General features: G+C 43.4%; 9 protein-coding genes, 1 long non-coding RNA gene, 1 other non-coding gene and 1 pseudogene across 17 annotated transcripts; 8 read left to right on the forward strand and 4 right to left on the reverse strand.

Moving 5' to 3' along the window:
* The first annotated feature begins 2,110 nt into the window (after positions 1-2,110).
* LOC139537006 (uncharacterized) lies at positions 2,111-3,412 on the forward strand. Its single transcript, XR_011667447.1, has 2 exons — positions 2,111-2,265; positions 2,863-3,412. It is a non-coding gene; the product is annotated as an uncharacterized lncRNA (long non-coding RNA).
* Positions 3,413-4,615: 1,203 nt separating this feature from the next.
* On the forward strand, positions 4,616-14,474 carry LOC139537007 (protein piccolo-like). Of its 3 annotated transcripts, none has more exons than XM_071337791.1 (9): positions 4,616-4,753; positions 5,735-5,796; positions 8,369-9,088; positions 9,382-9,993; positions 12,123-12,253; positions 12,411-12,516; positions 12,758-12,824; positions 13,050-13,151; positions 13,349-14,474. In XM_071337791.1, the coding sequence occupies exons 2-9, from the start codon at positions 5,747-5,749 to the stop codon at positions 13,484-13,486; spliced, it is 1,926 nt and encodes a 641-aa protein (XP_071193892.1). In that variant the 5' UTR covers positions 4,616-4,753; positions 5,735-5,746; the 3' UTR covers positions 13,487-14,474. The 3 variants fall into 3 exon arrangements, with proteins under 3 accessions (XP_071193892.1, XP_071193893.1, XP_071193895.1); XM_071337792.1 differs by having other exon boundaries at positions 8,369-9,058; XM_071337794.1 differs by lacking the exon at positions 5,735-5,796 and having other exon boundaries at positions 4,633-4,753.
* Positions 14,475-14,618: 144 nt separating this feature from the next.
* LOC139537009 (SH3 domain-containing kinase-binding protein 1) lies at positions 14,619-18,317 on the forward strand. 4 transcript variants are annotated; one of them, XM_071337799.1, is made up of 8 exons: positions 14,619-14,755; positions 15,470-15,531; positions 16,012-16,028; positions 16,232-16,332; positions 16,719-16,868; positions 17,001-17,269; positions 17,354-17,417; positions 17,908-18,317. In XM_071337799.1, exons 2-8 carry the CDS (start codon positions 15,494-15,496, stop codon positions 17,944-17,946), a joined length of 678 nt encoding a protein of 225 aa, XP_071193900.1. In that variant the 5' UTR covers positions 14,619-14,755; positions 15,470-15,493; the 3' UTR covers positions 17,947-18,317. The 4 variants fall into 4 exon arrangements, with proteins under 4 accessions (XP_071193900.1, XP_071193901.1, XP_071193898.1 ...); XM_071337800.1 differs by having other exon boundaries at positions 14,690-14,755; positions 15,915-16,028; XM_071337797.1 differs by lacking the exon at positions 14,619-14,755 and adding an exon at positions 14,817-15,244.
* On the reverse strand, positions 18,158-33,496 carry lipia (lipase, member Ia). Of its 2 annotated transcripts, none has more exons than XM_071337795.1 (11): positions 33,321-33,496; positions 22,773-22,836; positions 22,124-22,494; positions 21,892-22,000; positions 21,678-21,779; positions 21,479-21,568; positions 21,128-21,298; positions 20,791-20,880; positions 20,477-20,585; positions 20,208-20,381; positions 18,158-18,717 (listed from the first exon to the last, which is right to left on the reverse strand). In XM_071337795.1, the coding sequence occupies exons 2-11, from the start codon at positions 22,825-22,827 to the stop codon at positions 18,633-18,635; spliced, it is 1,356 nt and encodes a 451-aa protein (XP_071193896.1). In that variant the 5' UTR covers positions 22,828-22,836; positions 33,321-33,496; the 3' UTR covers positions 18,158-18,632. The 2 variants fall into 2 exon arrangements, with proteins under 2 accessions (XP_071193896.1, XP_071193897.1); XM_071337796.1 differs by having other exon boundaries at positions 33,329-33,395.
* Positions 33,497-33,909: 413 nt separating this feature from the next.
* rbm11 (RNA binding motif protein 11) lies at positions 33,910-36,216 on the forward strand. The gene is made up of 5 exons (XM_071337801.1): positions 33,910-34,121; positions 34,689-34,851; positions 35,097-35,175; positions 35,276-35,372; positions 35,520-36,216. Exons 1-5 carry the CDS (start codon positions 34,029-34,031, stop codon positions 35,868-35,870), a joined length of 783 nt encoding a protein of 260 aa, XP_071193902.1. The 5' UTR covers positions 33,910-34,028; the 3' UTR covers positions 35,871-36,216.
* Positions 36,217-38,327: 2,111 nt separating this feature from the next.
* On the forward strand, positions 38,328-50,374 carry tmprss15 (transmembrane serine protease 15). Its single transcript, XM_071339941.1, has 25 exons — positions 38,328-38,448; positions 38,711-38,850; positions 38,944-39,011; positions 39,129-39,265; positions 41,037-41,120; positions 41,239-41,358; positions 41,719-41,827; positions 43,107-43,216; positions 43,326-43,463; positions 43,781-43,930; positions 44,051-44,156; positions 44,551-44,719; positions 44,831-44,972; positions 45,200-45,289; positions 45,369-45,494; positions 45,630-45,773; positions 45,909-46,019; positions 46,138-46,270; positions 46,490-46,585; positions 46,860-46,909; positions 47,043-47,283; positions 47,547-47,728; positions 48,400-48,495; positions 49,354-49,493; positions 49,766-50,374. The coding sequence occupies exons 1-25, from the start codon at positions 38,328-38,330 to the stop codon at positions 49,925-49,927; spliced, it is 3,165 nt and encodes a 1,054-aa protein (XP_071196042.1). The 3' UTR covers positions 49,928-50,374.
* Positions 50,375-51,160: 786 nt separating this feature from the next.
* On the forward strand, positions 51,161-60,083 carry LOC139537011 (uncharacterized). The gene is made up of 6 exons (XM_071337802.1): positions 51,161-51,502; positions 51,677-51,798; positions 54,461-54,617; positions 54,755-55,721; positions 56,295-56,385; positions 57,216-60,083. Exons 1-6 carry the CDS (start codon positions 51,384-51,386, stop codon positions 59,777-59,779), a joined length of 4,020 nt encoding a protein of 1,339 aa, XP_071193903.1. The 5' UTR covers positions 51,161-51,383; the 3' UTR covers positions 59,780-60,083.
* poglut3 (protein O-glucosyltransferase 3) lies at positions 60,006-62,713 on the forward strand. Its single transcript, XM_071339942.1, is given in 10 exon segments — positions 60,006-60,030; positions 60,772-60,917; positions 60,961-60,999; positions 61,155-61,220; positions 61,223-61,370; positions 61,468-61,664; positions 61,799-61,953; positions 61,955-61,991; positions 62,153-62,257; positions 62,419-62,713. Coding segments are annotated over 10 exon segments (1,062 nt in total). The 3' UTR covers positions 62,563-62,713.
* A 492-nt stretch (positions 62,714-63,205) lies between these two features.
* On the reverse strand, positions 63,206-63,277 carry trnac-gca (transfer RNA cysteine (anticodon GCA)). The gene has a single exon. It is a non-coding gene; the product is annotated as a tRNA-Cys (tRNA).
* A 7,630-nt stretch (positions 63,278-70,907) lies between these two features.
* Positions 70,908-74,177, reverse strand: LOC139537012 (coiled-coil domain-containing protein 82-like). Its single transcript, XM_071337803.1, has 7 exons — positions 73,367-74,177; positions 72,981-73,191; positions 72,793-72,885; positions 72,572-72,696; positions 72,216-72,386; positions 71,797-71,985; positions 70,908-71,608 (listed from the first exon to the last, which is right to left on the reverse strand). The coding sequence occupies exons 1-7, from the start codon at positions 73,889-73,891 to the stop codon at positions 71,543-71,545; spliced, it is 1,380 nt and encodes a 459-aa protein (XP_071193904.1). The 5' UTR covers positions 73,892-74,177; the 3' UTR covers positions 70,908-71,542.
* Positions 74,178-74,320: 143 nt separating this feature from the next.
* On the reverse strand, positions 74,321-76,738 carry LOC139537013 (sperm-associated antigen 16 protein-like; annotated as a pseudogene).
* A 9,154-nt stretch (positions 76,739-85,892) lies between these two features.
* Positions 85,893-90,382, forward strand: LOC139537014 (aristaless-related homeobox protein-like). The gene is made up of 5 exons (XM_071337804.1): positions 85,893-86,190; positions 86,476-87,013; positions 87,960-88,005; positions 88,906-89,210; positions 89,382-90,382. The coding sequence occupies exons 1-5, from the start codon at positions 86,004-86,006 to the stop codon at positions 89,605-89,607; spliced, it is 1,302 nt and encodes a 433-aa protein (XP_071193905.1). The 5' UTR covers positions 85,893-86,003; the 3' UTR covers positions 89,608-90,382.
* The last annotated feature ends 30,308 nt before the right edge of the window (positions 90,383-120,690 follow it).

Raw genomic sequence — 120,690 nt, forward strand, 5'->3', positions numbered from 1 at the left:
ATAGATGGATACATCAGTCCCAAACCGTGCCTTGGTTACCTTTTTGGGTCAAAGGCAGCTGAGCTCCACCTTGTACCTGAGGATGAAAACAATGTCCGAAAGCGATGTGTAGCCTTCACCCTCTCCCTCACTAATGAGTTGAGGGTGAGACTGCCGGACAACATTTAAACACTTTAAATATCAACTATCTGAGCAGCTAACCGATCGCTGCAGCTGTACATAGTCCATCTGTAAATAGCCCACCCAATCTACCTACCTCATCCCCACACTGTTTTTATTTTATTTACTTTTCTGCTCTTTTGCACACCAGTATCTACTTGCACATCATCATCTGCTCATTTATCACTCCAGTGTTAATCTGCTACATTGTAATTATTCGCTCCTATGGCCTATTTATTGCCTATCTCTTTTTGTACACACTGTCACGTTCCTGACCTGTTTTCTTTTGTCTTGTATTTATTTAGTTGGTCAGGGCGTGAGTTGGGTGGGTTTGTCTATGTGTGATTTTCTATGTTGGATGTTTGTGTTCCGCCGGGTATGATTCTCAATCAGAGGCAGCTGTCAATCGTTGTCCCTGATTGAGAATCATACTTAGGCAGCCTGGGTTTCACGTGTGTTTTGTGGGTGTTTGTTTCCGTGTTTGTATTCATGCCACACGGGACTGTTGTCGGTTGTATTCATTTTGTTATTTTGTTTCATGTTAGTGTTCAGTTTCGAGTTAATAAATTATCATGAGCACTACCCACTCTGCGTGTTGGTCCGATCCATGCTCCTCCTCGTCTGAGGAGGAGAACGACTATGACGACCGTTACACACACTGTATATAGACTTTCTTTTTCTACTGTGTCATTGACTTGTTTATTGTGTTATTGGAATGTTTATTGTTTACTCAATGTGTAACTCTGTGTTGCTGTCTATGTCTCACTCCTTTGCTTTATCTTGGCCAGGTCGCAGTTGCAAATGAGAACGTGTTCTCAACTAGCCTACCTGGTTAAATAAAGGTGAAATAAAAAAGCACAATAAGAGCCCTGGAGAAATATAAAAATAGCCAAGCTCCTTGGCTACACCCCTGCAGAGATAGACAACATTGTCCAGCAATGGCGTGCCATCCATCTTAGTAAATGGAATGAGACAAAAAACACACTGGGCTTCTGGAGTGAGATTTGGAAGTTCAGGGATGCAGCTGATATCAACCCGTTTCAAGAACTTGCCATGGCTGCTGTGTCTGGGTTGTCCTTACCACCCTCGAATGCTGAAGTCGAGAGAGTATTCAGCCAGATGACTGTGGTAAAAAGCAAACTTAGAAATCGGATGTCCTTGCAGACCCTTAACTCCATCCTGTACATTCGATATGTACTGAAGCTGTCTGGTGAGGCTTGCTATGAGCACCAGATGCCTGATAAAGTTTTGCAACTTTTTGGCACATCAGCTGCTTACTCATTTAAGTCAGCTCCCTCAGTTGCTGAACCTGCCATAGAGAGCTTTGACCAAAATGACGATGACCCACTCTTTCTGTGAGCCAGCACAGCCTGTGTGTGTGTGTGTGGAGGGGGGTCTGGAAAAGAAAACAATTCACCTGAATTAGGGCCAGACTAGTTACCATCATTTTCTCACATTGCCATTGACAGTTTTTTGTATTGTCTCTTTTTGGTCCATTTAGATTGTTAATGTAGATTGTATACAAAAAAAAAAAAAATGTTATGGTTAAAAATGTTCATGTTTTACTGTGACTTGTTGTAGGCTCCTAAGTGGACCATAAGGTTAAAAACCAAACCAAATTTAGAAAACGAAACAAAAAAAAATGTTATAAAAAAATAAGTAACTCCGCCAGAGTGTCTCTTTTGGGTCAATTTTTCCGGTCCCGAGCCAGGATAAAGGAGGGTTGGAATTGTGACATAAAAAAAACAAGAATCGACAGAAGAAAGTTAATTTGTAGTTCTAAACATATTTAGGGTGTTTTTTACTCACTTTTTGTCTCTCCTACGATGTTATTCCTCTCTCCTACAGCGTCCGTCACAATTACATGCACATGGCCAATTATGCAAATTAGGTGATGACGTCATTTAGCGACTTCTAGCGACTTTTAGGACAGCCAATAGCTACTTTCCTTACTGAGGAGTTGGCAACACTGGCCCTTTCCATAGAGTGGTAATAGTTTCTAGGTCAAACTGTTCAGACGTTTTTGTGGGAGGACAGATTTTCGGGATGTCGCAGATGCGGAAGTGTGCTGGATTGAGAAGCATCCAATGCAAAAAATCTGAAAATGTGAGTTTTTTGATGCAGATGTTTTGTTATGTAACTTGTGTAACTGGTGTGTAACTGGTGTCACTGGTGTGTAACTGGTGTCACTGTGTGTAACTGGTGTAACTGGTGTAACTGGTGCGTCCAGCGAGGTTTAAAAACTGATAGAAATCTGAAGATGAAATGTCCAAAATAATACTAAATGCCAATGTCTTAAAGACACAGTCCTGGATCATAAACATCCACACCAGTAAAAATACACTTTTTCGAGCTGAAAGACGATGGCCAGAGCTTACCCATAATGTTGCATAACGATTTAAGTCAATAAGTCATTGTCTTAGTCAAAGTATGATATATTTAGGCTTTAAGTGACAAATCTGAACTGGCCACTTCGTGCAAATCCATGTGAATGTGGTGTCTTTTCCTATGATATGACATACAAATTATTTTCAGCCTACGTTTCGTTTAAGGGTTGGGATTTATTTGAATGTTACCACTCTCCAGCATGGCATTGCAGCTATTTCTGACTAATAAACAAAGTTATTCCTCTTCATGATGATGAGCCAAACCCAAATTAATTTTATTTATTTATTTTAACCCCTTTTTCTACCCAATTGGTAGTTCCAATCTTGTCCCATCGCCGCAACAGACTCAGGAGAGACGAAAGTCGAGAGCCATGCATCCTCCGAAACAGACCCTACCAAGCTGCCCTGCTTCTTGACACACTGCTCACTTAATCCAGAAGCCAGCCACACAAACGTCTCAAAGGAAATTCCGTCCAGCTGGCAACCGAAGTCAGCTTGCAGGCACCCGGCCCACCACAAGGAGTCGCTAGAGTGAGATGGGACAAGGAAATCTCGGCCGGTCAAACCCTCCCCTAACCCGGACGACGCTGAGCCAATTGTGCGCCACCTTATGGGTCAGCTGTGACACAGCCTGGGATCGAACCCAGGTCTGTAGTGATGCCTCAAGCACTGTAATGCGGTGCCTTAGACTGCTGTGCCACTCGGGAAGCCACATCCACTTTTCTTACCTGAAATGTATCATAATCTATTGGATAATTTGTCCATTTTCACAATTTTTTAAAACTAGTCTGTAAAAAAATATATAATAAATTACAATTTAAATAAATAATTGTATCAATTTTAGAATGAGGCTGTAATATAACAAAGTGGAAAAAGTCAAGGGGTCTGAATACTTTCCGAATGCACTGTATATTGGATTCTTGGACCTTAATGAGTATTGGCAGGCTCCTTAAGAGTACATCTTGGGCTACAGCCGAGGCATTGCAAGAAATCCTGTCAAAGGATGTTCTGCCCTCACAGGCTCCTGAGCCTTGTAGGGATGTGACTTGAATTGGAATGTGACTGAAGGAATGGGATGTTATTTTTGTGTGTGTGCGTGTATTTTTCTCTTTTGTATGATGTCGGTTTTTCCCAGTTTCCTACAATGAGAGTGGTAGAGGAAGATGAGTACAAGGTGAGGGATCCTTGTAACCAGCAAGAGAGTGATGGGAAGAATATGTGCTTCAGTAAGGTGGGCTTTTTAGCGTTTATAGCCATGGTTGTTAATTGTACTGCATAAATTAATCGAAAGTCACAGAAAATAGAGGTTGTAGTGGCAGCGCCAGAGAAGTACTTTGGGTTGAGAGGATTTACTGCAGAACAGCTGCAGGGGGTGTTGAGTGGTAGTGGAATGAGTGGTGGGTTTTTAGAGAGGGCTAATAGGTGGTAGGGTAATTTTCCTTAACTGCAATTTTGAATTGTTGTATCTAATAATATAATATAATGTGAATGGCCTTACACACCAGTACAGTAGGTGGTGGTGTATGCACCTAAAAGTTGGATGGATCCCCCAACCAAATCCCCAAAAGAAGAAGGTGGTGGCATGGGACCGCCATAATACCATAGAAGAAGACGGCTCTGAGCGACAGCTCAAGTGTTTGCAGCAGCACACCCTCCCCATAGATAGAACAATGAGACAGATATTTCACTGGATGTTTAAATGTGAAGCATCCGCTAGGCGTTTCCACTCACTACCAAATATGGTAGTGAGAGGAAGCCCCACAGGTGGGCAGTACGAGAAGATGGAACGAGATTCTGCAAATGCTCTCATTGCTGAAACATTTCATCTCAATACAGTTTTCTGTTCCCAAAACTAGTATATTATGAACAGAGTGTACTAAGGTTTGTAGATTTTACCCTTTGCAAAAGTTGTTTACAAATCGCGTTGTTTGGAGTTATTACACACGCGCACTTCACAACGTAGGCGTTCCTTAACGGAAATATGCCGATGACGCTAGAACGCGCCAATAGGATCTCGCTAGATGCTTGTTCTGCCCACTTTGGGTCATTTGTTCCCTTTGAAACGAAAGGCTGTGGTCTATATTTGGTTTAGTTGGTCTATCTTTGGTTTAGAAAATCTTTGCCCTCCCTGTACCGGACAGATTCGACGGACCAGACTGCAGAACGAAGGCGATTGAAAGTAACGTCATTTCAACACAAACTGAAAGGTAAGTTATTGCTATTATTCATTTGGTTTTTATTGTAAGGTCCCATTTAAAAACAACTCGTCGTATGTGGATGTATCCAAGAATAGGTCACCTTTCTAAGCGGCATAGCTAACATCAGCACAGATTTGGGGAGTTTAACGCGTTAGCTAGCCAACAATAGCTACACCATTACGTTAGACTAGCCAGTTTAGTGTACAAATAACCAAATAATTTCAACTGCACCATGTTGGTTATTTAGCTAGATGCTAACTAACGTTTGCTAACAAGCGCGATCGACTTGCGTTTGGTGAGACTTGTCTAGCTATATCGTTTAAAAGATTGCTAGGTAACCCGTTAGTGATATCTGGCCAATGCTAACAAGCGAACAACTTTTTAGCTAGCTAGTCGAGGTTGTTTGGCACGCTGCGTTTAGTCAACGTTATCCCACATTTTCCCCATAGTTAGGCTGCACTGCTAGCAACTAGCTACTTTTTATAGTAACTGTTACTACAACTAAGTTAGTCGCATTGTTCTGACACCCATGTACCTAGCAAGCAACTACTTCCTAACATGTTTGCCTTTTTAAAATGGCTGCATATGTCGATGTGCTTTAGCTTGTTAATTTAGCGAGCTACTTATTTCTTCGATGGTGTAGTTCGTAACAAAGACAGAGTATGAAGATAGGCAGAAACTGCTAATCCAATAAAAGTCTCCGATCACGCTTGTAGGTGTCATGGCGACGTTGGCTGGCTAAACGCAGAAATACGTAATTTGGTCTAAAGGTCGTCTCACGCCGAACCCAAACCCTGGTCGTCTTCGCAAGGGTTCCTGGAAGTCTTGCCATGTTACGTCTCTGGGGTTAAAAACTTTGTGTTGGTTGTAACTAAGTCTGTAAATTGGTTAACGTTAGCTACCTGTAGTTTCGCCAAGTCCGCTAGCTAGGCTTTAATGTTTAAAACTCGCTGTAACTTCTGTCAATGCAAGTACGTTTCCTTTCTACAGATTATTCCGTGTATGCCAAAGATGGTCAGACATCACTCCGGACCTCCTCGGTTCAAGCCCAGGTATTTGCAGAATATTAGTTATATTGCAACAAACAAGGTTTAGTCTAATAGTAAACTAACTTATTTTGTTTTAACCTTTTCACACATAACAACAAAAAACGGGTGTGATCATTCTACAGTGGTCCCTGCAGTTTACGCTCAAACCGTTACGATTAGAACACTTGTTTAGAACGCAACAATCAGCATTTGAGCTGGCCACACTATTTTTTTCATAGACATTTTTCACAAACACAGTCCCTACAAAGTTATGTCAAGAATGTGACCAGTTTATTTTTGGATGCAATGTTCAGACATTCACAGAAGTAGCTGCAGCATAACACAATCATCTTAACCGGAAAATGTAGGCTGCATTTGTCGTAGTGCTACCTGAGGAAAGATTGACATAACATAAGCGGTAACATAAACTCTCTGCAGACAAACTACTATTTTTTTTTAATTTTACCATTATTTAACTAGGCAAGTCAGTTAACCTCACTAGCGTATGTGGGACGCTAGCGCTAGCCAAATTCAAAAACAGAAAAACTCATTATAAAAATTCATAAACCATACAAGTGTTATACATGGGTTTAAAGATGAACTTCTTGTTAATCCAACCACTGTGTCAGATTTCAAAAAGGCTTTACGGGGAAAGCATAGCATGCGATTATTTGAGAACAGCGCCCAGCAGACAAATCATTGCAAACAGTAACCAGCCAAGTAGAGGAGTTACAAGTCAGAAATAGTGATAAAATGAATCACTTACCTTTGATCTTCATATGGTTGCACTCACAAGACTCCCATTTACTCAATAAATGTTAGTTTTGTTCGATAAAGTCCATGTTTATATCCAAAAACCTTGTTTTGTTCAGCAATCCACAGGCTCAAATGCAGTCACAACAGGCAGACGAAAAATCCAAATAGTATCCGTAAAGTTCGTAGAAACATGTCAAACGATATTTATAATCAGTCTTCAGGTTGTTTTTAGTCAAAATAATCAATAATATTTCAACCGGACAATAACGTCGTCAATATAAAAGGTAAACAAGAAAGGCGCGCTCTTGGTCGGGCGCATGAAAAAGCTCTGGGACACTGTAGTGTCCACTCATTCAGAGAGGTCATACTCCCTCAGTTTTCAGAATACAAGCCTGAAACAAATTCTAAAGACTGTTAACATCCAGTGGAAGCCATAGGAAGTGCAATTTGAGTCCTAAGTCAATGGATACTGTAATGGCATTCAATAGAAAACTACAAATATAAAAAAAATCCCACTTCCTGGATGGATTTTTCTCAGGTTTTCGCCTGCCAAATCAGTTCTGTTATACTGACAGACATTATTTTAACAGTTTTGGAAACTTGTGTTTTCTATCCAAATCTACCAATTATATGCATATCCATAGTTTACTTTGGGCAAAATTTTCATCCGAAAGGGAAGACAGTGCCCCCTAGTGAAGTTAAGAACAAATTCTTATCTTCAATGACAGCCTAGGAACAGTGGGTTAACTGCCTTGCTTAGGGGCAGAACAATTTTTTTTTTTACCTTGTCAGCTCGGGGATTCGATCTTGCAACCTTTCGGGTACAATTCCAACGCTCTAACCACTAGGTTGCCTGCCTTCCCAATACAATATGAATTAGCTAATAGCAATTACTATTTCAAATTAATCACATCACAGGTGAGCTCACCACTGAAATAAATAATTGAGTAAAACACTTTCTAGAAATCGAAAGTAATCCGACGTAGTTTGTGCGTGCCACCATAGTTTTTTTTTCACATCAACCAAAAATAATTGGAGGAGTTAGGTCTGTTTATAGTATGCATGTTGAAGGGGCTGTGTCACCTACAATCATTCACTTCTGGAGGTTTACCCGAAAGATGTGTGAACCATTCCTTCACCGCATTATAACGTCTTTGGTCTGACACCCAGAATGCATTGTATAATGTCAACAAACATGGCGCCACTCATTATAATCAGTACAACCTTTTAAAAAGTATTTTTCACACCTCCGTAGTTGTCCATTACAATCTATGCAATAATCGGAATGTATTTTTAACCAGTACTTGAAAACGTGAATAAAACTGTAAATACACTATGCATGTTTGGTGCATAATGTATGCGCCTACAGTAGAAACGACACCACGATATACAGAAAATAAGGAACTTGTTGATGTCCAAAGTTATTCTTTGTATGGAAAACAAGGCAATGCGAGCGTCAGCCAGAAAATGTTCAAATTTGTGCAACTATCTCCATACTTGATCTGCGCAAACATATTGAAGTGCGTGGGCTCTCCTCGAAGAGAGAAGTTTGTCCGTCTCGATAAATCCTCAAACGTAAATTGTCTGCAGCGCTGAAATAGGCTACTTCTATGTGAATCAATGAGGTGGGAACACGCCTCAATTCAAACTTCAAAAATACATACAGTGAGTGCATTCTGACATCACGTGCATTAAACATCTCACGCTGGGGCGACCGTTAGATGTTTGGAAGTCATGTATGAGAAGGTTAAGTAACACTATTTTAAGTGTAGACGTGGCTAATGATAAAAGAACATGAATTGTGTGGATGGATTCTTAAGACCGTTTTGTTATTCAACAGGTCCTACTCGGATGGCTACAACATGCCACACGAAGAGCATTACAGCCCTCAACTCAGGAGTCAGAGAGGATTCCGGGGCCACCCAGGAAAGGCCCCTCCAAGCTGGAGAGATTCCAGAGGCAGAGGACACGCTCACTTTGCCAAAACTCCCACACTGATAGGAGAACGGCGGGAGCGACAATTCAATCAGTGGAGGTCCCAAAACCAGGATTCCTTCAACACATGTCCCCCTCAATCGGAGCCCCATCATGGCCACAGGAGGGCACCCCCATCCAGGCCAAACGGTCCTCCCCAAGCCCAGCATAGGTCCTCCCCACACAGTCCTGCACAATGGCACCAGGGCCAGAGGGGAGCACCTATCCATGGACAACACCCAGGTCACAGATCACCCTCACCACACCATTACCATAGCCAACCCCCTGACAGGAGGCCACCACCCTCACCATCCCCCCACAGTTCCTTCATGGGCACCCACAAGCACCCAGGTCCTTCCCATGAAGAGGATAGGAGCTGGGGTGCCCGGCCGCACCATAGCCCCGGGAAGAGGTTGTTTGAGGGCCCAGGTCGTGGGGGGAAGCGCTGGAATGGGCCAGGGCCCTTTCCCCACCCACACAATAGTGAACGTGGACCTTCTGGCACCACCCAGAAAAATCCACGGGAGTTTCATGGCAGAGGCCCATATCCAGAGAGGTACAGGAGTGAAGAGGCAGTATGGGCTGGGTAAAATAAATGGAGAGAAAGTGTAACCTCACGTAGTCCTCTACACCACAGAGGTCAAAATTATCGTTCAGTGTTACAATGCTAATAAACTGTAAAATTCGGTGATCTGGTGTTAATGCGCCTGCCACTGGAAAGAGTTTGTATATGCTCACTGAAGGTTTTACGCTTACCTGTATCATGGCATTAAAGTGAAGGGGCACCATAAAGAACCGCTAAACCTCCGTTTCCTGCTTCACCCGATAATGGATCTTCCAATGTAATCATTTGTTGTATTGTTTGTGATGGATGTGCAGGTGGTCTGCTGAGCGAGATCCCAGGCAACAGCATGGAGTGGTGGGAAGGGAGAGGGAGGGCAGCGGACGCCGCAGCGCTGAGTGGGCACAGGAAGGCAGCTCTCACCACCCTCCCCACAGATCCCCCGCATGGAAAGGCGTTTCATCTTCTTTCTACCAGAACAGCCCGCAGGGAAGACCAAGTGGACAACCTCACAAGCGGGATTTCCAGGAGTGCGGACCAGGCCTTGGTCTGGAGCATGGTCATCCAAAGTGCCCTCGGAGAGAGATCCCACAATACTTCTCTAGGGGATTTGGCGGCCGTCCCTTGTCTCTCATGGACAAGAGTCGCTTGATGAAGGGGCGTAAAATTAGAGCGGAGTCGGTGATGCGGCTCAAAGCACCTCCACTTCGACCCAGAGGAGCCGATATCAAGAACCATGAAGAGGAATTTCCGCTTGCGTCCAGAGAAAATGCACAATCCAAGTTCGCTCTTCGGCAGGAGCGTTTCCAAGCAACGGCTGAGCCGCTGAGGAAGAGGCCCATACCTCATCAGTCACCTGCCAAGTCTTCCAGGAACTCTGAGTCACACAAGGAACATGTGGACTCTCAGCGCGCCTTGAGCACACACAGGTACGGTATCTTCCTTCTCACTCTGGGAGCTGGGGCGTGATGATGTTTGGAGGAAATGGAGTTACGGCGATGTCCTGAATCCGTTCCGTTTTGAAATCAAATGTCCAAAGTCCTGGGGTTGCACTTTCAAGTGTGCTGGCAGGGAACAGAATAATTCACAAGTGTTTTTTCTTTCTTCTGGGTGCCAGTCATTCAAAGTTGAATTAATATCAGCCTGTTCGTTAATGTCAGATGTGATTGAAAGATGCTAGAAAAGCCATATCCATATGTATTGATGGGAGGCCTGTTCCTCTGTGATGCTATTGGGGTCTGAAGCTAGAGTGATGCTGTCCCTCTCTGACCAAGTGGAAGAGTTGAAGAAACTTACTCACGCAGCAAGCCCCCCCCCCCCCCCCCCCAGACAGAACAGAAGTTCAGAAGAGTCCATCTGTGAAGAGGACTGCGGACAAGACCATACCCTTAAATCCGCTGAAATGCCACAGTCGTTGCACACCAACATGACTCGTAGGAAAGGAGATGCTTTTCTTACCCTGGATGAGCAGTGACCTATATAGGAGGAGACTCTGAAACGGACAGCTGTCATACTAATTCGGGTTACACGATCTGCCAGTTGACAAAGGGATATTTGGCCCGCAGGAAGTCAGTTTGAGCAATAACATTCAAATGGAATTGTAATATGCAGCAGCTTCCTTGAAGTTGCCATCCAGAGGACTTTTGGGGATAGTACACTGTCACTGACAACAGGTGGCAGAAGCTCTGAGGATGTACAGCATCAAGAGGAGAGGACACTACCACTGAGGAATCTCCATATCAATATTTACTCAGTGGTCCAAAGATGAGGTCAACGTGTGCTGCTGTTCCTGAACTGTTGGCCCCTTTTTATGCTCTGGTAATACATAGATGCATACAATACTACTTGTATTTCTTAGAGACAGAATGCAGCCATGCAGTTGACTCACTATTTAAAAAGTGATTTAGAATCATTACTCATTAAATGCACAATAGACCTACAAGAAACAAACGAAGCGATAATGGACCACACCTCTGTACATTAACATCATACGGAACCTGGCTAAGCCAGTGAACAGTGGACTTTTCCTGCATGAAAGAATACATCAAATCTGCATCTATGCAGAACATATGCAGTGGGAAACTGTTTTGTACAGTACACTGAATCTCATCGCAGCAATTTTTCAGAGGATGGTGGCATTACAAGTACAATTGGATGTCTACACGTACACAATGGGATCCATTCCTACAAAGTGCAAGCTCCTTCACACCGTGCTCTGTAGATTGCTCGTTTATTGAAGCGTACTGCTGAATTCTGACCGAAGCCGGACGATCTCGAGTTGAATTGATCACACTGCTTGTACCAGACAGGAGAGCAAGATCACAACACCATACCCTTTTGAAATTGAATGTCCAATGATTGCAGGAGAGTTGCGATTTGGAAAGTGAGACTGAACTTAACGAAGAGAAGTAAGGATCAACTGAAGATCACTGATCATAGACGAATGGCTCGTTTCGCTGAACTAATTAGATACTTTAATCTCCTGTTCCCCCTCATTATTTTAATAGTAATGAGCTGGAGAGGATTGACAGCCTTTGAACTTAACTTCAAGTAAAAATGTGGACCCCAAGAGACCAGGTCATCAAAGCGATCAGCATCACTTGTCCACTTCATACACGTCACTTTTCACTCGGTGAAGGGTTCATTGAAAAACAGCGTTAGGAAACCATGGACATTACATGCTCTTTGTAAGTACCCGAGTGACGATCAGCTTTTATTATGACCATTATTCCACTCTCAGTGATTATAGATTAATCTTTAGCCGCATGCCCTTTAACTCCCTTCATCCGCCATGTAACTTCCTGTCATTCCATGTCCCCCAATATCTGTTCTAGTCTGTTTTTACATATTACATTTTTTTGTTCTACAGAATGACACCATTTCAACTTTTCAGGGCATTACTTAGACTGACGGAATTGTCCCTTACGGGGCAACATCTGGTGATGAGGCTACTAGTAATAATGTTCTGCATGACTGCCTACCAAACCTGGCCTCTCAGGCTGTACTGAATAGGATGCTCATCTCTTGTCATCCTCTACCTCGGCTGGTCTCTCTCCAGCTCTTCCTCTATAGACCGACGGTTGGCTCGTGACCTAGTCGTCGTGTCCCAGTGGCAAGCGCCTGAGACAAACTCCAGCTCAAAGGACAGCCCCCCAAGGGATAGAAGTAGACCACCACAGAACAAAACAGGTAAGTGAACTGTGACATTTTGTTTAGTCATGTCTGTTGGCTAACAGCTTGTTTGATGCCCCTCGACAGGAATGTGACGTCTCTTGGTGAATTAAGATAATTCATGAATCATTGTGAGAATGCGACTTCTCTTACTCACTCTCACCTGACTTTTCAGAGCCCTATTACAATTCAGATGAACAACTTACGCTGAATGAACGCTTCTCTAAAATTCATGACTCCAGTCCTTCCCCTTCTCCAAGAGACTGGAGATATGCAGAAAGGTAATCCGCCAATTTAGATATAAGAAACTGGATGAGAATTATTGTGAAAGAGTTGATGTAAAGTGAATATATTGTTATGAATGGAATATAACTGGAACCATTTTGTTGGTGTAAAATCTTTGTGGTTATGGGTTACATGGTATGATGCAGAACAATGGATGTGGCTTCACACAGCAATAACTGTAGTTTCAGTCAGGATTATTTAGCCAGATAATTCACTTTGTCTTGTTTCACATTTTAGGCAAACGGACAAGCCACAGGAGAACCACACGCCTGAAAGACCCTTCAGGAATCCAAGACCACCTCAGGTGAGGAGCACTTCCTGGTTTTGACTGGGCTATTAGAAAACGGAATGTTCATAGCTTTAGTGTTGGGAGTGCTAACATGCTTACTGTAATGAGCGTAAACTGTCAAGGGATGCCAATACCTTGAATGTTGCCTCCCATCATTTTGGAAACCTCAGTGAGCAATTCCATTTCTTGATCAACGCCATTCCACCATATATGCACATGCTTTACTCTTATGTCCCACAGAGACCCAGCTTCTGTCCCAGCAGCCCAAATCATAAACCAGGTCCTCCTCCCCAGAGAAAGCCAGGCCCTGATCTGCCTGGTCCCTTTAGGAAGCCACTCATGGTATGAAGCTTCTTTTTTTCCCCCAGCTCTTATAATTTATGGTCAGTATGACTTATCTTAGCCCACGGACCGTGTTGTGGGCCTCCTTGGCCTTTTAAAAATATATGTGGTGGTGTCAGGTGGATTAAGCTGTATGTCACTGAAAGACTGCATTTCTGACTAGTCTGGCTGAAATAATTTCTTCCTCCTTTTTATAGGGAGGCGTTGTGCCACGTCCCTTCTCTCAGAGGCCAGTGTTCAGGAAGAGCCAGAGCATCCTATCAAAATACCGCAACATGCCGACGATGCGTCAACGTGTACCACCCAACAGAGGGTCGAATTACCGCCGCTGGTGATCAAACTAGAGGGACTGACTGCACAGATTGGGGTTACACGCCCTGGCCTTGTGCTTTGGGCTGCCTCTTTGTCTTGGAGATGGTCCCCAGATGGAACTGTCCCTGTGCCCATCAGAAAAACCAGACATAAAATGTTGATTTTTTTTACATAAGATGTGTTTTAAATATAGAGAATAGGCCATCTGTTTCTATTCTTCCTGACTAGTTATTATGGACATGGTTTTGTGATTTCACAACTGTGTTACAGCTCTCATAATATGTAAATTAGGTAATGGAGACTTTTCTTTTTATATTTTCCAGCACCACTTTTTCCCCGATGCTTAGATTCTTTTGTATGTTTTTGCTGTAAAGTGGCCTTAAAGACTATTCCACAGGGGCTGTTGAATATGATGCTCTGTCAAATGTGTGTGGTCAAGTTTTTATAATTCTCAACCTGTAAAAACTACTGATGCCCCTTGCATGTCCTGCTCATTTGAACATTTGTTTTAAGCTATTTCAAATAATTGGCTGGACATGCCTTGTGTGGTGTTTTCTCTTGTGCCGAGGGAGGCCCCGTAGTACCTTTTTGGGATGTACCGTCCATGGGACTGGGGAGATCTAGTTATCATTTCACATTGACTAAAATTCCTTTTGAACTGAAGTGACTCAATTCATAGTATTGAGGTTCATGTGAAATACAGAGGCTTGTTCAACACTGTCCCTTTACTGCAAAAGGAGAAAAATGAATAAGCGGTGAACAGTCTATAGCTGGGAAATTCTAGACTGATTCTGATTTATGGATTCAATAGTGTAGCTGGTTTGTATGTAAATTGAGTCTTGCTGAAAATGATATGGGGCTTGTATGAGATAATACTTTGGCTTGTGTGTTATGGCTGAGTAGATAATTTAATCTCTGCCAAATTAGCTTCCCCCTACTCCTGTTAACACTGTAGATGAGAACATAGTTAGGGGTACAATCTGAAGAAAATAAAGAACCATTTAAAACATTGATCTGAAAGACACAAACTCCACAAGGAAAGAATGGGAAAGTTTGCCCTCGTTTGAGAGGTGGAGAAAACTGTTCTGTTGGGTGTGCCATTTGCATTCCTTTGAGATCACCTGTCAGACGAGCTGTTGCCACTTCAGTGTAGGCTAGCCATGTCCTTTCCTGTGATTGGTTACAGCCGTCACCTTAAAAGGAGGTGATTGCAGGGGTCCAGCTGCATTCCAGAACTGTCACAAAGGCTTGACAGCTAAAGGAAGCCCTGCGGGAATAACCGGTGTAGAAAGGTAAGGATAAGACAGTGAGAAAGAACCATATATAAAGGAGACAAAAGTACACGATGAGTTTATACAGTCAGGTCCTTAATTATTGGCATCCCTAATAAAGGAGCAAAAAAAGACTATAAAATAAATAATACAGATACTGAGCTATATTGTATAACCCCCCCCCCCCCAAATGTATTTTATACGAGACTTCCAAGTTTTAATTTTTTTTTTTAAAGATCAGGGTCAAAAGCACTACACAGCTGATTCAAACTCACCAAGCTTTGATTATTTGAATCAACGTTTCACACATTTTGGCAGACAGGAATTCCGCTTATATTTTCTAGTCTCTGAATAATATAATCAAATTGTAAAAATGTAATGATAAACTGGCAGCGCTTCCTATTCCTGATTCAAAATACAATGAAGATTCCTCTTGACTTGTTCCATTCAAACTCAAATTGTATTGATCTTTGCACCCTGCTCTCCACTCTGAAGATACTGGATAATTGCGTGAGTGTCAAATGGCCTGTAGTCTGTCCCTTTAAGTGCTCCCAAATCTTTAGCCCTGCAATCAGTAGTTCTGTCGTCCTCAGGGACGGCCCCTGTGGACAGTCCCAATGATACTGGTGGTGAGCCTGTCTGAGTGCTCCACTATCCTGTGCTAAACTTAGCCCTGACAATACCTCCTCTCATCACACTAACACACTCCCATGCTTTTGGGTTACAATGGAACAGGTGAATGGTGTAGAGTTACCACCAATGGAGCTGTATTGCGATAGGAACACTGGCCAAACAAGGTGAGCATGTACAATATAAATCCTAACTTGAACACCTACTAAGATAGCTATCGTGTCAATGGATTGGTCTCTTTCCTGTAGCAAACGGTTACTGCTAATGTTTTGCACTGATTCTTCATTTAGATTTTTCAGTGTGCACAGTATCTACAATTATGTTATATTTGAAACAACAGTTGTCCCTTACTGTTGGCAGCCTTGTTTATTTTCTTGGGCAAGAATGATTCATGCATTTACTTATCCTCTTGGTATCTGATAAGTGTAAAATTGTGATGCTTTCCAAAATAGGCTTGAACACGTGCAAGTGTATTTTCTGATTGACAAATGTGCTTGGAGAAATACCAGACTCCACTGACTTTATTCGCTCCACTCTGTCATCATTTTAGATAGTATTTCTTAGCTTCTGGAGTTCTTTTCTCCCTTTCATTCTGTTACTCTACATATCACCTTGGCGTTCTTCTGTGTCACCATGGGCAACTATAGCTCTGCCCTCACCGCGGGTAAGCCAATCAACCGTTCTCCAATCTTCTCTTACGTTCCTTTTTAACTCGTTTTAATGATTTTAGTGGCTCAAGAATTGAAGAATGCCTGACAACGTGTTTTTAATGATACTGTTATTTTATTTCAATGACCCCACCTTCAATTGAGCCTTTAAATCAAATAAACTGTGTCTAATGCCGTCTTGTTTTTTTCTCTCCTTAAGACATTGAAGATTTTGATGCTATCGTTTCGGTCACAGAGACGCTGAATCAATTGGCAGCACATGTGGAAGACGAAAGATTTCGGTCACAGATTCTGTCATCGGCGAGTATATTTGTGAACATCGACATCTGATATGGTTATTATTGTAGAGTAATGCAGCATGTGATATGGTTGTTGAGTCTCTGAGGAACTTGTCAACTACTCACAGATCTGTTTGTGTCCCATTTGTCCTTGAGTTAAATTTAACATTTAAGCTGGCAGACAGCCGGAACACCCATGCACAAGCAAGCATGCAAGCGCACATGTAAATTTGACATGTGCTACTAAGTATTGATAAAGGGACTGAAGTGTTCAATATTCTGTAGGGACACAATTACAATAACCACCTGTACGCATAACAGGATATCTGTCATTTTAAAAATGATGAAGTCCTTCTCGTCTCCTTTCAATAGTCATGTTTCTTTCCCTGTTTGCTGTTGTCCTCTCAGGCTGCTCAGTCTAACCCTGACTTACAGGAAGATGTGCAGGTAGCCCCTACACAGGAGGGAGAGACACAAGAGAAAGAGGAGCTGGACCTCTCCTCTGTCATATCACTCATCAGCACCCAGACAGCACCTACAAACACCCCTGTTTTGCCTGTAAGTCCATTTTCACCTTACTATGCTTGCTGCCCAATGTCGATGTGGTATATAGAATTGCTTATTCGGCCTGTGTTGCGTTGGTTTAAAGACTATCAATTGTTTGTGCTGTTGTGATGCGTTGGTGGACAGGTGATTGAAAAGAAGCTTCACCGCCCTCCAAGGCCCACAAAGCTCTCCTCCTCTTCATCATCCACTGTTGCCAGTGTTCCCCACCCCTTCTCCACCCTCCTCCCTGGGGCTCTCTCTGCTATCCTGCGTGTGACCCTGCCCCCTCACCTCACCTCTAACCCCAAGCCCAGGAGGGAGCCAAGTGCCCAGGGCCCATTGACCCTAGAACAGCTGCAGACAGAGCTCCGGGACCTGAGGGACGAGGTAGAAATGATGAAGAGCCAGCACAAGTAAGTCTTTGCGTGTAACTACAGTATGTCTTGTATTGTGTTTTCCAAGTGTGCCTCTGATTTAGGATTTCTCTTCTCTGTTAGCAAAGAGATTCAACTGCTGATGAATGAGCTGGATGAGGAGAAAAGGATTCGTTTGTCAGTACAGGTACTGTGTGTCTGTCAGCAGACATCTACATATGATCCAAGTACTGAATATATCACAATCGGAGATATACCTAACAGAGATTAGATGTTCACCTAAACTATTAGGGGGGGGGGAAGGGTTCTTCGTCTGTGCCCATAACTCTTTTTGGTTCCAGGTAGAACTATTTTGGGTTCCGTGTAGAAATCTGTGGAAAGAGTTCTATATGGAACCCAAAAGGGTTCTACCTGGAACCAAAAGTAGTTTTTCAAAGGGTTCTCCTATAGGGACAGCCGAAGAACTGTTTTAGGTTCTAGATGGCACCTAATACAATCTGTAGGCATCTAGATACATTTGATGACCGCAACTTGTCCTGACTTAAGACGAGCTCTGTTTATTACAGTCCAGATTGATGTAAATGGTTGTAATGATTTCTTATCATTGTGCAGTGCTTGCTGTTGTCCAATTGATGTTACCTCTGGGTCTCATGTCTGTGTGTTTTCTTGTGTGTCAGATGGAGGTGGCACAGATGAAGAAGCACAAGTCCAAATGAGCTGTCAGGCTCAAACAGCATGACATCCCCAACAAAGTTTGAACAAGCGGTGATCTGTCTCAGCCTCTGCTGTGTTGGTTTAAAGACTATCAATTGTTTGACCAGTTAGTTGTGATGCGTTGGTGGACAGGTGATTGAAAAGAAGCCTCACTGCCCTCTAAGGCCCACAATGAATTATCAATAATTGATGAAACAGAAAAACTATAGTGAATAATAATGAACAATCTTTGTTTATTTGAGAAGTTGATAACGCATGAGCATCTTGTACAGAGACATTTTATATTTGCTTATTTTACTTTTTTTAATAAAATTAAAACAATCATGTTCTTTAAGGCAACAGTGGTTTAAATTACATTTTAATTCCTATTGACGTGGCTCTCTTTCCATTTTTTTTGTTGAATTTATTGACATTCCTAAAATATTGTGTTTTTATAGTATGGTTCCTCTACAGATATCATTCCACACAGTGATACAGACACAATCATAGTACTTTTCAATATTCTTGTAATAAATACAAATCATCACACTCGCACTTATTTAAAATGCTCTGGACTCTTACTAGACTTAAGCCACTGAATACAAGGAGTTGACAGTGAGTAGCTATCCGGGTCAACCGCCTCACTATTTACCCAAAGAGCCATCATATGGCCGCTGCTGATTCTGTACATCATAGATCTGCTATTGTCTCAGAAGTTGGACTCCTCACAGGGGATGGGTCTGAAGGTCAACTCTTTGTTCTCCTCCAGGATGACGTCATAGCGGCAGAGAGGCCTGTGTGTGAGAGAGGGTGGCAGTAAAAGTGTAAGAGAAGTTTGATAAGAGGTGAGACTTTCATGCAAAATTACACAAGGAAACTGACTTGACACAAAGGGCAAAGTATAAGTGAAGATGGCATATGTACAGTGCCTTCAAAGTAAACACCCCATGACTGTTCCCACGTGTGTTACAGCCTGAATTTAAAATGGATTACATTGAGATTTGTTGTAACTGGCCTACACACAGTACCCCATAATGTCAAAGTAGAATTGTTTTTTTGAATCTTTTATAAAAAAGTTAAAGCTGAAATGTCTTGAGTCAAGTATTCAAGCCTAACGTTTAGGAAAAAGTTTGGACTCTGTGTGCAATAATGGTGTTTAACATGATTTTTGAATGACTACTTCATCTCTATACCCCACACATACAATTATCTGTAAGGTCCCTCAGTCGAGCAGTGAATATAAAAACAGATTCAACCACAAAAGACTAGGGAGGTTTTCCAATGCCTCACAAAGAATGGGAACCTATTGCTAGATGGGTAAAAATAAAGCAGATATTGAATATCCATTTGAGAATGGTGAAGTTATTAATTACACCCAGTCACTACAAAGATACAGGCAGCCAGAGAGGAAAGAAATCGCTCCGGGCCAATGGTGACTTTAAAGTTGAATGGCTGTGATAGCAGCCATTAAGCAGGAGGAAAGTGAGGATGGATCAACAACATTGTAGTTACTCCACAACACTAACCGAATTGACAGAGTGAAAAGAAGGAAGCCTGTACCTAATAAAAATATACCAAAACATGCATCCTGTTTGCAACAAGGCACTAAAGTAATTAACTTTTTTGTCCTTAATACAAAGTGTTATGTTTGGGGAAAATCCAATACAACATATTACTGAGTACCACTCTCCATATTTTCAAGTATAGTGCTGGCTGCATTATATATATATTTATCCTTTATTTAACTAGGCAAGTCAGTTAAGAACAAATTCTTATTTACAATGACGACCTACCCTGGCCAAAACCGGATGACACTGGGCTAATTGTGCGCCGCCCAATGGGACTCCCAATCATGGCCGGATGTGATACAGCCTGGATTCAAACCAGGGACTGTAGTGACGCCTCTTGCACTGAGATGCAGTGCCTTAGACTGCTGCGCCACTCGGAAGCCCAATGGGCATGCTTGTAATCATTAAGAATGTGGGAGTTTTTCAGGATAAAAAAGCAACAGAATGGATGCTTCTACAAAGTATTGACTCAGAGGTGTTAAATCGTTATGTACATAAATGAGATTCCTTAATTTTCATTAAATTTGCAAACATTTCTAAAAACATGTTTTCACAGAGAGAAAAATACCTATTTAATCCAGTTTGAATTCAGGCTGTAACACAAAATGTGGAATAAATCAAGGGGTCTAAATATTTTCTGAAGGTATAGTACTTACAGTAAATAAGTGACACGTGAGAGAAGCTCTAGATGAAAGAGGGTGCAAACGAACACTGACCTGTCTTTACGCTCCAGGTGTGTGAGACGGATGCGGAGCACTCGTAGTTTGAGTTTAGGCTGTAATGCATTCCCCGTAGAGAATTTGATTGAGATCTTGTAGACCTTCTGTATGTCCTTATCAAACTGGGCCAATAATCTGGTCTCTGAGTACTTCTCAAACTTGGATGCTTTACTGAAGATGGAGAGAGAATGAAATGTTAATTACTTCCCCCAGAGTGTGTAAATGTGTAGTTTTGAGAATGATACGGTGAGAAAATTGTAACTTACTGGTTTATTGTTGCCTCTGTCACCTCATTACCATTGTGTAGTTTGATGGTGATGTAGCCCCAGCGAGTATCATGGTTCCATGTTACAACGTCCACCCTGTAGTTCGTCCCTTAGAGAGAGAAGCGTAATTTCCTCTGACCAATGGCCTATTTAGAGATCTCATTATGTTTCCATTCTAGTTAATCTTGTACATTTCGCCTGATCATTGACAATAAGTGGTTAGAAGATAAAAAGGACGGGCCAAAGCAATATTCCCAGCAAGTCTCTCCTTATAGAGGTCAAATGTGTATGTAAGCCAATGATTGTCCACTTACTGCAGAATGGAGTCTGTTTATTGGTGGTGAAGAAAGCCATGGTTTGATTCAGAGGCACAAGCGTGTCCTTCCAATCAATGCTATCATACCCTGGAACAACAGATAAAACAGCCATGTTATGTCAATGTGAAGGGACACTGTCTTCCAAAGATGGATTGGCTTTCACCTGAAAGAACTGTGTGTGATTCAGGAATGTACATTAGCTCAATTAAGACACTGATTTTGGCGAGTTGGCAAACTTTTTGTTTGTGTGATTAAAAAAGCTTGAATCTAATGGAGAAACTCATGAATCTAATGGAGAAACTCATGAATCTAATGGGAGTTAGAGAGTAACAACCAAAGACTGGGCATCCGGCAGGTTTGAATTGATCACAGTCCATGCAGCGTCCGTCCAGGAATTCGGTGTAGGAAGAGCATGGGAAGGCCCTGATGTTACAGGTGGTCCGGTTAATGGAGCCCAGATAGAGGAACACTGATCTCTGGTGGTCACACTTAAAATAGCTGGACCCTTGGAGAGTAGGAAGGGGAGAGGACATAGTTTATTCCTGTGACGGTAAACATATTAATTATGTGATACACAATGTCCTCTGTCTCATTTGAAGGACGACATCTTGTGCAAATGGGATTTTTGAATGATCTCTCTGGCTAACCAGTTTGATTGTTATGTCTGTCTTACCAAGAGACTTACCTGAGAAGATGGTCTTTGGACAGCCAGGCTGGTCGGCTCCACCATTAGGATAGAAATCAATGTGGCCCAAAGGCTTCCTGAACCCAAATGCTGGTAATACAAAATGAACACATGAAGATACACAACAGAAAACACAATAATACACAATTCCCTTGGTATTCAGTGAAAGCCAAACATGCAAGCAGAGACCCATACATACCGTCCATGTCTGTGTGCACCACGTCCACAAACTGTGCATCTGTGGGGTCCAGACGGTCCTCTGGGGGGTTCCCAGTGAACATAGGCCCCGCTGGATCTAGAGCTGATCAGGTCAACATCAGATCAGTACATTTGTAGGATAAATGTGTTAGCTTGCAGTATTTATAATAAAAGCAGGGAAGAATGAGCAGAAAATCTATTCCACTGATTCTAACCTGTGATCCTCCCAATTTCTCCATTGAATTTGGCTCCAACAAAGCCTGAGATGTGAGCTCCAAGACTGATTCCAATCATATGGATGGAACTAAGAGAGGCACCATTCTCCTGAAACAGACAAAAATAGGCAAAATAAATATTAAGCTTTTATTACATAGTAATACGTGGCCCTAAGTATGGCCCTAAATAAGTATGTGAGATACAGTATTCAGACTAAGCACCCACTCTTACCTGCATATTTTTGATGAAGGCAGTGAGGTTGTATGCTGTATCGTGTGTGTAGGTCACAACTTTCATGTAGTTGACATTGGTAGCTCCGCGGTTCCAGTCCACCAACAGGACGTTCATGTCTCCGCGGGCCAGCAGCTGCTGTGTGATGTTATGGATCCAGACGGGTGGAGAGCCCGTAGGACGGTAGCCATGAACGATAAAGGTGGTGGGTTTGGTGACGTTGAACAGGGGCTGGGCTGACAGGTTGTGGTGGGACAGCTCCTGACCACAGATAAGATTAGCTCTGGTGTACAGCAACAGCTTCACATACAGGCTGGTCCCGATGATAGAGTGATGGAGGTCCAGATCAGTGAACACATCACATTCATGGGCTGAAGACGGAGTAAGTCAAAGGGAAAGAGAGAGAGAAAAAGAGTCAGAAAGGAAAATCACGGTCATTGTTGAATGGGAAGTTCCAGAAGTAGTATTTCCTGTCAGTGACTGCTTTCACTGTGTGTATGATCACCACCAAAAACCACTCTGGCTAAACAACCTATTTTTGTGATGTCTTAAAGTTTCCCGAAAGATCTTCCAACAGCTGGGGGAGTATTATTTGATGTCCCCACCCTATGTTTGACGCAGTTAAAGTGTGTGTGTAAGGTCACCATACCGCTGTATATTGCAACAGATCCCAGCAGCAGTGCCAGGCACCACCAAAAGGACATCCTTCAGACCTGCAACGAGCCAGTTATAAGACTATTGTTACAATGGTTAGTGGTTACAAAATGTTACAAAAACAGGGTGAATCTCTTTCTCCAACTATTTTAAAGCAACACTACTTGATTGTACATTGACATGAGGGTTATGCTCTGAGACCAGTTGACTGAGCTGAATATCTCTGTCCCTCTCTGTGTCCCCATTGGGTGACTATGGTGTGTTTGTGTACTACTGGACACGATATGGTGCATTCCTTTCACTGCGTCAATGCAGTACTAGGTGCATAAGGGCATGTCTGAACTCAGAGTAAACGCTTAGAAAATATGGTTACAAAATGTTTTTTCAGCTGTCCCCATAAGTGAATCCTTGTTGGTTCCAAATCAAATCAAATGTTATACTCCAGGGAGAAGGGTTATTCAAAGGGTTCTCCTATGGAGACAGCGGAATAACCTTTTTAGGTTCTAGATAGTTTTTTTTCTAATAGTGTATGCAAAGGAGATGCATACAAGATGGGGGAGTTCTCTAATGCAAGTGAGCTGTTTTTCAGTTGAACTGGAGAAATGAGAAGTATCCTCTATTTGGAAAGTCACCCTGTCATCAGAAAGGTAATGGATATTAGCAAATCAGTACTCTGGTCATGTAAATTGACTACAGATTAGCACTAGGTAATTTACTAGGTTGTCTTCTGTAGTGTGTGATCACCATCAGTGTGTGGCTTTCCTCGTTGTTACAATAAAGTGACTGAAGAGAAGGAAGGCATTCTTTCAGACTCATCCCGCATTCAACCCTTTTTATAAATAGTGATAGGTGTTAGTGATGGGCAATGATAAGGAAAATCTATATATCAGTTGAATTTTCTTGATCATATCGGTTTGAATGAATAACATTACAACTGTATAGACTTCACATCCACAGCTTGTGAAGTTCAGACAACTGTTTGCTAATTGCCCTTTGGGCCAGGTATCAAATGTTTTGGAGGCCTAACCTTCCTAATCAGTTTGAATACAATGGGAAGCCTGTTGATAGCCCATCAGCAGGCAGTTAAAAATACTAAACTAAGAGCCTTTGAGAGGATTTGTGCCTGCTGGAACAGTCATGTATGCTCTTTTACATAAAAGTGTAGGTTAACTGTAATGGAGGGCTGAAAATGTACTTACTATGACTGAGATTTGTGGTTGTTACCACCTAGCTATTTTAAGACGAATGCACTAACTGTAAGTTGCTCTGGATAAGAGTTTCTGCTAAATTACTCAAATGTAAATGTAAATTGACTTGGTGGACTGTATATTCATAGGTTTGGGATTGCTTAATGTGTTCGCTCCCAGGTGCTGATCAGGGCACAGATGAAAGACAGGTGGATTACCGTTGAGTTGGGTTTAATTAAGACAAGGATTCACACAGCATAGGGCAGAGCACAGCACAGCGCAGTGTAGGATGTAACATGGGTCTAGTAGGCACTTAAGGGTTAATGGCTTGATTGACAGCTTTGAGTGTCAATCAACTTCTATGTGGCTGTGGTTTGGGTGTTTGCCTATGGAGTTGGTCAGAACGCAATGATGGCAAGACACAAAGCAGTAGCCTATCATGGGGGGCCTAAGCTGAAAAATCTGAAACAATCGTGCATTTTGTGATAAAAACCCTACATTTGGCACAGAGGTAGATGTATGCTCCCTGAAAAGATTTAGATATGGAGCCACCCGAGATTTGGCCCCTGGGGGCATGGCAGACATTTTTCAAAAAGACCGCAGGCAATAACATTATTTTACAATTCAGGAGGACTGTTTTGAGAAGGCACCAAATTTGTCACAGAGCTAGACCTCTCTTAATTCCCGTAGAGCACCCAATCTCTTCCTTTTTTGTTTACAAAGCTCTTTTGCACAAGCTTCCAACATATCTCACTTCCCTGTTAAAGTATAAAAATACGGGGCACCAAACCCACTCACAGGGGCGGCAGGTAGCCTAGTGGTTAGAGTGTTGGGCCAGTAACCGAAAGGTTGCTGGATCAAATCCCTGAGCTGACAAGGTAAAAATCTGTCATTCTGCCCCTGAACAAGACAGTGTTCCCCGGCAGGCCATCATTGTAAATAATAATTTGTTCTTAAATGACTTGCCTAGGTAAATAAATGTTAAATAAAAAAAACTTGAGGTCTCTACCAACCTAGGTACCCTTTAGTTTTAACGCCCCCATGTTTGGAATAGTTTAGAAATCTCATTAAATATTGAATCCCTGGTGCCAATAGAGCAGTTTAGAATGCTGATGAGGGATGAATTTACTGAGACCTGCAAGTTTGTTTTGGTTGATTGTGGTGGTTTATTAGTGTTGTTGAGATGTGGTGTGTCTGTATCTGTGGTATCTTATAGTTACTTTTTTGCTGCTTTATTGATTCATCATGTTGTGAGTTGTTTGTTCTCAGGGCACCATTGTGAGTGAGACCCTGGTTTCAATTGGGCTCCACTGAATAAATAAAATATATTTAGATATGGACCAACCACAGATTTGGCCCGGGGGGCCGTGGCAGCCATCTTACAAAATGGCCACAGTTCAGTTCAGAAGGCCTATTTTCAGATAAACACACCAAATTTAGCACAGAAAGATACACTGAGTGTACAAAACATCAAGAATGCCCCCCCCCCTTTTCCCCTCAGAATAGCCTCAACTCGCCAGGGCATGTACTCTACAAGGCATCAAAAGTGTTCCACAGGGATGCTGGCTCATGTTGACTCAAATGCTTCCTACATTTGTGTCAAGTTGGCTGGATGTCCTTTGGATGGTGGACAATTTTTGATACACACAGGAAACTGTTGAGCGTGAAAACCCAACAGCGTTGCAGTTCTTGACACAAACCGGTACGCCAGGCTGATTGTCAAGCAAATAACTGTCAGTCTCACGGTATTGACCATTCATTAACATAAACACATTTAGCATCCCCTGGCTTCCACACAGGGCCTACAAGCCACTGATGACGACATTTGCAACATTTGCATGTTAAAAAGTCTAATAAATCCTTGTAATATAGCCTACACCTTCACAACAAATCCATTATTTATTTTAGACAGGTCTAAAGAAGCATGATATGAAGAAAATGTAGTCTATTTCAGAAGAACAGAATAGCATACTCTGAGTTGTCCTTATGTTAGGTCCTGATGTGGCTATGCCAAATGGCTGTGGGGTACACTTAATAGTTTAGCAGACAATATTTCCTTATAATTTCGTGGCATTATGTTATATTATTTTATAGTATGAAGAATACAATTGAACGAAGCTGAATAAAATATAAATATGTGTGCACATGTGGCTATTCTGTGTTGAGCAGTTAACAAATAAATAGATACTCCTATATACTTAATTTAGAGTTATTAATGTAACTTTAGTTGTTCTACAAAGGTTGGGCTATATGTTTTGATTTTTAATACATTGTAAGGCTGCATGATGAGACTCTAAAGTCGCTTGAAAGGCATGAACTCTGCTTTGTTTTTTTTGTGCAGGATGTAAATACTCCGATAGTCTCTCATTCACAATTTGACAAGGACTTGATAATGCCTTGAGTTTCACGACGGCATCCCCTTTGTGGCCATAATGCACCCTAAAAAATCCATGCCTTTCTCCTCCCTCAGTGCTGCACAATTCGAAGCGCCTCTCACGCACATGGTTCTGTCACATGATCGGGTCTTTCTCACAGGCTACAAGTGAAGACAGACACATCGGGGACGCAACTGCACACGTCCTTATCCAATTCCGAGGTGCATATTGAAGATTTCCTCAGCCAACAAGATGAGTAGGCCTAACGAACAGCAAAAGCACTAGTCTATGTCAATCTACTATCCCCCATAGTACAAAAGTTGACCTATTCTATTCTGTGCAATAAATAAATATTCCAAACATAGTCTGAGACAGTTGTGGGGTGCAATAAATCCCAAATTAATACAACCACTAGCATAAAAAAAAAAAAAATTACGCAAGGTGGCCGACGTAACAGATCCGAAAATTTTGCTTCAAATGTTGAGAAACCATTAGGCTATTTCTTGACATTATAAGCGCAACAATGCGAACATGGCAGTAGGCTATAAGCGCCAATGTTCCATTATCCCAAAACACCATCATCAAAAGTGACTGCAAATGCGATTATGCATGTAATGCTTTTATTATAAAGGTTAATTTTTAGGGTGAAAAATATATTTCCCAATCCTGAAACTCACGTGCTGCTTATGTATGCCAGTTAGGCTCTAAATCCCTTGTAAACGGATTCATGTGTTTCATTTTAAGAAGTTATTTGGCCACTTTGGGCTAGGCTACATGAGGTGTGCGACTATGATTAGAAAAAGTTGCTTTTCCTGTGGTTAATTTTCATGCCAGCCAGGTAGGCTATACTCCTGTTGTAAAGATAAACAATGTGCTTAATATTAGGAAAGTTGAGAAAAATAAATATAGTAAGCCTAGTCTATAGAAAGCTGATGGGATTCTCCTATTTTTAGTAGAGGCCATCACTTTGTTTTCTCACACAATTGCATAGCCTATAGAAATGCTGCACAACATGAGCTCATCGATTACATTTGCATTGATGTCAGAGTGATTAGAGGGACAATCGAGTGCTGAGTACCAGGCAGTTAGCAAGTTTGGTATGCTACTAATGACCATCAGCAGCATCAGAGCTTGGAAAAGCGCAATTACAGTGACTAAATGGTCACGTGGAATTTGACTGCCTTCAGGACTCATGTTCACCAGTGTGGCGGTAATATGGTCACCGCAACAGCCCTACGCTGGCACCTAGTACTATACCACAATCAAAGGCACTTAAATATATTGTCTTGCCCATTCACCCTCTGTTATGGCACACATACACAATCCATGTCTCAATTGTCACAAGGCTTAAAAATCCTTCTTTATTCTGTTTCCTCCCCTTCATCTTGTCATGACTTCTACCAAAGTTGATGCCTCTCCTTGTTCGGGCGGTGTTAGGCGGTCGACGTCAACGGTCTTCTAGCCATCGCTGATCCATTTTTCATTTTCCATTTGTGTTGTCTTGTTTTCCCACACACCTGGTTTCATTTCCCTCATTATGTGTTGTGTATTTAGCCCTCTGTTTCCCCCATGTCTTTGTGCGTGATTATTTATTGTTAGGTCAGTACGTTTCCGGCTGGTTTATTCCCGGGTGCTGTTTAACCCGTGTTTAGTGGCAACCGTTATTTTGTTTGCACATTGGGTTTGTTACTTTGTGCATATGCCTTTATTAAAGTGCGTTGTTCACTTATCTCTGCTCTCCTGCGCCTGACTTCATGCACCAGCTACACCCACCGCCTGACAGAACACGCACCCAATCGTCATGGAGTCAGCAGGAGCAGGTACCCTTGTTATTGGGGTCAAGGAGCGCATCCAGGAGCAAGCGGCGATGCTCCATCGTCTCGGCACCACCATGGATCGCGTTCTAAAGACTATGGATCGCTGGGAGAGAAAGGGAGGTCCTCCAGCGCCTCCGCCAGAGCAAACAAGGCCTCCACTACTCACCCCTCTTTCACCCGGTCCCAGTGGGATTCGTCTGGCCCTCCCTAGGGAGTATGATGGGACGGTTGCACAATGTCAGGGCTTCCTATTACAACTGGAGCTCTACCTAGCAACCGTCCACCCTGTGCTTTCGGACCGAGAGAGCGTGTCCACCCTCGTCTCATGCCTCTCAGGGAGAGCCCTGGAGTGGGCCAACGCCGTGTGGGAGGAAGGAGATGCGGCACTGGGCCACTTCGAAGATTTCACCCACCGCTTCCGGGCAGTCTTCGACCACCCGCCTGAGGGTAGAGCGGCGGGTGAACGTCTTATACATCTAAGGCAGGGGACGAGGAGCGCCCAGGAGTTCGCTCTGGACTTCCGGACCCTGGCCGCTGGCGTGGGATGGAACGACAGGGCCCTGATCGACCACTATCGTTGCAGTTTGCGCGAGGACGTCCGTCGGGAGTTGGCCTGCAGGGACACCACCCTCACTTTCGATCAGCTGGTGGACCTGTCCATTCGGTTGGATAACCTGCTGGCTACCCGCGAACGTCCAGATCAGGGTCTGTCGGTTCCATCCCCCAGTACCACCGCTCCGACGCCCATGGAGCTGGGAGGGGCTACGCTTAGGGAGACCGGAGGAGGTTCCGTTTCAGGCACCATCTGTGGCCGCAGAGGGCACACTGCCAGTCGGTGCTGGGGAGGTTCCTCTGGGAGTTGAGGCAGCAGGCAGGGCACTCTCGCATCACCCCAGGTGAGCCGGCACCATGCTCACCCAGAGCTCTCTGTTAACCACATGTTTTTGAATGTTACTTTTCCTGAGTTTTCCCCGCATTCCCAGCATGAGGCGCTCGTCGATTCAGGCGCAGCTGGGAATTTCATTGACAGATCATTTGCCCATAGATTAGGGATCCCCATTGTTCCAGTGGATATGCCCTTCCCAATTCACACCCTAGACAGTCGACCATTAGGGTCCGGGTTGATTAGGGAGGTCACCGCGCCCCTGGGCATGGTGACGCAGGAGGGTCATAAGGAGAGAATCAGTCTCTTCCTTATTGATTCTCCTGCGTTTCCCGTGGTGCTAGGCCTACCCTGGTTAGTCTGTCATGATCCTACTGTTTCGTGGCAACGGAGGGCTCTCACGGGGTGGTCACGAGAGTGCTCGGGGAGGTGTTTCAGTTGGTGCTACTACGGTGGAAAGTCCAGATGAGGTCTCCACCATGCGCATTCCCCCAGAATATGCCGATTTGGCTCTAAGGCGACTCAATTACCACCCCATTGACAGGGGGATTGTGCGATAAATCTCCTGGTAGACGCAGCACTTCCCAGGAGTCACGTATATCCCGTCACAGGCGGAGAGGGTGGTTATGGAAACATATGTCTCCGAATCCCTGCATCAGGGGTACATTCGGTCCTCCACTTCACCCGCCTCCTCAAGTTTATTTTTTGTAAAGAAGACGGAGGGAGGTCTGTGCCCGTGTATTGACTATCGAGGTCTAAATCAAATCTTGGTGAGGTACAGTTACCCGCTACCTCTCATCGCCACGGAGATTGAGTCAATGCACGGGGCGCGCTTCTTCACGAAACTAGATCTCAGGAGTGCGTACAACCTGGTGCGTATCCAGGAGGGAGACGAGTGGAAGATGGCATTCAGTACCACCTCAGGGCATTATGAGTACCTCGTCATGCCGTACGGGTTGATGAATGCTCTATCAGTTTTCCAAGCCTTTGTAGACGAGATTTTCAGGGATCTGCATGGGCAGGGTGTAGTGGTGTATATTGATGACATTCTGATGTACTCCGCTACACGCGCTGAGCATGTGTCCCTGGTGCGCAGGGTGCTTGGACGATTGTTGGAGCATGACCTGTACGTCAAGGCTGAGAAATGCCTGTTCTTTCAGCAGGTCGTCTCCTTCCTAGGGTACCGCATTTCCACATCAGGGGTGGAGATGGAGAATGACCGCATTTCAGCCGTGCGTAATTGGCCGACTCCCACCACGGTAAAGGAGGTGCATCGGTTTTTAGTGTTTGCCAATTACTACCGGAGGATTATCCGGAGTTTTGGCCAGGTGGCAGCTCCCATTACCTCACTGCTGAAGGGGGGTCCTGTACGTTTGTAGTGGTCGGCTGAGGTGGACAGGGCATTTGGTCACCTAAGGGCTCTGTTTACCTTGGCTCCCGTGCTGGTCCATCCGGATCCTTCTTTGGCGTTCATAATGGAGGTGGACGCGTCCGAGGCTGGGATAGGAGCCGTGCTCTCTCAGCACTCGGGCACGCCACCGAAGCTCCGCTCCTGTGCTTTCTTCTCGAAGAAGCTCAGCCCGGCGGAGCGGAACTATAATGTGGGGGACCGGGAGTTGCTGGCTGTGGTCAAAGCCTTGAAGGCGTGGAGACACTGGCTTGAGGGGGCTAAACACCCTTTTCTCATCTAAACTGACCACCGCAACCTGGAGTACATCCGGGCAGCAAGGAGACTGAATCCTCGTCAGGCAAGGTGGGCCATGTTATTTACCCGTTTTGTGTTTACCCTGTCCTACAGACCAGGTTCCCAAAATGTGAAGGCAGACGCACTGTCCCGGCTGTATGACACAGAGGAGCGGCTCATGGATCATACTCCCATACTCCTGGCCTCCTGCCTGTTAGTGCCGGTCGTATGGGAGCTGGACGTGGACATTGAGCAGGTGTTACGTACAGAGCCTGAACCCCTCCAGTGTCCAGTGGGGCGTCTGTACGTTCTGTCTGCTGTCCGCGACCAGCTGATCTATTGGGCCCACACGTCACCCTCCTCTGGTCATCCTGGTATCGGTCAGACGGTGCGCTATCTTAGTGGGAAGTACTGGTGACCCACTTCGGCTAAGGACGTGAGGGTTTATGTTTCCTCCTGCACGGTGTGCACCCAGTGCAAGGCTCCTAGGCACCTGCCCAGAGGTAAGTTACAACCCTTACGGCCGTGGTCGCACCTGTCGGTAGATTTCCTGACCGATCTACCTCCCTCACAGGGTAACACCACGATCCTGGTCGTTTATTAAAGTGCGTTGTTCACTTATCTCTGCTCTCCTGCGCCTGACTTCATGCACCAGCTACACCCACCGCCTGACACATATGTAGATGTGATTGATGGAAGTGGATTTAACAAGTGACATCAATAAGGGATCATAGCTTTCACCTGGATTCAGCTGGTCAGTCTGTCATGGAAAGAGCAGGTGTCCTTAATGTTGTTGTTTTTTAGACATGGAGCCACCATAGCTTTGGCCCCTGGGGACCATGGCAGCCATCTTACAAAATGCCATTGACACCCAATTAGGCTAGATGTTATAATGTATGTTATAGTTTAGAGACCCTTGTGTACATATCCTAACATTTTTATAACATGCCTGCCATTGGTTGATGTACAGCATTGGTTTATGTACATGAATACAGGATGTCAGATCCGATCCAAGGCCATGAGTTACCTTTGCTTTATAGCCACTAGTAAATTAGCTGGTTAATTACAGGGCTTTTGATGTTGTACTCATCTCTTCTGAAACGGTGTATAGTACACCTTTACCCGATGCTGCCTCAGATCAACAGTCACCACCAAAAGTCCCTGACATACTAAACTGTGCCTTTAATTTGTTCCAATTGCAGAACTTTCAAGCTACATAAATACACGAAAGTTGGCACATAGGTAGATTTATCTAAAAAAAAGCTCTTAAGAAATGTAACATTGCATTACAGAGTTGTCATTTTGTAAAATGGCCACCACTGGCCCCCAGGGGCCAAATCTGTGTTTCTCGATACCTACATCTTCTAAGTTTCCATAAATCTACCTCTGTTCCAAATGTGGTGCCATCATCTCAAAACAGTCCTTCTGAATTGTAAAATAATGGTACTATTTTGAAAGATAGTTGCCACGCCCCCCGGGGCCAAATCTGGGGTGGCTCCATATCTAAATATTTTCAGGGTATATAAATCTACATTTGTGCCAAATGTGGTGCTTTTATCACAAAGTGCATGATTGATTTGCTAAGCTGCCCCACTGATAAAGGTACAGTATATACAGGGATATGGCTTGATCGCTAGGAAGCCTACAAATTGTACCACTGATCTATAACTATGGATGTCGGAAGGTACTTGCGTGTGTGCTGTGCATGAAGTGACGTCACATCTAGAGTGAGAACAGCTCGAGAGAGGCAGTCTTCTAAAGCAAGGATAAACCGATATCATGATATGCCATGCTCAAACGATATCATATCCAATTATTGATATTGGTGCCCACCACTAATTGGCATACACATCAGCACAGACACCTTCCCAATTAGCAGCATGGATGCATGCACATTATCATTGCATTCTTTGGAACTCAGTTTCTTCCAAGTTGCCTCACCCTTCCTTTACAGTTTCACTTTGTGTGTGCATGAGAATGCCATATAATCTTTGTTTTTGTACAGAGAGAGAGAGAGCGAGAGAGGAAAAACAGGTTTCCGACAATGACACCGTTAACCCTGTGACAATGATTGCTTGGTTATCAGTGTGAATCCTTGTGGGTGTGTTCAAAACTCGCATGGAAATGCGCATGGAGGCTGCTGAGGGGAGGACGGCTCATAGTAATGGCTAGAATTGATTCAATGGAATGGTATCAAATCAAATGTATTTGTCATATGCGGCAAACATGGAAACCACGTTCGATACCATTCCATTGACTCCCATTCTAGCCATTATTATGAGCCGTCTCCCCCAGCAGCCTCCACTGGCACTGAACTATATTATCACCAAAACAAAAAGTTAATAATTCACACAAGCAGAAGACGAATCCCTGTCACATGTTGCTCACAGACACATCTTTATTTCTATTATTAGACTGCAAGTCTTTACAAAGGAATAAAAACACTGAGAAAATGCCATTCTCCATACTGTACAGGCTAGAGCCTGCCAACAATCTTCTCTATTACACAAGAATACTTCAGAAGAAGCTATAAAGGGAGAAATATAGAGAGTGGGGGAGAGACAAGCAGAGAAGAACTGACATTGTGGAAGTCTTACCTTGTTACCTTGAGAGCACTAGTTCCCCGGACTCAGTGTGTCAAGAGGTCCAGACTCTTCATGTTTGCATAGCTGTGTGCCGGTGCTCATTCCAGGAAGTGGACAAGGTGAGACATCAGAGTAAACTCCCACTGTTCCCCGCCTCTCTCTACTCCCACAGGCCTGACCACACCCCCCTGCCCCAGGACATCTTGAATATAAATGACAAATTCCTACTCTGGCTGGGCTGATAGTCAGTTATTCTCCAAGCAGGTAGTAGAACAATCAGAACTGTTCTTGACATTTTGACTTACCTTTCTACTGCTGTTGTTGAGTTCTATTTTCCACATCCTAAAACTCTTGTCAAAAGTTGAACATTGAGCATAAGGAACACAGAGTTATTCTGGAGTAATTCTGTGGTTTTTCTGTTATAATTTTTGTTTGCAATCAACTTTCACTTTTGATCAATAAAGTATAATCTAATGTTTAGCACAGGATAAACCTTTTGCGCTCTGAAAACTTTCGCTACTAATGGGCAGCATGTCACCTGGACCTTCGGATAAGCAACAGCGTCCCCTAGTGTTACAAATTGTGTACCTCAGATGTCGCAATGTACTATTATTGGTATCCTTTTTACGGCAAACGCAGATCAATGTAATTTTGATCTAGCAGCAGGTTAGTGGTCTTCAGAGCTGGTGAAATATAACTCAACAAGTTCCGAGGACCATTATGCAGATCCATAAAGAGGCAGACAAAACTGTCTTTGTGGCTAATTTAGGCAGTTCAGCTAATGAGGAAATTCTTTTCGAGCTATTTTTGCAGGTAGGCTCCTATTTTCCACAGGCTCTAAAACTTGACGAAATACATGGCAATGGATGTGTGTGTGAAATAAAACCACTAGCGTTTACTCCAGCTGAGCTGTCTGCCTGTCTGTGTAATCATTAGTCCAAGCAGTCATTCACCGTTTCGTTTCTTCCGTTTAAGAAACGATTGCAACAGAATTGGCATAATGAATACACCCCTGGTGACAGTGGTTGCAGCCCAACTAAGCAGGTCTTGCAGCTGGCTCTCTCTGTGGGTGGAAATTAATTTGTGTTTTCAATTTAAAATACATGTTGGCCAAATTCCTTTGTCATCTGTTTCATGCGGTAGTGTCATTGGTTTGATTTCTATCAAGCCAAAGCACTTTTTACACTAAATGTGAAAAACATGCAGAGATGATAAGATTGAGAATCAGGATAAGGCCACATCCATTGATGTTGGTGGCCACAGGTGAAATGCAACAAAAAGGAAGTTGCACAGCAATATAATGTCTTATCTGTAAAAAAATAAATCATTATCTGCATCTGGTGTTTCACGTTTACATCGTGCCTTGTTTCATACCACCAGGCTGGGCCACTGAAGAAGGTCACCATCGCTCGAGACCGCGAGGGTCGCCAAAGGTCATATGGGTTTGTGTATTACAAGCATGCTGAAGCTGTACCCTATGCCATTGCCTTGCTGAATGGCACTTGGCTCTTTGGCCGTCAAATCAGGCTGCAGTACGGCACCGGTAGGCCAGTGTTTTGTATCATAATTAAGAATTGCAGCTTTAACTCACCCATTTGGACTTATGAAGTTTGCAGAGCAGCAATTTAGCATCAGGACATTTCCAAAACCTATTAATTCATAATTTGCTCTGTACATGAAGCAGGTTGTGTTCTTAAAGTAACTGTTGTTTCAGCTACTTAGGGATATCAGTGCATTGTAGATAGGTAGGGTGGAGGTTTTTAGGCCCTCCCCCTTGCCCCCCTGTAGGTAGCTCCCACCAGGATGGGGGATCTGGACCTCAAGGCACAGAGGATGACCGTGATGACCCTTCACATGACACACCCAGGTGAATCGGGCCAGACCATGTCATTTCAGAGCGTCTTCGTTTTGGCTAATGTTATGAACAGATTGTATCTAATGCTTGACCGTCTGTTTATTCTTCTTAGTATGAACGCAGGCCTCCCAGAGTCATCTGTGTTCCACTTCACAGGGCGTGCTGATGGCAGCGTCTCCTGCCAGGACAAGTTACACTGGAGCAACATGGTGAGGACTCACTGGGAATTAGAGGGAGATATTTTCAACATTCAGTACTTTGAATGCATTCAGTTGTGCAACTGACTAGATATCTCCCTTTCCTTGTAAAACAAATTAGGTGCTTGACTAGCAGTTTTTTGTTGTTGTGTGTTGTAGGTGCGTGGCTACCCTTCTGAGCAGTACCCTCTGAGTATCATCCCTCCCCAGCCTCACTACTATGTCCCCCCGTCACCCTTGTGTCCCCCTATTGCCCCCCTGCTGCCCTGGCCAATGCCAGGATATCCCCAATGGGCCCTTACACGACCCCCCTGTCCCAGCCAGGGTCAGGCCCTCCTGCTCCCCCTGCCTCCCAGCTCTACCCAGCCCAACAAGCAGACAGCTCACCAAAGTGAAGGGCCTAAGAGGCAGACAGCTCAGCAAGGAGAAGGGGAGCCTGCGAAGCTACGCAAACACAGAAGAAGCAGGGAGAGCAGACTGCAGAGGCACAGGAACAGATGCAAAAAGTGAGCACAAACACTCAAATAAACAATTAGCATTGATCATCCACATACAAGTTTAAACGTGTAGCATACGCTCAAGAGTCAAGACCCTAATATACTAAGATGCCCACAAGCTGTGTGGTTGTGAGGATTGTCATTTTCTCAGCTTTACAAATGCACAAACACTGTACAACCATTAAAGACCGGCTGCTCTTAAATATAGCCCACAGTATTCCTTTGAATATTCCTGTACAAATATATGTATTTATCTATTTACGTAGTTTTGTTTCATATGCTCTGACTGTTTTTCTGTTTGATCGTCTGGTGTTTACACCAAATAAATTGCACATTTCCTGAAGGAAAAGGAACTTAAATGTTTGGCAATTTGATTTATGAGTTCAAGTGATTTTTGCACACAGATTATTGGAACGCAAGCAGCACTTCTAACTGTGTGACAGAATTAGGCATAACTGTCATCATTCTCATTGTCCCCACCATGAAATCGGGGAGGGGACTGTGGATGTGTCTCTGTCCGTTAGTACGTTAGTTACACGCAATATCACAGACAGCACTTGCCTGATTTGGACTAAACTTGATTGAATGATGTATCTTGCCATTGAGATCTGGCGTTTACAAAATTACACTGATTGACCCAAGGCGGGAGCTATAGTAATTAACTGAAATGTGATAGTCACATGCGATCTCAACTGTGCCAAGGGGGGCTGCATTATTCGTGGGGGAACGATGTTTACTGTTGCTTTGTTTTAAGTTGGATGTGTAGGTAGATTCAAGAATGATGGTCACTTCTAGTAGCAGAAACTATTCCTTTTTCTGACCTCGCATCATGTAGCTCATTTAGAATAGGGCTTAAACAAATCTGGTGTTGATACTTGCACATGATTATACTTAGATTCTATCTAAATATTCTATTTAGCCAGAATCACCTTTGATCTATTTAGATGGAATTACCTTAGCTCTGATGTAATGTTTATGACGGAGGACTTCCGGTATGGTTCTCCTTCATTTTATTGCTTTGGTAATAAACAATGCTGTATGAACTCTGATTGACAGCTTTAGTGAGAGCTGAATTTAGCGCATAGATTAAATAAGTAGCGAACTCTGACTTAGGCAATATCTGAGCCTTAGTAATTTACTATGAGGACGCATGTTGTCTGATGTTCTAGAAGGAATTCCATGTCAGAGAGGGCGACAAGAGCGATGTCACTATCAGAGGGTACCTTCTGTGATAAGGTGGCATTAATAGCTCACTCACATATCAGTGTTCAAAGTCTACTTAAAGACAGGAGTGGATTTATGTTTCTGCGATGGATATTATGTAGAATATACCTTTCTTGTAGTGTGTATGTGTTTGATAGTTTGTGCGTGGACGTTGAGTGTACAAAATATTAAGAAAATCTGCTCTGTCCACGACAGACTGTCCAGGTGAATCCATGTGAAATCTACAGTATGATCCCTTATTGATGTCACTTGTTAAATCCACTTCAGTCAGTGTAGACGAGGGAGAGGAGACCGGTTAAAGAAGGACTTTTAAGCCTTGGGACAATTGAGACATGGATAGTGTATGTGTGCCATTCAGAGGGTGAACGGGTAAAACAAAATATTTAAGTGCCTTTGAACGGGGTATGGTACTGTAGTAGGTGCCAGGCGCACCGGTTTGTGTCAAGAACTGCAATGCTGCTGGGTGTTTCACGCTCAACAGTTTCCTGTATATATCAAGAATGGTCCACCACCATTCTATATATCAAGAATGGTCCACCAAAGGACATCCAGCCAACTTGACACAACTGTGGGAAGCATTGGATTCAACATGGGCCAGCATCCCTGTGGAACGCTTTTGACACCATGTAGAATCCATGCCCTGACGAATTGAGGCTGTTCTGAGGGCAAAAGGGGGTGGGTGTAACTCAATATTAGGAAAGTGTTCATAATGTTTGGTATATGCAGTGCACCCTACATGTGTGTGGAGTATCGTCCGTTTGGAAGTTGTATTCTTTTATTTCATCGTATCACATGCTGTCAGATTGATATAGGTTTGGGGGTGAAGGGACTGTCCCAACCCCCGTCCTTTAGACCAACTTACTTCTTTTGTCGTTCTCAGTGCTCTTGTTATTAAGGACACTCATTAGTGAGATCACCAGTGATGCAGCATAGATTGGCTATCACTTTGTTGTTCCAGTGCACAATAAAAGGTTTACTGCTGCCCCTCACAGAGATAAAGGGCCAAGCTCTCATGAATAAGTAGCCCTGCTCATGGGAGAGCAGAGAAATTCTCCTCGGCGGAGAGTCAAAGAAGCAGGCTGTAGATACAACAGAAAACGTAGGACGTAGTTGGAGACTCACTCCACAGTGCAGAATCCTGTGATAGTTCATGACAGTGAAAGTGATTGAATCACAGGGAATTCAGTGTGAGGTGTCAGCTGAAGGACAAGAAGACCGCGTGAGCGTGTGAGGACGTCAGGGAGCCATGTGGCGTGGGAAGCGACGTTGGTCGTCCACGGAGGTGCTGCTGAGTGTCCTGTGTCTGACCCTGCTGGCGGTGTGTGTCAGCCTCATCATCATCACCTGGCTCGCCATGCAGACTGACTGTGAGAAAAAACACTCCAGACTTTTGTTTTCTTTCCTCCCATTTCTGTCACTAAAACGGTCAGTATGTTTGTATAGAAATCAAATGTAATACTCTATGCTCCATATAACTTCTGGGTAAAACATATCCATTTGCCATAGTTTTGTTTTTGATCTGTTGGTCTTATATGGAGTGACAAGTGTCAGTCACTTTTTGTTTTTGATCTGTTGGTCTTATATGGAGTGACAAGTGTCAGTCACTTACAGTATGTGTGTTTGCCACAGTGGACCAGTGTGGACTAGGTGGGACTGAGTCTGTGTTCAGTGGGAGGCTGGTCATTACGAGGGGGGCTGTGTTTACTGAGAAGCTGAGAAACAGGAGCAGTCTGCAGTTTAAGTCCCTGGCCTTCGACACAGAGCATCTGGTATGTCGGGATACCATACACACACGTATCATTCTCCTGTCCACTCTCCTACACACTTTAGCCTTGTATTATAAATACTGTATTTTCTCACAGATATCTGACGCTTACAGCCGTGGCTCCCTCAATAATGACTTCAAGGCCTGTGAAGTTTTAGAATTCAGGTGAGACAGTATGTGTATAATGATGTTTACAAATGACAACCTCATAGCATAGTTACATATACTGAAAGTGACAATGTCATTATAGCATTTCTGACCATGAATCCCCCCATGTGACAGCAATGGCAGTGTGGTGGTGAACTTTGACCTGCAGTTTCGTCAGAGTGTGGAGGTGAAGGAGGCAGAGCAGCAGCTGGTGGCTGGGCTTCAGAGCACTGGGGGCCTGGTGGTTAACCAAAATAGCGTCCAGGTCACAGGTATACAGTAAATCTGGAAAGTATTTAGACCCCTTTATTTTTTCCCACATTTTGTTACGTTACAGCCTTATTCTAAAATGGATGAAATCGTTTTTTTTGACAAAGCTAAAATAGGTTTTTAGATTTTTTTGCAAATGTTATAAATTACTGGGAGTTTATATATGAAGTGTGTGACTCTCTTTATTTTTTATAGTTTATTGCAAATGTATTAAAAACAACTGAAATATCACATTTACATAAGTATTCACACACTTTACTCAGTACTTTGCTGAAGCACCTTGGGCAGTGATTACAGCCTCGAGTCATCGTGGGTATGACGCTACAAGCTTGGCATACTTGTATTTGGGGAGTTTCACCCATTGTCTGCAGATCCTCTCATGCTTTGTCAGGTTGGATGGGGAGTTTCGCTGCACAGCTATTTTCAGGTCTCTCCAGAGATTTTCGATCGGTTTCAAGTCCGGGCTCTGACTGGGACACTCAAGGACATTCAGAGACTTGTCCCGAAGCCACTCCTGCATTGTCTTGGTTGTGTGCTTAGGGTTGTTGTACTGTTGGAAGGTGAACTTTCACCCCAGTCTGAGTTCCACAGCGCTCTGGAGCAGTTCTTCATGAAGGATCTCTCTGTACTTTGCACCGTTGATCTTTCCCTTGATCCTGACTAGTCTTCCAGTGCCTGCTACTGAAAAACATCTCCACAGCATGATTCTTCCACCACGCTTCGCCAGATTTCCTCCAGACGTGACGCTTGGCATTCTGGCCAAAGAGTTCAATCTTGGTTTCATCAGACCAGAGAATATTGTTTCTAATGGTCTGAGAGTCTTTAGGTGCCTTTTGGCAAACTCCAAGTGGGCTGTCATATGCCTTTTACTGAGGAGTGGCTTCCGTATGGCCACTCTACCATAAAGGCCTGATTGGTGTGAGTGCTGCGGAGATGGTTGTCCTTCTGGAAGGTTCTCCCATCTCCACAGAGGAACTCTGGAGCTCTGTCAAAGTGACCATCGGGTTCTTGGTCACCTCCCTGACCAAGGCCCTTCTCCCTCGATTGCTCAGTTTGGCCGGGAGGCCAGCTCTAGGAAGAGTCTTGGTGGTTCCAAACTTCTTCCATTTAAGAATTATGGAGGCCACTGTGTTCTTGGGGACCTTCAATGCTGCAGAATTTATTTGGTCCCCTTCCCCAGATCTGTGCCCGACACAATCCTGTCTCGGAGCTCTACGGACAAGTCCTTCGACCTCATGGCTTGGTTTTTTCTCTGACATGCACTGTCAACAGTGGGACCTTATATAGACTTTCTAAATCATGCCCAATCAATATAATTAACCACAGGTGGACTCAAATGAAGTCGTAAAAACATCTCAAAGATGATCAAAGGAAACAGGATGCATCTGAGCAAAATTTTTCAAGTCTCATAGCAAAGGGTCTGGATACTTATGTAAATAAGGTATTTCTGTCTTCTAGGTTTAATACATTTGCGAACATTTCTAAAAACCTGTTTTCACTTTGTCATTATGGGTTATTTTGTGTAGAATGATGAGGAAAATGTTTTATTTGATCCATTTCAGAATAAGGCTGTAACGTAACAAAATGTGGAAAAAGGTAGAGTCAGAATACTTTCCGTATGCACTGTAGGTGTAAAACACACCTTACATACCGATTCATGATCATAGTATTGGGAGGAAAATGGGATCTAGATCTATTACCACGTTATTCATCCAGAAGACTTGTGTGAAATGCAGCATTGAGAATTTGAACCTATATGATGTTTGTGTTTAGTGAAAGAGGACCTAACTACATACCAGCCGACCTCTTCAACCAAACTGACCACCACACCTCATCTTTCCACTACATCTTCTTCAGGTGAGAACGGAATCGATAGGAAACACTTACAGTAGATTAGTCGTACTGTAGTACTGTACCAGTACCATTTTTTAAAAACATTTAATTGATGATGGCGAATGATGATTAATGTCCACAGGGAAATGCCCACCTTATCATATGGCCTGTGGGGATGGTACTACATGTGTGGCCACCATGCAGTTTTGTGACGGAGTAGACAATTGTCCTGATGGCTCAGATGAAAACCATACTCTCTGTGGTGAGTGTTTGAGACTCAGTGTTTGCTGATTATGTAACCTCGTCCCTACACTCTTAGAAAAAATTATTCCAAAATTGTTCTTCGGCTGTCCCCATAGGATAACCCTTTTTGGTTCCAGGTAGAACCCTTTTTGGTTCCAGGTAGAATCCTTTTTGGGGTTCCATTTAGAACCCTCTAGGTGAGATCCGGCTGGTGGATGAGTAATAATGAAGTGGATAAACATTGTTCTTGAATATATAGATGGTACAGAGTAACAAGAATGCCATGTCAACGCACAATGTGGGGTCTGGTAATGTGGTCATGAGTGCATTGGTAGTATAATAGACTTGAACTGTGTGGATATCTCTCATATTTTCATAGCAACAAAGTGCGATGGCCAATTCCTTCTTCTTGGTCCTACGGGCTCCTTCCATTCTGAAAACTTCCCTCTCCTCTACAACAATGGCATGATTTGCCGCTGGGTCATACGGTAGTCCTGCTTCTCATACTAATTACACACTACTCACTTTCATATACTTTTACCTGACATACCAGTGCTACCTCTTTACTTTTTGTGCTACCTTAATTAAAAATATTTTTTTTATATATACAGTACCAGTCAAAAGTTTGGAGAAACCTACTCATTCTATGGTTTTTCTTTATTTTTACTATTTTCTACATTGTAGAATAATAGTGAAGACATCAAAACTATGAAATAACACATATGGAATCATGTCGTAACCCAAAAAGTGTGACAAATATATTTCATATTTGAGATTCTTCAAAGTTGCCACCCTTTCCCTTGATGACAGCTTTGCACGCTCTTGGCATACTCTCATGAGGTAGTCACCTGGAATGCATTTCAATTAACAGATGTGCCTTGTAAAAAGTTAATTTGTGGAATTTCTTTCCTTCTTAATGCGTTTGAGCCAATCAGTTGTGTTGTGTCAAGGTAGGGGTGGTATACAGAAGATAGCCCTATTTGGTAAAAGACCAAGTCCATATTATGGCAAGAACAGCTCAAATAAGCAAAGAAAAACCACAGTCCATCATTACTTTAAGACATGAAGATCAGTCAATACGGAAAATTTCAAGAACTTTGCAGGGAGACGACAGTCCATTAATACTTCAAGACATGAAGGTCAGTCAACGTTTCGTGAAGTGCAGTCGCAAAAACCATCAAGCGCTATGATGAAACTGGCTCTCATGAGGACCGCCACAGGAAAGGAAGACCCAGAGTTACCTCTGCTGCAGAGGATAAGTTCATTAGAGCTACCAGCCTCAGAAATTGCAGCCCAAATAAATGCTTCACAGAGTTTAAGTAACAGACACATCTCAACATCAACTGTTCAGAGGAGACTGAGAGAATCAGGCCTTCATGGTCAAATTGACGCAAAGAAACGACTACTAAAGGACACCAATGAGAAGAAGAGACTTGCTTGGGCCAAGAAACACGAGCAATGGACATTAGACCGGTGGAAATCTGTCCTTTGGTCTGATGAGTCCAAATTTGAGATTTTTGGTTCCAACCGCCGTGTCTTTGTGAGACGCAGAGTAGCTGAACGGATGATCTCTGCATGTGTGGTTCTCACCGTGAAGCATGGAGGAGGAGGAGGTGTAATAGTGTGGGTTTACTACATGTTATTTCATAGTTTTGATGTCTTCACTATTATTTTACAATGTAGAAAATAGTAAAAATAAAGAAAAACCCCTTGAATTAGTAGATGTGTCCAAACTTTTGACTGGTACTGTATATTTTTTATTTTTAGAGTTCAGAAAGGACTGGCCATAACGATGAATTTCCACTCATTCGACACAGAAGAAGAGATTGATACTCTCAGTCTGTATGAGGGCACAGGACAGGGGAAAAATCTGACATGTAAGTATATAACACTCCTGAGCAAATATGTACTAATTTCTATACAGCAAAATATCTATATTAAACTACAGTAATAGCACACCTACCACCCACTATGGCTGTGTTTCAGACCTGCTGTCAGGCCGTTCCCCAGGCACTGTGTGGCTGCTGTCTGACAAGGCCACTGTTGAGTTCTCTTCTGACGATTACAACAATTTCCAAGGATTTAATGCCACCTACTCAGCAGAAGACATCAGCAACCTCTCTAGTAAACTTAAAGCAGCGTATCCCAAACTCAGTCCCCGGGACCCTAAGGGGTGCACGTTTTGGTTCTTGCACTAACACTACACAGCTGATTCAAATGATCAAAGCTTGATGATTAGTTTATTATTTGAATCAGCTGTGTAGTCCTAGGGCAATAACCAAAACGTGCACCCCTTGGGGTCCCGAGGACTGAGTTTGGGAAACCCTGACTAAAAGATTTCCTTTGAAGTTATCAAAACAAACTAGAAGGAAGATTGCAATAGGATTTGGTTTTGGGTCTCTGTGAAATGACCGTGACAGTGTTCCTCTCTGTCCTCTCAGATGAGGAGAGGCTGAGCTGCTCCTTTGAGGAGGGCCTGTGTTTCTGGAGGCAGGAGCCTGAGGATGAAGGGGACTGGATACGCACCAATTTCCCCACATTCCCCCCTTTCACAGGCCCAAACTTTGACCATACATTTGGTAACCAATCAGGTGTGTCATTGTGTGACAAGACATTACTTTACTTAGCTGAGACTTTACGATTTTATTTCGAAGCCGCATTGCTGCAGTTTGTTTCTGTTCTTTGACTGTTATTGTGTTCTGACGAAACAGGCTACTACATTGTCACACCGGGAAGCCCTGGCCAGTGGGAGAAGAACTTCAAGATCCGCAGCCTCCGATTAGCTCACTCAAAGGAACCGATGTGTCTGAAGTTCTGGTAAGTCAAATCAAATTACATCAGCTGATATCTCAAAGTGCTGTACAGAAACCCAGCCTAAAACCACAAACAGTAAGCAATGCAGGTGTAGAAGCACGGTGGCTAGGAAAAACTCCCTAGAAAGGCCAAAACCTAGAGAGGAACCAGGCTATGAGGGGTGGCCAGTCCTCTTCTGGCTGTGCCGGGTGGAGATTATAACAGAACATGGCCAAGATGTTCAAATGTTCATAAATGACCAGCATGGTCAAATAATAATAATCACAGTAGTTGTCGAGGGTGCAACAGTCAGCACCCAGTGACCCTCTCTCCCTCTATTCATGTACTGTCTGTGGATATCCATCTCTAAACACATAGCCTCTCACCAGATGTGCATTTATGCTACTTGTTGCTCCAGGTACCACATGTATGGAGAGAATGTGCATCGGCTGAGGGTGTTGGTAGAGAGACGGTCAACTTCTGTGGTCAGAGAAGCTTCAGTCATTGTGGTCTTCCAGAAGGAGGGGAACTATGGAGATAACTGGCACTTCGGCCAGGTCACCCTGAACAGCACAGCTGATGCAACGGTCAGAGCGCTCTGAATCCCACATGGTGTAATTGCCACGCTGTTATACTTGGCTGTGCATGTTACGTCTGTCTATAAGGATCTGTCTCTTCGCTGTGATGTTCTTCTCCAGGTGGTTTTTGAGGCTCAGAAGAAGGGGGCTATGAAGAATGACATCGCCCTGGATGACATTAGTCTGACAAATGGTCCCTGTGGGGCGGACCCACCAGACCCAACAGTGGTTCCCACCCCTACAACACCACCTCCAATACCTCGTATGTTACTCTTAAAACCACATAGCCTTCACATGGAACACTTTGACACAGGCCGTCCATTCCGAACAGAACCACCCCTTCATCGTTAACCAGCACACTCATCCACTACCACTGAGTCACCAACTCGCCCTCTCTCACCTGACAATCACTGTTCTTTGTCCGTTAATGTCACGTGTCCTTGTTTTCCATGGTTGCATCTAAAGCGTGTATTCCTTCCTCTTTCTCAGCTGACTGTGGAGGACCTTTTGACCTCTGGGAACACAACTCTACATTCAGCTCCCCCAACTACCCACACTCCTATGGAAACAAGGCTTCTTGTATGAACTTAGTTTTTTGTTCAATTTTTCCCTAATTGGTTGAAATGTGGTGTTCATACATCTGTCTATCCTGGGCAAGGTTTGTGGACTCTTCATGCCAGGGAAGGATGGAACATCCTGCTTCACTTCCTGGATTTTGACGTTGAGTCGACCTATGACATGGTGGAGGTGCGGGATGGGGCGGGGCCACAGTCTGAACTGCTTGGTGAGTCTCTGACCCTCCGCCTACTGTGACGTCCTTCCTACACGAGCCTCTGTCATGTTACCATGACACTGTTAGTTGTTATTGAAAATGCAGGTGAGGTTTACTGTGGTGAATTGATGCGTGTTTCTTTGTCAGGTGTCTTCACTGGTACTGATGCTACCTTTCCAGATGTGATCTCCACAGCCAATCAGATCACAGTGATGTTCTTTACAGACAGTACAGGGTATGGCAGAGGGTTCCGTGCCAACTTCACATCTGGATTAGCACTGGGCATGCCAAGTAAGATTTTATATTAAGTAACCAATTCAACATTCTAAAGTCCAAAATTAGTAGTTCTGAATGAACCTTACCTGATGTACTCTTTGTTCTTCAATAGCCAAGTAACCAAACTGCCTTTGTCATTTCAAATTCCAGAGCCTTGTGTCACTGGGCAATATCGGTGTCAGTCTGGAGAATGTATCTCCAATGTCAGTGTGTGTAACGGCCAACCAGACTGCGCTGACTCCTCAGACGAAGCTGACTGTGGTGAGTAAAACAAATGAAGCTGTGACCCTGTTCACACCCATACAGCAATTCATGCCAGTTAAAGGCACGTGGGCCAAAAGACTGGTAAAGTGGTTCTCCATGATTCTATGCGTTGTAGTGCATCAGGTATCAGTGGACAGTACGAGTGTCAGACATCTGCAGCTCCAGGTCCAGACCACCCGGTACACAACCTGTGGTCAACACTGGAACTCTCAGCTCTCCCACTTCATGTGTCGTTACCTGGGCTACAGGTGAGACCTCTGCTGTGTGTGTGTGTGTGTGTGTGTGTGTGTGTGTGTGTGTGTGTGTGTGTGTGTGTGTGTGTGTGTGTGTGTGTGTGTGTGTGTGTGTGTGTGTGTGTGTGTGTGTGTGTGTGTGTGTGTGTGTGTGTGTGTGTGAAACAGTCATTCTTTGTATGTTTGACAGAGTGAAGGACATGAAGTCAGTCACTGTGTTAACATGTACTCTAGATCAGGAAGTGCCCTGCTCATACCCTCCACAGAGAAAGACTCTCCCTTCACCACCGTGAGTGTGGCAGCCAACGGTACCCTGGACCTGACCCCCAGGTACACTACATTCAACAAACAGCTTTCATTTACGTTAAAAAAAAGAAGTAATTTAGCAGACGCTCTTATCCAGAGCTACTTACAGGAGCAATTAAGTGCCTTGCTCAAGGGCACATCGACAGATTTTTCACCTTGTCGGCTCGGGAATTGAGGAAATCCAACCTTTCGGTTACTGGCCCAACCCTCTTAACCGCTAGGCTACCTGCTTCTAATAATTCAACTTTGATTTCACAGTCATACCAACATCCAACCTGTTTGTTTCTATTTCCCATAGTGAAAAATGTACGGGTGAAAAGGTTATATCTTTGGAATGTGACAACCAACGTGAGTATGAAAAGCATAAAGCATCAACATAGTAACATGATACATACTGTAAGTACTCATTCACATATAGACATTGACACATTTTGACAAATGAACAAAATACACTCAAAAAACACTATGCTGTGCATTGTAGCGTGTGGCGTTCGTATGGTCTCCCAGAAGATGGATCAAAGTGGGTCCACTGAACGAAGGATGGAGGAGAAAGGAGAGGAGGAGTCAGAGGAGAGTGGAACTGTCAGAGTGGTGGGAGGGACAGACTCTCGTAAGGGGGCGTGGCCATGGATGGTGTCGCTGTACTTTAGGGGTCGCCATGTGTGTGGAGCTACTCTGATTGACAACGAGTGGTTGGTTACCGCTGCACACTGCGTTTATGGGTGAGGAATCCTTCTCTGCATTTATACTGTTTGTTTATGCTCCTGTATTCACCTTTACTTTGTCTACACTGTAAATATACACTGTGTATACACCTGAGCCTCACCTTTCTCTGCACACAACATGTCACATGTTTCTGTGCATTTACCCTCAACTGAGTTTGACCTATTGGAGTACAGAGTAGCTCTACCATTGTTTATCTGGTCCGTACATTTGGAGTTTTACAGCCCATGTCTACATTGACGGTTGTCTTTTTATCCTGCAGGAAAAATATTCACCTTTCCAACTGGGAGGCAGTTTTGGGCCTTCACTCCCAGGACAGTGTAGATGTCCTCCCATCACAGACCCGAAAGGTTGACCACATCATCATGAACAAACACTACAACAGACGGACCAAGGATGCTGACATCGCAATGATGCACCTTCAAACAAACGTCAACTTCACAGGTGTGCAATCAAACACCCCTCTGCTCTACATAGCCTGCGAGTTTGACCTTATGTCAGATTGGCACTGAGCACAAGCGGCCGTGTCATGTTGTGTTCATATAAAGTGGATTATTAAGTAGATGTACCTCACATATTCACACAGGTCCACACACACAGGATATAATATTCACACAGATCCACACACACACAGGATATAATATTCACACAGATCCACACACACAGGATATAATATTCACACAGATCCACACACACAGGATATAATATTCACACAGATCCACACACACAGGATATAATATTCACACAGATCCACACACACAGGATATAATATTCACACAGATCCACACACACAGGATATAATATTCACACAGATCCACACACACAGGATATAATATTCACACAGATCCACACACACAGGATATAATATTCACACAGATCCACACACACAGGATATAATCTTCACACAGATCCACACACACAGGATATAATATTCACACAGATCCACACACACAGGATATAATATTCACACAGATCCACACACACAGGACATAATCTTCACACAGATCCACACACACAGGATATAATCTTCACACAGATCCACACACACAGGATATAATCTTCACACAGATCCACACACACAGGATATAATCTTCACACAGATCCTTCTTTTACAGATTACATTCAACCCATCTGTCTGCCAGCAAGTGACCAGCAGTTTGAGGCTGGGAGGAAGTGTTTCATTGCAGGCTGGGGAGCAGAAGTAGAGCAAGGTTAGGACTCTGGTGTCACTCAATCAAATCAAATGTTATTTGTCACATACACGTGTTTAGCAGATGTTATTGCAGGTGTAGCGAAATGCTTGTGTTTCTAGCTCCAACAGTGCAGTAATATCTAACAATTAATGTCTAACAATACACCCAATCTAATGTAAAGGAATGGAATTAAGAATATATAAATATTTGGACGAGCAATGTCAGAGCGGCATAGAGTAAGATACAGTAGAACAGGACAGAATACAGTATATACATATGAGATGTAATGGAAAATATGTAAACATTATTATTAAAGTGACTAGCGTTCCAATTATTAAAGTTGCCAGTGAGTTCAAGTCAATGTATAGGACAGCAGCCTCTAATGTGCTAGTGATGGCTATTTAACAGTCTGATGACCTTGAGATAGAAGCTGTTTTTCAGTCTCTTGGTCCCAGCTTTGATGCACCTGTACTGACCTCGCCTTCTGGATGATAGCGGGGTGAACAGGCAGTGGCTTGGGTGGTTGTTGTCCTTGATGATCTTTTTGGCCTTCCTGTGAAATCGGGTGCTGTAGGTGTCCTAGAGGGCAGGTAGTTTGCCCTCGATGATGCGTTGGGCAGACCGCACCACCCTCTGGAGAGCCCTGCGGTTGCGGGCTGTGCAGTTGCCGTACCAGGCGGTGATACAGCCCGACAGGATGCTCTCAATTGTAAAAGCTTGTGAGGGTTTTAGGTGCCAAGCCAAATTTCTTCAGCCTCCTGAGTTAGTTGTCATTAACAGGTTAATCTGAGGATGTGGTTGATGAAAAGCGCCATACAATTGAAATTGATCATTATAATTGATGTATGTGTCTGTAAATGTTGTTATTCCCTCCAGGCACAGCAGCTAATGTGCTGCAGCAGGCAGTGCTGCCCCTGGTGAGCCGCTCTGAGTGTCAGAAGCTGCTGCCTGAGTACAACATTACAGCCAGGATGGTGTGTGCCGGCTACTCTGAGGGGGGAGTGGACTCCTGCCAGGTACATGGATTTCAATGGTCGTAACCCTCTGTGGGCAGAACACGCTACATGTCTGTGAAAGAACTGCACCAGGAAAACTTTCAGATAGTATACTGTCCCAGGGCAGCAAAAGATGGTATACTGCCCCCAAGGCAGCACTGGATAGTAAAGTTTGGGTATTTGTGTATTGTACAGTACAATGCCAGCTGTACACAATGCCATCCACAGTTAGTAATATCCATGTACAGTGTGTGAGAATTATGTCCACTGACTGTGTCTTCCTGTTGTTTTAGGGGGACTCTGGAGGTCCACTCATGTGTGAAGAGGATGGCCACTGGGTGCAGGTGGGCGTGATTTCTTTTGGTGTGGGGTGTGGCCGCCCCCAGCGCCCTGGTGTGTACGCCCTGGTCTCCCAGTTCGCTGACTGGGTCGTCCAGACCAGACGGCTCTCCTGAACACTGGGGACACTGGGATTACAGGCTCCAGGGAAACAGAATATTCAGTCCTGAATTAGGATCATATGCAGTCATGGTTATTAAATCAATCAATGCGTTTGAATAAGTACAATGGTGTAACACAGCTTTACAGGGATATTCAAAATATGTAAAAAATAATTGTTTGCAAATCTATGCTATCTTATACTTCCCATGGCTGGGCCTGAAGAAAAAAATCAGTGGCTGTGCCTACAACACAAATGAGACTTCCCATGGCTGGCCCTGAAGCATAAATTAAATGTTGTGAAATTATGACACAAGATGGCAGTATCTTGCGTATTATGTTCTGGAGATGATGTGTTTTTTTCACACCACAATGCCTTGTGAATTACAGTGATGTTGTATGCATTTGATCTTAACACCAGAGACAAACCTTCTTACTGTCAATAAATGTTTACATATTTCCTATTCCTTTTCAAGTCATTGAATGGTAAAAGTTGGGGCTGAATAATTAGAATGCTCACGTACTGTATACACTGAGTGTATCAAACATTATGAACACCTAATATTGAGTTGCACCCCCACTTTTGTCCTCAGAACAGCCTCAATTCGTTGGGGCATGGACTCTACAAGGTGTCGAAAGCGTTCCACAGGAATGCTGGCCCATGTTGACTCCAATGCTTCCCACAGTTGTGTCAAGTTGGCTGGATGTCCTTTGGTTGGTGGACCATTCTTGATACACAATCTGTTGAACGTGAAACACCCAGCAGCATTGCAGTTCTTGACACAAATCTGCCTGGCACCTACTACCATACCACGTTCAAAGCCAATTAAATATTTTGTCTTTCCCATTCACCCTCTGAATTGCACACATACACAATCCATGTCTCAAGGCTTAACAATCCTTCTTTAACCTGTCTCATCCCCTTCATCTACACTGACTGAAGTGGATTTAACAAGAGACATCTAAGGGATCATAGCTTTCGGCCGAATTCACCTGGTCAGTCTATGTCATGGAAAGAGCAGTTCTGAATGTTTTGTATTCTCAGTGTATGTTGTCACTGTTCTGAGAGAGGAGTGCGTTGCACGCCAGGTGCAAAATACAGGGATTATGTGTCCTATGCTTTTCACCACGGCTAGACGACACGCCCAAGGATCTGGCAGATTGTAGATAACATCAGCAAACTGCCCGGGAGACAAATAGAGTGCTGGCAGTGAGAGGGTGTAACCTGCTCTGTTCTCAGCTGACCAGCGACGTGGTTCCACCTGCATAGAGTTATGTTTGTTCTTCTAGCATGAAGGGAGGGACAGACTAAAACACGGAGTACTCTGCAATGGGAAGACGCAGACTGTAGAACATCAGTGGCTTGGTTATCTAAATGTCTGATTTTCAGTTTCCTTTCAACTTACGTTCTATTTCCTTTTATCACCTCACCTGTAGTGGAATCAGTTAGTGATTGCTGCCAACTTAGGAACTATGACAGTGTATAATTTGAACTTGGATCTCGGTTTCCTAAGCAATGAAGAGGCACATGCTGTTGTTGAAGTTCTAGAGAGAGACAAGCGTCTAAAGGAGATTGAAAAGGAGAGGATTGGGTAAGTGAGAGATCATATACTTTAGCGTAAAATAACTGCATTTGATTTTTAAAAGTTGGATTTGAGATGAAAAGGCAAGCTGGTTGAATCGTGGGTTTCTGTCTGTTTTTCTCTCTGTGTGTGTAGCTACATACTTTATGTCCGACTAATCATTTATACTTGTGTGCTCACCAGACGTCTGCTTGAGCAGCGGGGGGACAGAAAGTCTGTGTTAGGATGGCCGGAGAACCTGAGAAACCAGCAGACTAACAAGATCAGTGTCCACCCATCCCAGGCACCACACAGCACTAACATAGGTGAGGGCAGACCACCAGATACACTGTCTACACCAGTGGAGGCTGCTGAGGGGAGAACGGTTCATAATAATACCGGAACGGTGCAAATTCAATGGAAACTATGTGTTTGATTATGGATATATATGGATATATCCCCCCACATTCTGAAATTGCATTTCTCCCCCCCCCCCCTAATTTTATAATTGGAATGTGATACAAAACGGGGCGACGGTGTGCTTTAGGACCATGCAGACGCCTCCAAGTGGTCGGGTAGGCTGTTTGTAGTGTTTATCCGACTGGATAACATTTTTTTTTGTGTGATAATTATGTCCCCCCCTACTTCTAAAACCAAAGTTGCACCCCTGTGTATGCACATGGGTGGCAGAACACAGTGCTATAGAGTTTCAGCTTTGCCTGTGGGAAGGGACACAGAGCTTTTCCTCACACCCCACAGTAAATGAGAAGGCTTGTATTCCTACCTGAGATGGAGAAAACTTCCATTCCCAGAGGCACAGAAACCTGTACAGTATCACGATTATTTGGAATAGTCAGATTAGTATAATAGTTTGATTTCAACGTTAACGTTTAACGTTTTTCAATGCTTTGCAAGAAGAACAAATCCTTAATAATCCTGTTTACATGGACACGTCTGAAATCAGGCTACCTGATGGGACTTTGATAAATGCAGAAAATCGCAAATCAAAATAAACGTTGTTCACATGACTAATGCTATAACTGGCCTACTGCCATAATCAGTTTTATATCAAATGATTTGTGTGTATGTAAATGTGCTCACTGTGTTTCATATGTTGCGTTATCAACTATGAAGCTCCTGGCCCTTATGCCAGGAACTGCTCTGTCTCTACAGGGTTAAAAGTGTCCTCATAACTTAACAGATGTCTCATAACATGACTTTCCATATACTGTAATTATCTGTAAATATGTACTTATGGTTAATTGTTAACTTTCTCTGTCTATGACTGGCTAGACGTATGTTAGGGAGAATAATCACTATTATGTACACTACGGTTCAAACGTTTTAGAACACCTACTCATTCAAGGGTTTTTCTTTATTTTTACTATTTTCTACATTGTAGAATAATAGTGAAGACATCAAAACTATGAAATAACACATATGGAATCAGGTAGTAACCCAAAAAGTATTAAACAAATCAAAATATATTTTATATTGAGATTCTTCAAATGGCCACCCCTTTGCCTTGATGACAGCTTTGCACACTCTTGGCATTCTCTCAACCAGCTTCATGAATTAGTCACCTGGAATGCATTTCAATTAACAGGTGTTCCTTCTTAAAACTTAATTTGTGGAATTTCTTTCCTTCTTGATGGGTTTGAGCCAATCAGTTGTGTTGTGACAAGGTAGGGGTGGTATTCAGAAGATAGCTCTGTTTGGTAAAAGACCAAGTCCATACATCAACTGTTGAGAGGAGACTGTGTGAATCAGGCCTTCTTGGTCAAATTGCTGCAAAGAAACCACTACTAAAGGACACCAATAATAAGAAGAGACTTGCTTGGGCCAAGAAATATGAGCAATGGACATTAGACCGGTGTAAATTTGTCATTTGGTCTGGAGTTGTTTTTTGTTTTATGGTTCCAACCGCCATCTGGTTTTGGGCTTAGTGGGACTATCATTTGTTTTTCAACAGGACAATGACCCAACACACCTCCAGACTGTGTAAGGGCTATTTCACCAAGAAGGAAAGTAAGGGACTGCTGCATCAGATGACCTGGTCTCCACAATCCTCCAACCTGAACCAAATTGAGATGGTTTGGGATGAGTCGGACCACAGAGTAAAGGAAAAGCAGCCAACAAGTGCTCAGCATATGTGGGAACTCCTTCAAGACTGTTGGAAAAGCATTCAAGATGAAGCTGGTTGAGAGAATGCCAAGAGTGTGTAAAGCTATCATCAAGGCAAAGGGTGGCCATTTGAAGAATCTCAAATATAAAATGGATTTTGATTTGTTTAACACTTCTTTGGTTACTACATGATTCCATATGTGTTATTTCATAGTTTTGATGTCTTCACTATTATTCTACAATGTAGAAAATTGTACAAATAAAGAAAAACTCTTGAATGAGTAGGTGTTCTAAAACTTTTGACCGGTAGTCTATTACATGTAACTGTTAACATGAACTGTAACCCTGAAACCCTACCTCTTCAAATAAATATATCTTAAATAAATCCCACAATTTTTTTTTTTAAACAAATCTGCATTTGTACTACTAGCGCTGACTTTGCTAATAACTACTTTAATGAGTTAAAATGGACTAACTACGACTGTGATATGTGGTTGTCTCACCTAGCTATCTTTAGATGAATGCACCAACTGTAAGTCGCTCTGGATAAGAGCGTCTGCTAAATGACTAAAATGCCAAATGTAAGGTGAGCCATTGACCCAGAAATGGCCTGAAATTGCCCTTAGGACAAGTGATGACTAATAAGATGTAAGAGATGGAATCTGATCTGCTACTCCTCCAATGAGAGCATGACTAGGTTACTACTGGTGACCTAACTGTAGATATTGCTGCTACTCATGAGGTTTGCAGGGTCAGGTTAGTCAGTCAAGCCCATACAGTCCTACTCTTTATCCTTTGCTATGATAGTTAGTAACTCACTGCTGCTTGTCCTGAGTGTTATTTCAACACGTTGTCATTCTACAGAGCAGCAAACTGTGAGAAGTAAAGCAATAAAAGGGAAGGATGACGGTAGCAGAAGACATACAACTCTGCGAGCCCGTCTCAGCTCCATGTTCAGCCTCAGGCTTCCTCTGAGGGGCAGCAGAGACCCGGGAGCAAAAAACAACAGCCATAACAATGGGTGAGCCTTTGTAACAAATAAGTAGCTAGTACACTTACAAACATGGTGGAAACATGCAGATTACTGTTACAACAGCCTTCAGAGGATGAAATTAGGGTACAGTGATATTCTAATGCAGGCTCATCCCCATCCCCTAGGGTTAGCAACGTCCCCTCTCCTGGAGGACAAAGCTGCGAAGACAAGAGTACTGAGGCAAAGCATGTGGAGGAGCAAATAGGTGAGCTTGCAGAGGTGCCTAACAAGGAGGTGCACACAGAGGAGGAGCTCACCAAGGAGGTGCACACAAAGGAGGAGCTCACCAAGGAGGTGCACACAGAGGAGGAGCTCACCAAGGAGGTGCACACAGAGGAGGAGCTCACCGAGGAGATGGACACAGAGGAGGAGCTCACCAAGGAGGTGCACACAGAGGAGGAGCTCACCAAGGAGGTGCACACAGAGGAGGAGCTCACCGAGGAGATGGACACAGAGGAGGAGCTCACCAAGGAGGTGCACACAGAGGAGGAGCTCACGGAGGAGGAGCTCACCGAGGAGGAGCTCACCAAGGAGGTGCACACAGAGGAGGAGCTCACCGAGGAGATGGACACAGAGGAGGAGCTCACCAAGGAGGTGCACACAGAGGAGGAGCTCACGGAGGAGGAGCTCACCGAGGAGGAGCTCACCAAGGAGGTGCACACAGAGGAGGAGCTCACCGAGGAGATGGACACAGAGGAGGAGCTCACCAAGGAGGTGCACACAGAGGAGGAGCTCACCGAGGAGGTGCACACAGAGGAGGAGCTCACCAAGGAGGTGCACACAGAGGAGGAGCTCACCAAGGAGGTGCACACAGAGGAGGAGCTCACCGAGGAGATGGACACAGAGGAGGAGCTCACCAAGGAGGTGCACACAGAGGAGGAGCTCACCGAGGAGATGGACACAGAGGAGGAGCTCACCAAGGAGGTGCACACAGAGGAGGAGCTCACCAAGGAGGTGCACACAGAGGAGGAGCTTACTAAAGAGGTGCACACAGAGGAGGCACACACAGAGGCAGCACACAGAGAGAAGAAGCTAACAGAGGGTCCTGCAACGGAGGAGCCCATTGAGGATCACTCAGTGGAGTCTAATAAGGTACAGACTAGTGCATAAGGTCCTCAGTAGGTGTGTAGTAACCAGTGCCTGGGTGTTCCCCTCACCTTTGGGCCTATAATCTCCTTGTAAAGTATTGCTTTCCGCACTGCATCAAAGTTGTCGTATTTCACACTCCCCATTCAGGGAGCCTTCTCAACAGCTTGGGTGTACCCTCAGCGGGTTTGCATGCCTATGACACACGCTTGGGTAAACTCAGCGGCTTGTGACAGTTCTTGAGAACATATTCTAACCTATGCTCCTATATCTCTCTGTCATGTAATTTAGCTTGATAGCATGTTCGCATTCACAACCACATTTATTTGATTAACCAAAATATTGATTAATTGGGAGTTGCACTTATTGTTGAGTTATTATGAGATTGGCCCATAGCTTTTGATGAACTCATCGATCAAAGGTTAAATGCAAATATTGATTCAAATCCCTCTATTGTATGTTTGCACCAAGCATAGCAGGTGATGTCTAAAAATAGACATGATTTGCATACTTAATCTCTCTCTCTCTCTCTCTCTCTCTCTCTCTCTCTCTCTCTCTCTCTCTCTCATATATTTACAGGAGATTGGACCTGCTGCCTTCCCTGAGGATGAAATAGGGAAGAGGAGAACAGATCTACTGGAAACAGGTGGAAAGCAGGAGAGCTCCACAGGTGTGTAATGGCTTCAGTCCTCCTCTGGTTCTTTACTAAAGGACAGATAGTAAACTGTGTGTTATGATTGCAGCTATGGTGGCTCCTAGTTTGGACGGGGAGTGAAACAGACACTTAAACAGTTCACTTGAGGATTCTGTAACCCATGTACACACAAATGGAGCCATATATGTTTAGATGTGGTTACTTCTGTTATCCTTGATTTGATATGCACTGAGTGTACGAAACATTAAGAACACCTGCTCTTTCCATGACATTGACTAACCAGGTGAAACCAGGTGAAAGCTATTATCCCTTATTGATGTCACTTGTTAAATCCACTTCAATCGGTGTAGATGAAGGGGAGGCGACAGGTTAAAGGATTTGTAAGCCTTGAGACATGGATTGTGTATGTGTGCCATTCAGAGGGTAAAAAAACATTTTAGTGCCTTTGAACGGGGTATGGTAGTAGGTGCCAGGCGCACGAGTTTGTGTCAAGAACTGCAATATGCTGCTGGGTTATTCATGCTCAACAGTTTCCTGTGTGTATCAATAATGGTCCACCACCCAAAGGACATCCAGACAACTTGACATAACTGTGGGAAGCATTGGAGTCAACATGGGCCAGCATCCCTGTGGAACGCTTTCGACACCTTGTAGAGTCCATGCCTGGCAAATTGAGGGGGGGGGTGTTCTTAATATTTTGTACACTCAATGTATACACATACTTAGTAAATAAATTTGATTATGTCTCTCAAAGAGGCTGGTTTCCTAGCAAATAAATGGTTAATAAAAATGTGAACAACTGTGTCAAAGGTCAATGTACCAATCTTGTTCTCTTCAATGGCCAGCCATAGGTCAGAATCAGAGAGAGGACCAAGAAAGTTCTGGAGTGACTGGACCAGCGTCAGCACCACAGTCAGCCAGACACCCACCAGTGAAGCATGAGGATCCTACATCTAACCCTCGGAAAGGAGAAAACATCCAACCATCAGCTGAATTGAAAACGCCTATTCCCTTTAGCCCAAATCGGAACATATGTAGCTGCCCCATCCGCCCCCACCACTCTGACATCTCCTGCCCCTTCCTTGCACCTCAAGAGCAGTCCCTGCCCAGGACTGACACTGTGGAGAGTCTTTCCCCTGAGGTTAAGAACATTCCCTTTCACAGCTCACATCAACCACCAAAACTTCAGTCTTCTAACTTGAAGAGGAGCCAGCTTCAGAAGGCCTCTGGTCGGGCCGTAACACCAGCTCGCCATTTGTCCTTGATCAGGCCATGGAGTGTGGAGTCACCAGGAATGTTCTCCTTGCTAAGACCAAGCAGCTCCACCACACTGCCCACCTCCCACTATGTAGAGACCCAGGCTGAAGCCTCCGGCCTCTCCTCCAACCTCACCTCCGTCCTCCCTTCCAACCTCTCCTCCGACCTACCCTCCAACCTCTCCTCCGACCTACCCTCCAACCTCCCCTCCGGCCTCCCCTCCTCCTCTGACCACCGAGAGAGTCCAGTCACCTTGAGACAGCACATTTCAAGTAGTCATCTCACCTTGTTCCCTGCCTCTGACCTACAATGTTTCCCACCCCAGAGCCTCAACAGAATCCTGCCTCGTACTACACTGCCTCATTACCCTCTTGGATGTAGGGCCAGATTAAGCTCATCTTTGATATTTAACTCTCTCCCCATGTCTAAGAACACTTTAGATACAGCAACTGAGAGTCCAAAATACCCTAACAGGTCCAAGTCACTTGATAGACATTTAACCAAGGCTGTATCTATGGATACAGCTGGTGACAATCACTCCCCCTACTCGCCACCCAGTAACACAAGATGGATGTCATCTTCTGAGAGAATCAACATGTTGGCGAAGCAGCATAACTTAGCAGCCCAGGTTGGTTTATCAAAAGCCATCAGCCAACAGAGGATTCTGCAGACGAATGCCTCCGTTCAATCTAATAACCAAAGAATGTTCAAGCACCATGCATATTATTCAGGTGTATATGACACAGGTCCCAGTCTGGCAGTTAAGACTCATTCTCTCTCCAGCCTCAGCTCCAGGGCCTCTCACAGGCTTCAGTCACATCTTCACAGCCCCCCAGTTTCACCAGATCATATGACTGATCTCACCAGATCCTATGGTGGTACACACAGTGCCCCAGCAGACACAAAACAGTTGATGATAGGGGAAAAAATAAAAGTGACTGGTTCAGAGATTATTGATAGTGAAATACATAATATCAGTGGATTTAAATGTCAGACTTCAAATAAGGATTTGTTTGCATCTCAGATTAGAAAGAATAGCTTGGGCCCGCCTGCTCAGGACGCAACTCTTATCTCTGATAGGACTGAAAAAGAGCCCACTGGTTACAGAAGCAACCGGAAAGTAGATCAGATACTGAATCGCCTCAGACTGATATTCAGTAGCAAACACATTGAGGAAAAGAGTGTGTTGTTTGGTAGAAAGGGGAAAACGGTGTCATCAACACTTGAGGGAGCTAGTGTCATCAGTGAGAATAGACGGACAGGGAAGAGGTCTCCAGAGGTCAAAGAAGTGCTGAAACCCATTGACCTTCAACGTAATGTGGCAGGTCATCTAAGACAACAAAACAGAGGCTGCAATGGGCTGACAATATCCACAGTTAAATTAGCATCCAAGAATGCACAGTTAGATATTCATGATAAAGAGAGGAACACAATATCAACTGAGAAAAATGGAAACCCATCGCTGTCAAAAGAAGAATTAAGTCGAACAAATCCTCCACATTCACCCTATTTTGGGAGTCAATCCCATAAGGACTCTGGAAGTTCTAGAACCAGTCATTTTAGCCTAAACACAAAGAATGAAGATGTCTTCTCTAGCTCAATGGGTAAGGACAGTAGATCAGATAGTAGTAGAACTGCCTGTTTTAAACCCACACAGCTCTCATACTCCAACAACTCTCCAACCACTACTGATTTTGGCCTGAAACATGGCCGCTCCATCTCTGTCACCAACATTTACTCAAACCGAACATCAAGAAACAGGCGCATCTCCACAGGAACTGATATGGCCCCCACAAGGTACCTAAGGAGTCTGGAGGATATCAGAGGGCCAGGGGACCTTGATCGCCCACCCAGGACCCTTTCCAGAGCTTTCTCTAGCACTCAGAGAACCTATATTAGTCTAATAAAAACAGACAGCAAGAGCCTGACATTGCCTATGCCTCTACGGTTCAATGAGTCATCGACTTGGCACACAGAGATTTTAAACTCACTTATCATTGATCAGAAGTTGCAAGTCATTCAAGGCCCCAAGGAACTACTGCCCATCACTAGCTCCAGTTTGTCAGACTTTGAGGAGTATGACTCAGATACAACTACAGATGGAGAGTACTACTTGAGCAGTGATGATTGGGAGAAAGAGTCAATACTCTAACAAAGGGTGACCGTTTTGAGTAACATTGTGCAGATATTTAATGTTTTTGTGAAAATCATTTCTTATTGGCCTATGTATTTATAGTTGAAAAACATTAATAAAACAAATAATGAATCTGTACATTTATTGAATCCATGTTGATAATATGGTGATATATTGTAGTGAGAGGAAGCTCAGTGGTTGGCAGTGGGAGAGGATGAGGCTCTTTGTCTATGTCAATTATTTCATGAATTTCATTCCTTCATCTGCTGGTCAGTCCCTTACTAAAGTTATTTTTGGGGAAACTGTTTAGTAACCCAACCCTTTGAAGGCATTTCACCCCAAGATCAATTGAGATCTCATACAATGGGGAGTTTGTCATCAAATAAACTACTTGTTTCTGTTGCTGTAGCCTATGTTTTATTGATGCACAAAATGTAACTCTTAACGTCTTAAACAATGTATACGATTGGGCACCCCTTTATTCCCCTATAGAGCCTAATATTTGCGGGCTGAACATTACTCCAATTGTCCCTACGGTTATGTTCTTGTTCCTATAATCGAGGTGATTTAACTACTTTTGATCTCCTCTTTACATGCAGGTAAAGACTCGTTCAGAAGCAGCATGTCCACGCCCACCTTCCCCTGGACAGAGGCCATGGTTCCTTTCTACTAATAATAAGACTATGAATATACACTGTTTATTAATTCCCATAACACCACACCCACACCGCCGTGTGACCGTGCACTGGCACGCCACCTTTTGTCCCTTATTTGGTAGTGAGAAAGTTGGCAACCCTAATTCAGCCTCTTTTACTGCCTTTAAAAAAAAACATAGCTGATATGGCTGATTTGCTTAAACAAATGTGTTTTTTACTGACAATTGAGATGTACAAACCATGGCATAGGGGGGGGGGGGGGGGGCGAGTAAATAGATAAGAGGCTATCAGTAATTTCGATTGACATTAATGAGCGAGCTAGGACGGACATAGTCAATATAAATATTTGTTCAGACTTCAGTGCCTTCCCCTTCATTGCCCTGCAGCGCCTCCGACAGGAGGTTCCCCGTCGGTTCTCCAACAGAGGATGTCTCATTCACTATGCTGTAATCGACAACCAGGTGTACCGCTGCTCCCTGGGAAAATACATTGACATCAAGATAATTTTTTCGAATAAAATAAAAAATGTAACCTTTATTTAACTAGTTCTCTGATGAAATGTTCCTCTCACTATGCAGTAAGGTAAAACTGTGTGCACTATTAGTTATAGGTGAGTTTGTGTGTGCTGGTCTCTGTCCTTTCATCAATAAGTATGATCATGGTCCTTTCTTAACTGTCCGATGGTACTTATTTGCCCCTCCCCAGAAATTCACATAATAAGATATTTTCAATATGAGGTGAGGTTTCCTGATATGGAATTTTACATTAATGTGGGAGACTGGCCAATGGAAACAAGGAAGCAGATGACATTCCTGGGGCTGTTCCAATCATCTTCTGGTGTGGTTCCACAGACACCCGAGACATCATCCTCCCCACCTATGACAACACTCACTCCACCCTGGAGACCCTGAGGGGCATTTCCAATGACCTGCTGTCAGTCCAGGGCAACACAGGTAAGACACATTACTTCTTACATTCTCTCTTGAGCTAATTCTGCTTACTTACACCTCATTACTCACATGCACATTACTCCGTTTCCTTGGCCTCTAGGTCCCCCTTGGTCCAACAAAACAGAACAAGCCTTATTCTGTGGCCGGGACAGTCGTGAAAAGCGCCTACACCTGGTCACTCTGTCCAAGAAAAACCCTGAGCTGCGAGACGCCAGAATAACTGGCTGGTTCTTTTTCAGGGAAAGAGAGAAGGATCTGGGCAAAGCAAATCTTGTTGGATTCTTTGACTTCTTCAAGGTTGGGGAACATTCTGAACATTCCACCCAAAGCCAGCAGGTTCCCAAAAATAAAAATTGGTAGCCACAATAAAATAAAAGTGAATTCTAAACTTTCACACCGTGGCGTAATATACAGCCCTTTCCCATTTACAGTTTAAGTATCCGGTGAATGTTAATGGCACAGTGGCTCCTTACATGTTCCCTTAGCTGATGCTGGGGAACAGCCTGGTGCTGAAGCAGAATTAATCAAATTACAAGCATTTCTACACCCACCTGAAGCCAGGCACCCACTACATCCCCGTGAAGAGGAGTCTCTGACCTCATCCAAAAGATTGAGTGGGCAACGGTATGAAAGAGAAAGAGTGCCAATGTTTGAATCAATATGTATTTGCTACCATGTACATTTTGGGATACTTGAAATGCAAATGCATGTTGTAATGAATAGGATCTAGCCAGGTTTTTGTGGATATTTGATTAAGATATGGATTTCTTTATTTTCCCCTACAGGGGAATGATGATGAAGCACAAGCGATAGCTAAAGCAGGCCAGACGATTGTACGACAGCTCGTACAACCTAACAGATTGTACTGTTACTATTACAGTGTTCTACGGGTAATTGTCTTTATTTGCTATGCATGCCAATGCTAAATCAGCTCAGATAAATTAAGGTACTATTATTATCATTGATACTTTTACTGCAGTGTCAACTCAGATACTGTACTGTGTATGAGAAAAAGAAACGCAGCTAGGAAAGTTGTCTTCTTCCATAACAGATGTACTCTGAGCGTCAGACCAACCAGCCCACACTGCATCCAGACATGAAGCTGGTTCCCCAGCCATCTGACCAGAGTGCCCTTTGCAGCTGTCAGCAAGAGCCTCAAAGAGATGATCCCAGCCTGGAGAAGGATGAACTCTGATCAACATTGGGAAAAGAAAGGGAAGAGACACTAGCTATTTCAATACAGAAAGTGCCTTGGACTTCTGCTTGCTTGTTGATGGAGATTAAATGCAAGGAAGAAGTACTGTGTGACCAGGACTGCTAAGTGGATGTACCAACACTCGTATAGACGATCAAATATAAAATGTGGTTTGAGCCAGACAGACCTTGTCACAGCTCACTTTACTGGGCCTGGAATATGACCGTTTTATTGACAAGACCATTATGCAGAAGCATCTGTTTTCACTGTCCTGAGTGATATTTCATACTGCATTTTGTGTAATTGTATGATCATTGATGGTCACCATTATTACATTTGTATAAAAGATTGCTGTTGATGTTGTGTTAACCTTTTATTGACCAAGATGATCATGTCCTTTGTTTTTGTTATTCACTACCATAACTTAAAAAATATATATTAGATGGCTACAATATTATAAATGTGTTGTTGCCATATAGATTGGTTGCTTTTTGGACTCTTCTAAAGCCACAATGATTGTGCAATTAAACGACCTATTTTCTTCGACCGTACTGTTGTGAATTTTTATTATTGAAACATCCATGGACGACCAGAAACGTCAATAACTAGGGCTCAAATTCACACGTGCCAGAAAACAAAAAGGAGGGGGCACCCGGATTTGAACCGGGGACCTCTTGATCTGCAGTCAAATGCTCTACCACTGAGCTATACCCCCTTCTGTTCATTATTGGGAATGTTTTAGCATATATAGCTACGTGCGTCACAGTTCAGCAACGACAATCTTTTGATTGTATCATAATATTGACTTCACTTTCGACTGCTTGTGATTAGATTTCCTAGACAACATACTCTGGTTTTGGCTGTAGTCAATAGCTACAGTTAAGAGACAAACCATAAACCAAGTAGCTATCTAGCAGGAAGCTGGTAGTAGCACAGATAGATGAGACATTTTGGTTATAGCTAGCGACTCAGAGCCTTGGCACCATGACCGGAAGTACTGTAACGTTAGCCAACCAGCGCTATTAAATGAATAGACAGCAGCCTTTTTACAATATGGCCAATTTTGCGGCTGTGGTAACTAGTGGAAATCATGGTGCGTATTTCGAGTAGTTTGCTAGCTTTGTTATTTACAATTATTCGAACCCAGTGCCATATAGCATATTACTATACAAAAAACGTAACATATTGACCCCATTTTGAGAGGTCAACGACAATGTTGCAGTTAGCTATCTAGGTAAGTTAACTGTTAATAACATCCGGCCGTGATTGGGAGTCCCATGGCGTCGCACAATTGGCCCAGCGTTGGCCGGGGTAGGCCGTCATTGTAAATAAGAATGTGTTGTTAATTAACTGACTTGCCTAGTTAAATAAAGGTTAATTAAATGTTACACATCTAACGTTAGCAGCTAACACAAGCGAGCTTTGTTTGGTCCATACTAGCTCTCGAGAACACAGGGGGGCTTACAGCCAGCAAGCTATATGTTATCACCTATTTAAATGGGATAGGTCCATGCATGCATGCATTGATACATACATACATGCATACATAAACTCAGCAAAAAAAGAAACGTCCCTTTTTCAGGACCCTGTCTTTCAAAGATAATTTGTAAAAATCCAAATAACTTCACAGATCTTCATTGTAAAGGGTTTAAACACTGTTTCCCATGCTTGTTCAATGAACCATTAACAATTAATGAACATGCACATGTGGAACGGTCGTTAAGACACTAACAGCTTACAGACGGTAGGCAATTAAGGTCACAGTTATGAAAACTTAGGACACTAAAGAGGCATTTCTACTGACTGAAAAACACCAAAAGAAAGACGCCCAGGGTCCCTGCTCATCTGCGTGAACATGCCTTAGGCATGCTGCAAGGAGGCATGAGGACTGCACATGTGGCCAGGGCAATAAATTGCAATGTCCGTACTGTGTGACGCCTAAGACAGCACTACAGGGAGACAGGACGGACAGCTGATCGTCCTCAAAATGGCAGACCACGTGTAACAACACCTGCACAGGATCGGTACATCGGAACATTACACCTACGGGACAGGTACAGGATGGCAACAACAACTGCCCGAGTTACACCAGGAACGCACAATCCCTCCATCAGTGCTCAGACTGTCCACAATAGGCTGAGAGAGGCTGGACTGAGGTCTTGTAGGCCTGTTGTAAGGCAGGTCCTCACACATCACCAGCAACAACGTCGCCTATGGGCACAAACCCACCGTCGCTGGACCAGACAGGACTGGCAAAAAGTGCTCTTCACTGACGAGATGCGGTTTTGTCTCACCAGGGGTGATGGTCGGATTCGCTTTTATCGTCGAAGGAATGAGCGTTACACCGAGGCCTGTACTCTGGAGCGGGATCGATTTGGAGGTGGAGGGTCCGTCATGGTCTGGGGCAGTGTGTCACAGCATCATCGGACTGAGCTTGTTGTCATTGCAGGCAGGGAAGACATCCTCCTCCCTCATGTGGTACCCTTCCTGCAGGCTTATCCTGACATGACCCTCCAGCATGACAATGCCAGCAGCCATACTGCTCGTTCTGTGTGTGATTTCCTGTAAGACAGGAATGTCAGTGTTCTACCATGGCCAGCGAAGAGCCCGGATCTCAATCCCATTGAGCACGTCTGGGACGTGTTGGATCGGAGGGTGAGGGCTAGGGCCATTCCCCCAAGAAATGTCTTGGAACTTGCAGGTGTCTTGGTGGAAGAGCTGGGTAACATCTCACAGCAAGAATTGGCAAATCTGGTGCAGTCCATGAGGAGGAGATGCACTGCAGTACATAATGCAGCTGGTGGCCACACCAGATACTGACTGTTACTTTTGATTTTGAACCCTGTCCCCCCTTTGTTCAGGGACATATTATTCAATTTCTGTTAGTCACATGTCTGTGGAACTTGTTCAGTTTATGTCTCAGTTGTTTTATCTTGTTATGTCATACAAATATTTACACATGTTAAGTTTGCTGAAAATAAATGCAGTTGACAGTGAGAGGACATTTCTTTTTTTGCTGAGTTTAGTTATCAGTGTATTTGATTGTAACGGGACTTTCCTTATCTGCTCCCCAAAGATGGAGAAATTGAGAAATTCCTTCATTCATTCTCTACATAGGAAAGGAATGGAGTCTGTACAGTAGAGAGGTGCAGGTTGCCTCTAAACACAACACAGATCTTCGGTTATTTTTCTATACCATAGCAAATTAACTAGCAAGGTAACCTAATCAGCACTCAGAGGCAACTACATTGAAGTACATTTTCTACAGCCTGGTGTCTTCTCTGTATTGCAGAATTGTCGTGGCCTATATACACAACTAAAGGACATTGTTCCAGTCACAGGTCTATGTCCCCAAGCGGGACCTTATGGTGTCCAGGACACGCTCCGAAGCAGGTGAGTGTCAGCCACAACACATATTCAAGAGACACCTTTTTACTGATGTCAATTAAAAAGTATTGGCCAAAGCCCATTTACTGACACCCAGTGATAAACACGATATGTCTTGTGTTACTGTACCCATGGGTTTTCCAGCGTGAGGAATGAGCAGCTCCCCAGTTATCCACTGGAACTCTTAGAGAAAAACATGAGACTTGCTGGTTTAAAGTGGGCCGGTGCCCTACCCACACTGGCCCTACCTACTCACAAACACACATACAGTGCCTTCAGAAAGTATTCACCCCCCTTGCATTTTTTCACATTTAGTTGTTACAAAGTGGGATTAAAATGGATTTAATTGTCATTTTTTGTCAAGGACCCACACAACATACTCTGTAATGTAAAAGTGGAAGAAACAAAAAATATATATATATATATTTAAATGCTAATATATATATATATAGATTAGATGTGGGTCATTGGCATGGGTCCCCAGGTCCTCAAAAGGTTCTACAGCTGCACCATCAAGAGCATCCTGACCGGTTGCATCACCGCTAGGTATGGCAACTGCTTGGCGTCTGACCGTAAGGTGCTACAGAGGGTAGTGCGAACGGCCCAATACATCACTGGGGCCAAGCTTCCTGCCATCAAGGACCTATATAATAGGCGGTGTCAGAGGAAAGCCCATAAAATAATTGTCAGAGACTCCAGTCACCCAAGTTATAGACTGTTTTCTCTGCTAACGCACAGCAAGCGGTACCAGAGCGCCAAGTCTAGGACCAAAAGGCTCCTCAACAGCTTCTACCCCCAAGCCATAAGACTGCTGAACAATTCATAAAATCGCCACTGGACAATTTACATTGAACCCCCCCCCCTTTTGTACACTGCTGCTACTCGCTGTTTGTTTGTTACCTATGCATAGTCACTTCGCCCCCATCTACATGTACAGATTACCTCAAATGGCCTGTACCCCCGCACACAGACTCGATACCGGTGCCCCCTGTATATAGCCTCGTTATTCTTATTGTGTTACTTTTTATTATTTCTTTTTATTTCAGTCTACTTGGTAAATATTTTCTTCTTCTTAAACTGCAATGTTAAGGGCTTGTAAGTAAGCATTTCACGGTAAAGTCTACACTTGTTGTACTCAGCGCATGTGACAAATAAAGTTTGATTTGATTTTGATTTGATTAGATATGTATTTAACCCCCTGACTCAATACATGTTAGAATCACCTTTGGCAGGGATTATAGTCTTTCTGGGTAAGTCTCTAAGAGCTTTCCACACCTGGATTGTGCAACATTGGCCATTATTCTTTTCAAAACTCTTTAAGCTCTGTCAAATTGCTAGACAACCATTTTCAGGTCTTGCCATAGATTTTTAAGCAGATTTAAGTCAAAACTGTAACTCTGCCACTCAGGAACATTCACTGTCTTCTTGGTAACCAAATCCAGTGTAGATTTGGCCTTGTGTTTTAGATTATTGTCCTACTGAAAGGTTAATTAATCTCCCAGTGTCTGGTGGAAAGCAGAGTGAACCAGGTTTTTGTCTAGGGGTTTGCCTGTGCTTAGCTCCATTCCATTTAATTTTTATCCGAAAAACTCCACAGTCCTTAATGATTATAAGTATACCCATAACATGATAAAGCAACCACTATGTATGAAAATATGCAGTGGTACTACGTAATGTGTTGTATCTGTCAATTAGGTTAGTATTGTGGAGTATCTACAATGTTGTTGATCCATTCTCAGTTTTCTCCTGTCACAGCCATTAAACTCTGTAACCGTTTTAAAGTCACCATTGGCCTCATGGTGAAATCCCTGAGCGGTTTCCTTCCTCTCTGGCAACTGAGTTAGGAAGGACGCTTGTATCTTTGTAGTGACTGGATGTATTGATACCCATCAAAAGTGTAATTTGCTCAAAGGGATATTCAATCAGTGGAGGCTCCTCAGAGGAGGAAGGAGAGGACCATCCTCCTCAGGGAATTTCATAAAAATAAAAATGTTAAAACATTAAAGATATCCTTTTTAGATTAAACTATACTATATATAATCACGTCACCAAATAATTTATTAAACACTCTATTTTGCAAAGAAGGTCTACAGTAGCCTCAACAGCACGCTGTAGGGTAGCACCATGGTGTAGCTGGAGGAAAGCTAGCTTACGTCCTCCTCTGGGTACATTGACTTCAAAACAAAACCCAAGAGACTCATGGTTCTCACCCCCTTCCATAGACTTACACAGTAATTATGACAACTTCCGGAGGACGTCCTCCAACCTACCAGAGCTCTTGCAGAATGTACTGACATGTTGTCCACCCAATCAAATGATCAGAAAATGTATTTAGTACTGAGAGCATAAGCTACAGCTAGCTAGCACTGCAGTGCATGAAATGTGGTGAGTAGTTGACTCAACGAGAGAGAAACACAGTAGTTGAACAGTTTAACAAATACATTTCTTCCAAAATGAAGGAGAAGCAAGAGAGAAATAGAGAGAGATTTCATCATTTTTTTAACTTTCAGTTTCACTTACTTAGCTAGTTTAGCCTACTGAAACACCCTGCTCAAACAGAGGGATGTTACGTCAGCTCGCTGGCTATGACTTTCCAACACAACACTGGAACTCTTTCAAGTCAAGGTAAGCTTTTGGTTTTACAAATGTTTTGCCACCAGTGTAACTGCTTACTGACTGTACACTGTAACGTTAATGCATGATTGTAGGTGGTTTACTAACACGTTAGTTCTATTAGCTATGCTGACTATGACATTATATATTATATATATTATTATAGGGTGACTGATGTAGGCTGTGTGTAGCAGTTTAGCTTGGAAAGGTTTTTTCGCCTGGTCACATACAGCTGATGTGTTGTGCATTGAAGTCCACATGCGAAGGGACAACGTGAGAGGAGGAGAGCACATAGAGGAGAGAAGGAATACAACGGGCTGCTATGAAAGTGAACTGCGTTTGCGCGTGATCAGGGGTGTATTCATTCCGCCGATTATGTTATAAAAACGTTTCTTAAACGCAAGCAAATGGAACAAAACGAGGATAAACATACCTGAATGTGTCCAATAGAAACTCTCGTTTGCAACTGCTGGACTAATGATTACACACTAAATCAGCTAGATGCAGGCAAGAGTGTGCAAGGTGGTATTGTCACTTCAAATTTGTCTCTCGACCTGCGTGGACCTACGTTGTAAACTGTCATTCCTAGGCTAGGTGTTAGCAACCTCATGATGTGTATAGGGAAAATTAGAGTATCATGTAGTAGCCTAAACCTATCGCTGTTACATTAAACTGGGTGAATTAAATATGAATGACAGTCATCCAATATGCTGTAATAGAAACAAGGCCATGCTCATGAAAAAAATAAATGGCACTGACCACCACTGTTTTCAATGTCTGCTTTTGAAAAATTGTACCCATCTACCAATAGGTGCCCTTCTTTGCGAGGCATTGGAAAACCCGGGTCTTTGTGGTTGAATCTGTGTTTGAAATTCACTGCTCGACTGAGGGACCTTACAGATAATTATGTGTGTGGGGTACAGAGATGAGGTAGTCATTCAAAAATCATGTTAAACACTATTACTGCACAAACAGTGAGTCCATGCAACTTATATGACTTGTTAAGCCCATGTTTACTCCTGAACTTATTTAGGCCATAACAAAGGGTTTGAATACTTATTGACTCAAGATATTTCAGCTTTTCACTTTTAATTCATTTGTACAAATTGTACATAATTGCACTTTGACATTATGGGGTATTGTGTGTAGGCCAGTGACCCAAAAAATCTAAATGTAATCCATTTTAAATTCAGGCTGTAACACAACAAAATGTGGAAAAAGTCAAGGGGTGTGAATAATTTCTGAAGGCACTGTAGCTCCAAGAGATACGCATGAATAACTGAACATCCATAAAATTGCGTCTAATGTCTTCTGTGGACATTATACCTCCTGATAAAATGAAGTGTGCATAAACCTGATTATACGTTAATTAAAAAAAAAAAAATACAGTTCCAGCTAAACCAGGACAAGAAGAATTTGTCCAACTCTCAGGTACATTCAGGGCCTCCATGCCCCTCTTAAAATAAAAATGGAGTGGGCAATACGACAGGTAAAATCATTCTTCACTCACTGAAATGGACTACACGGGCATGTGGTAATATCTGTCTTTCCCATTTACTGTGTAGTTATTCTGCTTTTATCTTATTCTCTGATTCAGCACTTGCTCTTGACACATTCAGAGGGAGGGATGAGAGCTTTGGGTTCGAGGACATTCTTAATGGTGAGTATTTGAATACGGCTATCATTCAGCTGTTTTACAAAAGGATGGGTGTGTAACTAACGTCGTGGTCATGTGTGTTTTCTTGCAGCCCAATGTGAATTGATGGGAGAGCCACATCTCATGATGCAGTACAAGTTGGGATGTGAGATTCAAATCAAATTTATTTTCAATCAAATTTAGTTACCAAGCCCTTTTTACATCAACAGATATCAATCACCAAGTGCTATACAGAAACCCAGCCTAAAACCCCAAACAGCAAGCATTGCAGAAGTACGGTAGCTAGGAAAAACCCCATAGAAAGGCAGGAACCTAGGAAGAAACCTAGAGAGGAGCCAGGCTCTGAGGGGTGGCCAGTGCTGTGCCGGGTGGAGATTATGAGTACATGGCCATTAAGGCCAGATTGTTCTTCATAAATGACCAGCTGGGTCAAATAATAATCACAGTGGTTGTAGAGGGGGCAAAAGATCAGTACCTCAGGAGTAAATGTCAGTTGGCTTTTCATAGCCGAGCATTCAGAGGTCGAGACAGCAGGTGCGGTAGAGTCGAAAAAGGATGTCTCCTAACTATGTTACATTTGTCATGCATGTGGTTTCATTTGTATTTTTTAAATAATTTTGGTTGGCTTCTTGCATGTCTTTAAAGACAATCATATTTCATACTGAATGATATGCTGATGGACAAGATATTGTTTAATGGAGTTTTTATTATTTGTTTAAAGAAGCATCACACAAGCTTTTTAATAGAAATGAAGCAAAACTCAGAAGAGTCGTACCATCTTTCTACACTAGATAGTGTAATCCGCAATATAGAACATTACTCATGTCATTTGAGGTCATCTGTCGTTGCAAACTCCATTTGGCATTATCTTAACTATTGGACGGACAACACTGCTTCAACTAAGTAGGGAAGGTAACCAGGGTAGTTTAAAGAACTCAGGAGTAACATTTCTTTGATTTACAGCAGTACCAGAGTATTCTGCTTCATCTCTCAAACTTTGCAGATACATTTAGTGCAGACGTATGTTATATACTGTAAGAGTTATGAGCATGATATAAAATGGTTGATATAATACAGATGTAATTGATGTCTTCTTAAATGGTAACAACAAAAGGAGGAAATGGTTTTTAAAAGCTTCTCACTAATTTTAAACGTTAACATTGAATTGAAGAAGTCAAATAAACAGTATATATATATATATATATATATATATTAATCAAATACTTCTTCCCTAACAATGTGCAGAATAAACCATAAAACTGTTAAATGGATGCCTATAATAGGATGTAGATATGGATCTTTTATCCTGTCTGTCGTAATCCTTCAGTCTAGCTTCTCCTCCTGGAAGTAGTCTGCATCATTGAGATGGTCCTGGAACTTCTCATATTGCTGAAAGAGAGATGTGGGAGTGAAGTGGTGAGGGAGTGTCAGTGAGGAAAAATCAGAGAGTATTGATTTCTATTACACAAAATGACAGTGTGGGGGAACAAATCAGAGGGTTTTCTGAAACAGACAGATGTGGATGGTAATTCAATGAGGGGTACTGTTATTTTATGGCGTGCAAGTGGGGTACATACCTCTGAGATCCAGCCCCTCTCCTCCAGTTTGGTGAACACCCTTTTCACTGTTTCCTTCACTGGCTCCTCTCCATTCTTCTCCTCCTCCTCCATCACTGTCCGGCAGTGTTGAAACAAGTGGTACTTGAAGTGTTTCAGAGCATGATACACCTCTGTTCGGCTGGCACAAACGGAGCCTACACTGAAAGCCTGCCATTTAGGAAAGACACATGCAAGGTGCAAAAACACTCAAGACAAACAGCAAACCTGACATTTCACAAAATTATAAATTGGTGCAAGGTCCCATACAGAATTATTTGATCTGATGATGTACTTTTTGTTAGTGGGATTTTATGGGAAGCCAATGTCACACTTGCTTTCTTCTAGGGACCGAGATGGATAAAACAAAGACAGTGTTGATTTCTTCTCAGATGTAGTACCTGTGTGTCATCGGGCATGAATTGGTCCTCTTCGAGGCTGTTGAGGTCGTACAGTTGCCCTGAGAGACGCACACTGAAACTGCATTGTCTCTGGAGCTTGCATGCCTCACAAACACTCCGATGCAATACTAACTTCAAAAGCCGGACCTTGGGATAACACTCCACACGCTCCTGAACGTGGACACACAAAAACACATACCAGTTTGCATATACTGTTTTTGAACATAATATAAGAATGGACGACTTAGCCAAAGTACAAGCATAGCTGTATACAGATGAGATCAGTGAATATGCAGCCAACTTTGAATGACTACACACAAACTCCTGTCTAAGTTCTCTGTGAAATGGTTCTTCACCTTGTAACGGTCGGTCCAGCGGCTCCGCTGTTTCAGGTTCTCCAGGCGAGGGAGGATTGTCCGCTCATCAAAGTGGAACAGTGACGCCTTCATCTCCTGAGCATATCGCTTTGTCCGATCACCACCTGCTCACAGTTATCAACCAAATAGATTCCCTACAATTGGATCATGCAGTTGATTGCGGATGGTTTTTGAGACCGCTATTGTTTAAAAACACTTACCATAAAGAGACTTGAGAAAGGTTTCATCCAGGACGTTGATCATAAGGGCTTTGAGGACCACTTGAAAGTGATTGAGCTGAGACCCTGTGATGACTAGCAAAAGGAGGAAAGAAGCAAAGGAATCATACAACACAGTGTGCTTTTACCTGCGAATATTGACCCATGATAAAGTGTGTCAGCTGACTCACACTGGCGTGGAAGAGAAACAGCTATCTCATCTGACACCTCCTCATTCTTGTCCCCTGTCTTATCCTCAACTATGAAGTCCTTCAGACTGTCGCTGTGATCTGCTGCCTCTTCTTCACTGCTGCCCAGCAATAGTTCGGGGGTATCCTCTTCTTCATCATTATCGCCACTAACATCTTCAGCTACTTTACCCTTGTCTTCATCACTTGAATCCTGGATATTTACAAGAGAACCACAGCAATACATGGGTTGTAAAACAATGTTCAACAACAAAGAATGTTTCCTCAGTCCATATATGGACAGATTATTGTGGGTGTATGCAACATGATTCTGCCCAAAGGATCAACACTTATGTCATGCTCGTTTACATGATATGGTGGTAAGATACCTCCAACGTGCCCCTGCGTTTCGGAACGCGGGACTTCACCTTCTTGGATAATGCCAGGAGTTTAGACTGGCGTTGCTTTCGTTTAGCTGCGGTCTGTTTAGCTTCGGCAACTTTTTTGTCCTTTTCTGCAGCACTCTCGTCCTCCGAATCGGAATCGTGGCTTTGTTGTTTTACGCGTTTTTTAGGAACGACTTTCCTTTTAGGCTTGGTTCCTACGTCGCTGTCAGAGTCGCTGGAGCTGTCTGCAAGGACGCGCTTCCGACGAGGACGGGACCTACCTTCGCTGGAGCTACTACCATCGCTGGCAGGGCTCTGTTCCCCACTGGCAGGTGTACTTTCGCTCCCACTGTCCGAATTCTGATAGTCACTCTCTGAAGCGCTGATGCTGGTCGTGCTCGCGCAGGACTCCTCGTCGCTGTCATCAAGGATAGACGACGGCAATCCGATTTGAGCCCTTTTCTTCGACGCTTCAGCTTTATTTTTTCGCAACGTTGCGAACACTTTACGCTTGTACAGGCTTTCCATTGTAGTTTACGCAGTGTTGCCAAGTTAACAGTCCAAATAAACGTTAAATAACGTTAGCAATACTGGCTGGCTAGCTAGCAATTAGCTAATGTGAGATGCAGAACATGCTCATTTAAAAAAAACGCGCAATCATATGTAAACAACGTTAATCTGGGTTGATACCAAGCTTTAACTACGGTGAACCTTTAAAAAAAATCTAATTGTATCTCGTGTGCACCTTTTGTTTTGTTTTGTTGATGTTGTCGTGTGCTTCTTCCCACTTCCGCTCTCGACTCCCGCCCTCCACTCAAAATGGCCTCTAAAATCATAGCGCCTCTCCCGGCCATTCTAGATAAATTACTCGTTTTTTGGGGGGGCCTACTGCTAGGCTACTTGTATGAAGTCAATTAGTGATATATATTTTTTGCTAATGTGCATCATGTAGACAAATAAGGTTTATTTATATAAAATATGTTGTTAAAAGCTTATTTATTTATTCATGCCTCAATTCAGAAATAAATGAGTAATCTATTTTAAAAATCGCATTTTATTCTGGGAAACTGGTAAATGTTCTTCACAAATAAGATAATCAAACAATATAACACATGTCAGCAATAAGAAGGCTTTTTGACATTTATAATCAGCAAGAAAGCATTTTAAGCATTTATTAATTTCATGACCAGGTGAGAATCTGACCCTGCTGATAATAAGTACTCCCCCTTGTGATCAAAGATTACACTATGGACAATAAACTGGACACCTGAGTTGATGCCAGCTCCACCAGCTTAACTGAACAATCATTACTAGTGATAGCCAGTGTCCGGCCTGATGGGTGGAAGGCCACTTGGTTGCTAGGATGTGGTCCAGTTTCCATGGTTATCATGACTGCTACTTTCCTCATATCCCATAGTTTGACCACACCGTATGATTCATAGGAGGCAACAGTGTCGCCCAGTGCATTAAAGGTGGCATGTTTGCAGGAATGCTGGTGGCCATAAAAGGTCTGTGCACACAGTCCAATCCTGGCTTCCCACAAAGACAGGGTTTTATCAGCAGCTTTGCAGGTCACACACCTTTGTAGTGTTGTCCTTTTAGCAGTAGGCAACAAAGTCACCACGTGAGTGGAAGGAGCAGCACCACGTGGCATGGGTGTGGCCATCCAGAGTCAGGATGCAGTGGCCTTGGGAGAAATCCCAGATCCTTACTGTTGTGTCTCCATTTGGGTGAAAGCTGCAGCCAAAGAGCCAATCACTCTGACCCTCCCCAGTCATGATCATCTCCCCGACAGACATACCCCACAACCTCCAGAGCTGGTCGTCACTGGAGGAGGCTACAATAAACATGCGGGGGTGCAGGGCGAGGCAGCTTATTGGCAGGGTATGGACCTTCAGTGAGTTGGTGAGGCGGAATTCAGATGCTTTGGTGCCCTGTGATGGCAGAGCTTTTATTTGGCCTAAGTAGGGGTTCACACAGTTGCTGACAGGAAACTCAGAGTCTTTGGGGTGTTTCTGAGCTGTGTTTTTGGTTGGGTCTTTGTCTTGGGCAATAGGGCAATTCCATCATTCTGTTGTCGGACTCTTTCCCCAGACTCTGGTATTTCTCCTGTTCTGGGGGAAGACCAGTGTGTATTACGCAGGGTGGCTTCCAGGCTGTTGGCCACATGTTCTGTCCCTCTAAACTGATGAGCATTTTCTGTTTCAGCGCCACTTGGTACCTATCACTCAGCTACTTCAGTGCAGGCTCATATGAACCATAGTGCTTCTTCAGTTGTTTGATGTATTAAACAAGCCTGTTCTTCTCTTGGACAAGACACTTATGCTGCAGGTGATGGAAATCCTTCTCTTTCTGAAGCTTGACCAGTGTTTCACCAGCTTTGAAAGCTGCCCGACTTAAGCTGTCCCGCTCTCTCTCTCCGCTCACTCCGCCACCCGTCTCCCGGGTGGCGCAGTGGTCTAGTGCACTGCATCGCAGTGCTAGCTGCGCCACCAGAGTCTCTGGGTTCGCGCCCAGGCTCTGTCGCAGCCGGCCGCAACCGGGAGATCCGTGGGGCGACGCACAATTGGCATAGCGTCGTCCGGGTTAGGGAGGGTTTGGCCGGTAGGGAGGGTTTGGTCGGTAGGGATATCCTTGTCTCAGTATGTAAAAAAAAAAAATGTAATAAAATGTATGCACTCTACTGTAAGTCGCTCTGGATAAGAGCGTCTGCTAAATGAATAAAATGTAAATGTAATATTCTTCAGCTCATTGTCTATAAATTTGTTGTGGGTATATGCGTCAGGCACAAACGCCACCAGCTCGGTATTCAACAACCCCCTCTGCTCCATTTCGTACCACTCTGCTTGGAAGCAATCCAAAGTTCTGCTCATGCCCATTTTGACAAGGAAGTTGCGGATAAAATTATCCACCACTTCTGGAATGTGGGAGATGGGTTGCTTAGCTGAGCCTCTGCTCTGTAACACGGACCCCGTTTCATCTGAGGCATCGCGCAATGCTCTTATCGCGGCCTCCAAATCCTCATCCCCCTCTGCCATGCTCCTTTCTTCATAGGCCAGAACTTCCTCATATTGATAATCGTCTGTTGAGTCATCTGGTATCGACACCTTTTCGAGGTAATATGGCCCATCGACTGATTCCTCCGCTGTTTTATTTGTCGCAGCCATTCTTCCAACAACCCCTTTCTGCGTTTGTTCTCCATGGTCACGAATTTACGCAACATTAAGGGTGCATTCGTAAATTCCCTTTGGCTATCTTCTACAGTTTCAGAGGACTCTCGTCTGAGTGTGCCAGACACACAGAATAACTGATGAATTTACAAACGGACAATCTGACAACACTCGGAATTTACGAACGCCCAGAGCGCACTCTGGCACTCCCGATTGAATTTACGAACACACCCTAAGTCTGCACAGTTTACATGGAATGTGATAGGCTTACAGCATGGGCGTCAAACTAATTCCACCGTGTCTGCAAGTTTTTGTTTTCCCCTTTCAATTAAGACCTAGACAACCAGTTAAATTGTAAAAATATTAATCTTATATGTGGTAAATGGTACGTGTGTACAGTTGAAGTCGGAAGTTTACATACACTTAGGTTGGAGTCATTAAAACTCGTTTTTCAACCACTCCACAAATTTCTTGTTAACAAACTATAGTTTTGGCAAGTCGGTTAGGACATCTACTTTGTGCATGACATAAGTAATTTTTCCAACAATTGTTTACAGACAGATTATTTCACTGATAATTCACTGTATCACAATTCCAGTGGGTCAGAAGTTTACATACACTAACTTGACTGTGCCTTTAAACAGCTTGGAAAATTCCACAAAATGATGTAATGGATTTAGAAGCTTCTGATCTGCTAATTGACATCATTTGAGTTAATTGGAGGTGTACCTGTGGATGTATTTCAAGGCCTACCTTCAAACTCAGTGCCTTGTTGCTTGACATTATGAGAAAATCAAAAGAAATCAGCCAAGATCTGCATTGCTGGTGCATTGCTGCAGGAGGGACTGGTGCACTTCACAAAATAGATGGCGTCATGAAGGAGGAAAATTCTCTGGATATATTGAAGCAACATCTCAAGACATCAGTCAGGAAGTTAAAGATTGGTCGCAAATGGGTCTTCCAAATGGACAATGACCCCAAGCAAACTTCCAAAGTTGTGGCAAAATGGCTTAAGGACAACAAAGTCGAAGTATTGGAATGGCCATCACAAAGCCATGACTTCAGTCCCATAGAAAATGTGTGGGCAGAACTGAAAAAGTGTTGCGAGCAAGGAGTCCTACAAACCTGACTCAGTTACACCAGCTCTGTCAGGAGGAATGGGCCAAAATTCACCCAACTTATTGTGGGAAGCTTGTGGAAGGCTACACACAACGTATGACCCAAGTTAAACAATTTAAAGGCAATGCCACCAAATACTAATTGAGTGTATGTAAACTTCTGACCCGTTGGGAATGTGATGAAAGAAATAAAAGCTGAAATAAATCATTCTCTCTACTATTATTCTGACATTTCACATTCTTAAAATAAAGTGGTGATCCTAACTGACCTAAGACAGGGACTTTTTACTAGGATTAAATGTCAAGAATTGTGAAAAACTGAGTTTAAATATATTTGGCTAAGGTGTATGTAAACTTCCGACTTCAACTATATATAGATTGTGTATAGGCTTGTCTCCCATATGAATCTTCTCTTTGTGCCCGACTGGGTTCAAATGCCTTCTGTTTCTTTTTTTCTGTATTTATTTTTCTATGTATGTATGTATGTATGTATGTATGTATGTATGTATGTATGTATGTATGTATGTATGTACAGTACCAGTCAAAGGTTTGGACACACCTACTCATTCAAGGGATTTTCTTTATTTTTTACTATTTTCTACATTGTACAATAATAGTGAACACATCAAAACTTTGAAATAACACATATAGAATCATGTAGTAACCAAAAAAGTGTTAAACAAATCAAAATATATTTTATATTTGAGATTCTTCAAATAGCCACCCTTTGCCTTGATGATAGCTTTGCACATGCTTGGCATTCTCTCAACCAGCTTCATGAGGAATGCTTTTCAAACAGTGTTGAAGGAGTTCCCACATATTTATTTATTTATTTTTATTTTTATTTTATTTATTTAACCTTTATTTAACCAGGTAGGCAAATTGAGAACACGTTCTCATTTACAATTGCGACCTGGCCAAGATAAAGCAAAGCAGTTCGACACATACAACAACACATAGTTACACATGGAGTAAAACAAACATATAGTCAATGATACAGTGAAAAAAAATAAGTCTATATACAATGTGAGCAAGTGAGGTGAGATAAGGGAGGTGAAGGCAAACAAATATATGTATAAATAAATAAAAATATAAAAAGGCCATGGTGGCGAAGTAAATACAACACAGCAAGTAAAATAAAAACTAAAAACACTGGAATGGTTGGTTTGCAGTGGAAGAAAGCGCAAAGTAGAGACAGAAATAATGGGGTGCAAAGGAGCAAAATAAATAAATAAATACAGTAGGTAAAGAGGTAGTTGTTTGGGCTAAATTATAGATGGGCTATGTACAGGTGCAGTAATCTATGAGCTGCTCTGACAGCTGGTGCTTAAAGCTAGTGAGGGAGATAAGTGTTTCCAGTTTCAGAGATTTTTGTAGTTCGTTCCAGTCATTGGCAGCAGAGAACTGGAAGGAGAGGCGGCCAAAGGAAGAATTGGTTTTGGGGGTGACCAGAGAGATAAACCTGCTGGAGCGCGTGCTACAGGTAGGTGTTGCTATGGTGACCAGCGAGCTGAGATAAGGGGGGACTTTACCTAGCAGGGTCTTGTAGATGACCTGGAACCAGTGGGTTTGGCGACGAGTATGAAGCGAGGGCCAGCCAACGAGAGTGTACAGGTCGCAGTGGTGGGTAGTATATGGGGCTTTGGTGACAAAACGGATGGCACTGTGATAGACTGCATCCAATTTATTGAGTAGGGTTTTGGAGGCTATTTTGTAAATGACATCACCGAAGTCGAGGATTGGTAGGATGGTCAGTTTTACAAGGGTATGTTTGGCAGCATGAGTGAAGGATGCTTTGTTGCGGAATAGGAAGCCAATTCTAGATTTAACTTTGGATTGGAGATGTTTGATGTGAGTCTGGAAGGAGAGTTTACAGTCTAACCAGACACCTAGGTATTTGTAGTTGTCCACATATTCTAAGTCAGAGCCGTCCAGAGTAGTGATGTTGGACAGGCGGGCAGGTGCAGGCAGCGATCGGTTGAAGAGCATGCATTTAGTTTTACTTGTATTTAAGAGCAATTGGAGGCCACGGAAGGAGAGTTGTATGGCATTGAAGCTCGCCTGGAGGGTTGTTAACACAGTGTCAAAAGAAGGGCCAGAAGTATACAGAATAGTGTCGTCTGCGTAGAGGTGGATCAGAGAATCACCAGCAGCAAGAGCGACATCATTGATGTATACAGAGAAGAGAGTCGGTCCAAGAATTGAACCCTGTGGCACCCCCATGGAGACTGCCAGAGGCCCGGACAACAGACCCTCCGATTTGACACACTGAACTCGATCAGAGAAGTAGTTGGTGAACCAGGCGAGGCAATCATTAGAGAAACCAAGGCTGTCGAGTCTGCCGATGAGGATGTGGTGATTGACAGAGTCAAAAGCCTTGGCCAGGTCAATGAATACGGCTGCACAGTATTGTTTCCTATCGATGGCGGTTAAGATATCGTTTATGACCTTGAGCGTGGCTGAGGTGCACCCATGACCAGCTCTGAAACCAGATTGCATAGCGGAGAAGGTATGGTGGGATTCGAAATGGTCGGTAATCTGTTTGTTGACTTGGCTTTCGAAGACCTTAGAAAGGCAGGGTAGGATAGATATAGGTCTGTAGCTGTTAGGGTCAAGAGTGTCCCCCCCTTTGAAGAGGGGGATAACCGCAGCTGCTTTCCAATCTTTGGGAATCTCAGACGACACGAAAGAGAGGTTGAAAAGGCTAGTAATAGGGGTGGCAACAATTTCAGCAGATAGTTTTAGAAAGAAAGGGTCCAGATTATCTAGCCCGGCTGATTTGTAAGGGTCCAGATTTTGCAGCTCTTTTAGAACATCAGCTGACTGTATTTGGGAGAAAGAGAAATGGGGAAGGCTTGGGCGAGTAGCAGAGGGGAGGGCAGTGCTGTTGTCCGGGGTAGGGGTAGCCAGGTGGAAAGCATGGCCAGCCGTAGAAAAATGCTTATTGAAATTCTCAATTATAGTGGATTTGTCGGTGGTGACAGTGTTTCCTATCTTCAGAGCAGTTGGAAGCTGGGAGGAGGTGTTCTTATTCTCCATGGACTTTACAGTGTCCCAGAACTTTTTTGAATTTGTGTTGCAGGAAGCAAATTTCTGCTTGAAAAAGCTAGCCTTGGCTTTTCTAACTGCCTGTGTATACTGGTTTCTAGCTTCCCTGAAAAGTTGCATATCACGGGGGCTGTTCGATGCTAATGCAGAACGCCATAGGATGTTTTTCTGTTGGTTAAGGGCAGTCAGGTCAGGAGAGAACCAAGGGCTATATCTGTTCCTGGTTCTAAATTTCTTGAATGGGGCATGCTTATTCAAGATGGTGAGGAAGGCATTTAAAAAAAATGTCCAGGCATCCTCTACTGACGGGATGAGATCAATATCCTTCCAGGATACCTCGGCCAGGTCGATTAGAAAGGCCTGCTCGCTGAAGTGTTTCAGGGAGCGTTTGACAGTGATGAGTGGAGGTCGTTTGACCGCTGACCCATTACGGATGCAGGCAATGAGGCAGTGATCGCTGAGATCTTGGTTGAAAACAGCAGAGGTGTATTTGGAGGGCAAGTTTGTTAGGATGATATCTATGAGGGTACCCGTGTTTACGGAATTGGGGTGGTACCTGGTAGGTTCATTGATAATTTGTGTGAGATTGAGGGCATCAAGCTTAGATTGTAGGGTGGCTGGGGTGTTAAGCATGTTAAAATTTAGGTCGCCTAGCAGCACGAGCTCTGAAGATAGATGGGGGGCAATCAGTTCACATATAGTGTCCAGAGCACAGCTGGGGGCAGAGGGTGGTCTATAGCAGGCGGCAACGGTGAGAGACTTGTTTTTAGAGAGGTGGATTTTTAAAAGTAGAAGTTCAAATTGTTTGGGAACAGACCTGGATAGTAAAACAGAACTCTGCAGGCAATCTTTGCAATAGATTGCAACACCGCCCCCTTTGGCCGTTCTATCTTGTCTGAAAATCTTGTAGTTGGGGATGAAAATGTCAGAATTTTTGGTGGTCTTTCTAAGCCAGGATTCAGACACGGCTAAAACATCCGGGTTGGCAGAGTGTGCTAAAGCAGTGAACAAAACAAACTTAGGGAGGAGGCTTCTAATGTTAACATGCATGAAGCCAAGGCTATTACGGTTACAGAAGTCATCAAAAGAGAGCGCCTGGGGAATAGGAGTGGAGCTAGGTACTGCAGGGCCTGGATTCACCTCTACATCACCAGAGGAACAGAGGAGGAGTAGGATAAGGGTACGGCTAAAAGCTATGAGAATTGGTCGTCTAGAACTTCTAGAGCAGAGAGTAAAAGGAAGTTTCTGGGGGCGATAAAATAGCTTAAAGGAATAATGTACAGACAAAGGTATGGTAGGATGTGAATACAGTGGAGGTAAACCTAGGTATTGAGTGATGATGAGAGAGATATTGTCTCTAGAAACATCATTGAAACCAGGTGATGTCATCGCATATGTGGGTGGTGGAACTGTGAGGTTGGATATGGTATAGTGAGCAGGGCTAGAGGCTCTACAGTGAAATAAGCCAATAAACACTAACCAGAACAGCAATGGACAAGGCATATTTACATTAAGGAGAGGCATGCTTAATCGAGTGATCAATAAGGGTCCAGTGAGTAGAGGTTGGTTGGGGTCACGGCGATCCAGACAGCTGGCCGGGTAGATGGCTATCGGTAGCAAGATAGCATAGTATGGAAGTCTATTTGTAGATACCTCGTGCGTTTCCGTCAGTAGGTTAGTGGGGTTCCGTGTGGTAGAGGGGATCAATCCAAATTGGCAAAATAGATATAGTGACCCAAGAAGAAAATAAAATAAATAAATAATAATAATAATTGTCCGATATACTTATTCAGATAGCAGCCGATAAGACAGCTAACGGTTAGCGGGCCCCAGATGAGCGTTCAGGTAACGTCGGGACGGAGGTGCCAGTTGGATAACTCCCTCGGGCAGATAACGTCGGCAGTCAGTCGTGAAGGCCCGGTGGGGCTCCGTATCTGCAGCAAAAAAAAAAAAAAAAAAAAAACGGGTCCGGATAGGTGACTGTAGCCCAGGAATGGCTGATGGAACTCCTCAGCTGGCTAGCTCCGGAATGATTTGAGTTTGCTCCGGGATCGACGTAAGCCAATAGTCACACGGTTTGCAGCTAGCTAGCTGCAAATGTCCAGAGCCTGCGGCTGAAATCCGGGGAAGCTGAGAGAAAAAAAGTCCCGGAATGCTCCGGTCCGAGTCGCGTTGCACAAAAGTGCCGGTAGATTATCGAGCTAAAGGAATAGCTGATGACCACAAAACGTGGGCAGCTGAAACACCAACGCTAGCCAGCAGACCGGCTAATTTCTGGGCAGCTACAGATTAGCTTCTGGCTAGCTATCGGATAGCTTCTGGTTAGCTTTCTGGCTAGCTTCTGAATTAGCCCCTGGCTAGCTTCCACGGTGGATTTTCAGATTTGAGGTAAATAATACTTTTTTGTAATTGGTGAAGCGGGTTGCAGGAAAGCTTTTGCAGGAAAGCTTTTGTAGTTGAGTTCTTGGATAATAAAATATATAAAGGATATGCGAAGAAAGGTGTAAATATATATATATACAGGACACGACAATACGAAACAGAAATGACGTCTGAACTGCTAAGCCATCTTGGATGGCACTTAACCAGCATGGCTACCACAATGCTGGGCACTTGTTGGCTGCTTTTCCTTCACGCTGCTGTCCAACTCATCTCAAACCATCTCAATTGGGTTGAGGTCGGGTGATTGTGGAGGCCAGGTCATCTGATGCAGCACTCCATCACTCTCCTTCTTGGTCAAATAGCCCTTACACATCCTGGAGGTGTGTTGGGTCATTGTCCTGTTGAAAAACAAATTATAGTCCCTCTAAGCGCAAACCAGATGGGATGGCGTATCGCTGCAGAATGTTGTGGTAGCCATGCTGGTTAAGTGTATTGAATTCTAAACAAACCACCAGCAAAGCACCATCACACCTCCTCCTCCATGCTTCACAGTGGGAACCACACATGCGGAGATCCTCCGTTCACCTATTCTGCGTCTCACAAAGACACGGCGGTTGGAACCAAAAATCTCAAATTTGGACTCATCAGACCAAGGGACAGGTTTCCACCAGTCTAATGTCAATTGCTTGTGTTTTTTGATCCAAGCAAGTCTCTTCTTATTGGTGTCCTTTAGTAGTGGTTTCCTTGCAGCAATTTGACCATGAAGGCCTGATTCACGAAGTATCCTCTGAACAGTTGATGTTGTGATGTGTCTGTTACTTAAAGTCTGTGAAGCATTTATTTGGGCTGCAATCTGAGGTTGGTAACTCTAATGAACTTATCCTCTGCAGCAAAGGTAACTCTGGGTCTTCCTTTCCTGTGGCGATCCTCATGAGAGCCAGTTTCATCATAGTGCTTGATGGTTTTTGCGACTGCACTTGAAGACACTTTCAAAGTTCTTGAAATGTTCCATATTGACTGACCTTCATGTCTTAATGTAATGATGGACTGTAATTTCTCTTTGTTTATTTGAGCTGTTCTTGCCATAATATGGACTTATGGTCTTTTACCAAATAGGGCTATCTTCTGTATACCACCCCTACCTTGTCACAACACAACTGATTGGCTCAAATGCATTAAGAAGGAAAGAAATTCCACAAATGAACTTTTAACAAGACTGTTGGAAAAGCATTCCAGGTGAAGCTGGTTTAGAGAATGCCAAGAGTGTGCAAAGCTGTCATCAAGGCAAAGGGTGGCTACTTTGAATAATCTCAAATATAACATTTATCTTGATTTGTGTAACATTTTTTTGGTTACTACATGATTCCGTATGTGTTATTTCATAGTTTTGATGTCTATTATTATACAATGTAGAAAATAAAAACAAAGAAATACCCTTGAATGAGTAGGTGTGTCCAAACTTTTGACTGGTACTGTATGTGTATGTATCTATGTATGTATATTATTTTACTGCTCTAGGGATATAATTATTGTTTGGATAACCTTATTTACTATTATGTATTGATTTTTACCTTGTATTTTTCAGTCTTTATGCGATGCGCAGTGCAGAAGAATTATCATTGAATTATTGTAATGTTTGTTTATGTGTCAATTAATCCCAAAAGGGATGAGTTGCCAATTGGCGATTTGACGCGAAAATAAAATGTAATTAATGATTTAATTCAACAGGTGATGAGAGTTCCTTACTAATGAGTGACCTTAATTAATCCATCAAGTACAAGCGTGGAGCGAAAACCCGCAGACACCGGACCTCTGAGGAATGAGTTTGACACGTGGCCTACAGGCCGCTAGAGCAATGTGGATGATTTTGAATCTAAATTGTAAAAAATACTAACATTTCCCTCTCCTTTATTCCTCAACTACAACAATTACGCACATGAAGCCCGCGAATAAAAAATGATATATAAATAAACCATATCTAATGCCATTGACACTTATGTGAATGTTTTTGATGTGATTTTTTGATGTAATTATTTGTCTGTGTATTTCACAGCAAATATAGCACATTGAATGGAGAGAGAGAAATTAGAGAGAGAGAGAAAACGAGAACTGTTAATTTCCTAACCTGCAATGGCAAAACCATTACAGCAGGTGGCATATTCATTTCGCAGTTGATGCTACATGTATAGGACCGCTCTATGACATACACACACAGCCCAACAGCTTCTTCTCTCTTTGTCTCTCTCCCTCTCTCTCTCTCCCTCTCTCCTTCACACACATACACACACTTTTGCACTGATCTCTGCATATTCAAATGTCAGTCCCCCATTTCACCTGTCCTATAACCTATAGCCTATACACTCTTAGAAAATAGGGTTATTTGGCTGTCCTCATAGGAGAACCATTTTTGGTTCCAGGCAGAACCCATTTGGGTTCCATGTAGAAACCTCTGTAGTAAGGGCTCTACATGGAACCCAAAAAGGTTCTGCCTGGAACCAAAACAGTTTTTTTCATATGTTTCTCCTATGGGGAAAGCCTTAGAACCCTTGTAGGTTCTAGATAGCACCTCCTCACCTTGCTCTATAACACAATTGTATCCATATGTCAAAGTGCCATCTGATCTAAACATGGAAATGTATGGAAACAGCTCTTGAGAAAAGATAGGCTATGATCTGGCTGGTTCTTGAAATTGAACTTGACTGACAATCAATCCGGGGCTAAGATGTTTCTCTTCTCATCTGGCAACCAATAGGAAGCCAAGGATACGTGGATGCGACAGATTTGGAAACTGTGGTAAGTGAAGTAGCATTCAGATGTCAGTGTAGACAGAGGAGGAGAGAGGGGAGGCAGGGCGGTCGAAGAATAGGCGTTTACGAATTCAAGCTCTGTCCAGACTAGAGGCTCACCTGTTAGGCGCAAGACATGAGCCATCCAAATGAGAAAGATGCCTCGGGCACAATCGAAAGTAAACCTAAATCGCCCATGCTTTCATCATACTGCATCGAAAGCATTCTCGGCCGACGAAGTCCCCTCAAAGTCAGACTCACAGGAATGCAAAGTTTACCAATGCTACTGACTGGGAGTGCGGAGCATAATGCACCTTTGGAAGGTAAGACAATATGTTGTAGGTTGACTGCTAACTTTCTCTGTAACCCATATGCAATTATAGAAAACATCTCCACATGTATACTGCCTTTGCAGCTAAATACAATTGCATTTTATTTAATGAGGTGAATGTTCTTTGCATTTAATTAGGCCTGATGGGTTTTAAAGAAGCCTATAAACAACATTGCCTTATAAAAAGGGCTATTATAATGTGATGAAACGTATCATATTGCATGTTGCGCTGTTGATTATTTATAAATTCCTTAAAATAAACTATATCTCTTTGCAGCCTCTCAGAAAGATGCGGACATGCACCTGCCCCCCAAGTTGCAGCGTCTGTATGGCCCAGGGGGAAAGCTCATGGATTCCAGACGGGGAATTCACGAGAATGAGGAGCAAGAAGAGAGGGAGCGTCCTCTAGACAAAGTCTACGAAAATCTGAAAATCACTCAGGCGCCACAAGTTAGCATCAGCCGCAGTAAATCATACAGGGAAAACGCGTCCCACAGTCAGAGCGAGGAAGATAGGAACCTCGGGCGACGGACAGAGGAGCACGCGGAACTTCGCGCCCTAAAGTTCGAGGAGGACACTGGCAAGGAGCTTATCTGCGAAGACACAGAAATGTCCCCAAAGAACGGAGAGAGTTTGCACATCAATGGAGATGTAAAAGACGGAGAGGACAGCGTGTGCCTCTCAGCTGGCAGTGACTCAGAGGAGGGGATGCTAAAGCGAAAACAGAGGAGATACAGGACTACGTTTACCAGTTATCAGCTTGAGGAGTTGGAGAGAGCTTTCCAGAAAACGCACTACCCCGATGTGTTCACGAGGTAGCATTCTCATTTGCCTGCATTTATCAGTTATTTGAACACTATGAAAATCTGTTGCATATATGCCTATAGGGTTATGGTCATAAAAATAAACATTGTGCTCTTAAATAAAAAGTAATCATTGATCATCCAAATAGGAAGTCTAGAGATATGATTCGAAAGTGAGCCTTTCTTAATAGTAAATTATTGCATTGAGGTGATTAAAAACATATTATAACACGGACATTGTTTGGCTTAGAAATGTAAGAATATGAAACATATTTTATTATTACATTTGAGCATTATCAGAAGAGTAATATTATTAATGACATTAATATTATTAATTATCATAATTACGCAATAATAATAATAATACATGTAATACACTAATAATATAAATCACACACAACAAAACGAAATATTAAAAGATGTGTGTGCGCGCAACAATCCCTATCAAGGAATAGAATAACAGTTTAGACCAATTGTAATGTTGATCTGCACATAGTCGTTCTCATTTGAATTATTATGAATTGTTATTGTGGATTTTTATTATTGATAGCCTAATTGTGGTTGCCAAAAAGATTTCCCAAAAAGATTTTTACAAAACGTTTAAATTCTTGATGTCAATTGAAGTTGGCTGCTACAGATAAAAAAAGGTTGGCATAATTGCATCTTTACAAAAACATATTTGTGAGATAGGATTTTTATTGCTTAATTCACAAAGGAAAGTTTGGAAGAAGATTCATGGCTGTTAGTAGAGATCATGTAGGCACAATTTATATTATTTATTTTCAAAGAAGCCTACGCACACAGCCTAATCCAACGACGATATTGATTTAATATAATGTCATTTGTATTGTTATCATTTCGGCTTGTATTATTGTCATCATTGGATTTGGGAATTCTACGACGAAATCTGTGATGATAACTGAATATCATGTGCAATTGTTCTCTTTTTTCGATTTAGGGAGGAGTTAGCGATGCGGTTGGATCTCACTGAGGCTCGTGTGCAAGTGAGTGTCAATTATTATTAGTTCATATTTTACATTATTGTGACCAGGCTACAATAGCCTATTAGTGCTAGTCATTCTACTATCATATTTAATTTCGTGCAACAACAATTACATGCAGCAACATTATAGAGTAGCCTATAATAACGTTAATTATAATAACATTGTATATTATAGACCTAATTGTACATTAGGAGTATTATTATTATTACTACATTTGTAATACATGTGTAATACATTTGTAATACAGTTCACTTTAGACATGCAGCGAGAGGAGAAAGTATTCAAACACACCCGAAAAATGAATTTGCTTCAGGGCGTTCATGACGGTATCATGCACTTAACAGCGCAAACAGAGCCAGTATTGACGAAAGTGACCTCCTTGCATAGCGGTGGCGGGGTAATGCTATTTGATTTCCCATCTTCTTATTATAATAGCCGCGCATTGATCGGATTTCTCACACCTTATGTGAGATAAACGCCATTGTAGGTTAGCTACCCTACCATCCTCATTTAGAACATTGCTCACATTTTGAAACTTGAGTCTCAACCTTAGATACCAGACTACGCATTTACCCCTCCCACATGTCACTCGCTTCAGAGCTGTAGATGAGCAAATCAGTCTTTGGAGAGGTGATAAAACCTTGTAAATTCCATATGTTTCATTTTATAGCCAGTGTCAAGTCTGAATTGGAGGGGAACCTGGTTGCACATTCTCTCCCTCTCTGTTCTCTTCACTGTCTCCACACAAGTTGATTTACTTTCAATTTGCACAAAATGTGCTTTATTGTCATGCCCAAATTGTAATATGTAAAACAATTAATAAACTGTTCCCCAACATTTTGAAATCAATGAAACCTAACCTCAATCCTAATGGTCTTTCACTTCCTCCCTCTCTCTAAGGTGTGGTTCCAAAACCGGCGAGCTAAGTGGCGGAAGCGGGAGAAAGCCGGGGTTCAGACTCACCCCCCAGGACACCCCTTCTCTGGACCCCTGGGTGCAGCACACCACTTGAGCCACTACCTGGAGGGAAGTCCTTTCTCACCCCACTCTCACCCCTCCCTGGAGTCTGCCTGGACTGCTGCAGCCACCTCGTTCCAGGGTCTGACCCAGCCCCTTGCCAGCTCTGCCTCCCCCCTGGGATTTGGCCCCTTCCTGGGAGCAGCCATGTTTAGACACCCCACCTTTATTAGCCCCTCCTTTGGAAGGTGAGCACTGCCCACAGCTCTACATTAGTAAGACTGCATCTGATTGGATCGGTTCCATCTGGATTGTATGTCTAATGAACTATTTCTCACTTTTCTCTCGTTCCCTTACGTCATCTTCTGTATCTCCCCTCTCTCTTCCAACCTTCTCACTCTCTCTTCCTCCATCGGCAGACTCTTCTCTAGCATGGGTCCCCTGACACTCTTACGCCAGCCCATACCCGCTGTAGAGACTCCAGTCCAGCCCCCGATGGCATTGTCAGAGCCCTCCCCCTCCTCGCCTGTGGACCGCCGGGCCTCCAGCATCGCAGCACTGCGGCTCAAAGCTAAAGAGCACTCAGCTCAGCTGACACAACTCAACATCCTACCTTCCAGCATGACTGGGAAGGAGGTGTGTTGAGAGACATCAAACTCCCTCCAATTCCCCCTACATGGAGCATGAGTCATGACCAAAGGAATAGCAGCTTAGAAGTGGTATAGCACAACTTAACCTTGTCTAAACTCCTCCCCAGTTAGTTGTCCCAAAGTTCTGTTACTCCACACTCTCCACAACAGTGAAACATGCTTTCCTCATGAACTGAAGAAGAGAGAAGAAATGTTAAAAAAGTGGACTCCCTGCACTTTGGCCCTCAGGAATGACCCGTTAGCAGCTTCTCACAGGGTGCTACGCAGTGTTTACCAACTCCAGTATCCACAACAGCACACATTTTTGTTGTAGCCCCGGACAAAAACACCCGATTCAATTTGTCAAGGGCTTGACGATTAGTTGACAACTAGAATCAGGTGTGATTGTCCGGAGCCACAACAAAAAAACATGTACTGTTGGGGATACTCGAGGACCGGAGTTGGAAAAACACTGCTACAAGCCACCAAAGGGATAGATCTAGGCCCTGGAGAGGTTCAAATGGAGGGAAATGCTGTAGACTACAGACTGTGTAAGTTTAAATATCATATAATGTACATTTCATGTATTGATAACATGGTGTCTGTTGATAGATTTTCGCAGTCTTCTTAAATTAGTTGGTTATTCAAGTTTGTATTTATGATCAGTCCTGTATGAGCCAGAAGGAAGTTTTCAAGAGGAAAATTGAAATTTATTTTAAAAATTATTTCCTGGTTTCAGATGAATCAGTGGAAAAGAGCTAAGACAATAAACTGTCAAATGGAAAACGTTTCACCTTTCGTTGCGTTTAACTGTGTTGCAGTGAAATAAAAAATTAAAAGTGAAATAATTCTGTGGACAGAATTGAGAGGTGTATTCAACAGCATGAAACAATATAATAACAAGCTTGCAACAGACGACATAAACAGTGGTCTCTCCAAATACTGGTGTAGCCTACAGTCTCACTGAGGGATCTCAAGAGCTGGATTCAGGGACAGAGGTGTGGATTAAGGATTTATATGGTCATACAGTGGAGTTCGAAATGATTTAAACTTTGATAAAGATGAGGAAAAATTACTGTATAAAATAAATAGTTCAAATTCTGAGCTATATTGTATGCTCCAAACATTTGGGAAATTATATTATTTTATACTAATAAAATTGCTCAGAAAAAAGTATTTTGTTTAAGAAGTAATACTTTTTTCTCTCAAAAAGGTAGGGGTAAAAATTATTGACACCCCTATTTTCAAGACCTTTTTACTAAATGTTTTATGACTTGGACAAACACATTGGGAGGGATCTTAGACCATTCCTCCATACAGAATCCTTCCAGATCTTTGATATCCTTCGTCTGCGCTTATGGACTGCCCTCTTTAATCCAAACCCAATCGGTTTCAAGTCCGGAGACAGATGGTCATTGCAAAATGTAGATTTTTGTGGCCAATTAACCATGTCTTTGCTGATTTTGATTTGTGCTTAGGGTTATTATCTTGCTAAAAGATCCACTTGCTGCCAAGTTCCAGCCTCCTGGCAGAGGCAACCAGGTTTTTGGCTAAAATGTCCTGGTACTGGGTAAAGTTAATGACGCCGTTGACCTCAACAAGGGCCCCAGGACCAGTGGAAGCAAAATAGCCCCATAACACCAATCACCATATTTCACAGTAGAAAGTGGGTTATCTTCTGCTTCATGCATTCTCATTGACACCAAACCCACGACTGGAGTAGCCAAAGAGCTCTATTTTCATGTCATCCAACCAAAGCACCGGTTTCAATCCAAAAGCCAATGCCATTTAGCAAACTCCTGGCATTTACATTTGTTGGATGCAAAATAATAGAGCCAGTCCACCCTCAAAACACTATCTTACAAGGGATTGTTTTATTGTGCAGTGTAGCCAATGCTATCTATAGCCATATATATATAGTACTAAACTGCTATGTAGCTGCTATTTATACACTTTTCTTTCTATAAAAAATACACATTAAATAGCCTAACAATTCTCCTGAAGTATTCCTTGCTCTCTCCATGTCTGTCTCTTTTGCGCTTTCTTTCTCTTAAAAAAAGTTGATCTGTGTCTGTTGTCTCTCTCCTTTTTATATGTAGAGGGCTGTATTAGCTAGAGTATGCGACTGCGCCGCCTTTCGTTTTTGTGTGCAGTCCTAGGCCTAAGGTTGCGGGGCCGACTGTTTTCTATACACTAAGTATTGATAACCCAGACAGTCTTTCCTGAGACATTTTGCATGATATGTCCATTGCGCTTCACACCATTTAAACTTAATATTGAATGATGCATGTATTCCAGAGAAAAGGGATTGTTGATACTGCAACCACACAACTCAAACGCTGATTCACGTGTTGAGGCCGGCAATTAAGGAGAACGAGAGATTCAATTAAATATGTTGCAGAACGGCTTATTTGAAGCACCACTCCTTCTGACCATTTTCCCTGATGTTGCTACGGCAATCAATACGTTTTTAACCATCCTTGTAACTGTCGCGTCTGCGAACTTATCGTTAACTGAACTAAAACTAATAAAGAACTACCCAAGAAGCATTAGGCTCTAGTTCTGATATGCGGTTTTTAACACATGACTCATGCCACTCATTGCACTGGGGCCTTCGTAACCTTGACCACGCATTTGTTCACCACTATCCCCTTACTGTCAGTTCAATTATTTCTTTTACAAGGCTTGAGGCACTTTCATTCGTCACATTCTTGAAGCCCAAGAAACAAACACGTAGCTTCCTAGTACATGTGGACATTAAACAGGTTTATCAAATACTTTTTGCAAGGGTTACTGTACAAATGATTTATATATATATCGGCAATATATATATATAGACATCGATGACAGGCGCAATGGCCCCCAGAGCTCGTCGGCCTTGCGGGGCCTGTGGGGGTGTCCGGTAAAACAGTAAGTAGCTCACGTCTTAATCCGCGAGTCCTCCCATTGAAGTTAACTCGATAGCAGTTAGCCTACTACTCCTTGCAAAAAGTAATCTTCTCCCCCATTTGACCCCTTCCATGGTGCTGAACCAAATCGTGTGAAATGACCTCTTGGATTAATTTATTTATTTTATTGTTGTTTATTGAAAACCCCTAATTTATTTTACTTGCTAATCTCATCTCATTTTAATGACACAATCAAGTGGATTTTTGAGGAAATAATTTAGATAAAAGGAGCACTTACAGCAGCCTTATTTCAGCTTTCACCTGCCGGATTGCATTTCTTATAGGGCCTATAGGCCTAACCCACTAAGCATTTGACATTTATTTGCAATTTTTTTAAATTTAACCTTTATTTAACTAGGCAAATCAGGCGACATCTTTTGGAAGTATTTTTTTGGTCCTGTGCGGACCAGCCGTGATTTGGCCCAAAAATAGACGCCTATAATTGGTCCAGACCAAATCAGAACCAATCATAGACATCTATGTTTCACAAGTTTGGACAGCACAGTACAGTACAGTCAAACACAGCAGCGTACAGTACATTACAGTACAAAGTACAGTAAAGAAACCTAGTACGGTAATAGGTCGCAGTTGTAAATGAGAACTTGTTCTCAACTGGCCTACCTGAATAAAAAAAATAATATATATATAATACATTTGCCATTTAGCAGACACTTTTATCCAAAGCGACTTACAGTCATGCGTGCATACATTTTACATATCGGTGGTCCCGGGAATCAAACCCACTATCCTGGCATTGCAAGCACCAAAGCTCTACCAACTGAGCAACAGAGGACCACATTATATTGTCCTCTACAGTAGAGTACAGTACAGTAGAGCAAAGTAGAGTACAATAAAGTAAAGTATAGTGTACTGTATTGTACCCTACTTTACTATTATGTACTCTACTCTACTGAAATAAACTGTACTCTACTGAATTAAACCGTACTGTACTCTACTGCACTTTACCCTACTGAATTAACCTCTACTATACTGTACCATACTCTACTGTACTCTACTCTACTGAATAAAACGTGACTGTCCTGTACCATACCATACCGTACCATACTGTAATATACTCTATGGTGCTCAACTGCGATCTGCTGTACTAAACTGCCATACTGTAATGTGATGTTCAAACGTGTGAAACATAGCCTAGAAGTCTATGACTCGTTCAGATTTGGATCTGGTCTGCACCAACCGAATTTGTACTTGTTTGGGGGCATGGTTCATTAGAACAATACCCAACATGCTTTGCAAGTGTTGGTTCACATTTACATTTTGGTTGTTCAGCAGACGGTCTTATCCAGAGTGACTGACAGTCAGTGTATTCAACTAAGGTAGACAAACAACAACATATCACAGTCATAGCAATATCATAAAAATGTATGTAACCATTACTGAGAATGTTATTGTTGTGGGCTGTTGGTTTATTCTGTAGGTTGATCTACTTTGAACATCATTACAGCCAGTTTTAAAGTTTTTGAAAAAGCTAACATAAATGCATGTGACAGATTAGAGCACTAATGAATATTCTGTTACAATCTTCAGTTGGATCTTCTTTCCTATATCATTGTGATATAATGCTTACTTCAGAAACTATTCATAAACTTGATTTATTACACATTTTGTTGTGTTACAAACTGAATTCAAAATGGATTGAATCTTTTTTTTCTCTCACCCATACACACAAAATCCCTTGGTGAAACCTACATTTTTTGAAAAGGAAATACAGAAATATCTAATTTATGTAACTATTCACACCCCTGAGTCAATACATGTTAGAATCACCTTTGGTAGTGATTTACAACTGTGAGTCTTTCTGGGTAAGTCTCTAAGAGCTTTGCACACCTGGATTGAACAATATTTTGTCACATTGTCATCTTGTCATGGTCAATTATTGTCCTGCTGAAAGGTGAATTTGTCTCCCAGTGTATTTTGGAAAGCAGACTGAACCAGGTTTTTCTCTAGGATTTTGCCTGTGCTTAGTTCTATTCCGTTTCTTTTTATTTAAAAAAACTCCCTAGTCTTTGCCAATGACAAGCATACCCATAACATGATGCAGCCATCACCATGCTTGAAAATATGAAGAGTGGTACTCAGTGATGTGTTTTGTTGGATTTTCCCTAAACATAATGCTTTCTATTCAGGACATAAAGTACATTTCTTTATCAATTGTTTTGCAGTTTTACTTTAGTGCCTTATTGCAAACAGGATGCATGTTTTTGAATATTTTTATTCTGTACAGGCTTCCTTCTTTTCACTTTGTCATTTAGGTTAGTATTGTGTTAGTAACTACAATGTTGTTGATCCATCCTCACTTTTGTCCTATCACAGCCGTTAAACTCCGTAACTGTTTTAAAGTCATCATTGGTCTCATGGTGAAATTCCGTAACGGTTTCCATCCTATCAGGTAACTGAGTATTGATACAGCATCCAACGTGTAATTAATAACTTCACCATGCTCAAAGGGATATTCAATGTCTTACCAATAGGTGCCCTTCTTTGCAAGGCATTGGAAAACCTCCCTCTTTGTGGTTGAATCTGTTTTATATTTGCTGCTTGACTGTGGGACCTTACAGATAATTGTATGTGTGGGGTACAGAGATGAGGTAGTCTTTCAAAATCATGTTAAAAACTATTATTGCGCACAAACATATTTAGGCTTGCCATAACAAAGAGTTTGTTTACCTATTGATTCAATACATTTCATCTCTTCATTTTGAATCCATTTGTACAAATTTGTAAAAACATAATTCCACTTTGACATTATGGGGTATTGTGTGTAGGTCCGTGATACAAAATCTCAATTTAATCCATTTTAAATGCAGGCTGTAACACAACAAAATGTGAAAAAAGTCAAGGGGTGTGAATACTTTCTGAAGGCACTCCATGAGAAATGCACTCGTACATGAATAACTGAATTTCCATAAGATTGCGTCTGGTGTCTTCAGTGGACGTTATACCACCTGATAAAATGAAGTGTGCATAAACTTGAGTCAACATTTTTTTTTTTGACAGTAGTTGAGCGCAAGCTATTGATAATAAGAGGTCGCGAGCATATTGAACGTTTCCTCGAGGAACCTTTTCGCCCTGAGGTTCCAATAAGAACCATTTACAATAACAAAGAGGATTTCTCCAGATGAAAATAACCTTTTTTACATTTCAAGGTTCATTAATGAACATCTAATTCTTAGAGTGTAGGCTACAATGTAATGTTTGTCGTATTAAAAAAGATTCTGCTAATGTCTCCAGTCATATAAAGTCTAGTAGAATTGCATGAAATGTGTTTATAAAAGGCCAAGAAAGGTATATCAGATTACGTTATTCATAAAAATGTGTTACTCACTGGTTAATGTAATAACCACTGGTTGATGTAATATCTTATTACAGTTAGCGGAAAAGTTCATTTTAGCGTTCAACATTTTATTACGTTTCCAGGCAAATAATTGTATTTATTGGGTTTATTACATACACAATCGAAAAGTTATTACAAATCGAAAAGTTATTACATTTATAGGTCTTATTACATTTACCGTTTTTACAAGGATGTTTGATATGCTTTTAACATTTGTAACACAAAAAATCACGATGAAAGTGGCCATTTTGGGCCCTTTTAAGTTTTAAGACCTATAATCGCCCCCTGTAAGACCCAATGATTCATGAACCATACATGATACATACAACTGCTTGGTGTCCCTATACTCCTAATAGTGTGCTCTAAAATATGGAGTATAGTTACATTCTGAAATACAATTTTACACATTAATTTATTCAACATTAAAACGATTCATATTAATATCTCAAAAGCACCCTTTCTGATTTTGTTAATTTTTAAACATATTGTTTTAAACAATATAGTCTACAAGTACGTCACATTTCCAGAGTGGGCTCCCTGCTACTTTTACATATATTATATATTTTATGAGCACCACCAACGCAGTTAATGGAAAATTGGATTCAAAGAGAACTTCCTCTGCTCGTGATTTGCTGAATGTGCAATCATGCAGGAGGGTTGTGATTGGTTAATTACTTAGAACGTCAATTTCTATGTATAAAATTGATACTTTTTCCAAAAGTAACATAGAAGCCACTCATCTGCATCTCGAGAAAGAATCTTTAAAAATAGATTATAAACCGATTAACGAAGCCTGTCCTCGGATAAGGACTGATAGAGTTTGAAACGCATTAAATGACTTAAATCTGGGACTCATATTGTGTGACTTGCGTTAATTCCTTTGCAGCTCCTTCTCCTGCATCAAATTAGACGACTTTATTAAGCGGTTTGTCATCTCATAGCTTTCCATTCAGAGCAACAAGGAAATCACTTTGTCTGTTAAAAGGCTGGGGATTCCATTATTTCCCTGAAGTAGGCTACTTACATATTCGACAATGTAATGAATAACGGTGAGAGAATAATAGAGCAGGACTAGGCCTACACCAATCCCCCTTCAAAGGCCTATCAGCAACATAATACATCGAATTTCACTGAGTAGGCCTAGCCTAATCCAGGCATTAAAAAAAGACGCGGAGGCAAGAAGAAAATTAAGAGCCAAACACCTGTCACATTGTGACGGTTGTCCGACAGTCTTTGGCGTAGCCTCAAAGAGGAAAACAGGCCTTGCTAAAACACTCATCTGAATGCCAAGATGCATTTGAACACATTTGGGTAACCACACACAAGTTGTGTTATTTCCGACAATAGGACAACAGGCCACACAGGCCATGAAACAATGGAACGTTATAATTTGGATCAACAGGGGCTAATAAATGCAGCATGAGCATTAGCCAGTGTCAGCCACCAAGTGGAAGTTGTCACTGGGCAACTTCTGCCTCAGATGCCAGGCATTCTGTTGGCCCTACAAATTAGTCCATCAATAACATAAAAAAGTAATTCACTATCAAATGGACAATAGTGCACTATAATAGGACTGCAGTGGAAAGCCCATCCTTGGAATTCAGAGAAAATAGAGTGAGAGAGAGTGAGAGTAAGAGAGACAGAGAGGGTTTACCCACTCTGTAGATGGGCTATTGACTTTTCCCACCGTGTTGGAGAAAAGGGGACTATTTACTCCACCGCACAGCTGTAGGGGAGTGATAACCAAACTTTGATTTACTGCCATGTGGGCAACTAGAAGAGAAGAAGGAGAGAGGGAGCGAAAATAAGAGAAAGGGTGGGCATTGGGTAGGTAGCTCAGAGACAGAGGGAGATTTACAAAACATCATTATAATTCTGCTATAGAAAAACATTTTCTTGAGCATTCAGACATAATTCAAACCTTCCCATGGAAGACCATTTCATGCCTATTCTTCCGTTTCTGTATTCTGAAGGTACAAATTAGATGAGATGACTAGAGGGGGAAATGAGGTAAAGGACAGAGGGAGAGAGAATCTAAGGAAAGAGAAAAATACGGAAAGAGGTAAATATATTTGCAAAGAATAAGTATAGGAGTGTAAATTGAAAACGTAAAACTACGTTTAACAATCAGTTTTTATTCAAACATGATCATTGTTTATCATTTCAAACACACTATTAATGACCATCGCTGAGTAACAGGGATTGTGACAAAGGCCATCACACAGTCAGGCCTTTTACCAAGAGTTGGACAAATACTGCTCAACTGGCACGGATTGAGGGTCAGGGGTGAAACTCTGACCAATCTCAACCAATCCCAATACAAGAGAATGCAGGAAAGAATAAAGAGGAGGATTAAAGGTAATCAACCTAAAAGAAAACATGGCATCAATTCTTCAAGATTAGATATTTTTCCTTTCTCGCTCTCTGATTTGTATTTTAACGATGTGAGGAGTGGAGAGATAGATAGATCACTTTAAAGCAGTAGAGGCTGTATGCGGCATCTTTTCCCTTGAACACTTTCACCTGCGAGAACCGCTCGAGCACAGCGGGGGTCATATCACAAGTCAAATGGCATGCCTTACAGCACAGGACGATGAATAGATAGACGGAGAGAAAAGAGAATGATTATTTTTTTTTTTAAATGGGACCTAAAATGACTTGGCCCAAAAAATGAGAGGAGAAAATAGCAAAACAAAAAGATAACGCAAGATTGCAAAAGAACTCAAGAAAACTACAACTAAAGGAGACAGGAAAATAGGAGGGAGAGATGAGGAGAGAGAGAGAGAGATGCTGTGATAATCTCTTCTACAGGCGTACAGCCAGTCAGTGAGTGTATCAGCTTCAGTGAGTGCTAACAAGGTGTAAATACAATAACAAGCATGTAATTAAGTGAGCATGATGAAGTTAATGGAGATAACACATTCCATTTGAGCTGCTTATGAATATTCTATTAGATGTTATTAGGCAGCTGGAATAGCTGTTAATTTAATCATCACTCCGAGCAGAGAAAAGTTCTTTGTGCAAGGGTAATTGCAGAGAATGAATAATTAATTTGACAATTGTACCAGTGGATTCACAATGCTGCAGGGCTCAGGGGGTGGTAGGTGGGCTGAGTGAGTCCCGGGTAGACATGAAGGCTGAGAGAAAACGAGCAAAGCGGATCAAGGACCATTTTAAGTTATCAATGTGGTAAATTACACGTAAATATGCATGTAATCGCACAGTCCACATTATATGACATGAGGAGTTACAGATGCAGGGCATGAGAGAAAATAGAGAGCAGTAGCGAGACGGGAAATGAAAAGTTGTTCTAATAAGAATAGAATCAAAGTCTAACGAGAATCTGTCGATATTGGATATTCAGTTGTCTATGTTTTTATGTTTCACTGAATAGCTCACACTGTGTTTCAAATTGTCGCCACATTTAACTTGGTAGCCAGCAATCAGGCAGAGAGGATTGTGGTCTACATGTAGATCAGCTGTGAACGCCGTCCCCTGAATCTCAATCATACGTATTCCTCTACTCATTCCTCCATTTCTCTCTCTATCCCTCTCTCTTCGCTTTTGCCCGTCCTATTCATAAATCAGAGCTTATTCCCGAGCAATTGTGTTTTAAGAGGAAAAGGGAACAAATGTGCCTGTGAAGGATTAAGGGGAAATTGGTTTAGAAGGTTTCTATGTGATGCAGGTGAGAGAACACATTCTTCAGGGAACTATGCTTTTGTACGTCTGTTTGCAGATGACCAGGGGCCAAATCGGGTCGGTACTAAATTACAGGGGCCTGATCAGTGAACCACAGAACTGAGTCCAATCATTGTTCTATGGTCTCATCCGTACAACATTGGCAGAAATATTCATAGGGAAGAATGAATCAAATTTCCGACTGGGTTGCCTTTCATGTTGGACCAAGTTGTGTATTCCATTTTGAGTGTAGTGGTGGAAAAAAGATGCAGATGTATTTATCATGAATTCTAGCCAAGCAGCTTATAGTGTTTGGTACTGCATGATTACACATATTTCTGTAGTAGGTATTGCAATAGGGTATTGCAAGCTTTCAGTTATGTAGAAATGTATGAGGGAATCACTACAATGTCTTATTGAAGTGAGTTTAACATGCAAATGTATTTTATTGTCAGTAGAGGCGTGTGTTTATTTGTCTTGATGCGTGTATGTGTGTGTGTTTTCTCAAAATTATACGGGTGAACTATTGCGCGCTGCTGAACAGTGGCCCCTGAATCAGGGGGAATACAAATAAAGTGATGAATAAATATATACAGCAATAGTTCATGAATGCCTAAGTGGTGTCTGAAGAACGGAGGACGAAGACATAATCATGTTAGCCTCTCCCCTCGACTCCGGCTTAGACAGATGAGCGTTCATCTATTGATTACACAACCAACCAGCCTCCCTGCCTTTCACTCCAAACTCCCAAAGTGTTCACTCACATTTAAACGAATCCATTGTAAGAGGGTCCCCTTTTTCAATCAAGTGACATCAATCACAGCAACGTGTGATGATAACGATCCCTTAGGTCCCTCAGTGCTCCAGATGAAAACACCAGGCCTGGAGCTGGACATAAGCGTTCCAAACAAGGCCTAGCCTGCCAGCTCAAACACATGCTCCATGTCCCATTATTTATGAAGGGCTATCCTTTTGCCCTCTCGTCAATTACTCTCCCTATCAATTCCCTGAGTCTGAGGACTGTTTTCAATCAACATGGGCCGTCCAAGCAGTGTGATGGTGCAGAATATTCCTCCTTCCCTCGGTCTCCTCATCCCGCTCCTAGGACAGTGATTGGTCCACTTTGCATTGTGGATGCGCCTTGATTGCATCCACTGCTAAAATGAGCGCTGTCAAAATGTCTTGACCTGAGAGGAATATATAGGAACATCATTTGTTCTACCCCCTCCCTATTGAAAACATTTCAACTGGCTTTACTGGAGAAAAAAATAGACAGTCTGAGGGGTCAGGAATTGTAGGAATGGATTCTACAGGAGTGACTGGACAAATAGCTGGGCTTCTATCAGAGCTATCCTCCAAAGTATTTCATCATCAAAACTGCCACCCACAAAGAGATCATGAGAAATGTATCATGAGAAATATTGTTGTGGAGGAGCAAAGATGTATCCTGCTCCGTTCCCTGTGTTATCTGTGAGAGAAGGGAACAGAGCTGTGGAAACCTTTTGTTTTGTTTGTAAATCTGTCAGTAATTGCCCTAACCCAACACAACACCTGCCACTGTTGTTCCGGTCATACACACGAGCAATGGAGAAAAGACCTCCTTGATAATAGTTTGTTTTGATAAGGCATTGTGTGCGGAGCTGATGAGCAGTGACTGTCAATTTGATTAGGCGTTATTCTTTCTGTTAATTGTCATTATTGGGCCTGCGCCACTGTGTGTCACCATAGAAGCCATGCAATCCTCGCATGAATAACACTTAGGGGGGAATTAAGAAGATATGTGCATGGTTTTAATTGCTCTTAATACTTTCGTTTGGCTTGGCAACTGTTGACCCATGCACTGTAGCCTGTCAATTCAGCAATGCACAATGCACTATAATGAACCCTTCACCTCCAACACACACACACACACACACGCACGCACGCACGCACGCGCACACACACACACACACACACACGCACACACACACACACACACACACACACACACACACACACACACACACACACACACACACACACACACACACACACACACACACACACACACACACACACACACACACACACACACACACACACACACACACACACACACACGCACACACACACGCACGCACGCACGCACGCACGCGCACGCACGCACACACACACGCACAATATGACACTCCATGACTCCTCTTTGTTGATTTATTTTGTTGTAAGGCTAAAAGCTATTTCACCACAAAGTTGCAGATTTTTCAGCCTGAGCAACGCTGGACTAAACCATCTGTGAAATTACTTCTTTATCAGAGCAATTCAATGTTCCCCCTCCTTTGACTGCAACCCCCTCTACAAGCCCCCCCCCCCCCCCCCTCACACACACACACACACACACACACACACACACACACACACACACACACACACACACACACACACACACACACACACACACACACACACACACACACACACACACACACACACACACACACACACACACACACACACACACCTGCACAATGGCCACCAGGGAAAAAACACACCTTAAAATACCTGAAATTATTCAGTCCACATTGGTGTCCAGTCTAGTAGTTCAAACAGAATGCTTTGCTACACCTAAAATCAACAGTTAAGCAAATGATTAGAGCTCCATCCAGCCAGGTCGTTCGGGATTGAAACTGAAATCAGACATCTATCCATGTCCTGAGGGAAATGCATTCAAAACCGGCCACTAGGGGCAAGAGTGAGAGCTATTGCCATCAAGTAGGCTTGGGTATTGCTAGGGTGTTGTGGACTCTCGATCGGAAGGTTGCATGTTTGATCCCAGTCAAGGACACTAGTTTTTTATTTGAACCCTATCCCAAACCTTACCCCTTACCTTAACCATTCAGAATGAGTGCCTAAACTTAATGTTTGAACCCCCTATCCCAAACCTTACCCCTTACCTTAACCATTCAGAATGAGTGCCTAAACTTAATGTTTGAACCCCCCTATCCCAAACCTTACCCCTTACCTTAACCATTCAGAATGAGTGCCTAAACTTAATGTTTGAACCCCCTATCCCAAACCTTACCCCTTACCTTAACCATTCAGAATGAGTGCCAAAACTTAATGTTTGAACCCCCCTATCCCAAACCTTACCCCTTACCTTAACCATTCGGAATGAGTGCCTAAACTTAATGTTTGAACCCCCTATCCCAAACCTTACCACTTACCTTAACCATTCAGAATGAGTGCCTAAACTTAATGTGTGAACCCCCCTATCCCAAACCTTACCCCTTACCTTAACCATTCAGAATGAGTGCCTAAACTTAATGTTTGAACCCCCCTATCCCAAACCTTACCCCTTACCTTAACCATTCAGAATGAGTGCCTAAACTTAATGTTTGAACCCCCCTATCCCAAACCTTACCCCTTACCTTAACCATTCAGAATGAGTACCAAACTTAACCCTTAACTTCAAAATTTGACGTTTGGAGAATTGGAACGATGCAGAGCAGCAGGAGCGACAAAAACACGTCGAAATTTGACGTTTGGAGCAACTTCGAAATTTGACGTTTGGAGAACGTGGATGAACGTCTAATTCTGCAGTGAGACTGTGAGAGCTTGTTGCTCAAGCAGCATGATTCTGGTCCTCCAACTTCCATTGTACAGACTTCAACAGTTATGTCTGCAGCTGCCGTTGAAAAAATAAAATCCCAAACAGGTTTGATGAAGCTTAACAAGAAGAGCCAATTTGAGTTAATTTGATGGGCAAAAATGAGAATGAAAAGCAATCCACAGAGCAGGGTCGCCTCCTGAGTCAATATGTAAATCTTTACAAGGCAAACACTGTGGGAAACAAAGACATTTAACTGAAGCACCAGTTGATGTCTCCACTTTTTGCTGCGCATAATTTGTTCCCATTGAAAGCTATAATTGTCTGCAATTTGAAGTTATTCATTCTAAATTTTAGAAATTAATTTCAATTGGGAAATGTAGAAATGTCAGCTCTCATGAAAGGGATTTGATTTCAATTATCCTTGCTCAAAAGACTGTGATTCCTAAATACACTTATGCAAAATTATGACATGAATTTGTGTTCCAGAAATTCAGTGCTTAAAGAGCGATTAGGCAGTAAATGGATGGTCTTTGAAATGGAGTGAATGTGCTGGGCTCCATTTGAAAGGCACTCAATTATCCCTGATTGCTCCCCTTTATAAAGTATCACAGAGAGATACCTGCTATTGCAGTAATTTGTGGGAGAAATAACATGCAGCAATTTGAACGGGAGAAAAAAGGAAACTATAATGGACGCCTGAATGTACATCAATACAACTGAGGAAGAAAAGGGAAAAGTGAGGGGGAGATAAAAAACGTGGAGATATAGGAGGGAGAGCAATAAAAAAATGAGGTGGAAAGTCACTGTCCACGAAATCCCAGCCCTCTTGGACAAACATGCAGCTCAACGACCCCATAACCCGACCTCAAATCAGTCTCTCTCTCTCTCCCTCTCTCTCTCTCTTGCTCTCTTGCTCTCTCTCGCTCTCTCTCCCTCTCTCTCTTGCTCTCTCTCACCCTCTCTCTCTCTCTCTCTCTATCTCTCTCTCCCTCTACCCCCCCCCCTCTCAACTATCTAGCGCAAATCAGCATCCATTGTAACAGCTTGAATAGAATCATTATAAAACCAGAGGTTTCTTTCAAAATCAGTAGGAACCAGTGAATCAATCCCGTCTACTTTGAGCAATTTTGGTCCATCATGATAGTGGGCAGGGCAGACGGGGGGTTGTTTGTACTGTGATGGGGTTTAATTTACTTTCCTTCATAACAGAAGTGCATGTATAGAGGTACCTTTACTCAGTTCCTACTCAGACTTAATTGGCAGCTGCCTTTCCCCTGGTGAAATAAGCTAAAGTCACACTGGTATGACATTATCACACACCACCGCACTAATAAATCACTATTCCTAGTTAGGTATGTGTGCAGCAGCATGCACCTTTCATGGTTAACCAGCGGAAGAAACGCAAATTGATCTGAGCAATATTTGTCCTTTTTTTGAATATCTGATGAGGCAAATTACTCAGCGGAGGAGAAGTCAGTGCCACTCCATGTGAATGAAGCGAAATGAGGAATGAATCTCTCGCTCGTATCTAATGATGATCCCATCAACTCCCAGACAATCTGACAGGTTCCTCTGCCATTCATTTGACCTGGGTCATCACCTACAGTGTATTGGATATCTGACCACCAGCTACAATCCCACTGCCTATAATGGACTCACGCGTCCCTTCTTCTAGAAAACGGTTACTCAACTCTACCTAAGTTCAGGCTGTGAGTATATTATACATTTGACATGTTTTTTGTTGTTGTTGTGGAAATTCTTCATGGCTACTATAAAGGGAACACTTAAATGCAGAGATGACGTATGACGGCACTGCAGCCTACATTATTTAGTCAGTTATTATGGGGAGAAATTAGGATGTCAGAGAGGTGGGGAAAGGAAATAAATAAATTCTAGCAGCTGACAGCTCATTCCAAGGATATAAAGCTCTCCCAATTGCATAATTATACCAGTCAATTTCTAATGTGATGAACACAGACACCTCCGCAATGAATTCTAGGTCATTTAACAAAACAGAGCAAAGCTCCATGGGCACAGCATTTAAAGCAACCAACCTACAATGTCTCTTGTTGCTCTTTTCTCTCTATATCTCTCTCTCCCTTGGTAGTCTTTTGTGCAGCTGTAAACGTCCGTCTCCCACCTTGGCTCTAAGCGATGAGGAGTTAGCCCAAAGAAAAGGCACCAAATAAGCCCTCTTTTACATGTTCTGGTTAATCAAGGGCTTTCTATTCAGCAATTTGACCTATTGTTTATCACAGATTATCACTCCCCCCTCCATCCTAGCCTTCCAACAGCCGGTTACCATGGGCGACCTGCATGGTGAGCGTAATTGCAATAATTTGTGAAGCGCCATGGCAACCTCCATTAAAGCGGGGTAAATAGCCTACTAGGTCTTTGTGCCACACTGTTATTTCTGCTAGCGACGCTGGGCCAGACTGGGGAGTGAATGTGTAAATGTATATTTGCTTTTGCCCCCTGAGAATGTAAGCCTGCTAATGAGAACAGTAGCGAGGTGTCCGAGACTCTTCATCTCTCGTCTTGATTAATGCCTCTGTTTGGACAGGACTCTCAACAAACAACACCAATTTCTTATCTGTAGCCATGTTAGCTTCAACCCCCCCCCCCCCATCTTTACTTTCCTCCATCTACTAAAAGACAAACTGCCCCACTGTATTTGTCCAGTCTTCTATTGCTAAGAGGAATTCTTTATTACAGGGGTGGGGATTGTGGGCTTCACTCATTCCAAACAATAATGGCTTGGGATGGGTTTGGACAGGTGAGGCCTGGGTTAAGAACCAGCTTTCTAATGTGTTTTTTCTGTTTTCCACAATGTATTTGTTCAAACTAGACTCTTATTAAGGGTGCTTTACCAAAAAGTGTCTAAACATTAATAATTTCAACACTCAAGGCATTGTCCTGAGCATCCGTTGGCATCCCTATAATGTGTGCTCTTGTTATTGTGAACAAAGTAATAATGGATGTAATAGTAGACATGCAGCAAGTGTATATTTTATTTAAAAAAATACTGTACTTAAAGTGCAGGAGTAGATGGACTTACAGGGTGCTATGTGATACACTGTAACAGAAAACTGTAATTTATATGGTAATTTTAGGTATTATCCACAGTAAGAAACGTGAAAACGTTGTACTGCAGCATTCTGTAAATTATGGTACACTGTGGGGAAATTGCTGTATTTTGAATGACACTGTAATTCCATCCCACAGAATACAGTACCATACTGTATCTTCAGAGCGCCAAAAACCTTTTGAACACTAGTGGGTGCCTAGTATTGTTGTTTCTGGCTTATTAACATATTTTGAGGCCTGCCTTGTAAGATTTGTTGCACCCGTGAGTGAGAATGCTGTACCAATTTTACTCCTATGTGGTTAAAGTGCCCCATCAACCAAACATGTACAGGGGACAGATTGGAGAGGTAGAAAGTCTTTAACCTTAAATGGTTAAAGCATTGAGCCTTGTAGTCGCTGCCATTTTGAAAGTCTTTGTTAAGGCCTCTGGAAGATGAATATACCGTAATGTGTAAACACTTAGTAGCCAACCTGCTTGCACCAATCCCATGTAATTACAGTAAATTACTGTGAAATACAAACCCCTCCCTTCAATAAATGTAATTCATTCATCCGTGTATTCATTTATTCATTCATTCCGATTACGGTAGCGTTTCGTTTATTTTTTACAGTATAATTCAGTCAATTTTACAGTACTGTACTGTGTGTCATTACACAGTACTTGTTTTGATACCATATTTATATTACAGCAGGTGTACTGCAATATGAAATACATTATTTTACTTACCACCGAGCTGCCTGTAAGCTACTGTCAAATTCACAGTAACCCCTTTACAGCGCAAGACGCCACCAAGTAAACTATTGCTTATTAATAGCACCATCTACATACAACAATGCAAACAGGGGGGTATGTGTACCCTCATATATGGGGGTATGTGTCTCTGTAAAGTTACATACATATATCACTGTCGTCCATGTAATGGGATATGCAGAAAAACACAGATATTTGACGAGAGCTTCATTAGTCTTCTTTGTAGATTCCTGGATATTCTTTAAATAAGGTCAGGAGTTTTTAGATCCCATGGGTCCGGTCACGTGGTCATGAAAAACACCGGGCCCACTACATGATTTGACAGCCTTTTATGAGTGTCGTGTAATCCTCTAGATCAGTGACGTGTTCCGCTGTGTGCCAGACCAAGTTCAGTGGGCTACTGCGTTTATCTCCCAGATGCCTCTATTTCTCTGGCTAATTAGTGGACATTTAGAGCTGTCTTCATTATCATTGCTGTTAGTGCAGAGGAAACCCAAATCCACTGTTTTGCAAAGGGCTCTCTTAATTGGATGGAGGAATTCCAAAATGTTTACACATCGTTCTCTATGAACGGGTAATGGGCCTGTGCTAAAGTGGTGGTGAGACAGATGGTGCAGTTTGGGTTTTGTGTCGCAGTGGGGTTAAAACAACAGCATTTTTGTTAAGATATCCATGAGGGGCCTGAACAGCGCATACACACACACACACACACACACACACACACGCGCGCACACACGCACGCACGCACGCACACACACGTACGTACGCACGCACACACACACGCACACACACAACTTTCCAACTTCTCTGTATCTGCGTGAAACTGGGAAATGGTGTGCACTGTGGCGAACTCTAACAGCTGCTGAGAGAGACTTGCTGCCAGGATTCATGACAACCTCAGGAAAAACACATTTAATTAGCAAATTTATTCAGTAATTCAACACTCTGCATCAGAGTAAGCCACTATGATTTCCTTTAAATGGAGGATAATTGAGTGAGAGGGTTATAAACAGCATTTAAATGGGACTTCAGATCCACACACAGGAGGAGTCATAATAACCACTAATGACTGCTAATCAGGAGACGCTTGTGTGGCAGACAGGGCCCCCTCTCTACCCCAACAGCTGCAATAAGTGAGAGAGACTGAGATAGACACACAGGGAGATATGAGGAAGAGAGGGAGGAGAGGGTCAGAGAGAGAGAGAGACAGAGAGAGAGACAGAGAGACATTTGATGATGGGAACTCTGACTGTAAGATAAATTCACGTAACTTAATTTTGGACTGCACCATTTGACCATTATAATGTGTGGGCAGCAATACGACTATGCAGTTAAATATGGATCAGAGGGTTATTGGTTATAATCATAGAATGGGCCACTACCTAAGACAAGTAAGACAGCTGACTAAATAGCTCATATTCAGCTGTATGATACATGCGATGGCACGTACGTAAGTGGCAGGAGAGGTGGAAAAGTGTATGTATGTGTGTGTACATAATGTGCTTACAAAGTGTGTGGTGTGTAACTCTTGGTGCACATGATAAGCATGCGTGTCAAAATTTGGCGTAATGTTTTCTGTGTAACGTGAGTGTATTTACGTACAGTATGTGTATTGTGCGTGTGTGTGTGCGCGTGCATGTGTGTGTGTGTGTGTGTGTGAGAGCATGTGTCATGGTGTGTGTACGTGTGTGTGGGGGTGACCTCTGCAGCAGAAGGATGTGGACAGGTGGGTGACATGGTTCTGTGGTTCAGAAATAAGGGCGCTAATCTTGGGCCTGCAAACGGAGACGCGGACGCTCTGCGTCCTGTCAACAGCAATCTGCCAAGCCCCACCCCTAACTCACCCCTCGGCCCCTCCACCTGAGACAAGGACACAGAGCAGCTATTTCTGTGTGAATCTCATCTTGGAGAGACTCCACAGAACGGCTTATGGGTCCCTTTTATGAGGTGACACATTTTTTGGAAGTGGAGGGAGGGGGCAGGGAGGGAGGAGGGGTCTTATCTAATGACAGAACAGCCCTCTCGTTCTGCTTGTCGCTCTTCCTCACAAGGTTAGCATGGATTCTGAGGTTAGGCGAGAGGATATGGTTGGTCATAATGGCAGGGGGGGGGGGGGTCATGAGTCTCAGTTTAAAGAGATTAGAGGGAAAACAACTGCAAAAATACAATCTCCATAAATAACGAGGCAGATTCCAGTCTAAATGAATCATTATCAACTACGTGCAAACATGCCCAGAGTTCATCAGACTGCTGCCTGCACAGTGATCTGGCGGAGCCCTACTCAGCGTGTGATAAGTGACTGTGGTCTGGGGTCATGAACAGAACTGAATGATCGGTGTGACTGTTGCTGTTCCAACAGGTGGGCTGACTTAGCACCGTTATTATCACCTCAGAGCACAGTCGCTGAACACTGTTCTAGGAGACCTCCCCGGGGGGCGGGAGACCGCCACAGCAGAGCTGTGAGTTATTATTTCTGATTACTCCTGATTTTACTACCTGTCTACAGAAACCGTTTGGCTACATACTCCACACAGCTCTCTCATTCATGGTTTACTGCCTCTCCACACCATCTTAGCATGGTCACGTGGTGCTAGGAAGAGGAGATATTCAGACAGACAGACAGATATATAGATAGAGAGTGAATGAATGAGAGGATGAATGAGAGAAAGAGAGCGGTAGACACACACAGAGAAAGAGAGAGAGAGAGAGATATGACTAAAACACATCTCTACCCTCTCTAATGAATAAGCAGTGATGAGAGAGCAGTGAAGACTACAAGGCTACAGTTCCATTTGTCTAATTAGATTTCTCAGTGCTACTCTCTGTGTTGAGTTTGTCACAGAGCTCATTAACCTTTGACCCCAAGGCCAGAGGGTGAGACAGTGTTTTGACAGGACTGACAGCTGATGGACTGGGAGTGGGGGGGGTTATCGGTGAAAGACAAGCACTTTGACCATGACCTAGGAATGCTCCCCAGGGTAGAGGTTGGTGGGGCTCGACTTTAAACGCATACCAACTGACACATTCCAAGCCAATCAAAACATAGAACGGCATGATGTCAGTATCTACACGTGTCCCATAACCCTTGCGACGTTGATCCCCCCCCCACATACCTTTTCATGTAGGAACACAAGCTCATACACAGATACCCCTCTTTGTGTTACTTCATTAAGAAGACAGACTGTCCTCTTCATACTGGCCCTGGACACACATCAGCTATACCACAGGTTTCTACCACGAAGAAGATTTGCACTCTATTTTTGCACTCACTCAATCTGTCACCCTGTTCAGACCACTCAAGGAGCACACAAGGAAAAACACTTCAAAACACAAAATCCAATGGGGGAACTAAATGCCCTTGTCTCCAAAACAAGTGATATTCAGACGCTAACATATTGTATGGCCTTCCAACTATATACATTATGTGTGTTTTTCCTACATATGTATCAAATATACTACATTTATACTCTGACATAACTGCCACAATATCTGCTTTTCTCTAGTATGTCAGTTGTAATACCTGGTTTATCCCAATCAGTGATATCCTAAAGGGCTGAGGTACAGTTTCCCCCTGCACATTATCTCTAATTCTCTCTCTCTCTCCCTCTCTCTCTCTTTATTGGCATGGGTAGCATATGTTTGTATTGCCAAAGCAAGTGAAATAGATAATCAACAAAAGTGAAATAAACAATAAAAATGAACAGTAAACATTACATTCACAAAAGTTTTATAGGAATAGAGATATTTCAAATGTGAAATTATGGCTATGTACAGTGTTATAACGATGTGCAAATAGTTAAAGTACAAAAAGGAAAATAAATGGTTGCCCTTTTCTTGTAGCAACAGGTCACAAATCTTGCTGCTGATGGCACACTGGGGTATTTCACACAATAGATATTAGAGTTTATAAAATGTGATTTGTTTTCGAATTCTTTGTGCTTGTCACGACTTCTGCCGAAGTCGATGCCTCTCCTTGTTCGGGCGGTGTTCGGCGGTCGACGTCGCCGGTCTTCTAGCCATCGCTGATCCATTTTTCATTTTCCAATTGTCTTGTCTTGTTTTCCCACACACCTGGTTTCATTTCCCTCATTATGTGTTGTGTATTTAACCCTCTGTTTCCCTCATGTCTTTGTGTGGTATTGTTTATTCTGTTTCATGTATTGCGCACGTTAGTCTGTTGCGCTGGGTTATGTTAACCCGTATTGTTATTTCGTGTTCACTTTGCCGTGTGTTTTTGGTTCGCCAAAATAAAAGGCTCTGTTGGCTACACCATATCTGCTCTCCTGCACCTGACTCCCTTACAACCATTTACGCATACCTGACAGAATATCACACCCATTATGGAGTCAGCAGGAGCAGGTACCTATGGTAGTGGAGTTGAGGAGCGCGTCCAGGAGCACACGGCGTTGATTCACCATCTCGGCACCACCATGGACCCCGTCTGTCAGACGATGGATCGCTGGGAGAGACAGGGAGGTCCTCCAGTACCTCGCCCAGCACAACAGGGGTCCTCACTACCCGTCCCTCCTGTACCCGGTTGCAGTGGGATGCGTCTCGCCCTTCCCGGAGAGTATGATGGGATGGCGGCATGGTGCCAAGGCTTCCTACTACAGCTGGACCTCTACCTGGGCACCGTTTATCCAGCTCCTTCGGGAAGGGAGAGGGTGTCCGCCCTCGTCTCGTGCCTCTCAGGGAGAGCTCTGGAGTGGGCCAACGCCGTGTGGGGAGAAGGAGATGCGGCGTTGAATGACTTCACGGAATTCACCCGCCGCTTCCGGGCTGTCTTCGACCACCCGCCCGCGGGTAGAGCGACGGGTGAATGTCTGTTCCACCTGAGGCAGGGGACGAGGAGCGCCCAGGAGTTAGCACTGGAATTCCGGACCTTGGCCGCCGGAGCGGGAAGGAGCGACAGGGCCCTCATCAACCACTACCTTTGCAGCCTGCGCGAGGATGTCCGTCGGGAGTTGGCCTGCAGTGATACCGCTCTTACCCTCGACCAGCTGGTGGACATGTCCATTCGGCTGGATAACCTGCTGGTCACCCGCGGACGTCCAGAGAGGGCTCTGTCGATTCCATTTCCCAGCACCACCGCTCTGGTGCCTATGGAGCTGGGAGGTGCTGCGCACAGGGAGACCGGAGGAGGGGCTGTCACGTGTACCATCTGTGGCCGCAGAGGTCACACTGCTGGTCGGTGCCGTGTTGGCTCCTCTATGGTTCGAGGCAGCAGGCAGGGCACTCTGGCGTCACCCCAGGTGAGAAGGAACCATTCTCACCCAGAGCCCTCTGTTGCACACATGTTTTCGTTTGTTACCTTTCTTGAGTTTTCCCCGCATTCCCAGCATAAGGCGCTCGTCGATTCAGGCGCGGCTGGGAATTTCTTTGATAGATCATTTGCCCATAGTTTAGGGATCTCCATCGTTCCCGTGGATGTGCCCTTCCCCGTTCACGCCTTAGATAGTCGGCCATTAGGGTCAGGGTTGATTAGGGAGGTCACCGCTCCTTTGGGCATGGTGACGCAGGGGGGTCATACGGAGAGAATTAGTCTCTTTATTATTGACTCTCCTGCGTTTCCGTGGTGCTGGGCCTACCCTGGTTAACTTGTCATGACCCCACTGTTTCTTGGTCACAGAGTGCTCTCACAGGATGGTCGCGGAAGTGCTCAGGTAAGTGTTTAGGGGTTCCTGTTGGTGCCACTACAGTGGAGAGTCCAGAACAGGTCTCCACAGTGCGCATTCCCCCTGAATATGCCAATTTGGCTCTCGCCTTCTCTAAAAAGAAGGCGACTCAATTACCACCTCATCGACGGGGCGATTGTGCGATAGATCTCCTGGTAGGCACTGCACTTCCCAGGAGTCACGTGTATCCCCTCTCACAGGAGAAGACGGTGGCTATGGAAACATATGTCTCCGAATCCCTGCGTCAGGGGTACATTCGGTCCTCCACTTCACCCGCCTCCTCGAGTTTCTTTTTTGTGAAGAAGGAGGTCTGCGCCCATGTATTGACTATCGGGGTCTGAATCAGATCACTGTAATGTATAGTTACCCGCTACCGCTCATAGCCACAGCGATAGAGTCAATGCACGGGGCGCGCTTCTTCACCAAACTAGATCTCAGGAGTGCTTATAACCTGGTGCGTATCCGGGAGGGAGATGAGTGGAAGACGGTGTTCAGTACCACCTCTGGGCACTATGAGTACCTCGTCATGCCGTACGGGTTGATGAATGCTCCATCAGTCTTCCAAGCCTTTGTAAACAAGATTTTCAGGGACCTGCACGGGCAGGGTGTAGTGGTGTATATTGATGACATTCTGATATACTCCGCTACACGCGCCGAGCATGTGTCCTTGGTGCGCAAGGTGCCTGGTCGACTGTTGGAGCATGATCTGTACGCCAAGGCTGAGAAATGCCTGTTCTTTCAACAGTCCGTCTCCTTCCTAGGGTATCGCATTTCCACCTCAGGGGTGGAGATGGAGAGTGACCGCATTGCAGCCGTGCGTAATTGGCCGACTCCCACCACGGTAAAAGAGGTGCAGCGGTTCTTAGGGTTTGCCAACTACTACCGGAGGTTTATTCAAGGTTTTGGTCAGGTAGCAGCTCCCATTATCTCACTGCTGAAGGGGGGCTCGGTGCACTTGCAGTGGACAGCTGAGGCGGACAGGGCCTCAGGGCCTCACCTGAGGACTCCGTTTACCTTGGCTCCCGTGCTGGCTCATCCGGATCCCTCTTTGGCGTTCATAGTGGAGGTGGACACTTCCGAGGCTGGGATAGGAGCTGTGCTCTCTCAGCGCTCGTGTATGCCACCGAAGCTCCGCCCCTGTGCTTTCTTCTCGAGGAAGCTCAGCCCGGCGGAGCGAAACTATGATGTGGGGGACCGGGAGTTGTTGGCTGTTGTCAAGGTTTTGAAGGCGTGGAGACATTGGCTTGAGGGGGCTAAACACCCTTTTCTCATCTGGACTGACCACCAAAATCTGTCGTAGATCCGGGCGGCGAGGAGACTGAACCCTCGCCAGGCAAGGTGTGCCATGTTTTTCACCCATTTTGTTTTCACCCTCTCTTACAGACCAGGTTCCCAGAACGTGAAGGCAGACGCACTGTCCCGGCTGTATGACACAGAGGAGCGGCCCATGGATCCCACTCCCATACTCCCGGCCTCCTGCCTAGTGGCGCCGGTAGTGTGGGAGCTGGACGCGGACATTGAGCGGGTGTTGCGTAGAGCCCGCTCCCCTCCAGTGTCCCGCTGGGCGTCTGTACGTTTCGTCTGCTGTCCGTGACCGGCTGATCTATTGGGCCCACACGTCACCCTCCTCTGGTCATCCAGGTATCGGTTGGACGGTGCGCTGTCTGAGCGGGAAGTACTGGTGGCCCACTTTGGCTAAGGATGTGAGGGTTTATGTTTCCTCCTGTTCGGTGTGTGCCCAGTGTAAGGCTCCTAGGCACCTTCCCAGATGTAAGTTACACCCCTTACCCGTTCCACAGCGGCCATGGTCACACCTGTCGATTGATTTCCTGACCGATCTTCCCCGATCATGGTCGTTGTGGATCGTCTCTCTAAGTCCTGCTGTCTCCTACCTCTGCCTGGTCTCCCTACGGCCCTACAGACTGTGGAGGCCTTGTTTACGCACGTCTTCCGGCACTATGGGGTGTGACTAGGGTGGGCATTCTAGTTTCTTTATTTCTATGTTTTTCTATTTCTTTGTGTTTGGCCGGGTGTGGTTCACAATCAGAGGCAGCTGTCTATCGTTGTCTCTGATTGGGAATCATACTTAGGCAGCCTTTCCCCACCTGTGTTTTGTGGGTAGTTGTTTTCTGTTTTGTGTCTGCACCAGACAGAACTGTTTCGTTTTGTTCTCACTTTGTTATTTTGTTTCAGTGTTCAGTTGGAATAAATTATCATGAACACGTACCACGCTGCGCTTTGGTCCAGTCATTTCCAGGAAGAGGATCGTGACAACAATAGAAAAAATCTATATACAGTGTGTGCAAATGAGGTAAGATTAGGGAGGTAAGGCAATAAATAGGCCGTAGTGGCGAAGTAAATACAATTTAGCAATTAACACTGGAGTGATAGGTGTGCAGAAGATAAATGTGCAAGTCGAGATACTGGGGTGCAAAGGATAAAAAATAACAATATGGGGATGAGGTCGTTGGATGGGCTATTTACAGATGGGCTATGTACAGGTGCAATGATCTGTGAGCTGCTCTGACAGCTGATACTTAAAGTTAGTGAGGGAGATATGAGTCTCCAGCTTCAGTGATTTTTGCAATTCGTTCCAGTCATTGGCAGCAGAGAACTAGAAGGAAAGGCAGCCAAAGGAAGAATTGGCTTTGGGGGTGACCAGTGAAATATACCTGCTGGAGCTTGTGCTACGGGTGGGTGCTGCTATGGTTACCAGTCAGCTGAGATAAGGCGGGGCTTTACCTAGTAAAGACTTCTAGATGACCTGGAGCCAGTGCGTTTGACGACGAATATGAAGCGAGGGCTAGCCAACGAGAGCATAAAGGTTGCAGTGGAGAGTAGTATATGGGGCTTTGGTGACTAAACAGATGGCACTGTGATAGACTGCATCCAATTTGCTGAGTAGATTTTTGGAGGCTATTTTGTAAATGACATCGCCAAAGTCAAGGATCGGTAAGATAATCAGTTTTACGAGGGTATGTTTGGCAGCATGAGTGAAGGATGCTTTGTTGTGAAATAGGAAGCCAATTCTAGATTTAATTTTGGATTGGAGATGCTTAATGTGAGTCTGGAAGGAGAGTTACAGTCTAACCAGACACCTAGAATATGTGGACAACTACAAATACCTAAGTCAGAACCGTGCAGAGTAGTGATGCTAGACGGGCGGGCAGGTGCGGGCAGCGATCGGTTGAAGAGCATGCATTTGGTTTTACTTGCATTTAAGAGCAGTTGGAGGCCACGGAAGGAGAGTTGTGTGGCATTGAAGCTCTTTTGGAGGTTTGTTAACACAGTGTCCAACCAAGGGCCAGAAGTATACGGAATGGTGTCATCTGCGTAGAGGTGGATCAGAGAATCACCAGCAGCAAGAGCGACATCATTGATGTATACAGAGAAAAGAGTCGGCCCAAGATTTGAACCTTGTGGCACCCCCATAGAGACTGCCTGAGGTCCGGACAACAGGCCCTCCGATTTGACACACTGAACTCAATCTGAGAAGTAGTTGGTGAACCAGGCGAAGCAGTCATTTGAGAAGCCAAGGCTGTTGAGTCTGCCAATAAGAATGTGGTGATTGACAGAGTCGATAGCTTTGGCCAGGTCGATGAATACGGCTGAACAGTATTGTCTCTTATCGATGGCGGTTATGATATCGTTTAGGACCTTGAGCGTGGCTGAAGTGCACCCATGACCAGCTCTGAAACCAGATTGCATAGCGGAGAAGGTACGGTGGGATTCGAAATGGTCGGTGATCTGTTTGTTGACTTGGCTTTCGAAGACCTTAGAAAGGCAGGGTAGGATAGATATGGGTCTGTAACAGTTTGGGTCTAGAGTGTCTCCCCCTTTGAAGAGGGGGATGACCGCGGCAGCTTTCCGATCTTTGGGGATCTCAGACGATACGAAAGAGAGGTTGAACAGGCTAGTAATAGGGGTTGCAACAATTGCGGCAGATAATTTTAGAAAGAGAGGGTCCAGATTGTCGAGCCCAGCTGATTTGTAGGGTCCTACCTCATGCAACTCTTTCAGAACAACAGCTATCTGGATTTGGGCGAAGGAGAAATGGGGGAGGCTTGGGCAAGTTGCTGTGGGGGGTGCAGGGCTGTTGACCGGGGTAGGGGTAGCCAGGTGGAAAGCATGGCCAGCCGTAGAAAAATGCTTATTGAAATTCTCAATTATTGTGGATTTATCGGTGGTGACAGTGTTTCCTAGCCTCAGTGCAGTGGGCAGCTGGGAGGAGGTGCTCTTATTCTCCATGGACTTGACAGTGTCCCCAAACGTTTTGGAGTTTGTGCTACAGGATGCAAATTTCTGTTTGAAAAAGCTAGCCTTTGCTTTCATAACTGCCTGTGTATATTGGTTCCGAACTTCCCTGAAAAGTTGCATATTGCGGGGGCTATTCGATGCTAATGCGGTACGCCACAGGATGTTTTTGTGCTGGTCAAGGTCAGTCGGGAACCAAGGGCTATATCTGTTCCTGGTTAAAAAAAAATTGAATGGGGCATGCTTATTTAAGATGGTGAGAAAAGCACTTTTAAAGAATAACCAGGCATCCTCTACTGACGGAAGGAGGTCAATATCCTTCCAGGATACCCGGGCCAGTTCAATTAGAAAGGCCTGTTCGCTGAAGTGTTTTAGGGAGCGTTTGACAGTGATAAGGGGTGGTCGTTTGACCGCAGACCCATTACGGACGCAGGCAATGAGGCAGTGATCACTGAGATCCTGGTTGAAGACAGCAGAGGTGCATTTAGAGGGCAGGTTGGTCAGGATGATATCTATGAGGGTGCCCGTGTTCACGGACTCGGGGTTGTACCTGGTAGGTTCATTGATCATTGGTGGATTTTTAGAAGTAGAATCTTGAATTGTTTGGGCACAGACCTGGATGGTATGACAGAACTCTGCAGGCTATCTCTGCAGTAGATTGCAACTCCGGCCCCTTTGGCAGTTCTATCTTGTCGGAAAATGTTATAGTTAGGGATGGAAATTTCAGGATTTTTGGTGGCCTTCCTAAGCCAGGATTCAGACATGGCTAGGACATCAGGGTTGGCAGTGTGTGCTAAAGCAGTGAATAAAACAAACTTAGGGAGGAGGCTTCTAATGTTAACATGCATGAAACCAAGGCTTTTACAGTTACAGAAGTCAACAAATGAGAGCGCCTTGGGAATAGGAGTGGAGTTAGGTACTGCAGGGCCTGGATTAACCTCTACATCACCAATGGAACAGAGGAGGAGTAGGACAAGGTTACGGCTAAAGGCTATAAGAACTGGTTGTCTAGTGCGTTCAGAACAGAGAGTAAAAGGAGCAGATTTCTGCGCGCGGAAGAACAAATTCAAGGCAGAATGCTAGCAGAAGGGCCTTAGGGGGACGTCGCAACGGAAGAGTCTGTTGTAGCCCCCTCTGACGGTTACGTCGGCAGACCAGTCATGATGGATCGGCAGGGCTCCGTGTAGGGAGTAAAAGGGTTCAGGCCAATTGGTATTGTAGCCCAAGAAATTGGCTGATGGACCTCTTCAGTTAACAGTCCGATATGCTCTAGACAGCTAGCGGGCCGCTGCTAGCAGACTAGCGGATGGGCCTTCAGGGGACGTTGCGACGGAGGAGCCTGTTGAAATCCCCTCGGGTGGATTACGTCGGTAGACCAGTCGTGATGGATCAGCGGGGCTCCGTGTCGGCAGTAAAAGGGGTCCAGGTCAATTGGCAAAATAGGTATTGTAGCCCAAAGAGTGGCAGATGGACCTCTTCAGCTAGTCGAGAGATTGGCCTAGCACGAGGCTAGTTCCCTGCTAACTGGTGCTTGCTTCCGGACAGAGACGTTAGCCAGGAGTAGCCACTCGGATAGCAGCTAGCTATGAAAAGGTTCAGAGCTTGCGGTAGGAATCTGGAGATATGGAGATTTGGTGGAGAAAAAGCAGTTCGGTATGCTCTGGGTTGAATTGCGCTGTGCAGACTGGCAGGAGTTGACCGGGCTAAAGTTAGCTGATGACTGCTAACAGTGGCTAACTGACTACTAGCTAGTAGCTAGTTAGCTGGCTAGCTTCTGTTGGGGGTTCCGGTTCGTTTTAATGGACAGTCCAGCAGGCATCGGCTGTGTAGCCGAGTGATCATAGGGTCCAATGAGCAGCACTAGATGAAACAGGGAACAGTTCGGTAGTCGATTACTACGTTGAGCAAGCGGGAGACACGGCGTTCAAGGAGCTAGCAGGCCGGGGTTAGCAGATAGATCATCACCAAACATCCACGACGCAGAGGCCGGTTGAGAGCTCATCGTCGAGTTATGTCAGCTGACCAGCAGACCAGTCGTGATGGATCGGAGGGGCTCCGTGTCAACAAAGGGTCCAGGCCAATTGGCAAGAGAAGTGTTGTAGTTGGTGTACTTTGTTTGTTAGCTGGGAGATGGGCCTAGCTCGGGGCTAACTGGTGCATGCTTCTGGACAAGGGCGTTAGCCACAATAGCTCCTCGGTAGCAACTAGCTAGCTGTGAAGATCTGGTGTAATGGTCCAGAGCTTGCGGCAGGAATCCGGTGATGTAGTGGAAAAGAGCAGTCCGATATGCTCAGGGCTGGTATCGCGCTGTGCAGACTGGCAGGTATTATCCGGGCTGTCTAGGCTAAAGCGGCAGGAGTCCGAGCTAAAGGTAAAGACCGCTAGCAGAGGCTAAAAATGACTAAATAGCTAGTAGCTAATTAGCTGGCTAGCCTCTGATGGAGGTTCCAGTTATAAGGTCTAAAAAAAATAGCTGATCCGTACCACATCGGGTGAGGCGGGTTGCAGGAATGTATATTTATTTCGAAAATGGAAAAAGAGATTGAAATGTATACAAAAAAACTGAAAAATACAATATTTACATGGGATGAAAACAAACACGTCTTACTGCTGCGCCATCTTGGAATGGAACGCAGAGTCTCAATTTGGTGTTTGTCCCATTTTGTGAATTCTTGGTTGGTGAGCAGACCCCAGACCTCACAACCATACAGGGCAATGGGTTCTACAACTGATTGAAGAATTTTTGCCAGGTCCTACTTGGGATGTCGAATTGTATGTTCCTTTTGATGGTGTAGAAGGCCCTTCTTGCCTTGTCTCTCAGATCGTTCACAGCTTTGTGGAAGTTACCTGTGGTGATGATGTTTAGGCCGAGGTAAGTATAGTTTTTTGTATTCTCTAGGGCAACAGTGTCTAGATGGAATTTATATTTTGGTCCTGGCAACTGGACCTTTTTTGGAACACCATTATTTTTGTCTTACTGAGATTTACTGTCAGGGCCCAGGTCTGATAGAATTTGTGCAGAATATGTAGGTGCTGCTGTAGGCCCTCCTTGGTTGGGGACAGAAGCACCAGATCATCAGAAGACATTTGACTTCAGATTCTAATAGGGTAAGGCCGGGTGCTGCAGACTGTTCTAGTGCCCTCCCCAATTCGTTGATATATACAGTACCAGTAAAAAGTTTGGACAAACCTACTCATTCAAGGGTTTTTCTATATTTGTAGTTTTTCTACATTGTAGAATAATAGTGAAGACATAAACTATGAAAAAACGCATATGAAATGTATGTAGTAACCAAAAAAGTGTTGAACAAATCCAAGTGACTACCTCATGAAGCTGTCATCAAGGCAAAAGGTGGCTACTTTGAAGAAGTAACTTTTTTGGTTACTACATGATTCCATTTGTTATTTCATTGTTTTGATGTCTTCACTATTATTCTACAATGTAGGAAATAGTAAAAATAAAGAAAAACCCTTGAATGAGTAGGTGTGTCCAAACTTTCGACTGGTACTGTACGTTGAAGAAGGTGGGGCTCAATCTGCATCCCTGTCACACCCCACGGCGCTTTGGAAATAAATGTGCGTGTTTTTTGCCCATTTTAACTGCTCTCCTTCTTGCTCCTTTCTGTCTCATTTACAGTTGAGCCTCTGTGAGCATGGCTCTGTCACTCTGATGTCACTTGAAGGTCACTAACCAGGCCGGGAGGCGCATGCCTCAGTGCTGTGGTAATGGAACGGAGACTTACCCTGCTCTGCACCCCTAAG

This window comes from Salvelinus alpinus, chromosome 13 (assembly GCF_045679555.1).
Source record: "Salvelinus alpinus chromosome 13, SLU_Salpinus.1, whole genome shotgun sequence".
NCBI lineage: Eukaryota > Metazoa > Chordata > Actinopteri > Salmoniformes > Salmonidae > Salvelinus > Salvelinus alpinus.

Excerpts from the sequence above, each read along its gene's own strand:
- lipia (XM_071337795.1), bottom strand. The coding sequence starts at position 22,827 with ATGTCCTTTTGGTGGTGCCTGGCACTGCTGCTGGGATCTGTTGCAATA. Across the intron at positions 20,586-20,790 it reads TAAACAGACTCCATTCTGCA|GGACGAACTACAGGGTGGAC; the intron begins GTAAGTGGACAA and ends TCTCTCTCTAAG. Across the intron at positions 20,382-20,476 it reads ACAGAGGCAACAATAAACCA|TAAAGCATCCAAGTTTGAGA; the intron begins GTAAGTTACAAT and ends CTCCATCTTCAG.
- LOC139537014 (XM_071337804.1), top strand. The coding sequence starts at position 86,004 with ATGAGCCATCCAAATGAGAAAGATGCCTCGGGCACAATCGAAAGTAAA. Across the intron at positions 87,014-87,959 it reads TACCCCGATGTGTTCACGAG|GGAGGAGTTAGCGATGCGGT; the intron begins GTAGCATTCTCA and ends TTTTCGATTTAG. Across the intron at positions 89,211-89,381 it reads ATTAGCCCCTCCTTTGGAAG|ACTCTTCTCTAGCATGGGTC; the intron begins GTGAGCACTGCC and ends CTCCATCGGCAG.
- LOC139537007 (XM_071337791.1), top strand. The coding sequence starts at position 5,747 with ATGCCAAAGATGGTCAGACATCACTCCGGACCTCCTCGGTTCAAGCCC. Across the intron at positions 9,089-9,381 it reads GAAGAGGCAGTATGGGCTGG|GTGGTCTGCTGAGCGAGATC; the intron begins GTAAAATAAATG and ends ATGGATGTGCAG. Across the intron at positions 12,517-12,757 it reads GACTGGAGATATGCAGAAAG|GCAAACGGACAAGCCACAGG; the intron begins GTAATCCGCCAA and ends TTCACATTTTAG.
- tmprss15 (XM_071339941.1), top strand. The coding sequence starts at position 38,328 with ATGTGGCGTGGGAAGCGACGTTGGTCGTCCACGGAGGTGCTGCTGAGT. Across the intron at positions 46,020-46,137 it reads CTCAGACGAAGCTGACTGTG|TGCATCAGGTATCAGTGGAC; the intron begins GTGAGTAAAACA and ends TATGCGTTGTAG. Across the intron at positions 47,284-47,546 it reads GCTGCACACTGCGTTTATGG|GAAAAATATTCACCTTTCCA; the intron begins GTGAGGAATCCT and ends TTTATCCTGCAG.
- LOC139537011 (XM_071337802.1), top strand. The coding sequence starts at position 51,384 with ATGACAGTGTATAATTTGAACTTGGATCTCGGTTTCCTAAGCAATGAA. Across the intron at positions 51,799-54,460 it reads ACCACACAGCACTAACATAG|AGCAGCAAACTGTGAGAAGT; the intron begins GTGAGGGCAGAC and ends GTCATTCTACAG. Across the intron at positions 55,722-56,294 it reads ACTCAGTGGAGTCTAATAAG|GAGATTGGACCTGCTGCCTT; the intron begins GTACAGACTAGT and ends ATATATTTACAG.
- LOC139537012 (XM_071337803.1), bottom strand. The coding sequence starts at position 73,891 with ATGGAAAGCCTGTACAAGCGTAAAGTGTTCGCAACGTTGCGAAAAAAT. Across the intron at positions 73,192-73,366 it reads AACGCAGGGGCACGTTGGAG|GATTCAAGTGATGAAGACAA; the intron begins GTATCTTACCAC and ends GTAAATATCCAG. Across the intron at positions 72,387-72,571 it reads GCTGGACCGACCGTTACAAG|GAGCGTGTGGAGTGTTATCC; the intron begins GTGAAGAACCAT and ends GTCCACGTTCAG.
- rbm11 (XM_071337801.1), top strand. The coding sequence starts at position 34,029 with ATGCAGATCCATAAAGAGGCAGACAAAACTGTCTTTGTGGCTAATTTA. Across the intron at positions 35,176-35,275 it reads CCTTCACATGACACACCCAG|TATGAACGCAGGCCTCCCAG; the intron begins GTGAATCGGGCC and ends TATTCTTCTTAG. Across the intron at positions 35,373-35,519 it reads AGTTACACTGGAGCAACATG|GTGCGTGGCTACCCTTCTGA; the intron begins GTGAGGACTCAC and ends TGTGTGTTGTAG.
- LOC139537009 (XM_071337797.1), top strand. The coding sequence starts at position 15,113 with ATGATAAACTGGCAGCGCTTCCTATTCCTGATTCAAAATACAATGAAG. Across the intron at positions 15,245-15,469 it reads TGAAGATACTGGATAATTGC|GTGAATGGTGTAGAGTTACC; the intron begins GTGAGTGTCAAA and ends ACAATGGAACAG. Across the intron at positions 17,418-17,907 it reads GGATTCGTTTGTCAGTACAG|ATGGAGGTGGCACAGATGAA; the intron begins GTACTGTGTGTC and ends CTTGTGTGTCAG.